Raw genomic sequence first — 144,179 nt, 5'->3', positions numbered from 1 at the left:
CGGTATATTTGCGGGCCATAAATGTGAGCCGCCTGAGCTAGACCGGATATGACGTACGAGGGGTTATATGTCCCAGCCAAAACAACATCAGCTGATTGAAGAATGGAGGGGTTTGGCGATACAGAAGCACCTAGGAGCGATGTTAGCGAAGATTTAAGTGACGTATCGTTGGTTTTGGACGAAGATGAAGGAGAGGAATCATCGGAGGAAGAATTAGAAGAAAATCAAGGCGTTCAACCATACATGTTTGAGCCGTGAGTACATATTGTGTGTGACCGGGTATTTACCCGTGTGCACATATTGTGCGTGACCGGGTATTTACCCGTGTGCACATATTGTGCGTGACCGGGTATTTACCCGTGTGCACATATTGTGTGTGACCGGGTATTTACCCTTGTGTCAGAGTGGGTGTTTTGCAAAGTTTATTGGTCTATTTGTCTTAAGTTTTAGCAGGTTTTAAAAAGACTTACTGAAAGTTGGGTTTAAAAATCCGTTAAAAAGCCGTTTAAAAATGGTGGGGACAGAACCAGGTTTCAGGATACGTTTCCTCTTCACATCAAAACCAAGTGACTCTCGGATTGCGGGTGCTGTTTCGTAACAGTCATCCGTGAAATGTTGACTGCAGAGATAGGAGGCCTCTGTTGGTGTCCAGTTGGAGCGAGTGCGCTGCACTTGTTTTGTCCATAATCTCCTCAAAGTTTCATCTTTTGGGAATTTATGGACACTTACAGACGGACTGGGCATTTGGGAACACCCAGCCGCAACACAACGCTTAGGCATGACTCTAAAAAACTGCTAAATAACGCGATAATGCAGAGCACATGTAAACAAGACACTACGATCAGCTGTTGTGGGCGGAAGTAAATAACTCCTCATACGTCACAGCGCAAAACTACGGCAAGTTGGGAAAACTAGGTCAGATTCACAGGGCGGGAGATTTAAAGGCATTTTTAGACGTTCGGCGCTCAAGAGCAAGATAGTGGTGTGATTGTCATTGGTGTGTCATATATCATTCGAAAGGGGGAAAAATAATGCTAAATACTGGTGTATTTTAATAGAATTATTTCAGGGACCCTTTAAGTAATCTGGCATCATGTCAAAGATAAGTAATGTGAAAATGAGATCATTATTAGTGGCAGCAAAACAATTTGTGATCATTAAAAAGTAAACATTTTGGCAAAGTAAAATTAAGTTCTTGATCGATGTTATCTAAGACTAACTTGCAAGTAAAAAAAAAACCTATCTGAAAATAATTAATCGAAAAGTATGAACTGATTAATTTGCACATTGCGTATTTGGTTCATCAGACTTCAACAAGAACGTCTCATCCCACCAGACTGAGTGTTTGCATTGTGTGGACATACATTTCAAGAGATCAAAATGTTGCTGGATCACGATACTAAAACTGTTTGTGTGTGTGTGTGTGTGCGTGTGTGTGCGTGTGTGCGCATGTGTGTGTGTGTGTGTTTGTCTGCAGGCTGCTATGTTCCTGTTTGCTCAGGAACAGTCAGTCTTGTGCCCTGCGAGCACATTATCCACCTATTAAGGTCTTTATTTACCTTCCTCCTCTTTAAGGGATGGGCAGTGTCTGGCTGATAAAGGGCCGCCAAGTGTCTGTTTCACTCGAGGCTGGAGAGACAACGATGACTACAGTCACCAAGTGTTGGCAGAGCAAACATTCCTGAGCACCCAGGATCACGCGCACACACACACACAGACACACGCAAAACCCAGGCAACGGCTCAGAAGAACTCCTCTAATCCAAAGAAAACAATGTCATTAACACACCGGCCCCAACGACTCAAAAACACTCGTGAAATTTTCTCATTCCAATAAAAACTAAACTTCTTAATACCAGTTTTCCAAATCAATACCACGCAATACAACAGCCATCATAGAGTTCATAAAAATCAATGTACGAAATGAACTGAAATTGATTATCTGCAGCTGCCTGCGTATATTACATATGCTCTGTACATTGTTGAGGGGAATCAAGGAATCAGTCCGACTCAAATGTGAATAAGACATAACATTTATTTGCGTGCATGATTGCACGCTGTGCTATGAATGTTACACGTCTTGTTTCAAATTGTGCGTCGCGTAGATTTTGACTCAACTTGTCACTTCAAATAGAAAAAATAGATCACATGCACTTGCCAAAAATAAGACAATACCCAAACTTGTAGTCAAATCTAATTTAATTAGAATTTGTAAAAATGTTTTCAAAGCTTTCAGGAGACAAACAGGCATCTGTACTGACACAAATGGTCCTTTAATGCTTGTTTGTGGGTAATTTGAGGTACTTTTCCAGCGTATTCAGCACAGAACATGACACAGAGACATGCCCTGGCCTGCTGTTGTCCAGAGGTAGTAAAGCTGTTCTCTGGCAACAGTCAAACACTCAGTGGGCAGCAGAGAAAACCTTGACTGACTGGTTCAATATTTGCTGGGCCAGAGAGGAGGCGTGTGGAGGCTGCAGGAGGTCGGGAGGTCAGCGGGGCAAGGCGCTGGCCTTACCCTGTGGATACGAGTGACCAGCAGGTGAACAAACAGGGAGGCTGCGGTGGAGGAGGAGGAGCACGCAGGGACGTGATGGCACGGCACCGAGGTGGATTTCACTTTGAAAGTTTAACAATAACTCTGCGGGCGAGCAGAGAACACCAGAGAAGAGCAGAGCTTACATTGTTTTCAAATATGACTGATCATAACGTGTGATCAGTCTGAAAAATACTACAAGTCAAACGTGCCCCGTGCAACCAGAGCCTTCTTTACCTAGTTTCAATAACTCCTCCACTAACTCTGCACAGATCCTCAAACTGTTCATCATTCAGCTCAACATCTTCCTGTGTCTTGGTTAATCTTATTTTAGAAATCCTGTTAAAGTGAATGTCATGTGAAAAAAAAAAAAAAAAGAAAGTTTGACAACGTTTTTTTGTGTGTGTGAAACAATCCTGGGTGAATTCCTGAAAGCACAGTGTGTGTAACGTGGCAATTCTCTCGTCTTAATCTGCTGTGGTGTCAGGAAGCTTGAACTCGAAGCGTTCTGGGAAAACACTGGTGCATTCAGGTACCGTAAGTTTGTTATACTGTTTAAATCCCAGAACACATGTAAAACAGGCCTGCTCGAAAATGCTAATCTAATTTAAAGTCTAAGCTGGGTTGAAATAGGATCAGGACTTCCTGAAAGGACAGAAAAGCTCGCAAACTTGATCACTTTACCAATCGCGGTGTCATTTATGCTCCGCTTCCACCCACGATGCCGCAAGCCATCCAGAGCTCCGCTTCACACATTCACTCTCCACCTCGCTGTGTGTTTGCTTTTGGTTTTAGTGCCTGCTAAGATACTATTGAGGGCCAGTCAAGTAATGTCACCAGACCGTTTTTGGTCCGGTCTCGATGCAGTACTTAGACGATGAAAGCCGGTCCTCAGAGTCCCCCATCAGGCAACAAGTGCTGCTGCTGCTCTGCACGATGAGGCCGATCAGCCTGACTGACGTAAATAGTGAGGACAGATACAATTTCAGCCTGGCAACGCATCCAGGACCTGGCAACCCTGCTCCCTGTTTACCTAAAGGCTCAGGCAGCTGAACCCAGACCTCACCTGCTGGCCCCACTGGTTGCCATGAAGCCTCATATAATCCCACTAAGTCCATGCAAGCCCAGAGCTGCTTCTTGTGCTAAAAGCTCCACCCCCCCCCCCGATTGAGAAGCAGTTTGTGCGACTATCAGTTTTACCATGGCAACTTTGCATGTCTATGCTGCAGAACGTTCCCACTCCTCAGTGGTGACACACACACACACACACACACACACACACACACACACACACACACACACACACACACACACACACACACACACACACACACACACACACACACACACACACAGCTTTCATTGATTTAAAATGAAAAGAAATAATATATAAATGTTTCATCATATGGATTCATTCATCATTTGTGCTTCACTTGTCACTTTCAGTTTTTGTCATCCAATATGTGTGAAGGCACATATCCCAAGATGAAAAAAAGCAATGACAGGTTAGTTTTGACTCTCATCTCTAAACTGAAATACAAACTGAATAAACTTTTTTTTAATATTTGTTGAAACTAATTGTGATATTTATTGACATTGGTTGACAAATGACAAAAAAACTAAAAATCTAAACTATTTGTGTTCTATTTCTCATGTTATGATCATAACCAGGACACCAACAAGTCTTTATAAATGTGTTTGCGTTGTCATTTTATTTCATCAACTCTTCCTCGAGTTTTTTTTTTTTAAATGTCTGTATAAGATCTATTAAGCAACTGTTTTATATGAATGTTTTGTGAAATTATAAATTCAAACAACTATTACAAGTCTCATAGTTATTTGGAATTGTTGTTTGAAACATTGTTTAATCTGAAATGTGAAGTTAAAAACAAAATACCGTCTCGGGTACATTGTTGTAAAGGTACAAAAAATTTCACATCGTACAATAAAGCCCATTACCTCTCCAATGAAGTCTCATAAAAGAAATTCTAAACAGGAACTTTGCCATAAAAGTAATAAAGTAATAAAGGATAAGAAAGACACTCTTGCACACTTTATGTTTGAAAAGTGTATCTATGTTCAAAATCTAAAGATGAGTGCAGACTTTGCCATCTTCAATACCTCTTTATCCAGTTCAGGTTTGCAGGCAGCTGGAAGTGATCCCAGCGAGCTGCGAGCAAACGTAGGGTCCACCTGGACAGGTGGCCCATCAGCCACAGGGCAAACACACAGACACATTCACGCCTACAGTCACTAACTGAACTGAAATGCATGTTTTTAGCCTCTCAGAGGAAACCAGAATTCCTGGGGGGAAAAGAAAAAAAAACACATAGAAGCCTACAAAAAAGCTTCCAACCAGCCTTGAACTGGAAATATCGACACAATCAACACTAACCACTACTCCACCGTGCAGCCCTCTGGTTTCCTACTATGTGAAAGTCATCACCGTCACAATAAAATGTTTTCTGTGCAATCTGTAGATGTATCATCTTTCTGCAGGACGTATTCAAATATTCTATCCTGTGATCCATTATGCAGTTTACACTGTTTCCCCGGATGATTCATGTGAGCTTTTGAGATGTGATTGAAGATATTGTGTTACACAGGTGATCCTGTGTGTGCACAAGCCAGCAAAATATACATCGACCGTCAGGGATTTATTAATGGAGGCTGCTTCTGTCTACAATGGCCTGATTCATGTATGAGGACTCGAGCTGTGAGACGATGAGGTCATTTTATGGATTCTCTCAGGGTGGACGTCAGACTGGAATGGTGAGAACACACACACGCGCGCGCACACACACGTGCACACGCACTCACACACACACACACACAGATACTCCACCACTGCAGGATTCACACAGTCCATCCTCCTTCGGTTTCTCAAATTTAAGCACCGAGCGCTGCGATAATTTATCGCTCACACAGTGTCAGCACAGGGCTCTCTGTATGTGTGTGTGTGTGCTGGGAGTGTGACAGGGAAGGTCACTGACCTCTGTGACTTGGCTAAAATCCCCACGGGCCTAATTCAGCATCGGAATGGACCCCACAGTGCAATGGGAAGATGGCTCCAACATAATGAACACAAAGGCCAATTGTGACGCTATTCTCTGCAGGGCAGAAAGCAGCAGGCCCCGGGGACAGTAGGAGGTTTTGTTGGCTGAAACGGAGAAGGGAGCCTGTTGCTTCTACAAGCCTCTGATAAGATTCATCAGTGGCAACTCAACAGTGGCAGTTTGTCTCCTGGGGGGCAAAGTGTTAGATGTACGTTCACTGTTTTTATCTGTACTTGTTGACTGAAGTGTTGCTAAGTGACTCTCAGAGGCCAAAGCACTGTCGATAATTGTTGTATTGTCTCCCTTAGTAGAACAAATACTGTCTTGTCGTCACTGTATTCACTATCTCTGTGATTACTTTTTAAAAAGGGATTTTCTTTTCTGATGTTTTTGTGAACAAATACGAGAGAAAAAACAAAACTGCACCAATTTATAGAACAAAATATTGCAATAAAACTCTAAATCAGAAATGTTTTACATATTCAGAAATTTGTTCTCAGAGTTGTTTATAAGAAGCTTTATGTCTGTATCCTGAGAACACGTGTCACACAGAGGTGAGGAGGTGATGTTTCTGAGACCAAGAATGCCAGATATATGGAATTATCTTAAGTCTTTCTGCTCTCTGAATGAGCTTGAATGATAAATAAAGCAATATACATATTTCTTTAAGCATCTCCCTCCCTAACTTGACTGAGGAATGCTATAGAGAATCAGACGACTCCATCAAGTGACGAGCGTGTAGATTAATCTGGCTGTGTGACTTTCTGAGTCTCCCATAGTGTTAACCAACAGCTCGCGAGCAGAGGGAACAGAGAGATCAGGACAAAGCCAGCGCCGCCAACAAGAAGGCAAACAAATGCTAACACAGCGGCTCCTGCCAGAAAACGCCCATCCCCACATGTTATTGCTCTTTTCTGGGACTTATTCAGGGTTTTCATCATCGACTGGCCAACCACTCCCCCTGCCTAAAGACCCTGAATGTGTCTGTATGATTAGGTGGGGAAATTTAACACAAAAAAAAAAAAAAAAAAATGAAGCAACAAGGTCGGCCTTTTCTTTTTCCTCAGAAAGAGTAGAAATGAAGCTTTGTCCACATCCGCTGCTGTGGCACATTTGACAGGTCTGGTCTGACTGCTTTTGTGTCACCAGCATAAAGGGGGCCGAGGGAAAACACAAACTGAGCCACTGTGCTGTTGTGGCGCAAGCTATTAGTCAACGTGACTGCCTTTGCAGATGCTAATAAGTTATTGCACGTCCTGGCTGACCTCCCTCCTCCCAGAACGTGGCTATCTGATAGCACAAAGACCTTCTGCGGGCAGTTGACTTTTCCCCTTTTCTTTTCATGGCTGCTACGGAGTCGTTGGGCTTTTTAACACCATTTTTTAAGAAAGCAAGGGAATATAATAGCTGGCGCATAAAGCAGCAATTTGGTATGAGGGTGTTCTCCTCTCGCATGAAGCCTCAGGTGATGGTGGTGAGGATGAGGCCCATCCTATATATTTATCCCTCCCCGCTGGGCTACCCTCAGAGCAATATGGAGATGCGGTAACACTTAGGCTCTTGTGTAAGGAGAGCGGATGCCCAGGAGTGGAGGACCTCTGGACTCTCCCTTATTAATCAGTCAGGCCCTCAGCTGCCTGCCTGCCTCGCCGTCTCCCTGCTGCCGTGGGCTGCTGCCGCCTTTCAGCCCGTTATCAGGCCGCTTTGGGAGACACTGACAGCCTGCAGAGTTAAATACTCCAAGGGTTTGCCTATACCTCCAGTTCAGGCCTCATCACACCAGCACACAGGTCAGCACATCCAGCGGCAATCGACTGGCCTGTAGGATAACAAAGGCCCATGTGACACAAACACACGTACAACAGATTGCTCTGGGGCGCAGCACGAAACAATGCAACAAAGGTGATGTCCCACAGTACCTGCCTTCAGAATTCTTCTTTTGAGTTTCAAAAAGTTTGTCTCAATATCGGCTGTGGAAAATAACCAAGATTATGAATTTACAGTTCTAGTTTTATTTCTTTTGGTACAATGGCAGAAATTATATGTAAACTCTTACAGGTCCTCCTCACCGTGAACAAGTTATTAAATATCTTTCACTATGGTACTGTAACAAGCTGTCATAAAATTATTGTTGTTGTGGTGTTTTATTTCTATCAAGATTTGCATTGCAGATAATCTGAAGACTGATTCATTAAGTTACACTGCAGTTACATAAAGTCGATAGAGGAAGACGTTCTATGAAGTGGATGCGAGTTCTTTAAAAACAAGATACATGAACTCCAGTGAGAAAAAAAAAAACCTAAACAACAACTAAACAGCTGATATGACCCACAAACACCTTGACTGGTATTTTTGACCTGTTTACTGCTGCCAACAGCATCATATGTATCGTGAATACAAGCTGTTAATATCTGTAGTCGTCACGTTGCTGTCAGGACTGAGGCAGTTCAGGGTTCATGAGCCGTTCCTCCTCCTACAGTTTAGTAATATAGTAATGGAGCAACAGTTTCAGCAAACATGTAAATTTGTGGTGGAATGATACAGGTTTGGTAAATAGAACTGGCTCAATAAGGCAAAGAAGGCAATAAGGCAAATTCTGACTCCTTCTGGTCGTCCCTATGCCATATTTAGTAATATGGCATTACATCCATTAAACTGCATATTTTTCTTTCAGTGGAGGTTTTTGTGACTGGCAGCAAAGAGTTAGTGGTCTTTGTGTGTGAGGCTGAAATGAAAACCTGTGAGTGTTTTGCTTACAACTGCTGTTGCGGCTCCATCAGTGACATAATTGTGTTAAAGTTTAAATGGCAGGTTTGTAATCATTTCATCTTTATCACTTTGGCTCAATATCTGGCATATTGTGTCACATAATAACATTGTAAATCATGGAACTTTTGCTGTTTGACTGTTACGTGCACAGTGCGGCGCCCATATATTGTCGGTGTTACAATCGGTAATAATCGGTAGTAGAAAACAAACTAGAGAGCCCTATTTTCCCCAGCACCGTCACTGAATGGGTCCTGTGTTTCCCCCCCCAGTCTTGTCGTCCCCTGGCATGGGTTGCCTTCTGTCTCGAGGCCCCCATGCCCCCCTTGTCTTTGGGCCATCAGGTGGCAGCCCTTGAAGAGGGGGTACTGTCAGGTCTGTCTGCCCCTGTGTCTCAACTCATGTTTCCAATTAACCAATGTGCAGCTATCATTGTGTTCCACCTGTGTCCACCCCTTCCCAGTGTATTTATACCGTCTCCCTCTGTTGTCTGGGTCGGCCCGTCTTGTCTGTTGCTCTTGTGTCCTCTGCGTTTCCTCGTGTTACCTGGACTTCTGTGCAATAAACCTGATTTTGTGGAACTCTGCGTCTGTGTTTGGGTCCCTCCTGCAATTCCCTGACACCATCGAGGGGACTAGAAGATGAGAAGATGATGGAAATGTACAGATCTTTGTTCAGTGAATTTCTTTGCTTGTGTTCAAGAGCTCTGTTGGGAAGAACAGCATAAAAACTAGTTGTCATCAAAATTGAAGTCTTTTCAGCGGAAACAACTTCCTGTATAGATGCTAAAGAAGCTTACCTGGCTGGTGATTTAAACTGCTCTTTAAACAGGCACTGTATCAAACTTATCCTTGTCAATTATGTCTGCAGGTATAAATTCAGACACATTTTTCAGCAAAGCACCAGACAGTCTCCTCTGACGGAAGGCGGACCGTCTTCACATGTATCTGGATGAAGGCTTGTGTGCTCTCTCCCAGTTAGCGCAGACCACATCAAAACTCTCGCACGGCCATTTAAATGGGATGAACCTTCCAGGCACATTTGGAAACAGTCAGAACAAGCCGCCATAACAACATTTCACTTGAAAAGGAGGAATCTACTGGAAAAGTCGCTCATTTCACTTCAAAATCACACTCCTATTGTCCACAGTCCACATAAGACGAGCGATCCTTCCACCCTACATGTACTGTCACACGAGACGAGCGCGCCATCTAAAGCAATCCTAATCACTGATTAAACACTGGCTAAAGGAAGTCTGTGGGCCAACGCTGAGAAAAGGAAGCTGTGGCTTGCAATGCCAGCTGCACCTCCAGGCCTGGCTGGCTCTGCAGGCTCCCTGTCACCCTCGCTAATCTGTCTGGATCTCCCCCAAGCACAAACTCAAACACGAGCTCTGAAGAACAAACTAGCGCTGCTCTATCTTGATCAATCAGCAACACGAGATCCATAGGCCAACTATTGTGCGCCGCTTTCCTCGGAGGAGGCCCACTAAAAACACAAGTCTAAAAGACTTGTCCGTTTCCAGGAGGATCAATCATTATGGTCTGGACCTCGGAGCAACAGTGTCCTGAGGGTCCGTTTCAGGTCGGCACAAAGGTGATAACTGTGTGCGTGCCTCGGAGTGAAACTAAATATCATATTCAGGGGCTTGTGTGCAGCCTCCTTTGATGGGGGCACGGCTGCAGGTATCCTTTTCCTGATGGATGGAAAGCAAATGATTGTTAGAAGAAACGAGGACACTCCCCCACTTACGTCCTCGAACACTGGCAAGGCCAAGAAGCGCTGGATAACAGAAGAAGACCAACAACACCCAGACAGAGGAAGAGCTGACTGACAGTCAGCCAGGCTTGGCAGAGGGAGGCACACAGACACAACCACCTCTCATGTCTTGAAATCCACTGAGAGCTGTGCAGTCATGCCACCTCCACCTCTTTTCACCTTCCTACACATTCACGGCTGGCAGGTGGAAGGAGAAAAAAAAAATCCCCAGCGTTTGATACTCAGTTAACACACATTTGGAAATGGCGAGGCAGATTACAACACCTAATGGAGGTATTCAAGGGGGGCTGTCGAGGGGCACGCTGACAAGTCACTGCAGCAGGTGTGTGTTTGAATGAAACTTAACCCTGCGGTACGCCATTCCAGTATGCAGTCCACCGCGGGGCACGACTTATAAGCAGCTAACAGCCATGCTGGCCCTGGCCACAGGACAATATAACTCAAGACAACCAAGGCAGGATTACCAACATCTGGCTGACCTGAAGAGAAACACACGTGAGGTCTACAGGGGATGGGTGGGGGTTTCCTTGGTTGGCGTACAGAAAGGAGGGCACCGACTGTCAGATCATCAAAAACATAGGAAATCCCCTGGCTCAAGCTTCAAAGCTTCTCAGTGGGTTCAGAAGTGGCTGATAAGGTGGAGCCTCACTGATTCAAATATAGACCACTGAACTCAGGTCAGCCACCAAGGATCCTGCCAACTGTTGGGCAGAGAGGCAGGACGCTGTGACATCACCAAGGGCAGCTGAGGTCCAGAGGTTTGACTGGTGGGTTTGAAAAGAGAGAATTAAAAGACTGGTTTAATTTGCCAGATTAACCGGGAAAGCTTTTAACGCGAGCATCAAAAATCACTTTCTGTGTCTTCTTCACCTGCAGCTGAACCAGCTCAAACCCCCTGACTGGAGCACGTCCACATTAAATTAAATGAATTTGTTGAGTTACAAGTTGAATTCTTTGCACAATCGGGGTGTGGAGCAGGTCAGCGAGGTTTAGATGTGTGGTGCTAAGGAGCTTGGTTTTGGGGGGAGTATTTCAATAGGTTTTTGGTAACAGGACAAACAAACACTTTGAATTGAGAAATGAAAAATGAAACCGTGATAGTATCCTAAACACAAGGATTTTTAACAGATGTGGTCATTTTTGTTTTGCCAATATAAACACCAACACACTAAAAATACTTCTGGTGCGATTGTGACTGAGGAAAAATGAACAGATGGGACACTGACTTGGGCTAAGAATGACGGCCAAGTATAATCTGTGGTGTGTGATTCAAAAATAATTAATGAAAATTACTGTGTCCAGCGCTTTAAGTCTAACACCGGGGGTCTGCTAAAGCCGACAGGCTGTTCAAGACAAAAAAAAGTGACTAGCCTTTAAATTACAGTAGCAACATATTTCACTGTGAAATTAAAGTCAAAACGGAGGCTGCTCCTCTCAGATAAGAAATCTTTATACATTTCCTAACGTACACACAAGACGCATGCACAAGCACACACATTAAAACATAAACTAATCAGGGAGACGAATATACACTCACATGCATAATAAAACAGCAAAAGGTTAATGCAATACTAAAAATAAAGTCAAATCTGTAAAAGGGACCATTAACACCTACAGGAAAAATAAATGTATTGGTATACGTAATCTACCTAACATGAGAGGAAAACTTTTTTTTAATCAAAAATGAAGAGCCAGACTGAAGCGGTGAGGTTAGAGTTGTTTAAGAATATGACCATTATCAGCTCGTTTCACATATTCTCAAAGGTTTTCTAGCATTTTAAACTAAGTGGCTAAAAGAAGCATCACCAGATGTTTTTGCTCTGCTTTTAGAAGCAACTCAAATTGAGCAGGTTCATCAATAATCCAGCCGTCAGTCAGGTCAGCTGCTGCCAGGCCGATCAATACAAAAACAAATGGGTAGCAAGTGTTTTAAGTTTACAACGGTGTAATAAGTCTTTAACTTTAGGTTGTGCGGCACAATTTGTTTTAAACTGCTGTCGTCTTTGGTCGACCATAAAGGAGGTCATTACTTCGTCACAACCAAAGTTATGCATTAGTTTCTCAGTCTTGTTTGAATACAACATTTCCCCCAAAAAGCGAATAATCAAAGAATACAAAGTGTTTTAACTCTTTGCACTGAGGATCAGCACTTCTTTTCTGTCCTGAATAAGTTGAAGAAATTTTGTGTGAGCCCCTCTTTCATGTCAAAAACTCTTCTGAGTACTTTCACTACCTCGTAGAGGCGAGTGTCATCAGCTTAGCGCCATCCAGGGTCGACATGTTTACATCAAAACTGTATTCCTTTCTTTTGTATCTAAATGATTTTGAATGACGTCGGAGAGTTGAGCTGACAGACACCAGATACAATCTTGATTGTTATCAAGATGTGGACTTGAGCTTGCAGAATTTCTAATAGGGGTATTTGACATGCCGATCTGGCTGTTCCCTTTTCCTCATCCGATAAATATGCGTGTGTATACTAATGACGTCGAAACGTTCTCAGTGGGATTCGGTGGGATCACTGAGCGCATCAAACCCAAATACCAAACCACACTGTACGACACACAAACCAGCCTTCAGGAAAGAACTGAGCTGAGCCACTGCAGGCCTGAAAGAGCACCAACACCTGTTTGATAACTTTTCTTTTGATGACAACTGTTAAGATCCTTTTGGACTGAGCACAAACAATAAACATAAACAAAGACATCAATGACGAATGTAGTGTGCTTGAGACAGCTGCTCAAATTACTTCAAGTCCAATGCCAGTATGCCAGCTTTGCTAGAGGCGCTTTTCTTTCACAGTGTAGGTAGACAGCAGATCACTTTAGCTTCTCCACAGCTGCATTTCAAACAGCTGTGTAGGACTACGCTGTACGCCATTGTACCTACTAAACATGCCATTTGAATACATGAATAAAACAAGTCCACGTAAATTGAGATTGTGGTGAACAACTAAATCAGCTCCAGTCCCATTAATGCTCTCTTGGGCTAAAACTGGAGCTAATAATAAATGCCAGGTTTCCTCCTAACTGTGGCTAATGAAGTGTGGCGTTTGTCCACCACGAGACTGAATAAATAGACAGGATAGACCAGAACAATAATAGCAAATCAAGCCGTTCCTTAATAGACGATGCTTAATGACTTTAAAATCAGCTTTCAGGAGCCCATGGGCGAATATGAATAGCGCCTCTAAGAAAAGCCAATATTCTGTGGACGTGAGAAACAGATATTTATTTCTCCCAGCACCATCTGCTTGCTACCAAAAGACAGCAGCGAGAAGAAGAAAAGGCCACAACAAGGCCTTCCTTTCACCATCCTGTGGAAATGCAACAAAAACAGTGGACAGAGTCACCAATGCCTGTTACTTACTGAGCGGTGGGAGTAGCGATCTAAAACTCCATTTAGGCTGCTGTTTACCTAAGAGATGAGCCCCAAAACACAGTCATTCAACCGCTCACACCCTTTATCTGGTCATGAATATTCCCATAATCCTCTGGCTTCTATCCCAGAGGCCCCTTCTTTAAGATGCTTGGTGGTGTGTGGGTTGCCGAGGGTGGAGGGACTCTGGCAGGTTGGGAGAAAGAGAGGGGAGCCTTTCCCCTAAATCCTCTCTTTCAAGGCCTTCACTCGGCTGATCTCCACATGAAATGATATCTCATTCACTCACACTCTGTAGAGTCCCGTAAGCCTGCAATGGCAGGAGCGCTGGCAGAAGGAGGACTGAGCCAGAAAGCCTTTAATTGACCTGTAATTAGACTGTGTGGCCCTGCTGGACAAGTAGCCAGCATAGACGAGAGAGAGAGAGAGAGAGAGAGAGAGAGAGAGAGAGAGAGAGAGAGAGAGAGAGAGAGAGAGAGAGAGAGCGAGAGAGAGAGCGAGAGGACAGGGAGGCCTACAACTTACTGTGAAGCAGAGGAAACTAATCCTCTTCCTATGGGAGATGGCCACTCTTTTTCACTGGATGTGAAAGGGGGAACCGTAAAAAAATAAGAGGCGGTTGTTATGAAGAAGTGGCAACAGCAAGATTTCAGCGGATGAAGTTTAATGCCAAGGTTGAGGCTACTTCAGCACACTGCTATGACATGCACTACTGAGAAGCAAGATGCAGTTCACAGCGTGGTCACTGGGGAGGGTTGGGCGAGGGGTTTGGTTCCCGTCCCTGCCTGTCATCATTCATGAAGCAACTTTTTATACCTCATGACTTCCAAGGCCACAGTGTAGGTGGAAACAGTGGACGCTCAAACACTTTGCCGTTTCCTTCTTTGAAAGCGGATCTCTTAATGTAACAAACAGAAAAGCCCCTTTCCCTCAGCATGCTGCTTGATTTGTCACTAAATCTGGATTGTCACGCTATAAAAGCTGGGCCATGGGAGACATGGACGCAGGGAGAGCAGGTATGTCGACGGCCCAAACGCCATGTCTGTGACAGAACAATGAATCAGCCCGAGCACTCACGGCTCTTATCTAGAAAACAGATGCCTGAAAGAAAGCAGTCCAACGTCGAGTAGAGACACGCAGAGGTCCGAACAGGTCAGCGCCTGGGGTCAGCCAGAGGGAAGACCAAACGACAGCAAAACTTTCACACACACGCTCAGGGGAAGAAAAAAAAAAAAAAAAAAGGGGAAACCTTTAAATAAACTCTGCAATGATAAATTTTACTGCATTTTAATTTCTTTCAAAAAGCTTTTTACCTTAACTGAAACTAAAATGATCAAGGCTGCACCTATACCAGTAATGAGAATGACAAATATAAAGCAGACTGTCATTAATGTTCTGCTTAAATATCAGGAGGAGGCGAAAGCGAGTTTGTACGACACCAGCAACTTCATCACCAGTGACATTTGGACCAGCAGTGTTTAGTCCGTTGTCACTCAGTTTAACGGCTCAGTAGTAACTCTGACACGCTACATGCTAAAGAGCTTCAGGGCTCACACACCAGCAGTGCCACATGGTACACATGACTGATGCACTCATTAACAGTGACGCTGGAGCGTGTGCCGCCGCACAGCGAGCTCAGTCCCTCAGTCTACAGTAAATCCTCGGGCAGTGCCTGGATAGATGCTAATCGTTTGTGAATGGAGTATGAATGCGGTTTGAAGGCAGCTAAAAGTTAGTACGCATCCTTGTCCTTTAAAAAAAAAAAGTGGTATTGGCGCATTCGTAAATATTATTACAATATTAATCTTACCATGCTTTTAATGCAACAATGCAGAATGAAGTCGTGGTCACACTTGGTGGGTTTGGTTTTACAAGCATGAGTTTTCTGTGAGTGTGACTCCTCGAGCGTGGCAAAATAAGAAGGTGCAAGTGTATTTCCAAACAAAGTCCCGTGCAATTTGACTCGACTCGAAGCACAAGACATCTACACAAACACAGGATGTGGCAGGACTCCTGACCGCCACTTCTCTGCAGCGTGTTGGCACATGGCGTGTGCAAAGCCCCCCAAAAAATCCTGCCAAGCCTTAATGTTATTGTGAGCTGTCGAGCTCGTGAATTCAACCCATGTTCTATACTGTTTTATCCAATTCGGGGTTGTGGTGTGTGGATCCCAGCGTGCTTTGAGAGGACGGATAATGGATTTGAAAAAATTTTTTAAATTCCCACTTTTTTTGGAGAATAAAACTGTTCAACAAAAGTACAAAAGTATGCACATGCAACTAACAGGAGCAGAGAAGTGATTTTGACCATTTAATTATATAACTATGAGAAGAAGAACAGGTGTAATTTTTCTTATAACTCCACATGTTAACTGTGAAAGGGTCAATTGTTAAAGGCTTTATACAACTCACTTCTGGCACTTAACTGCAGTCCTGCACTGGAGCTAAGTGGTAATCAATCCTATCTGCCTGATGCCCGGGGATGTCAGGAGATTTTATCATAACAGAAACGTCCTCCACCAAATCTGTGTTATCTGTGCGGCCAGCGTGTAACAGAACAGCACTACTCACTGCCCCGCTGGTGTCCTCAGGTGTTTGTCACGTTTCCAGCTGCTCTGGACCTCAAACTTTTACCTGCACGCAACACGAAGGAAACAGCAAACACAGCTGGAATTCCTGTGATGCATGAGAAGAGACCTGTTCAGGCCTATGAGCAGCACTTTAGGTGTTTGACCTGAAAATTAAAAAAAAAAAAGAAAAAGAAAAAGAACTCATGCAAAGGCACACCTACATTATTTCTGCTTTTCCACTGAAAACTAAACATATAGTGCATCTCACGAGCAATAAAATCCTTACTTCCTCACAACTATGCTCAGCCTGAGTATGGTCTACCAAACAAAAAATTCCTATTTCCTATTCCTACGTCGAGGTTCAGGTTTTGAAACGGTTACAGACTGAGGGTCGTCTGGTTTTTCTATTAGCTGATCTGAGCCGGCACCTGCTGTCAGATCTTTTACATGTGCATGTGTGTGAGTGACAGGGTGATCAGTGGGAACGGGTCCCCGGTGGCAAAACTGTGCTGGGAACATGTGAACAGAAGCGTTCCCCTCCCATCACCCCATATCTTTCCCCTTTACTATTTTCCCACACTATCTCTCTGTCTCTCCCTCTCTCTCCCTCTCTCTCCCTCTCCCCCTCTCTCTCTCTCTCCCCCTGAGGAGGATGAGAGATGGCCTCACAATTTCCTTGGTAGTTTTATTTCTTAATCACCACTTCTATCATCACCTCTTGATTGCCTGTCATCTTCAACACTCGTCTATATTTCTTTGTGTGTCTTTTTTTTTTTTTTTTTTTTACTGCACTATATTTCCTGAGCGTCTTCCCTGCAAGTGAATTCAGAAATAGACACAAATGTGTTTAGACAAATTGATACAATAAAAAAATAAAAAAAAACTAGTAAGGATGACTAATTAATGAGTAGAGGACTATAAAATGTCTTTTTCCTGTTGTAATCAGGTGTTTTTTCAATGTTGATTGATCGAGAGCTTGTCATCAACTTGTTTAAAAAATGTTTTTAAAAAAGAGCAAGCAGTGATGAAATAATCAAGGGAGACAAATGAGAGAAAAGTTTAAAAAAAAAACAAGCAGGTGATGGCTGAGGTAACTAACGGCCTCTGCTTTGTTGATCGATTTGGTAAAAGAACGGAGTAGCACAAGTGATGAAGCTTGTGCATCAAACATAAATTCACAACTAGAGACAGTGAAGAGCTGAGGTAAATGAAGTGTGTGTCTCACCACCTGGAGCAAGACTCAAGGTCAAATTGAAGATTTACACGTGAGAAGCTGAAGTGGTACCAAAGTCTGGAAAAGTAGGATGTGGAGCAATTTCAGACATTTAAAATGATAATGTATGTGTATATGGGTGAGCTTTTTTTTTTTTTTTCTTAGCAGACAGCATTCCAAACCGTGTACGACAAATAAAATAGACCCTGGTGGACCAGCTGGTAGACCAGTGACATTTGAGACGTCTATATCTGGTTTCTGGAGTTCTGCTGGGGTTACAAAGGAGTTGCAGTCTGAAAACAGTTGTCTTGGGGAGAAAATGTATTTCATCGGAATGGATTTAGGAAAACCCACGATAATTGATTTACACTCTTATTTTCAAATGGGCGAAAATAGTGTAGACGAGTCTGTGTAAGATCATTTTGGTAGTGAGGTTAAAAATGTTGTTTTTTTCCCCCCAGAGGTTTCACCAATACAGAGATGAACTGCAAGTTCTAACTTTATGCAAAGTAGTGAATGTCTCAACAACATGCCCTGTGGGGCCCTGAAGAAGACCCCCGGCCCCCACCAGCGGCCCCCCCCCCCCCCCCCCCCCCCCCCCCTGTGTGGCTGCCACCGATAGGTCAATTCAGGAAAGGAATTCCCCCTCTGGGGATTAATACAGTGCATCAAAATATAATTTAAAAAAAATATATATATTTGTATCACTTGCTAATACAACTTCACCATACTGCACATACATGACTATTTCCTGGTGGTGTTGTTTACTGCTACTCCTGTGATACACAAGAAAAGGCCTGTTTAGGGCCTTATAATGCTACAACTTTTAACTGCTCTAACTTTTTAATGTTCTTGTTCATTTTAATGGGCTAGTTTCCAATTCTCTTTCTGTTGCTTAAATGAGGTGAATAAAGACTACATGGTGTTATAATAGGGGTAGAAACCCATCTGCAGCAGAGTAAACATGTTGAAAATGTGATTTTCTTTTTAGGAATGTTCACTTTTTTAATTTGAAAGCTTATCTGGGTTTTAGAGTGATTCTGATGATTACAAAATTGAGAAGGTACAGCTTCTTTTCTGTCTGTTATGACAACTGATATCCTTTTTTTGGTATACTTGACTGATTAGTGATGAAATAGTTGATTCAGCAAAACATTTTTGAGCCTGAGGATTCCTTTTATATCGAAAAAATTGTAACACTATTGAGGCCTTTCAGTTTACACAAGCAAACTGTAGTGTTATTAATGAAGAGTCTGGCCTGAAGACTGGGGAATGATAAATGCAGAAGAAATGCACTATGAAGGAGGAGGTGATGGAGAAGTACGCAGAGAAGCATGAGTAAAGGAGACAAAACAGCTGATGAAGTAATTCCACAGAGCAGACAGTCTGCTCATTATCTCATTGTAAACCCCCTTCTTACTCCAAAATGCAGCCCCTCTGAGTCACAGGATGTCAACTCCTATAAAAATGATTTTCCTCGGAAGTTGAACAAGAGGACTGTTTTTTGTTTTTTGTGCGACAATGAAATTGAGCTTAAACTGTCTGTTGATGCGTTCATTAAAAAAAACTAAACTATATGATCACTCTAATTGTATGTTAGTGCTGGGACTCCATTGCCTTACACCTCCAGCTTCATAAAACTGTGGTTTTATTTGTTATTGGTCGGGGCTACTTCAAATCATACTGGGATCCAGTACATGTGGCCTCTGACCTCCCTAATGCCTCATCAAACATCCCAATGTCGCTTGAAGATTTGTGCAAGCGACAACATCCTGAAACTGGCTGCTTCTCGTTCAAACAGGCGGACATTCACACAACAGCTAAAGATGATGCGTCGCCCCTGTAACGCAGAAGGAAACAGAGGAGTACTCCTCACTGAGCCCTCACTAATCACTGTGGAGGAACGCGCTCAAAGAAGGGCGGGGGGGGGATGAAAGGAGGCGAAGTGAGCGTGGGGCTCAGAGGGCATTCCGGTGAGCAAGCCCAGACAACCAGAGCTTTATTGTCGTCTGCTTTCACACACATAGAAGGAGAAAGTGACTACATGTGCAAACATGCAAACACTTCACACATTATTGCCGATTTCACAGCACCCTCTCTTGACACCTCTCATTCCCTAACCCCGAAGTAACCTCGGCACAAGAGCCGAAATCTATAATTTGACTCACGTTGTTGCCTTCGTGAGTGGCAATCATCCAGCCCCCGGCGAATTTTGATAACTTACTGAAAAAGCGCACACACTGACTGTGTGATTTTCTCATTTGGGCTCGTCGAACATGGGCCACTTGCTCAGAATCAGATACTGCACGTAAAATGGTACATTTCAAGTGTAATGGAAATGAAATGCATTATAAATGACCACATCAGAACATGGTGCTGTACTGGGAAAAAATGTCCATGTCTTAATAATTTCCAAAGATTCAGGTAGAATGTAAAGGTCACTCCATTTGAAGCTCCTCGGTGTCCAGCAGCCATTCGCTGATGATGTCACCTCCATGAGCTGGAACACTGTCATCTCTGATGATGAAATGAGGCCTGTGTTGTTCATGCAGGGACACAATGACTGGAATAATGATTGCTATGCATTGACTGAGACGACGTCCCACACCACTACCAAGGCTCATCTGGTGACTAAAGCAGCTGATGCATAGCACTCTACTTGACGTGCCAACATCACTGGCGGCCATTACTTCTGCTCAGTGTGAATAGAGTTTCTTCAGAGAACATCACTGGGCCCACAGCTCCCTCGTCCAGCATAAACGCTCCCTGGTCCATCAAGACGATGACACCTGTCTCCGGTGGCGTGGTCAGGTAACCTTATCGGTCGTCTTGTCACGGGTAAAGGTTATAGTGCATTTCAGATTCATCCTGAAATCTCCTCCGAAAGCCAAATATCTCTAACTTTTTACGAGTCGTGTGTATGCATGGATTCACCCTGCCATAGAATGTGCATCAGATCCAATACAACACTTCCAAGGTGTACGTAATCTGGAGACAAGTGTGTACTGCGGAGCCTGTGATTATAGGAGGAAAAGTCTTTTTTTTTTTCTTTTTCCTGCACAATAGTTGTGTTTACTGTTGGTGCGTGAGTCAGGAAGATAATTGACCCAAAATGCTCTTGACTTTCTTCAGAACTGCTGTAGTCCTCTGAAGCGTTATTAAAATGCCACCTGGTACACTGAGAGAAGGTAATGCTTGATCATAGGGCATCATTGTCACAATTCGTCTCAATGGTGACAGGATGTTGCAGAATAGAAGCGAGCGTCAATGAAGACGCACGTACAATCGTATGTGCAATGTGTGTATTCAGGTACTACTTGTAGCAGTGCCTTGTACACAAGCTCTCAATCATTCAAACAAGGTAAAGAAAAAGCCCCCAAACAGGGAGTGACAGCTGGAAACGGCTCCTTCCTGCTCATGGACGCCCAATTCCTGTGATAGAGGAAGAGGAGTGGGGCAAGAAGAAAGAACTGTTCTGGCTCCATTTACACCGCAATCTGTGAACTTTGTAAGAAAGCCAAACCTTTTGGGTTAAAGGTAAATACAGAGGGAAAAGTTGTTGTTTTTTTTCCTGACTTTTAAATAATGAATGAATCCAGTATCACCCTCAAGAAACAGTAATTGTATTACCAATAAACAAATGTTTTGTATGAAATTATTCAGTACAGAAATAAAATTATGCTCAAGTATTATAAACGTGGAAGCTCACCATGATCAAAAACAAAACAAACAAAAAAACAAGCTCAAAAGAGATGCAACAGACCAACCACTATGACGGGGGTTGCACACTTGCTCAGATCAGTGATCACAGTCATTTTTTTTTTTTTTTATCCCCCCAGTACAACACAGACACACATAGAGCCCAGTTTGAATGAAGACCAACGAAGCAGCCAAACGACAGCCCAGTGGCCTCCTGAAAGGGCCGCGGTCGCACATTAAGTTCTGGGCTCTGCTCCAGAGACGGCACGGTGCCACACAGCTGCTCTGGCACTCACTGGCAAACACACACACCTCCTCGCGGTGTACACTGTACCATTCATTAAACTGTGTCAGGTAGCGGCGGTGGGAAAACACCAACACACACCTGACACGTATTTGTAACCCGAGCTCTGCTGGTCCCTTCTGCAGGCAGGGACAAACAAAGCTCGACAGAAAGACTGCCCCTGGGAACACATTTCTGCCTTTGTTGAGTGTCTCCCAACTTTAATCTCGTCCAATTTCTTTCTCCTCGTCCCCTCTTTTTTCGTAGATGAAATTGTCATGCGAAGTTAGGCTCTTTTCTCCCCCACAGCCAAATAAGAAAACAAGAGACAGACAACCAGACACACCTGAAATCCACACATCAGGACAGGTTCCTCTTCCTGAAGAGTACCAGCAGCTAGGAGAAGGTGTGTGTGTAACACATCTGTAATGTGTGTGTGAATGGGTGAACATGATTAACAATGTCAAGCATGTTAGGACTGCTCATGCAGTTGAAAATCACCGTTCACCATGTGAAACAGTGACTGTCGAGAAAGGGGCTTGTGTTGCTTCACACTCACAGTGTCGTTCTCAAAAATACAAAATTCAACCATCTAGATAGTGTAGCGCTGTAGGAAGAATCATTAAAACGAGCCTGTGGAAATGTCAACACCACATTCAAGCAACTGGACATGTCACTGCAAATTAATGAATTAAAAAAAAAAAATTTACAAGAAGACTCAAAAGTAAATGCAAGTGAGGTGCAGGACAAGTTTAAAGTTTCTGTTGAGAAAACTCCTGATCTGAACTTTCTGGTTCACAAAAAAAAAAAAAAAAAAAAACTTTTCGCCCCAAGAAAACTCGCTCACTTTGTGCTTTGAGGCATGTTACCAAAGTCAGCCCATCAGCCATGCAGTTCAGTCCAGACTGATGGACCCACATACCCAAGCCCACGCACTCAGGTCTAAGCAGCATTACACAGAGAGCCCTGTGCAGAGTGTCAGACAGCTAATGACCCAGATCCTCCACTCACCCACTAACTCAACCTGACAGACTGACAAAGCTAAAACTCTGGAACATACATTTTCTATGTAGGAGGAAAAGAAAAAAAAAAAGAAAAAACTGACATCACTACAAAATTAGGGCTAAGTGATATAGGCATGCTGAGAAATATCGTTGTAGATATTACACTTATGGGTTCAAACAAATTAATAAGGTTAATTTTTGGCTGGTTTTGACTGGAGAAAATGAAGTGGCAACATGGCATGAGAGGACCGGAGTTCAACTTCATGGTGTTTTTAAATAAAAGATTAATTCACTTAAAATACATACCTTTGTTCAAGCTATTCTCTCCTTTGGTGGCCGTTTTAAATTACCTAACTGTTATTTAAAAAAAAGAATACTTTTCCAAATGTTTTAAATTGTGGCTCTGCCTTCTAACGCCGAGCTACTTTGTGTCAATTTGACAGAGGTGCAAATGTGATTCTTTCCACTTTCAGTCGCAAATAATACACGGACAATGAATGAGGCAACATTGAATCAATTCAAACTAACTTGTTTGTGATTAAGATGAAAAATGACTTTGAAGGTAAAGAAGGACAGAATAAAAACCCCCAGACATTTCCCAGCCTGTCTGCCAGAGAGGAGCCACAGTGTGCAGCACAGGTGTGGTCCGGCTCTACAGGCTCCCACTGCAAACTACAACCACATTCCCACACGTATCAGAGGAGGAAATCTTTAGTGGGAAGTCAGAACGTCATGCCTGTTTGGAAAAGTTTGGCATCGACTTGGCTTTCCAAATTTGCAAGGCCAGACATGTCTGGGCATTTTCTAAAATATATGTGGAATAGATAGAGGAAGTGTGTGTGTGTGTGTGTGTGTGTGTGTGCGTGTGGAGAAAACCCAATCTGAACTTAAAATAACATAACTGAGGTAACTATATGGGGATTTTTTTATACACAAGTTCTTTGTGTATTTAAGTACAATAATAGGCTAAAATTAAAAGTAACTAGCCTTTTTTCTAATGTCATACATGTAACATTGTGCACAATGAATGTGCACAGAGCCTGATAGAGCCTGACACTGTGTGACTTCTACTCTCACGTCGAGGTCCTGATATGTCCATAAAAATATTAGGCTTAGCAGCCAATAAAATTGTGGCTCTGGAAATACAAACTTTCAAGTTTGAAGAAGTCATGAAACACTGCCAGAAGACAGTCACTCTTGACTGAAGATGTTTATCCTAGTTTTACAATACAAGTCATGGAAATCTGAGATAAGAATGCCCCACAGACTTTTGGAGAGAGTTTTCATTTATGACATGTCTGGCTTCATGAGACTTACAGTAATTTAAAATTTGATTTTTTGAAACTGCCTGACTTGTTGAGATCGGCATATTTTGAGTGTAAGATAAATTTGAGAAAATTGCGTCAGTTTTACTTTTATTTTAACTCATTTTCTTTTGCTTTTGTATTTTAAGAACAATATAGTTTTTCAGTCACAGAGACATTTCCAGTATATTAACCGGATAAAAAGAATTTTATGTGCATTTACGGATGTGTGTATAATGTCTTTGTCGGGGTGTTGGTCAAGACCAATGGAAACAAGTCCTCGTTTATAGCTTTCAGACGGGATGCAGCATAAACAAAAAACAGCTTATGAAAATGAAGTGTAAGGAGATGACGCTGCATACGTGCAAAATGATGTTGTGAACGTATAGTTCTACTTCTTAATCTATACCGCAGTTTCACAGTCACACTAAAGCAAGACCACAAGTTCACTCAAGTTTCTCACAGATCACATACGGGGCAAGTTAGGTAACGGGTCATCTGTTTTATAGCCTCTTGACATAGCGTTTCAAGTGTAAATCCTTCCACCAGGCCCAGAGTTAGGCAAGAAAACCTAGTGTGTAACCCTCCCAACAACGGCTGTGTGGGACTGCTGGGCGGCAGCCTCTGTTCCTGTAACAGCTCTCGTGGTTTAGAGATCCATGGAAACACCAGATGATACGCACGCAGCCTGTTCGTGCAACTGGTGGCGCAGTTTAACACTTGACTGACACGCTGGAGGGCTAGTTAGTGGTGTGTGTGTGTGTGTGTGTGTGTGTGTGTGTGTGTGTGTGTGTGTGTGTGTGTGTGTGTGTGTGTGTGTGTGTGTGTGTGTGTGTGTGTGTGTGTGTGTGTGTGTGTGTGTGTGTGTGTGTGTGTGTGTGTGTGTGTGTGTGCGTGTGTGTGTGTGTGTGTGTGCTGGCATGCAGGAGGGCCGGTCGCTCTGAAATCCTCTGCATCCATCTCTGCTTACTATTAGCATCAAGCTGAAACCGAGACCAGAACAATGCTGGTGTTCTGACTCATCCCACCCGTACACTCAACACATGAGAAGCATAGAGAGAACTGAATCCATGCGCACTGTCGCGTGTTTTTAACTTTTATAAACCCTGCTGGGAAATTCTGGGTCACTCGATCAACAAAATCAAGGTAAAGTAAGAAAAAGGGATTACCATCAGAATCAATTATAAAATTGTGCTCAAACATTCAAGGAGCGGAGTGAGTTTTGTTAAGTATTTTCCTATTTATGTGACAAAACAGCCAAGTTCAGGGAGAAACCTCTGGGTAAGTCAATCAGTCACTTCTGCAGCAGATCCCTTCAATCCAACAGGTCAGTTAAAGCCACCAATTATACTGGCGGAAAGCCAACCAATATCATCACAGCCATGCATAACAAGTATATTAATACCCTGTCTCCTGAGGCCGTCCACAGATAAAGTACAAACACATAGTGGGGGTAAATGTGAGCAAAAAAAATAAAAAATCATTGAAAGTGGTTCAGTTTTAATTGGAATTTTATCAACATGGATTGCATGGAAGCATCGCAGTCTGTTTATTAAAAAACAAAAAAAACAACTGCATGTCTGAAGGAAGAATGAAGTGAATCCTCTCTAAAGAGAACAACTTGTGAAAAGCAGCCGACTACTTGACATCCAAGTCAATTTAAGATGCTTGTACAATCAGCTCGATGTGCTAAATCAACTCTTGCACTTTGGGATGAAACTCTAGAAATGTGTGAAGCACGCCTGCCCCCTTCTGACGGCTTTGAGACCTGCTGTAAAGATTCTATTTAACGCCACATTATTGATGTATTAAAGGCACATTAGCTTTAGGTGTCGTTCACTATTTTGGACAACAAATGAGCAAATTCAAAATGTGATCAATGTGTCTTCTCGTGGATTTTAATTCCAGACTGAGTGGATAAGCTTTCTGCAGTGTCTTGGTGTCTTACTGAGATCTTCAGCCAGCTGGACTCTTCGGCCAGTAATGAGCTGAGTCTTCTTCTCCGTGTCTTCACCAAAGTCATCCAGCACCTCCTTCACATTCTTTTCCAACCGGCGCACTAAGGAAATGATTATACAATCACACACAGAGGGAACAATTATACAACCACAATCAATGTTTTGTCTCACAACAATGCATTTGATCTTTTCATCATTTAAGACACATTGAACAGGAACCGTCTGATTTCATAACGCTTCTCTTTTAAAAACATTTGTCATCAGGTAAATATTGAACATCTGGATGGAAATGGGAGCTTCAGTAAACTATATCATCGACCACAGTGGCGGCGATACAGTGCAGAATAATGGTACAGAATTCCACGAACACCATAAATACCCCAAAAATAGAGTCCAGTGCAGCACAAAATGTAAACAGTCTCAATCTGAGCAGCAAGAGACATGACAGATAAACAGATCGGAGCTTGAATGGCCGGATCCTATTAAAGGCTGAACTAAAACGAGAAATAGGAGCCTCGCATAGGTGTTTTTCTGCTTGAGATGTTCCAATAGTGTGTGGAGAAATATAATTAATCTGCAGAAAACGACTACATCTAAACGTTATGGCCACAGCCAACTAAATGACTCAAGTTCATTTTTTGTTTCATTACGAATGTGCTACAAGGTGAAAGAAAAGAAAAGTTCTGAGCCATAAAAGAAAACTGTTGCCAAAATACCCGATATCTCATAAGAGGATTTGACTTTTCCAATAAACAGTATTGCAGTTCTGACCTGTTCTGGTGTACGGTTCTTCCAGTTCATCCACCTCTCTTTCCAGTCTGGGCCAACCATGTCTCTTATTACTGAATCAGCTGCAGGAAGAGAGGAAAGGAAAAGACAAAGAGAGAAAAACTAAATGAGACTGTGATGCATGATGCATGTATGATTGTATATATAGATGACATCATCTTTAACAAACAGGACTGTTTAACATGGAGCGTCACAGAAAACTACTAATACTGTCTGCACTGCAATTACATCCATATTAGTAGACATATGTAATTCAAATAGCAGCAGATGAGGACAGACATGGAAGCAACTGTGGAGCAAAGCAAGAACTTGCTGTCTTCAGTGTCACAGGCTCAGAATTCAGTTTTACTGCGAGGAAACAATCAGAGAGTTTTACAGTAATATCTGTGAAGTGAAACCTTCTATTATCTGTGCTGACAATATTGAAAACAAGTTATATAGAGCTGTGTTAATGTTTTTACACGTCCACCTCATGGGAGATGAGTGACAACGTGTCAGGATTTCACAGCCAACTTACTGTCTTTGAGACGCGAATTTAAGGTTTCTTCCATGAACTGGATCGCTGCGTCCCACTGAGGCTTGTCTGTGATGGATCGGTCTTCAAGGGCATTGTGCTGGATCACCCTCTGTCACAACCAGACAAGGAGCAAGAACGAATGGACAGCAGTTTCATTGCAGGATATTTTAAGTACTATGTTGAATATAGTATTCAATAGTAGTAGTGGATTTGCCCCCCAATTCAGATCCAACCAGGGTTTCTTTGTATCTCTTGGCATGTTTTTTATGTATAATTATCAGGAAATCATGTCAACTTTCACCACGTTGACATGACAAGTTGACAGCTTGTTCTGCAGAATTGCTTCCCAACAATGAATACAAATATTTACATGTAAATATGACACTTTTGTAGCATCCATCATATGTGGTCATTTACAGGGTAAATTCTTTGTCTTCTACCAACATGCAGTTTAACTTAAATGTGTGTCAATCAGATAATCTTTCTGATTTACAGATGTGTGATGCATTAAATAAAGAAGAATCCATTCAATGGGCACAAGTTGACTCATCTACCTGAGATCTGTGAAGCTGGTAATTGGAAAGACAATGAGAAAAAAATAATTGTACTTGGCTGAGAGGTCTCACCTTGTGCAGTCCGGATTACCACATTTGCACTTTATTTTAAATTCCAGCACATCGAGACTAAGACACTGACATCAACAGAGCCCCTCTGTCTCTCCCTCTCACGGCAGCGACTATGAAACAAAACCAAGTCCCCCTGAGTCTCAGGGACCCCTGAGATCAGAGCACTGCTGAACCTCTCTCATTTATCATAAACACACGTTCATATTTCATTAAGTTCTCCTTTTGTTCCAGCTAGCACTCCTCACTGTCAATAAGCACCGACTCCAATTGTGCTGGCTGGCTAACAGGGCCACCCCTGTTCCCGTCTCTGGGCCATTCATCAGACTATCGATCAGAAACAAGTGACGGCACGCACATCGGGGACGGCTACAAACAACATGCATACATCTAATTTAAGTGAAGATTTCCTCGTGTTAGAAAGGTTTGACTGTGCATTTACTCATTAACTTACCAATGTTGAAGAGTCACTTGGCTTAAACTGATGACTTCGTCCAAGATTTCCTTTTTGGCCTTTTCATAGAGTTCATTCTGGGGTGAAAAAACAGAAAAACATCTGTTTTACCTTCATCATGATCAAATACCAGTGATGTGCTTGTTCGTCTTTTCACAAATTGCAGTGGTGAACTGAGGACAAGGTTAATGACTGCATATTACAGATATTTTAGACTCTTAATCACTTCAAATATATTGTTGAAATAAACATTGAAATGTTTTACAATCTGCTTGCATGTGTTGTGCAGTGCCAGTGATTTATCGGTGATTTAGTCAGAGCAGGAGCCCAATAGAATGTCGGTCCTTTTCTCTTACCCTGTCAAGTTCTCTCAAACGAGGGTAGTTATTCTTCCATTCCGTCTCCAGGTTGAATCGTGAAGCTGAGGAGTAGAGGAACAACAATAATTAATACTTGGCTCAACCAACTGAAACAATGATACAAGATAAAGTTAGAATGATTCTAAAAGGCATTAGGTTAAGTGTGCGTACACGGCTCAAACTTGATTTCCACATGTTTTCATTGTTTTATTTTAATCAAACAGCAATTTTAATATAATCAACAGGCGGCAGTCCCACACACACACACACACACACACACACACGCAGACACACACACACACACTGTTTCCACTGGGCATGATGTACAGGCAGCTTTCACATTGGTAATAGTGTCCATCCTTTAATAAAAAGCAGGTGAGGACAGTGCACACTCTCTGTCTTAACTGGTCCCTGAAGAGGAGAAGCAACGGGGCCAATCACATACAATCTATCAGAAATAAGAGTTTTCACTCTCATATAAGCACACAGACGTGGAGACACAGACAGAAGGACACCAGGCTTGCTGTCCCTTCTTGCAGCTCCCTAACCACAGTGGAGATTAGGGTAATTGCTGCTATGTGGAGCCGCAGTGGCGCCATGAATGGAGTATGGAAGCCGGCTGCGTGTGATCTGATGGGATCTGGATCAATACGCAACACAATGGGCCAGTGGGAACTGCAGTCTCATGGCCATAAATCATAGATGCTGTTAGCAGTGGGCTTGTGATTGTCTCGACTAATTGTGGTTAGAAAGCGAGACAGAAGTGTGACAGGATGGCCTGAAGACCAATATGGAGATACTCAGGAGTCAGAGATCATCGCCTGTTCTCCTGATAATAAACAAAGAATATTCAACAATATCTATTCACCTCAAGTCTAGTGAAACACTGGGGAGAGCCGACACCTACGATACTGGCTGAATCATGTTTACATCATTATGACAGGAGTCCTGCTGGGTTTAGACGTGAGTCATCAAGGTCAGTCACACCTTTAAAAACATTGGCTTGCTGCTCCACAGACTCTCGGACCATCTTCCAGAAGCAGTCGGACACGGCCAGACTCAAGTTCTTGGTTGTTACCTGGTGGGCCTTCAGCATGCCGTCCCTAGTTACAAATACAGTGTTGTTTTTTTAGAGACTCCGACATAAATCATTAGCTCTCGAATTAAAACGAGTTGAATGTGTAACTTACCTCAGTAATCTAGAGTTCTGGAAAAAGTCTTCCTCATAGTCTTTAATGGCATCTATGCTTTCACCAGTGCTTCCCGGATTAACAGTCACAATACAAAATATGAGTAAATAGAGATTTGATACAAATTAAAAACAACTAGTTAACCATAACATTTCAATAAATGTGATTACACACACAACTTTGTAACAGAGGACAAAGACAGGTTGCAAATCATCTATTTCAAAGTTATCCTAACTGGAGCACACAAGAATGTTTAGTGTTAGACGTTACCTTTTCCTGTGACAACAGCAAAGTAGCCCAGAGCTTTCATGGGAAACAGCTTTCCTTCCACTATTTGTTGGATCTGAAGGAGAACACAAAGAAAAGGCTCAAGATACTGAAATGTTCTGTGAGACTCCTCTTTGACTGCAGTTCAGACTGACGTTATTATTTAATCATGGGATCTGAGCGCCCTCTTGTGGAACACTGGGAATTGCTTCTCTTACTGTGACCAACACCAACTGGTATGATGAAATGTGCAAGTACGGCTTTTAAGTGAATTTAAAAAAAAAAGTCTTCCTAATAGATAAATGCTCACTCAAGCATTTAAAACATGTCAGCAAGGTAAAAATATCCTGCACTACTTTGTCAGGGATAAAGTAACTGCAACATCATTTAAAAACTTGGGAGCAGTAAAACTACATGAATTAAACTTCACAAACATGTGAATAGATTACAAAACATGCAAGAACAATTTGCCAATATTAAAGGATGTGTACTCACACTGATAACACCTGGTAAGTCAACAAGTACCATTCTCTGGATTCCCGGGCCTTTGACACTCAAAGATATTGTCTGAAGGAGAAAACATGGACTTCACTGTTGGATGACATGAACTTTCAACAAGTTTTTATAAAGAGTCTGAATGACCGAACTTTGTCCAACCTCAGAGCTGAGCGTCTGCCCCTCTTTCACACTCTTCCAAGTAAGAAAGAAATACAAACAAAGATGTGGTCATTCACAATTGCTAAACAACATATATCTATTATTTAAAATCACTAAATGCCCTCTTCAGAGCCTATGTGATGAAGGACATCATGCTGTTCTCTTTGTGAATCAATGCTTGGTTATGATGTATGAAACACGACACCAACAAGTGGCCTGACATTCAAAGTTCTGTGTTTTCTGTGTCTCTTCACCGAATACTTTCTGCTAGAAAAAGCTTTGAAGTGTGAAGTGTGTTCTGAAAAGTTAATGCAAAATTGATCCAGCTTCCAGTTTTCTGTTGTGGTGTAATCAGGGCCCTCATGAAGGTATCAGGCCAACGCATGTGGTTTTTCTCACTTATCTTCCTTCAATGGGTTTTTTTGTTTTTTTTGCTGAAACAAGGTAACAGCATTCTGCACTACCTTACCAATGAAAAAGAAACTATAACATGAAGTCGAATATGACAAAATGAACCTAATCCAGCCAAGGTTATACACTTTGCCTCATTTAAGAAATATCACAGAACATTTCCTTTTGAGATATATAGTCTAAATGAATGTGTGCCTTTGGCAGACGGTGGCCGCCGGCATGGCTTCACACACAAAAGAAACCATCTTCAGTATCAGCAAGGCTTACATGCAAAACCACAATGCAATCATCCTCCAACACTCCTATTTACAACAACCTGGACTCCACTGGGCGAGGCAGGTGCAGTAAGTCTCACAGTCAGTGCAGTGATTCCTAAATATTCCACAAGAGGGCGCTCAACCCCCATTATTAAACCATATAGCCAGCTGGAACGACAGAAGTCTCTCAGAAAAGTGCATCTTCTGAGTCTTTACTTTTAAAATCTTTTATTTATTTTTTCTTTCCAATGGGACCTTTTCCTGCACTAGAAACTCCTTCATCATGTTATAAATGTCAACTCCATCACAGTTGTCCTCAGGGGCAGTAGTGTCAGGATGGGTGAGATTAAAGGTGGGAGACAAAGGCCAACGTTTGCTCCGAGGGTCAATCTTCTGTTGAGCTTTGTTTGTCCCAACAAACAGGAATTGCTCAGGTTACAAATGATGACTGGTTTATCTACATTCTCATACATAACTACATTCTCAGCACCACCCCACCATTTAAAAAAAAATTATTAAGGATGAATTTTTTCTATCTTGAACAGTATTACTGAATACAATTTTTTTTTTTTTTTTTTTTACAATTTGGATTAGATACATAGCGAGAATGAAAAAGACAACTCCTGCTTAGAATCAAGTAGTGAAGGTACACACTACACATTTACAAGCACACACCAATATTGTATATATTATATTATACATGCTGCTTGTGTTGATCTGAGTTTTGAGCACGATCATGTTTATGTCAGCGTATCTCCAGGTGATCTTGACAGTATGTCCATCATTGGGGGGGGGGGGGGGGGTCAGAAACAATCCCTGTGTCATGAGGAGAGATTATCCCACAACTAGAGATACTGCAGCTGGCAGCATGTCTTCACCCAGATTGAGCAGATGAAGTAACCAGTTGGTCGATTCTGCGTCTCCTGTGGAAACGGCTGCGTCCTGAGAGTCTGTCTCCAGCCCCCTCCGAGACCACACACATTCAATTTAGCATCACCAATTAACCTTACATGCATGTTTTAGGCCTGTATGAGGAAATCAGAGTACCCAGAGGAAACCCAAGTACATAAACTCACTGGACTGTTTTGGATGAAATGATACAGGCTTGGTATATACAACTGGCTTGATGAGGCAAAGAGTGATTCTGACTGCATGATCAGCTTCACGATCATTTATAAACACGCAATCGGCAAAAGTAGTGACATTAAAATGATGTTACTTTGCGAGTCGTTATTCACACCAGACCCCAGAAGTCTGGAAACAATGGAGTCAGTCCATAAACACAAGCACATTGGAGGAAAAAAAAACGTTTTTAAATATATGTCCATTTTATTGTCAATTTACTTTAAACACAAATTTAATAAATAAAGCACATCTGACGAGGTACGGCCATGCAAACATTACTTTCTACAACATCAAGCTGGTTTTGAAGCCGCTCCACCAATCGTCTGTCACACTGGTGTCTTCCTCTGCAAACACATGCTGAACGTGATGGAAGCTCCATGAGTGCTCCTGAAGTTTCACATGTACAGAAATCAGTAGAGACGTATGAAGCAATGACATGGTCTCGGCCTGCTTTCAGGAAAACACAGGAGTTTCAGAGGAGAATCAGGTGGGTGGGGTAAGGAGTCTGAATGGTGCTGATGGAGGAGCTGCAGGTGTGAATATTGAACCCTGAGGGTAAAAACAAGCCTACATTTCCTACAAATCACTTGAGGCCAAAGGAGAAAAGAAAGGGTTGTTTAAACATTGGTGAGAAAGAGATTTAAGTATGTTCCTTGTTTTTCCACATTTGACCTTAATGATCATTTAAGAGGTGAACACACCTTTCCTGAAAGACACCTGAAGCCTTAAGTTAAAACTCAGACTTCTACCTCCACCAGGAACCCCGATCAGGCTGAATAAGACCAAAGATCAGGTGCAGAGAAGAAATGATAGAAGATATTGTGGCAGGTAGTTTTGCAATGACGTTTCCTAAACAATTCAACACGTTTGAAGATTATCTCTGAACTGAAGCACTCGGCTTATGTTGAAATTATTCTGAAACATCATAAACTCCTGATTTCATTCCATTTTGTTAAAGCTGAACATTTTTTCCACCCGAAACTGAAGAAATTTGAACATGTTACTGTTTTCCACAGCTTGAGATTGAGTGCATTTTGTTGATCTGTCAATAATCTTGTTTAACGGAGATCCAAGTAGAGTGCAAAAGTAGGGAGCTTTCTTTCCACAATGTCATTATTTCCTCAGTGAAATATTCATAAACCAAACTTAATGGGAGATTAATCAGACATGCATTCTGGAATCTAATAACACGACGCCACAACGTCTAGTGATTCCTTTCAGCTTCACAACATGTAGTGACTCTTTCTAGTTTGTCGTCACTCCAAAGGCAGCATGAAAAGAATAGAAAAGGGAGGATCAGTGGGTAAATTTAGTCTGATGACAGAAATGTAAATATTATGCACCGTTCAGATAATAAAGTCTCACTTTGGGTTCAATGAAGAACTTTGTATATTCCAGACGGAGAACACAGTCGGAGCTCAGGGGCCCGAATTAAATGATTTGTGTCAACTCAGTTCTCTGCTTACCACAAAATGTGTACTTTCTTTTATTTCTTTAGGACCACCGGGTGAGACAAAGGTACGACATTCAAGACGACGTATCAGTTCCAGTGCCGCACACGTCGGGGTTTCATCACATACACAAGCAACAAAAAGCAAAATAAAATACAAAAGTGGGAATTACACATATACACAATTCTCTTATATTGTTTTTTAAAACAGGTCAGATGTGGTACCACACAGTGCAAGCTTCAGATTTGTCTGCTGATCCAGGTGCGTTTAGGTTCCTGTGCAAAAGTCCCTCCTGACTCAATGAAACACAAGAAAATAAAAAAAAGAAAAAAAAGAAAGAAAAAAAAATCAGACACAGTCTGAAATCTGCTCCTCCAAGCCCGTCTTCCTGCTCAAGTCCATCTTTCCATCATAGTCCACCGGGGGGACGAGAAGCCGAGTCCTGGGTGGTGAAATCTAGTAGAGGTTGAGGTGGGCACAGGGGCGATGATGGGAATTTACATGTTTGTTCAGTGAATTTCTCTGTTTTAGTTCAAGAGCTCTGTTGGGAAGAACAGCAGAAAACCTTCGTCATCAAAGCTGAAGTCTTCAGTGTGGTTCAGACATGTTGGTACATAAAACAAAGACAAACCAACACAAACAAACAACAAGCATAACTGAGCAAAGAAAACAAGACCCACAAAGTCACATAAGTAATAAATAATAACCCAACATATCCAAAAAGGAGGAGTAAGAAACGGAGCTTATTTAGTCCTAGTCCTTCCCGTCAAACAACAACAACAAACACACACACACACACACACATATATATGTATATACACCAACAAGTGTATATCTACTTTCTTTACAAGAAAAAACAAAACCACAATAGAAACAAACCAGCAAATAGAAACATAGATGGATAATAACTAATCTTGACACCAACACCTGCAGTTCTTCCTCCCTGTACTTTGTGAACACCATTACTTTGTACTGTTTTTTAATTGATTCCTGTTTGGACACTGCCTGAGCTCCACCCCTAAACTATTCCACAACTTCACTCCACATATAGAAAGACAAAAGAACTTCAGTGTGAAACCTTCCATGTTTAAACTTTAAATCCCCTCTCCAGCTGTAACCGCCTTCTCTGGTAAAAAAAACAACAAAAAAAACAGGTTTTGAATATTTGACAGAAGTCAGTTGTGTATTGCTTTATACATTAGTTTTGTTTGAAAATTGACCAAGTCAGCAAATTTTACTCATTTTGCATTTAAGACGGGTCGATTTGTATGATATCTCTAGTCGGCAATATGAATTATCTGTGTTGCTCTTTTTTGTAAAATTGACTGTGGCAGTAGTGAATATTGATCGGTGTTGCCCCAGACCTCTGCACAGTGATTTAGAGAGTTACACCAGTGAACAGTAAAATATGTGGAGTGATTTGTGGTTCAGAATGTGTCTTACTTTATTGATTACTGAAATATATTGTTTTGAAGGTGTTTATGTGAGATTTCCAAGTTATTTGATCATCAATTATAACACCAAGAAACTTACTTTCATGAACTGGATCTCCACACCATCATACATCACTTTTACCATTGCCAAATACCATGGATTTAGTTTTGCTCAAGTTTAATAATACATTTTTTATGCGACACCACTTTGTTAATTTGCACATTTCACCACTGATTGTTTTCAGTGGTAACTAAGTCACAACCTGAACTGAAAATATTGGTATCGTCTGCGAAAAGAACCAGTTTGATCACTTTTGATATGTTAATAAACAACTTCCTGTACAGAGGATAAAGAAACATACCTGGTTATTTCTCCTTGTGAAGAGCTTCGATGAAGGCTTCAAGTTTCTCCTGGATCTCACGAACTTTCTCTGTAAAAAAGAAAATGTGGGTTGGTCATCAAAGAGCAACATTTATTCACAATGTTCATCACATTACCAGATATGGGGTCCCTAAGCTAACCACACTCTTCTCCTGATGAGACTCATCCTCCAGTTCTTCTCAACCGTTAAAACGAAAAAGAAAAAACTTTGATGTGGCTCCTGAGTCTGAATCTTTCGCCACCTTCTTGTAAACATACACATGAATGGAATCTCAAATTTGTGGCATTGACGTGTTTGGAACAATATGGACATGGTCGTGAGAGAGAGAGAGCGAGAGAGCGAGAGAGTGAGAGAGAGCGAGAGAGAAGACAACCTAATGTTACAGCGGGAGATTGATGCAAGTCTTGTTTGCATCTACGAGCATTTTACATTTTATCTGCTGGTGTGCGCAACAAAGCCCCGCCGTCCTGAACGATTCTCCTACGATCCTATGTTTCGTCTCAGACGAGCGCTCCTTCCACCCTACATGTACTGTCACACGAGACGAGCGCGCCATCTAAAGCAATCCTAATCACTGATTAAACACTGGCTAAAGGAAGTCTGTGGGCCAACGCTGAGAAAAGGAAGCTGTGGCTTGCAATGCCAGCTGCACCTCCAGGCCTGGCTGGCTCTGCAGGCTCCCTGTCACCCTCGCTAATCTGTCTGGATCTCCCCCAAGCACAAACTCAAACACGAGCTCTGAAGAACAAACTAGCGCTGCTCTATCTTGATCAATCAGCAACACGAGATCCATAGGCCAACTATTGTGCGCCGCTTTCCTCGGAGGAGGCCCACTAAAAACACAAGTCTAAAAGACTTGTCCGTTTCCAGGAGGATCAATCATTATGGTCTGGACCTCGGCGCAACAGTGTCCTGAGGGTCCGTTTCAGGTCGGCACAAAGGTGATAACTGTGTGCGTGCCTCGGAGTGAAACTAAATATCATATTCAGGGGCTTGTGTGCAGCCTCCTTTGATGGGGGCACGGCTGCAGGTATCCTTTTCCTGATGGATGGAAAGCAAATGATTGTTAGAAGAAACGAGGACACTCCCCCACTTACGTCCTCGAACACTGGCAAGGCCAAGAAGCGCTGGATAACAGAAGAAGACCAATAACACCCAGACAGAGGAAGAGCTGACTGACAGTCAGCCAGGCTTGGCAGAGGGAGGCACACAGACACAACCACCTCTCATGTCTGGAAATCCACTGAGAGCTGTGCAGTCATGCCACCTCCACCTCTTTTCACCTTCCTACACATTCACGGCTGGCAGGTGGAAGGAGAAAAAGAAAAATCCCCAGTGTTTGATACTCAGTTAACACACATTTGGAAATGGCGAGGCAGATTACAACACCTAATGGAGGTATTCAAGGGGGGCTGTCGAGGGGCACGCTGACAAGTCACTGCAGCAGGTGTGTGTTTGAATGAAACTTAACCCTGCGGTACGCCATTCCAGTATGCAGTCCACCGCGGGGCACGACTTATAAGCAGCTAACAGCCATGCTGGCCCTGGCCACAGGACAATATAACTCAAGACAACCAAGGCAGGATTACCAACATCTGGTTGACCTGAAGAGAAACACACGTGAGGTCTACAGGGGATGGGTGGGGGTTTCCTTGGTTGGCGTACAGAAAGGAGGGCACCGACTGTCAGATCATCAAAAACATAGGAAATCCCCTGGATCAAGCTTCAAAGCTTCTCAGTGGGTTCAGAAGTGGCTGATAAGGTGGAGCCTCACTGATTCAAATATAGACCACTGAACTCAGGTCAGCCACCAAGGATCCTGCCAACTGTTAGGCAGAGAGGCAGGACGCTGTGACATCACTGGAATTAATGAAAATGACTGTGTCCAGCGCTTTAAGTGTAACACCGGGGGTCTGCTGAAGCTGACAGGCTGTTTAAGTTTAAGTTGAGTCTTTTCTTTCACAGTGTAGGTAGACAGCAGATCACTTTAGCTTCTCCACAGCTGCATTTCAAACAGCTGTGTAGGACTACGCTGTACGCCATTGTACCTACTAAACATTTCATTTCAATACATGAATAAAACAAGTCCACGTAAATTGAGATTGTGGTAAACAACTAAATCAGCTCCAGTCCCATTAATGCTGTCTTGGGCTAAAACTGGAGCTAATAATAAATGCCAGGTTTCCTCCTAACTGTGGCTGATGAAGTGTGGCGTTTGTCCACCACGAGACTGAATAAATAGACAGGATAGACCAGAACAATAATAGCAAATCAAGCCGTTCCTTAATAGACGATGCTTAATGACTTTAAAATCAGCTTTCAGGAGCCCATGGGCGAATATGAATAGCGCCTCTAAGAAAAGCCAATATTCTGTGGATGTGAGAAACAGATCTTTATTTCTCCCAGCACCATCTGCTTGCTACCAAAAGACAGCAGCGAGAAGAAGAAAAGGCCACAACAAGGCCTTCCTTTCACCATCCTGTGGAAATGCAACAAAAACAGTGGACAGAGTCACCAATGCCTGTTACTTACTGAGCGGTGGGAGTAGCGATCTAAAACTCCATTTAGGCTGCTGTTTACCTAAGAGATGAGCCCCAAAACACAGTCATTCAACCGCTCACCCCTTTATCTGGTCATGAATATTCCCATAATCCTCTGGCTTCTATCCCAGAGGCCCCTTCTTTAAGATGCTTGGTGGTGTGTGGGTTGCCAAGGGTGGAGGTAAAAAAATTTTTTTAAATCCCAAGTCCTAACATAGACCTGAGGATGATTGTGGCAACATGTTTGTTTACATGTACATGCCGTGTTTTACGCTGAAGTCATGTTTGACTACACGAGATTTGGAATTTTGAGCGTGAAGAACACAGGCCAATATATATAGTTTTATAGAAGTCTATGGCGCAGAGCCTGATACTCGGCTGAAGAGTCGGTAAGTGTGCGGTGAGCTCCACCACACACTATCAGACCAGGAGAGGAAGATCTTGTCCGATCTGTCTTTTGTGATCATCAAGTGTGTGATCTCTAAATCTGTGAAGATTCTAAAAACCCTGTCATGTGTGCCAGGCTTAAGTAAAGTCACCGAAATTTCATGTACCATTATAACACATTTATTAAATTTAAATGTATATTTACTCACTTTGCTAAGTTTTAAAACCTTATTTAAGTTATGATCTGTTTTTAAGTAATATTAGTGTTTTTAGTTTGTCACCGCTCAATTTCTGAACGTGTACTGCGTTTAGTTCAGTGATTCAGCCCAAGGAAAACTACTGGGCCACGAAAAACTTTCAATTGAACTCCTGTGGGCCGCGGCGGCCGCAAAGCTGCGTCCCACCACTTGGGGCGGTGACGTGTCATTAACCTATTGAACACGCTCAAATAAGCAGCAGCAGAAGAAACCAGCCGTAAACTTTTAACTGAAGTGACGGAGAAGTTTTCAAAACAAATTTATATTTTTGCTAAAATTGACAAAAGCCTATATATTTGTTGTTGTAGCAACTTCAGTTGTTATAATTACTCTCCTGTTCAGTGTTGCCTCTGCAGGTTTACATACATGACATAAAGACATGTTTTTGAGATCATCCGTGTATCGTATCATTTATTTTACAAGGTTTTAGCTTGTTCATCGAAGTGGACTTGATTTAGTTAACCAATACAAAGCAAACCAAGACTCGGATCAGTTGAAATGAAAGTGATTATACTGTATTTAAATGGACCCCGGGCCACTTTGGCCCAGTGCTCCCAGTACAGAGGTCAAAAAGATAGAGAACATCTGGTTGAGTCCATCTAAAACAAGGTTCAATCAACTTTACTTAATTAGGCACAAGTTCTAACCAAATTTGCAGTTTTTCAGCGCTTGATTCCATTTTCACTGCAGGAGAAAATGAACATGCAGCATGAAAACCTGTCAATCTCACAGGCAACGCAGGTTTTGCTTGAAATGATCAGACTAGATGACAGCATGTCATACAAGAATACAATATGAAATAAGTAAATACTAATATGCACAAGGAAATATAAATATTTACGGGTCAAATGGTAAAACAATATATATATATACACACTGAAGGGCTGGACAGAAAAAAGTATCTACAAAGAAGCGACCAGCTGATGGATGTAAACAAGCCAGTAATTGGCACCAATCTGGTGCAAGAACAAGAATAATCCACCGAGTGTCTGTCTGTCACACACACAGCATTAGTAGTTAACTTTATTTTACCTCTGCACCTGTTGCTGATCCTCTACTCTGCATCTTCATCCGAGTGTGGATATAAAGTGTCCCAGTGATCCTGATTTACCTTACACTATTACGCTATTCATCCAATCGTAACTCTGCTATTCTCAGCCTGCGCTCATATCAGGAAATATGTGTATTTTTATATTTAAATCCAAACTGCAAAATGAACAACACTCAAATCATTCAAGTAGTCGTGTCTCTAGTCCCGAGTCTTTAACATCCAAGTCAAGTCACAATTCATCAAAACAGAGACCCGAGTCGACTTCAGTCCAAGTCACATGACTCAAGTCCCCAATCTCTGGAATGAAGTGAATCCTCTCTAAAGAGAACAACTTGTGAAAAGCAGCCGACTACTTGACATCCAAGTCAATTTAAGTTGCTTGTACAATCAGCTCGATGTGCTAAATCAACTCTTGCACTTTGGGATGAAACTCTAGAAATGTGTGAAGCACGCCTGCCCCCTTCTGGCGGCTTTGAGACCTGCTATAAAGATTCTATTTAACGCCACATTATTGATGTATTAAAGGCACGTTAGCTTTTGGTGTCGTTCACTATTTTGGACAACAAATGAGCAAATTCAAAATGTGATCAATGTGTCTTCTCGTGGATTTTAATTCCAGACTGAGTGGATAAGCTTTCTGCAGGGTCTTGGTGTCTTACTGAGATCTTCAGCCAGCTGGACTCTTCGGCCAGTAATGAGCTGAGTCTTCTTCTCTGTGTCTTCACCAAAGTCATCCAGCACCTCCTTCACATTCTTTTCCAACCGGCGCACTAAGGAAGTTATTATACAATCACACACAGAGGGAACAATCATACAACCACAATCAATGTTTTATCTCACAACAATGCATTTGATCTTTTCATCATTTAAGACACATTGAACAGGAACCGTCTGATTTCATAACGCTTCTCTTTTAAAAACATTTGTCATCAGGTAAATATTGAACATCTGGATGGAAATGGGAGCTTCGGTAAACTATATCATCGACCACAGTGGCGGCGATACAGTTCTCCAAAAAATATGTTGATTACTTCATTATCTTAAAGCAACCTCAAACTAATCTGACTAGCTGACATGCTAAAGTGTTCTTTTATTGAATTGACGTGCCAATAATTATGATAATGGTAAATATTTTATAAATCTTATCTAAAATGACCAGCTTTACGACTCACATTGTGTCGTGACGAATATCTAATATATGATTTTAAAACTTCATATACCTATATTTCATTCAGAGTACTTCAAAAACGTTGAAACAGAGCCCAGTTGACACGGACATATCAAGGTGTGTTGATCGAATACAAAGACTTAAAGGGGTTATATCATCTAACTTTTCAACACTTTTATATGGGTCTTCTTAGTCTAATTAAAGTTTATTCCCCCAAATCCAGCTTTTCATTGATTTTCAGCCATTTGAATACTGGAACATAGGAGCTCCATTCAGAATCTGCTGTGTCTGTGTGAGCTGGACTGTCCCTGCCCACGCATGTCTATCTGGGTAATTATGATAATTAATCTGCAGAAAATGACTGTACATGTAAACATTATGGCCACAGTCTACTAAATGACCACTGCACAATTCTCTCCAGCCTGACAGGTAAAGCACAGCTGACCCACATGTGAAGGTTGGTTGAAAACAACAGTCCAAGTCTTCTCTCCTCACCTTCATTGTTGGTGAGCTGTTGTCGTAAAGTGTTGGCTGTGATGACGAGCATCCTCTGGATTCTCCAGAACAGAACCACGTCATTGCACTCCAGCTGGGAAAAGGAAAAAGTCAACATTTTTCCCACAGTGACCTTGAATCCAGGCGACACAAGTCTTGAAATGAGGACAAACCCTCGTCCTTTTGTTTTACCTCGGAGTCGACAAAGTGTCTCTGATAGTAGTAGAAGCCTCGTTTGCAGAGACTGCAGTGGGCCAACGCTCTCTGCAAGAAGTGTCGACGGTACAGCTGATGCCACGTGTCCTTGATCTGGAGAGGAGTGAAGCATTTCAACAGCTCATTAATAGTAAGAAAAATGCACGGAGCTTATTTCTCATATATTTCAATCTCACCAGCACGGGGTCGACTTCTACTGATCGTCCCTCCAGGTTCTTTCTGACTGTCGTCACTTCGTCGTTGGCCAAGTAAGCTGTGTGGTCATCGTGCAGCTTGAGCAGGCGCTCAAGTTCATTTTTTGTTTCATTACGAATGTGCTACAAGGTGAAAGAAAAGAAAAGTTCTGAGCCATAAAAGAAAACTGTTGCCAAAATACCCGATATCTCATAAGAGGATTTGACTTTTCCAATAAACAGTATTGCAGTTCTGACCTGTTCTGGTGTACGGTTCTTCCAGTTCATCCACCTCTCTTTCCAGTCTGGGCCAACCATGTCTCTTATTACTGAATCAGCTGCAGGAAGAGAGGAAAGGAAAAGACAAAGAGAGAAAAACTAAATGAGACTGTGATGCATGATGTATGTATGATTGTATATATAGATGACATCATCTTTATCAAACAGGACTGTTTAACATGGAGCATCACAGAAAACTACTAATACTGTCTGCACTGCAATTACATCCATATTAGTAGACATGTGTAATTCAAATAGCAGCAGATGAGGACAGACATGGAAGAAACTGTGGAGCAAAGCAAGAACTTGCTGTCTTCAGTGTCACAGGCTCAGAATTCAGTTTTACTGCGAGGAAACAATCAGAGAGTTTTACAGTAATATCTGTGAAGTGAAACCTTCTATTATCTGTGCTGACAATATTGAAAACAAGTTATATGGAGTTGTGTTAATGTTTTTACACGTCCACCTCATGGGAGATGAGTGACAACGTGTCAAGTTTTCACAGCCAACTTACTGTCTTTGAGACGCGAATTTAAGGTTTCTTCCATGAACTGGATCGCTGCGTCCCACTGAGGCTTGTCTGTGATGGATCGGTCTTCAAGGGCATTGTGCTGGATCACCCTCTGTCACAACCAGACAAGGAGCAAGAACGAATGGACAGCAGTTTAATTGCAGGATATTTTAAGTGCTATGATGTCTATGCGATATGGCGACATTAGACTGTGAAGGATTAGAACGTGTTGACGAGCTGACAAAGCAGAGAGATCGTAGAATCGTCTGTAGAACCGATTCAGTTCTCCGGGTGCACTCAGTGGAGGAGGCTGAATTCGCAGGCAGTATTTTGGCTGCTAAAGCTAGTTTTAGTAAGGAGGGGTGTATAGATGACTTCTCCTGGGCTCCAGCAAAACTGTCAGCTGGTCTGTTTGCAAATACCACAGTAAACTACAGACAACTATCCTAAAATGAGCAGACATCCTGTTATTTTCCAATAATATTATTCCATAACCATGGTTGTACATTATTCTATATATTATATATGATATATCATTAAAAAAAATATGTAATTTATTCATACATTTTAAAGCGATAATTATCCTTACTATAATAGTGTTATCACATATTAATTATTTATGGAGAAGGGGTGGGATTTAATAAGTTATACTTCTCCCCGCTACTTTTAGGACTCTTTTCTATAGACCATTTAGTGTTTCGTTATACTTAAATCCTTTTGAAATGACTTAAATAATGTTTTGGAGAATTGCCTTACTTAATACCAGTTGATATTCATATTTTTCCCATTCGAAATAAGTCCATTAATATTATTAGAAATGTTGCCTTCTAATTTAAAATGTAGCTTTCATGTGAAATCAACCTCAAAAGCCAGGCACAGGTTAGTTTTTATTTTGCAAGAGTGCGCTTTATCAGATTGTTGTTATTTACCGCTTAGTATGTTTACGTTACTTGACTGTGTTGGCAAAATTGCACAAACTATGTAAATTAAAATATGCTCAGAAAGGTTCTTTGGCCGAAATTGTCTTTTACTTTTTTTTCTGTTGGGACTATGTTTCAGATCAGAAAAGGGTTTGGTTGCACTATTCAGAAACTTGCAAAAATCAATTGATCTCAAAAATCAAAAAGAGTTCTGAAAATAAATCGCAATTTAATTACAAAACAATCGTGAGATAACTTGGCCACATTGCCCAACCTTATATATATATATATCTCTAAACTAGCAGTAGCGGATATGTCTATCCCCGCCCCCAAATAATTCAGTTCCAATCAGGGTTTCTTTGTATCTGTTAGCATGTTTTTTTTTATATATAATTATCAGGAAATCATGTCAACTTTCACTAAGTCGACTACAACTGCTTTTTGTTTGTGTCCTTGTCGCCAGGGCGTGTAGATTTATGGTGCGTTTACCAGGCTGTCCATGGCTCTCTCATTCCACTTGTGCCTTTTGATGCTCTCGTCCTTCACAGCCTCCTTCAGCTTGTCAAAAATGTCATCCTGGTCTTTGCCTCGGTATTCAGCCATGAAGCGGGCAAACTCTTCCTGCAATGTCTCCCAGGCCACCTAATAGGGAAAAAAGCACGGAAATGACATGAAGCCAAGAGGTGGTGGTCAACAATAACAGTAGCAATAAGTAGAGACATGCAAAAACAAATATATGTAATTTATTTGTTTGATTTGAAAACTTGGCTTCAACTCAAAAAAAACCCAAAACAAATAACTAAACCATGAACAACCTCAACCAGACTTTATATTATGTAATATTCAACACTTTATTTCAACAAACTGAATTAGAATTTGGCCAGTAGTATAAACAGTCCATATTACCTCCAATGCTTTGTGTGGCAGCTGCTTGTCAGTCCACTGCTTGAGCTTGATATCTACAGTTGTGTTAAACGTTCCAGAGTCTGCTGTTTGGGCAGCAGGGAGATAAATGTTCTCAATGACGTGTGTGGAAACCCGCTCCCACAGCTTCTTCTGCAGAATTGCTTCCCTGCAATGAACACAAATATTTACATGTAAATATGACCAGTGGTGCCAGTAACGTGTTATTTTAATATGGCCACTTTTTTACAGTAACTAGTAATCTTACGCATTACTATTTCCAAACCAGTAATCAGATTAAAATTACTTATCCAAGTCACTGTGTAATACAATTGTTGTGTCTCACAGTGTCTTAGACAGAAAGATGAGTTTCTTGGCTGAAAAACCGCGGTATTTCTTACAGAATAGGCAGAACAGAACTCCTGCAACCGGACCAACATACACTGTGGGTGCTTTGGAATGTTCCCGTTTGATCTGGACCACAGTTCTCTGCAGGACGTTTCAGGGAAAGACCGATTCGTTTGGGTGCCTCAAACACTCCCCAGAACTTTGAAGCAATAAAGCGATCAAACAAGCGATCTCTGGTCCCTTTTAAACACTAGGTCTTTATTCATTTACAAACAACCTCTCCAGCAGGCAGGGTGAGACGACGTGGCGTACGGTGCAATGCATATTGGGTAGTAAACAATCAAAGCCAACTGCTGGAATTAGATGCAGAAAGAAAAAGTTGGAAAATATCTTGCAGGCAGACATGGAGTAGTGAGGAAGTAGTAGTGAGAAAAGCGCTCATTGATATCTGGACTGAAGACTGTGTATTGTGGTTGTTTGTGGCTACCCATTAGCCACCAGTTAATTAGCATGAGCTATAGCAGCGGGACTTATGCTTTTGGTCCGACCCAATCAATGAGCCGTGTTTCTTCTTGACGTCCTCTCTGGTCAGTGTTTGTTTCGGGATGCAGCACCCCAGACAAGCAGCTGGTGTAATTGCGTGATGTTTTCCAGGCGGTTTGATCGCGTCACAAAAGTGCCGCTTGAATGCAACCGGAACCAAATGAAGGTACGATACTGTTGGACATCAACAGAGCCCCTCTGTCTCTCCCTCTCACGGCAGCGACTATGAAACAAAACCAAGTCCCCCTGAGTCTCAGGGACCCCTGAGATCAGAGCAGTGCTGAACCTCTCTCATTAATCATAAACACACGTTCATATTTCATTAAGTTCTCCTTTTGTTCCAGCTAGCACTCCTCACTGTCAATAAGCACCGACTCCAATTGTGCTGGCTGGCTAACAGGGCCACCCCTGTTCCCGTCTCTGGGCCATTCATCAGACTATCGATCAGGAACAAGTGACGGCACGCACATCGGGGACGGCTACAAACAACATGCATACATCTAATTTAAGTGAAGATTTCCTCGTTGTAAAAAGGTCTAACTGTACATTTACTCCCACAAACACAGAAAGAGTAAGAACTGCAGTTTGTCTTGGGGAAAATGAAAAATCTGCATAATCATGGATGGCTGAACGCTCGACCAGCTGCAAATACATGATCGAACTGACTTTGGGTTAAGACTAAGACGTGTCCAACCTCACCAAGGCCATCATACTGATGTTGTTTTGAAACAATTAATGCAGGGTATGAGCTCATTAACTTACCAATGTTGAGGAGTCACTTGGCTTAAACTGATGACTTCGTCCAAGATTTCATTTTTGGCCTTTTCATAGAGTTCATTCTGGGGTGAAAAAACAGAAACATCTGTTTTACCTTCATCATGATCAAATACCAGTGATGTGCTTGTTCGTCTTTTCACAAATTGCAGTGGTGAACTGAGGACAAGGTTAATGACTGCATATTACAGATATTTTAGACTCTTAATCACTTCAAATATATTGTTGAAATAAACATTGAAATGTTTTACAATCTGCTTGCATGTGTTGTGCAGCGCCAGTGATTTATCGGTGATTTAGTCAGAGCAGGAGCCCAATAGAATGTCGGTCCTTTTCTCTTACCCTGTCAAGTTCTCTCAAACGAGGGTAGTTATTCTTCCATTCCGTCTCCAGGTTGAATCGTGAAGCTGAGGAGTAGAGGAACAACAGTAATTAATACTTGGCTCAAACAACTGAAACAATGATACAAGATAAAGTTACAATGATTCTAAAAGGCATTAGGTTAAGTGTGCGTACACGGCTCAAACTTGATTTCCACATGTTTTCATTGTTTTATTTTAATCAAACAGCAATTTTAATATAATCAACAGGCTGTAGTCCCACACACACACATACACACACACACACACTGTTTCCACTGGGCATGATGTAAAGGCAGCTTTCACATTGGTAATAGTGTCCATCCTTTAATAAAAAGCAGGTGAGGACAGTGCACACTCTCTGTCTTAACTGGTCCCTGAAGAGGAGAAGCAACGGGGCCAATCACATACAATCTATCAGAAATAAGAGTTTTCACTCTCATATAAGCACACAGACGTGGAGACACAGACAGAAGGACACCAGGCTTGCCGTCCCTTCTTGCAGCTCCCTAACCACAGTGGAGATTAGGGTAATTGCTGCTATGTGGAGCCGCAGTGGCGCCATGAATGGAGTATGGAAGCCGGCTGCGTGTGATCTGATGGGATCTGGATCAATACGCAACACAATGGGCCAGTGGGAACTGCAGTCTCATGGCAATAAATCATAGATGCTGTTAGCAGTGGGCTTGTGATTGTCTCGACTAATTGTGGTTAGAAGGCAAGACAGAAGTGTGACAGGATGGCCTGAAGACCAATATGGAGATACTCAGGAGTCAGAGATCATCGCCTGTTCTCCTGATAATAAACAAAGAATATTCAACAATATCTATTCACCTCAAGTCTAGTGAAACACTGGGGAGAGCCGACACCTACGATACTGGCTGAATCATTTTACATCATTATGACAGGAGTCCTGCTGGGTTTAGACGCGAGTCATCAAGGTCAGTCACACCTTTAAAAACATCGGCTTGCTGCTCCACAGACTCTCGGACCATCTTCCAGAAGCAGTCGGACACGGCCAGACTCAAGTTCTTGGTTGTTACCTGGTGGGCCTTCAGCATGCCGTCCCTAGTTACAAACACAGTGTTGTTTTTTTAGAGGCTCCGACATAAATCATTAGCTCTCGAATTAAAACGAGTTGAATGTGTAACTTACCTCAGTAATCTAGAGTTCTGGAAAAAGTCTTCCTCATAGTCTTTAATGGCATCTATGCTTTCACCAGTGCTTCCTGGATTAACAGTCACAGTACAAAATATGAGTCAATAGAGATTTGATACAAATCAACAACAAACTAGTTAACCATAACATTTCAATAAATGTGATTACACACACAATTTTGTGACAGAGGACAAAGACAAACAAGAAAATTCCAGAGGAAAACTTTTCTGCCTGCCTCCGGCTGCACATCATTACAATTAAAAAGCATTAAAAAGCACACTACCGAGCAATAATAGTGTGTGTGTGTGTGTGTGTGTGTGTGTGTGTGTGTGTGTGTGTGTGTGTGTGTGTGTGTGTGTGTGTGTGTGTGTGTGTGTGTGTGTGTGTGTGTGTGTGTGTGTGTGTGTGTGTGTGTGTGTGTGAGTGTGAGTGTGAGAGAGAGAGAGAGAGAGAGAGGAGACCCCCCCCTCCACTTCGGGAGACTTTTGCAACACTCAGTGTCATGAAAGTCATTGTGGTGTGAGAAGTGTGCTCAGGAGGGACAATTGGGATGAACCCTGCCAGTCATCTTTAGCCTCTTCCATTTTCTAACAATTGCTCCATCAGTTGAGCTATTTTCACCAAGGCACTTGGTACTTGACCTGTCACTCTTTCCAGCCTCTGGTGTCTTGACAGCTTTGTGGTCTTGCCCATGGTACTTGTTGCAGTCTGACTGAGTGTTGGGGCGGACAGGAGTCTTAAACGAGCTGGAAAAGGTTCTACTAATTTAGAGTGAATTAGTTCATTTAAGTGGAGGAGAGGTGGACTTTTTAAAGGCAGACTAACGGGTCTTTGGAGAGCCAGGATTCTTGCTGATTGGCAGGTGTTCAAATACTTATGTGCAGCAATTAAATGCAAATAAATTAGTTAAAAATCAAACAATATGATTTCCTGATTTTTTTAAGCTTCCGTCTCCTACAGTACCTGCAGTACAATGTAAATTTCAGACCCGTCCATCATTTCTAAGAGGGAGAACTTGCAAAATCGCAGGGTGTTCAAATACCGATGATCCTCACTGTACATTGGAGTTGATGACAGAAAATCTGGCACTTGCTGTGAACTAAGGCTTTTTTTTCAAGAGAAGTTTTTTTAAACAGACAAATATAGTCCCTCGTTCAAAGCACAAGACCTGTAGCGACGGTTTCTTGTATAATTTGATGACGTTGAGGAGGAAATGTGGCCGTAACGACGAGAAAAAGACTTCTTTTTTTTGGGGGGGGTGACAGCTTCTTCCACTAACTTAATCCCCCTCCACTCCAACTGCCCACATACACACCCATGTAAAACTCCACAAAAGGCTGAGAACTTTATCAAACTTAAAGGCTCACAGAATAAAATTGGTAAGATATGGAAAAAGATGTGGTGAGGACAGACACGGCAATGTTTTGAAATTAAAATCAAGTCTCTGGTTGAAAGTATGGCGACATCAGCTGGCATTGAAAAGTGAGGATTTTTTTCAGTTTTTCACTCGGTTCCCATCCACTTTGAATGGAATATTATCCACAGTTTTTCTCAATTTTTTTTGAGAAACGCTAAGCCGTATCGCTAATAAAAATCATAGCACACCATTCACGAATGTTCTCACACTTTGATGTGCTTTGTGTGTACATGCTCGACTAGTGCCGGGCCAAAATACCAGCGGCAGAGGAAGGTTAAGTAGGAAGAATAAAAATAAACAGAACCCGAGGAATAGTCATCTTTGCACCTCGTCTCTTAGAGGCACAAGAATTCCATGTAACCCTCAGGTTGTAAATCATCTATTTCAAAGTTATCCTAACTGGAGCACACAAGAATGTTTAGTGTTAGACGTTACCTTTTCCTGTGACAACAGCAAAGTAGCCCAGAGCTTTCATGGGAAACAGCTTTCCTTCCACTATTTGTTGGATCTGAAGGAGAACACAAATAAGACTCAAGATACTGAAATGTTCTGTGAGACTCCTCTTTGACTGCAGTTCAGACTGACGTTATTATTTAATCATGGGATCTGAGCGCCCTCTTGTGGAACACTGGGAATTGCTTCTCTTACTGTGACCAACACCAACTGGTACGAGGAAATGTGCAAGTACGGCTTTTAAGTGAATTTTTTTTTAAAGTCTTCCTAATAGATAAATGCTCACGATTTATGTGTTTTTCTTTTAATAAGGAATCAATATGACTTTACACTTTGCAAATGAAAAATAGAAAATGGTAACAATGCAGTATTTCAATGTGTAATGAAAAAGAACGTTTTCATCCTAAGACTTGTGATGAAGTCAAAGTATATTTGCACAGCTAGTCAATTACTTATAAATCAAAATATCTGGAGCACTTTCCAGGGTTATTTCTTACTCTGCTTGGGCTGGCGAGATTCTTCTCAGCCAAGTCCACTTTGGTAAGAACGAAGATGGTCCTCTTCCCCTGAGGGTCCATCTGGCTCACCAAGTCTGTCACAATACTCCGCTCTGCGTCCACGCTGCCATCTAGAAGAGGAGAGGGAAGGTCAGCGCTCAAACAGATCACCTGCCTCGCACAGGGGAGTTCACGTTGTTGTAAATAGCAGTGTTGGAGGCTCACCTTGGATGCAGAGGATGATTGCATTGGGGTTTTGCATGTAAGCCTTGCTGATACTGAAGATGGTTTCTTTTGTGTCTGAAGCCATGCCGGCGGTCACCGTCTGCCAAAGGCACACATTCATTTAGACAACATATACACAGTACAACCTCCGACCACAGAGGTTTTTCTTGACAGTTCATTGTATTTTGCACCAGAAGATTTAATTAAAATGGACTTTGTAGTCATTTTCAGTGCTGTTTGATGTTGCAAAAATATAGACAATTTCATCATGTACATTATGTACCACAACAATGAAAACTTTTCAAATGTAAATTTAAAGTTTATTTTAGTAATAGTTTACCCGTCTGGACTACTCTAGATGAAACTGGAACGTATGCGGTATATATATCGTTTAAAAATTAAATTTCACACACATGTGAAGAGCTTACAAAAACAATTTGGCAATAATAAAGGATGTGTACTCACACTGATAACACCTGGTAAGTCAACAAGTACCATTCTCTGGATTCCCGGGCCTTTGACACTCAAAGATATTGTCTGAAGGAGAAAACATGGACTTCACTGTTGGATGACATGAACTTTCAACAAGTTTTTATAAAGAGTCTGAATGACCGAACTTTGTCCAACCTCAGAGCTGACCGTCTGCCCCTCTTTCACACTCTTCCTCATTCTCAGCTCAATCTCGTGTCTCAGAGCGGCCAGCTGCAGGGGGAAAAAAACAATATACAATGGTGTGAAGAGGCAATGAGGAGAAAGTCGTTTTTTACTTCATCTGCTCTGAATTGAGGCTGTGTCGCTTACATCCTCCTCTTTCGTGAGGTCAAATTCTCGGCCACTGTCCTTAAACATGGCCACATGGTGTGGGCCTTCACTTAGTGTCACCTGGAGGGGAACAGGACTTTTGTAAGAAAGAAATATAGAAAAAATGTGGTAATTCCACATTACAAAACAACATAAATGTATTATTTAAAAGCAGTAAATACAATCCTTGTTGAGAAAAAAAAATGTCTGCTGTAATTTAATACCCATTTGTTGGGTTTTTCTCTTTTAAAAGCACCGAGAAATGACTGTTGTATGTCGTGCTATATAAATAAAGGCGAATTGAAAAGTTGAATATAGACACACCTTAACCGGAGAGCGCGTCATCATTTCTCCAGAGCCCCTCGGAAAGATTCTGGCCTGAGCAATCATCTCAAGCACGCTGGTCTTTCCAGCACTCTGGTCACCAACCACCACCACCTAAAACACAACATCACAAAGAGGGTCAGAGCAGAATCGCTTAAATAGATTCTATAATCGAAACAGGATATATACATGAAACTAAACCAAGCAGAACCAAAAGAAACTTAACACATGCGAGTGCAGGTTTAACGGAGTAGAAACCTCCTATAGAATTAATGTATTTCAAGATGCCATGTCTTTCACCAGAATAAACAAAGGAGCACTTTTCAAATGTGGATCTTTCTAGATGGCTTGCAGCACAACAACAACAACTAAATTATGTCATCATAATTGAAGGAATCAACAGACAAATGAAATCCGAGTGACACTATTTTTCACAACTTTGTTCCTTACCCTGGGTAAGTGGTCCTGGGTGTTGTAGTTGGAGTCATAGTCAGACAAGATATCCAGGACTTCAGAGTACAAGTCAATGAGGGATTTCTGGAGAAGAAGTCGGGACCATAATCAATACCCATAATATGCATCTACACATTACAATCAGAATTTTACAGCTTGAAATGACAGGACAATAACTAAAACCCATTTATAAACACAAATCTTGCTCTGTTAGTGTAAATCACTGAATTAATGTGCATTTGTGTTATGTTACAACTGATTTGTGAAAGTTATTTCATGAGCGGCACAAAGCAGATTGCCCACTTCATGAAACGGGTAAACCACATGACTGGTCAGTTCATACAATGTGCAGCTTCACAGAAGAAGGTGAAGAGGCTGCTCACCTTCACTTTCCTTTGGTGGATCCCCTTGTCATCTTTTTGCAGCACAACCTTCCTCAACTCCTTATTTTCTTTCTCCAGCCTCTCCAACATGCGCTGATATTTTAGCTAAAAGAGAAACAGAGCAATCAAACGAACACCTTCAACAGAACCTTGTCTTGTTTTTTTTAATTTGCCCAAAACCTACTGATGGTGAACCAGCATCCATTGTCCAAAGTACATAATGTGTGCACTGAACTAAATCTTTGGATAGTAGAAAGATTTGAACTATTTGACTCTCAAATCAAATTTATTGCATTTCGAAAGCCATAATATTTAATGGAAAGGCACCAAAAAACATAGCTCTGACGTAAAGATTTGGAGGTTAAACTTTTTTTTAATATGGATATTAGACGGAGGAAAGAAAAGTCCCACTGTACCTGAGTACGTAGCAGCTCTTCCTGAAGCTGGTCGACCCTTTCTTTGTCAGACGACTACATATCATAGTGGAAAGAAAGGAAAACAACAGCAACAGGATGCGTTAGTCCTTATGATACGTGTTGAAAGTAAGGGCTTCCCATTAGTGGTGCAGTACAATTTCAGAGGAATCAAAACCCAACAGCACTTCAGAAGTTCAACACGTGCAAATTGTATTACAAAGAGAACCAGAGTTGAAAATCAAATTGATCCATGAAGGGAGGAAATCAACACTTCAGGGACAGACATCGCATTTTTGGATTACTCAGCTTCAATCAACAAGCTATGATTCTCAAACAGGCACATATCAGAATGAACCCTGTAAAATTAATCACAGAAGAATTGCAGCCTTGACAGCCTATCAGTTCATGATTTGGCAAACCTCCATTGGCGAAAGATTTCACACACTTGGAATGTGATTGTTAGGATGAGAAGCAGGACAGACAGCAGAAGACAGAGTGTACACAAACGAATGACAGTGGCAGCAGAAGAAAAATAATGTTTTAAAGAGAAACCACGTTACTTTACCAAAAAACTAGTTCTAAAGCTAACAGACGCTATAAATATGAAGTCATGTGAATGTCCTATGAGTTAGCATTTAGCCATATGTAACAAAGAGTATATTGAATTTGTCATTAATGATGAGGCATTGAAATAATTCAGAATGAGCTTGCGCTATACATGACTGTTAATCAAGCTATATACTTTTCTTGAGAATAAAAGATATGTTTATTCACGGTATTTTCAAAAACTGCAGTTCACACCATGCAGCAGGGTGCCACTCAACTCCATGCCATGCTTATGTCCACCAAGAGTGGAGCTGAGCTGAGCTAAACACTGCATCTCTGAGTCCACGCTACAAAGCTCCTCCACGTCTCCTCTCCAGTCCCGGGGGCAAAGAAAACAACCTGCCTGATGGACGACGGAAGTGGCAAGTGGAGATCACTGTCGAATAACGTAGAGGACGCACTAAAGTGAATGAACAGTGCGGATTATCTGAACGGGAGGTTTGATAAATTAACTGCATTTGCGGAGCAATTTTGTGGTTTGAATTAAAGGAAAAGGTCATATGCACGAGGATTTAATCTACATTCAGTGGAGTTTGGTTTTATTCCTGAAATTGCAAGCTAAAAAAAGATTGCATTCAAATAGCAGCAGATCATTTTGGATATACATAAAGGGATTGTATTGGTAACATAGACAATATAATGGAAACAATTATTGTGGATAAGATTTATTTTGTTGGCTCTTAGCTGCCGTGTGTACTGGTCCTGTTGATTCTTAATTTCATGTTTTATTTCCATGTATTTTCACATTCCTGTGAGGCACCTTGCTTAATCGAATTTCTGAATGGTGCTTTATAAGTAACTTCGCCATGCAGTGCCTCATGGTCAATCAGGAATCATTTTTGTCGTGAGAGAATCTTGAAGTGAATCCTTTAAAAAAGCGTAATGATTTTAATCCAATCACTGAAAAAGACCCTGATCAATTCTTCTTTGATGTTAGTTTGAGCTACTTTACACCAGCTGAAAATCCTGTCACTTCACAGGAATCCCATCGTCCCCATCTACCGCCAAACACACCCCGTGGTACATCTGAACGTCACTGCTGGGTGTGTGAAAGCATTCAGCAGAGCACACTTCAGTATCACTGGCTGTAGTCAGAGGTCCAACAGGCCGAAAACTTTCAGTCGAACTCAAGTGAAACGTGGCTTTTCATCCTGGTATCAAGTTACTCCAACAATTTCAGGACGGCTCACATCAATGAAATAGATAGAATTGACCTCCTCCACTGTTTTAGCAGTAATCTCATAGAAAGCCGCTGGTGGGATGGGGCGGATCTAAGTGGGGTGGGACCTTCACCTTTCTTTTCTGTTGAGGGGGGCTGGGGTTCGGAGGTGGACTGGGAGCAGGCTCTGGCGGTGGGGGAGGTGCGCTATGGGCCGCGGCGGCCCGTCGGACTTCCTCCTCATGCCGCTGGATCTGCTGCTGAATAAGAATGAGCTCCCCAAGCAGACCCTGCTGGGGTACGTCATAGTGAGAAAGAAGTAGGCGGAGCAACAAAAACAACAACCAGCCACATCGGCCGGCGCTGCACCGGATCCCAGGACTACGACAGAGGAAACGAGCGAGCAGTGCTGCTCCGGAACAGTTGTACACATGACAAACTATACGATTCAAAAAGATCAAACGTCTTTGGCTTTGATCATCTGGCCACAAGCATCAAGCCAACCAGTACGTCTCAGCAAGTGTCTTTCCTCACCATCGTGCACCAGTCTCAATTAACCACACAGAGTAACGTCTCAAAACACTGTAACCGATGGTCATAATTGAGAATTACAAGAACAGGTTAACTATTTTCCAGTATTCTATTAAAACAAAACAAGTTCTGATGTTTGCGTCAGTGTGCTGCAACATGATGTTAGGCAGCTTCCCTGATGATGCTGAAGATGATGATTGAATAAGCAAAGCAAGCGCTGGCATCTACAGCTGCAAAGCACAAAGCATAGTGAATGGAAGCTGAAATCTGCTTGAGCTCAGGGTTTCCCAACATGACAGTTTAGTTTCATTTTGTTCAGGTTTTTTTTTTTCCTTTTTCACTCTGCAAAATGTACACATGAAATGTGCTCAAATCAGTTTGAAAAGGAACATCAACCTGTTCATGTTGAAGACCATGACTGCAGAGCACAGGGAAGGAAAAATCATTTAAAATACATCCCTTGTCAAACCTTAATCTTATTTGCTGTTGAAACTATACAGTTTGAAAACACATGTGGAAATTAACATGGAGAAAAGAGAATAAGCAGAATGAAACACAAAATGAACAAAGATTTGAACAGGACACACAAAGGGGGAAAATGTGCACATGAAGTGCTTTGTCCAAGAATTTCACCCAGTAAAAAAGCTAAACGCAATGACTTTGTCCATGAATGAGGCTTGGGATTACAAATAAAATAGTAAGGCATCTCTGTGGGAGTATGAAATAACTTATCACACTTAACATCATGCAGTAAACTCCTGTGTGATAAAGAATACCTTTTCACAATATATGGAGCAACTTGCCAGGGACGAAAATGCTTTTCTTAGAAAAAGGCTGATAGCCGAGTACGAAAATGTCTTTTCACATTCAGAAGAGCTCACAGAATGAAAACATGTTCCCAAACAATTGAATACAAAGTACATATAGGCAATGAAAAGTCAGAGTAGTTTGTGTGAACACAAAGTGCCAAATTTTAGCATTTACAATGCAACAGCATTATATAAGATGCCTAGGAACTCACCGTTTCTGGCTCTTTTTACTCTTCCTACAGTAAAATCATAATGTTACTCATGAACACTTTGACTAAACAGATCTCAGTTTCTACAACTGAGGTGAAAAGTAGTGAAGCTGCAGACATGAGCCGAGTGAGACGAAGCTGTGGAGGTGCAGGGAGCACAAGCTGAGGAGTACTTGCCTTTTTGTACTGCTTGTCACTGACATCGTGTGAGGCTGCAGTGGAGGAATCTGTAGCTTTTAGTGGCGAGTCGCCTGAAGTTTCTACCAGAGGAGACATAAAAACCCCAAATAAAGTGATGGAAGTACAAGACTATTGCAGACTGATCAGGAACAAGCTGAAGAGATAACAGGTTTACAGTTAGAAAGGACAGATCTAGTAAAGCATGCCTATGATTAGATAAATAAACAATCAAATGTTTGGAAAATGTGCCACTGATATGGATAAAACCAACTGTGATAGCCAGATTTACTTTTCCATACATGTTATCATAAAAATGTTTTTTTTCTTCTTTGTAAAAAGTGGAATAAGTAAAAGCAGAACATTTAGAATATTTGGATTGACAAGTACGTAAACAATACAAAACACAGCTTCATAATTTGTACAATTATGACACTGATTCTACTGATTATTTACTGTAATAACAGAAAGCTCAAGACACAGTAGGTGGTTTGATGGAGGTGTACACATGGACACAGAGCACTGAAATTGATTTCAAAAACTTCAGAGAGGCTCTCAAAATAAACAATCCAACACCAACAATAAAAAAAGAAAATCAAATTCACAGTTAGGATCATTAGAAAATATTCTATTCAAACGGTTGTAGAAAGACATGGACACCTTGACAGAACAATGTATATTTAGATTAAGTAAATCAACATGCAGTCATTACCGTGCAAAAATCAAAGTCTATCAAGTCATATAAATCAGGGATTCACAGATGTTGATATTATTGTGTGATGTACATGGTCGACTGTAGCAACCACAGAAAGAAGTATACCAAATACACAAAAGTATGTAAATCAAACATGAGAAAGTATTTTGTGTCGCCGCTCAAAGGTATGAAAAGAGCAGGGACACTCCTTTGCTGTTTTTATGACTCACGCCCAGAGGAGTGGCCCCGTCCAGCCTGGCAAGTCCATGTTCAAATGAATTTGTCAAATGTATTCAATATTCCCATTAGCACATTAACATAAATGCTTTGTTGTGTGCATTTTCCAAACATCTGCAATTACCAAGACTTCATAGCAGAAAGAGATCGCCCCGAAGATTAGCAATGAGAGTGAAATCAAATACAGCGGAGCCCCCATAAAGGCCAGGTGAGAGAAAGGGTGGAAGTCAAAGGAAGCAAAAACCACACAGAGAGGATAAAGAACAGCCAAAAGACATTCAGGTTAAGGAGTAAAGGAAAGAGGGGCACAAACTACAAGCAAACACAATAAAACTGCATTTGAGAGCCCGTCAGGACCCGTTTTTCTCCTGTTGACTAATGAGGTGTTGAGCACCCTGAGACACTTTGGAAGAGCGAGTAGTCTTTTACAGATTCATCAACAAAAATGTCCGACACTGATAAAGCAATCGAGTCTGCATTAATCAGCACACTCCCCTAAAATGTTTCAAACCTTCTCGTGGTGCACATCTAACTGCAGGAAGTATGTTTGTGGCTGACAGCTGCACTGGTCTGCAACCTTCTCGCCAACGTCTGTGGGAGACGCTCTGCCTGTTGTACTAATCGGAGCCATGTGGCATCAAGACGGAGGTCGAAACAAGAGGCGGGAAGTAAGAGAGGGGTACGGGCAGTGCTACTGAGTGTACAGGGTTTACACACCTAACAGATGCAGACCAGAAGCTCCTTTGACTTCACTACCCAAACTCACACCTGTGAAAAATGCTGCGGAGGACATGAGGGTGGGGAAGGAGGAGAGTGGAAGAACAACACAACATAAAAAATCATAAAAAAAAGAGAGAAGCAGAGGGATGCCGGTCAAAGCAGGGACACAGCCATACAGTGTTTAATAAAAACAAAGCCACAGCTGTGCCAGAGCTTCAAGTGAAGAGGCCACTTAATGAGAAGCTGTGAAGAAATCAGTACCTCTGGAACGCCTGGATTGCGTTTGAATGATATTATGTGATGGATTCCATTGCAACACAATTTGGTCTTTTCTAATTGATCATGAAAAATCACAATGCAAGTCATCAATGATTGTTCATGAAAGCTGCATCGTCGTATACGCATTCAGGTCACACTTGAAAGCTCTGCAAAAGTTGTGCACATCTGTACACGTCTGGTTAAAGGGATTCTGCTAAATTCATCGACATTTTTTTCAAGCATGAAATTATCATTTATCTGCTAATGCTGCATCATTTTCTTTTACTATTTCTTTTCTATGTTTGGTCTGATTGTATTTTGAGACAAAACATAGCCATTCCTTTTGTAGAGAAGGCATTTAATCTGAGTTATATTCTAGGATCATTAGAAAAGAATATAACTTGTAAATATAATGAGGCAACACAGTTTAGTGACGTTTAAATAAATATTCAGAAATGAAGAACAAAAAAATTTATTTAACTTAATGAACTGATAACAACTAAAGGAGTGTGCTCTACTTCGTATTTGAATAAACAGTTATTTGTCGGTCTGTGGGTTTTAATCCATCATATTTGACAGAGGAAAAAATAAAACCTGAAAAACTAAAGAGCCAGAATTGCATAAGGCATGTCAGAGGGCTGCAGAAAGGTTGGAGCTGAGAACAGCTAATAGAAGGATAAAGAAAGGTAATTTCTCACCTTCTGTCACAACTGACACTATTGACTTAGTTGCATCAATCAATTTCTCTTGTGGTCTCGGTGGCATATAAGGCCGTATCAACCATACCCCAACCCTTGTTTGCATGAGAGAATAATGTAACACCGCAAGCATTACGCAAGAAGGTCACTACAGATGTGAAAGGCAGTTATATTTTAGTATAATTACTTGAACTGGACACCAATTCCTGCACAGGGTCTTTTATCAGTAATATGAAATGATTTCATAAAGACGTGTGCAGGTATTTTCTCTACTCACCGGGGGAGAGGAGGCTCTTCAGGAAAGTGAAATTCTCCCCTATTTTGTCGATGTCGGGTAGTAGTTTGGCTATTTCTTCAATTTCTGGTAGAGCTTTGGCCAGTTTATCTATAATGACACAAGGTTACAGGTCAGGTGGTGGAGACTTCGGGTCCTGACGCCACTAGAAGAACATGTTAGATACACAGTTTTCAACTTACCCAGATCAATTTGTTCACTCAATTCCCAGACAAAATCAGGGATGACCCAGTTGTATTCACTAAAGTCAGGCAACATGTCTTTCCACTCTTCATACGTCTGGAGACAAAAGAACAAGCTTATTGTTAATTAAGAGACAGGTTTTGCTTTAGTATTATAATAAGCTACTGTCTGCAACTACAGCGGGGACGGAATATAACTGAATTAGATCATGATAAATGGTAAATATTGACTAATACAAACCTTTTTAGCCGTATACCCTCCACCCACTGCTGTGCCCAGCAGTATGTATCTCAGTTTGAGCAGCCGAGCAGCGAGGCGGGCCACCCAGAAGTTGCGCTGCTGTTGGTGACTTCGGCCCCCCGAGTGAGGTTTGGGTGGCCGCATGGGCAGTCGAGACATGGAGGTGAAATAGCGAGCTGCCGTGCGATGAGGAGGCCGCTGAGGGTTTGTGCTCCCCGAGTAGCGGTGGTGTATGGCGCGGGACAGAGGGTGCAGCTTTTGCAGTGGTACCCGAAACCTGATCCCCATGTTGCTGGACACCAGGTTCCTGCACGCCATGCTGAGTGACCAAGACAATGAACAGCGAATTACACAGGCTTCCCGTTCCCGTTGACTATCAACACCATTGATTCTGATATCATCACAGCAAAATGGGCTTTCATCAACAATGGTGGTGGGGGAAACTAATCAAACATATTGAGTCAGTTGAGATATGATGGCTACCATTGCAATGTGGCCCAATACCTTTAACTGACCCCAAATGCTGTTGCAAGAGTAGTAACAGGGAGTAACAACACATTACAATGTTCCCTGACAATCATCACAGTGCCTTAACCAGTGGTTTAGGCTACTCATGGGGCTCAGTGCAATGTGAAATTATCCTTCATCTGTCTAGGATTTCCTTCGTGGGTTGTAGTTAACTGCAATTCGTTAATCTCATATAATAACACGTGAAACATCGAATCCCCCCCCCCCCCCCCCCTCAATTTGCTGTCCATCAACTCTACCTTGCATTAGATGTGATGAGCTGCCTATAACGTACAATGGTCACGTGTCCAAACACAAATATCTCAGTCACATCTATCGTGTCACACCCAGAATGACAGACGCTCCCGGATTTGTTACCTGATGCAGAATTAGTGGCTGGGTTGGATAATATAGTGGCGTCACAACGTGAAATGGCCAAATGAGACGAAGTGTGCTTTAATAAACGTCTCCGACAGACACGTGAAGCTCAAATAAATTAATCTTACCCACGGTGTGTGGGCCGTAATAGACAGACGTGATGACTAAATCCTATTTCCCAGGCAGTTTGTCCACGACTTGTGTTGTTATTTTCCTCCAGATGAAAACACTATCGAGGCTCTGACTTGACACCGGGGTTTAGCCGACGGCTAACTGCACAACAACGCCAGCAGGTCTGCTATGTCAAGAAATGCAGTGTGTGGACGGCTCACTGCCATTTATTAATACAAATGAGTGTGTTTGAGAGTAGGAGTGGGGAGCTAACGTCATGTTAGCAGCAGGCTGTCCTCAGCAGTCAGGAAGGAGCCGCTAAAGACAGTCACATCCCCACCAGACCCTGGTAAACTTCATCAAACCGGGACTCACCAGGCCGCCTTGCTCCCGACACGCAACATGCTGTGAATAATGTAGATGTCTGTCCAAAAAAAAAACCTCTTCCTTTAGGCACACCTCAATTCATTTTTCCAGACGGTACTCATCTGCTCTCAGTGGCTAACTAGCAAGTTAGCTAACAAGGACACCGACGCACACAGCCAGAGTGACAGTCCACTTCCGGTTCTTCAAATCCGGCCCGGCCAGAAACACTTCACAGCAAATTTAATCCGGATTACTATTACTGCTATTATTACTACTACTACTAACACGTTATACTCGGGGTTTAATTAAAGGTGCTTTATCATTTAAATATCCCTGTTGTGAGTGGATATGATGTTCAGTAAAAAGAAAATGTAAAATAAAATGGTGTGAACGTCCTCATTTAAAGGTCGTTTTTTTCAGTCTAATAGAGGAAATACAAAGTGGATAATATCACATAACAAGGACCATAAAAAGTGCATGTCAATTTAGACAGACTAGAATATTTATTTGTGATAAAAGTGCTCCCCCTGGGTGTGTGTGTGTGTGTGTGTGTGTGTGTGTGTGTGTGTGTGTGTGTGTGTGTGTGTGTGTGTGTGTGTGTGTGTGTGTGTGTGTGTGTGTGTGTGTGTGTGTGTGTGTGTGTGTGTTTCCTTTGGGTACTCGATTTCCCTTTCACAGTTCAAACACGTGAGGTTCATTGGTGACTGTCAGTTGTCAGATTCAAAGGTGCAAACCTGTGAACACAATTTAACACCTATAACCTCACCTGTACCCCCAGTCTGCTGCCCCAGCACACAAAAAGTCTTGACCGGTGTTGTGGACTGGAGTTACCTGCACCTTGGCTCCTGTCAGATGTACCTCCAATCTTTCCCCACATTGAACTGCAGATATTTCACTTGAACTCCATCAGGCTGCAATTTCACAGCACAAACTGGCTGAGCTTAAATAGATTTTGCAGTGGGTCTTCAGTTTCTTTCAATTACTTTTTTTCCTGATGGCTTTGCATTATAAATGCAAGGATGAGTCTCTTGCCAGTTTCAACCTTTCAACATGGTTGCTGGAGTCGTAAGCTGGCATGGGCTTCAAAGGCACTCACTTGAAGTTGAATTACTGAGTTTCATTGGCACAGATTAAAGAATGATGTCGTAAATGAGAGATTGTAATGCAAACCACCTGCAATTAAGGTGTTTCACCTTTGATATATGCAGTGTTGTTTATTACTGTTTTAAACCATCTGCCCTCAGTCCAAACTGTGGACATTATATTCAAATGATTGTGACTGTTCCTTGAGATGTGAATAGAAAGCTGAGCCGGACCCTGGGGAGCGAGACCGTTTGTGAAGGCTTGCATCTATTCAGTTTCACCAATATAAAGGCTATTGCACCGTACAGCACACACCAAGTAGGTTTTCTCAAAGTGTGGTGTGCCGTCATTGGGATCTACCAGTTACTGTCTGAGAGTATTGAGTTTTGAAACACGTTCGATAAAAACCCGTCGCATGTTTCTCAGAATTACAAGGTTGTTAAATTTGTTTTCTACTCCCTCCTCATCCAATGTGTTGTTAGTATTCTTAAAGAATTCAGTTCCTTTTCCTCAGTCCAGCTCGGGTAGAAACAACTTTTAAGTATCTCCCTCAGATGTTTGTGATGTCTATCCTCATCGATCTGATATTGCTGTGTGCCGAGTTTCGATGCTAAGTAAATGCCCATATGCCCCAAGTTTGGATCATAATGCAAGTGTCATCCACATATCGACATGAGTGACTTATGCCTCTGCAAGTATTGAGTGAGAGTGAGAGTGAGAGTGAGTGAGTGAGTGAGTGAGAGAGAGATAACTTAAAGAGACACAGTGCAGGATACTTTGAGAACATTTATTGAAAAAGAAAGAAATCAAGATAAATCTGAAATACAATCTTTAGGGGCAATAATTGAAATAAATAAAAATAAATTATAAAGTACAAAATTAGAAAAATGTACATCTTTGCCAATAACAAAACATACAGATAACCCAGGTGAGGCGTTGCTGAGGTGGAAGCTGCAATTATGACCCCCCCCCTCCCCCAGAAAATGAAATAAAATAAAAAACTGTAGCTAAAACATAAATGACTGTAATAAAACGTTGATGAACAGTAAATTTCTCATTCAGTTTTGGGTCTCAACTTTTTTTCTTCCTCAATCAACTGAAATAGACACATTTCCCTGAGGAAACATCACGAGTCTTCAACGACTCTGTGGTAGATTCAATCTGAATGCCATGCATTGGTTGTCTGTTTTTGAAATACATGACGTGAGTATGAGGCCAATGCCAACTGCACAGTCAGACTATCTTGTACCTGTATAAGAGCATCGAGGTTTCAGCATAAAATCCATTGCTTTGCCATAGCTGTGTTAAAATAAAAAGGCTAAACTCTCTAGCTGAAAGCAATAGTCGTATTTACACTTTGCACTTTCGTTTTGTGTTTCAAGGTGCACAGTAATAACCTGGCTGACGCTGTATATTTTCTCAGAGCAGCAATATAAATCACTTCTATTATCGGCCGCTGATAATGAACAGCAACGCACATTCTGCTCGCCAACAAATTGTACATAGATGCAGAAAGAGCTTAACTAAATATATGAGGAAAAAAAACATTGGATGATTGGACAAAAGTTTGCGGCTTAAATTCTATAAGTAAAAAGTGAACGTGCCTATAACTACAAATAAATTCCCTTCTTGTGTCCGATATTGAGTTTGAAATAATATGAAATGAGGAAAAGAAAAATCAGGAAGAAAAAAAGAAAAAAAAAAAAGAATTGGAACTTTCTCTACTCTCTAAAATAGACAGTTGCTGTATTTTGTTTGCTCAACACAAAACGTGTGTTGATAAATGATCTTGTCATACTTTCCAATAACCAATTCAAACTATTAAATGCCCAAGATTTATGCCCAAACAACAACAACCCAGGATAATAACAAAAGTTCAACAGACAGTACAAATTGAAAATAGACAACCGATTGCAACACAGTACCAAAATAGTAGAAAAAGACACACCAGCCCTTTGATAATTGAAAACCATAGATTTTTATACCCAAATCTTTTTTACTTTTATGCACACACCAAAATGTACATCTAATATATACATATAGAATCCAACCTTTAATATTACCAACACTACTTAAAAGTCAATTTCTGATGCTAAAAAACATTTTTCAATTCATCTCTTTAGGTGTTTTTAAATCAATACACGTGATGAAAGATCTTTGGAAATAAACTCAGTAATAACATAGTATTGCATTGATTTAACCATTGTTCTTTATATAACATTCGATATTCAGCCTCAGTAGGTGTCAAGAGGAATAAAAAGGGTTTACAAATTAAAAGCAAACTTATGCGCAGTACGTTGCACGTACGTTGATGTTTGAAGCACATTGGCAAATTAAAACCAGCAATGACAAATCAATTTTAATGACCGACGATCTTTTTGCAAACTGGCACAAGAACGTTCATTTCAGCCATATTTCGCACTTTCGTACGCGACCTCATCCATTCTGCATAATGGTTCTCTTTATTACACCGACCCACAAAATAAACAACGCGTCAATGAAAGCAATGGTTACATGTTTCCATTTGAGCTCATCAACATTATGGAACTCAATTGACTTACTTGCGCAACATTAATGTAAATCCCCTTTGGCAATGGCTTTAAGCAGCTGAGCGACTTCAAACTTCTGTTGTTTAAAGAAATCAGTTGCAAATTCATTTCTAAATGTTTGGAATCTTTTCACAATGGGAGCAGAGAATGTCATGTGCCACACATGGATAAACTGAGATAACAGCACTGTGACCACGTCTGAAATCATTTGTTTAATGCTGCCAGGCAGGAAGAGTACTATTACATTTACTTTATTTGCTTGACATAACTACCATAAAGCACTGAGCAATAGTGAAAATACAATTCCTGAAAGGCAGGTTGCTACATGAAACAGATCATTACACTGACACTGGTGACCTGATGCATGTGAGCTGCTGTCTCTGTTTTGAAGTGATGCTTCCCTATGTGACTTCACCGGCTGTCTTATTGTGCAGACGCTCTACTGTTTGCACTTGCATACATTCTCTTGCATTACTTCATTCTGCTCAAAGCAACAGAAAGGCGCCAGACAAACCAATCATGTCAGAATGCCAAAGAATGAAAAATTGACAATGTCAGGGAACTGACTCCTCTATTTTTTTCTGTCAAAAACATTGATTTCTTGCTCCATTCCAACCACAAGGAAAGGAGCTGGATCCTTTACTGGATATTAAAATCTGAACATCGTTTAGAACTGCAATCATCACCTGATTGCATTCCACAGGTCTTTTAAAGCACGCTGAACTGCCTTCTGTTATCATTTTGGGCAGGCCTTCAAAAACCACAACAAAAGTTTGATATTTGCTTGGAGGTGTGCACCGTTTATCAACTGTATATATGCAGTTGTTGAAACAAATTCTGTGAACTCAGACACGAGCTCGTAACGGTAGACTCCAGGAAGCATCACTTTAAATGTCAAAGGTCGAGCAGTGAACATAAAACATCGCCCTTAATTGTCTATAAAGGTAGCCTATGCATGAGCGTGGTTAAAGGTATGTAATGCAGACTGTGGCGTTTCAAATAACTTTTGATATCGCTGGGAGCAGCAAGTGGATAAATGTACAACGCTTTGCCATTGCTCTCTACAGCATGAAACTTTTAATCAGTCTTCCATAGGAAGAAACCTTATTGAGGTCTTGTGACTTTGTGGAGTGAACCTGATAGGAGTTTGGAAATTAATGGATGCTTTGACTCATATGGTTTCATGCGTGCGGCTAAATGGCCGTAAGCACAGGGCAGATTCATGCCGTTTCTGAAGCGTTGGATCAACTTTTGCTGGCGCACTCAAACGTTGATATTTTTCCTTCTAGAATAATGCACAACCTCAATAATAGTTCAGAATGTGTTGAGTGGCCAGCTTTATACAAGCTTGTTTACAAAGCTTGTAGATGTGAAAACGAGAGGTGGGACGTAAAGCCACATGAGCAGCTTATAACACGACAGAAAAACCAATTGTGAGATGGAGAGACGTTTTTTTGTTTAGAGGTTTCTACCATGAATGAGAGTATAAAGAAGCTGGAATTGGAAGATGACATTAAAAATAAATGTCACTGACAAACGTCCATGGCAAAGCGATCAAATGTTTGATCCCTAAAACCAACAGATCCATTCACTCTGGTGGCAAAACATGTACATTTCTAAAAGGTTCTTAGGATACATTCAGTCAACAGCAGTAAAAAGCCTCGTCTTCAATCCCAGCCTGCAGGGGCGTATATTGTTTTTCCTCACTGTTCTCTTGAATTTCTTTACATTTTACAAGCCAGAAGCTTTTGACTGTATGAAGGGATTGACAAATAATTGGAGGGGAAACAAACTTCACGCTGATCTCAGTCTTACGAAGGGCATACAGGTCCCCTGAAACATGAATTACCCACTTAAAATAAAAATATAATCAGGTCACATTCTTAAGTCAGGTGGATTTGTTTTCTCGTGTCTCTTAAACTGTAGTAAACACTACAATGATTCTTGTATTTGTATGTTTGATATGCAGCACATGTTTGACACCAATGGTGAATTCAAAACTGAAAATAGACATTTTGGATTTTTCAAAATAAAAAAATACATTGAACGCAGTCATTTTTCAGATCACCCCCTTCTATAACTAAATGATTGTTCATTAATGGGTAGTTCATTTCACTGAAGGGCGAGCTAAGCTGTTGTTTGTGTGCTAGCCAGGGGTTCCGTTAACACATTAAAGCTCTATGAGACCACTACACAGTAGCAATCAAACCCTGCTTTGCTCAGACCTGCCAAACAATTGCTCCGACACAAAAAACGGAAAACTGTCTTTCTCTGTTGCCTCCGCGTGGTAACGTAGATTTTCCAATCAACAGATTATCTCAGTTTGATCTTTCTCGCCGCGTTTAGATTCTTTCACTGATACAGACTCCTTTCAACGATATTGTGCAATGTTTAAAAGGACCACAATATCTCCCCAACAGGTGCTATTTTTATGTTAAAGGTCCCATATTATGCTAAATCCATTTCATAATGGTTTTCTAACAGTAATATGTGTCTCCATAGCCTGTGCATGAGGTCCCAGAAGTAAAACAAAAAGTCTGTCAAGTCTCACAATTGCCTGCTCTGACTTTTAGTAAATGTGTGCTCATACAGACTAATCAGAGATTTTCCATTCATGACGTCATGCAGGTATATAACCACTGACTCTGGTAGAGCAGCTCTGCCCTCTAAAATGAAAAAGGGAGCAATTTATTTTTTTTCCCCATTGAAAACACTACTGGAAAACAGGCACACAGCTCATTAGCATTGAAAGGTACAGACACAGACAGTCTGTTCTCAGTAGAGAGGGACTTTTAGACTGGCTGAAATTCAGGAGCAAAGCTGGATTTGAGGAAATGCACCTCGAATACAATGTTGTTGGACCTATGGCAATGATGTGAGATTGTTGAAAAACTGCATAATGTGGGACCTTTACATTTAAAATCTTGTGCTGATGAAATCTGAACATTTATAGGGATTCATATTAGTTGTATAAGAACATTTCTTTTCACTCAGCACCATACATGACATTTCAGCAGGTAGGTCTCACATGTGGTTTCAACGGGTTTAACTTTAAGGCAGACAAATGAGTGTTAAACCTGCACAGGCAGTCAATCTGAATCAGTACACAAATATGGCATTCATGTATTCTGATCCCAGATTCGCCTGAATGCTGCTCAGTGAAACAATAACGGAAACAGAAAATATAATTTAAGTTTGATGCTGCTCCCCCCCCTCCCCCAAAAGTTTAAAATATTTAAACTGTTGAGCCAAGATGGAGAAGGAAGCAGTCCAAAACTAGTAACAGAAACCTGGAAGCAACTTCAAAAATGTGAGTATTATGCTGTCTCAGGATCATGGCATTGTTACAATGGAGAAGAAAAGCTTTTATTTTTTTTCCTTTTTGAGACTCTGATCTGAATATGTGAATATGCATTCAGTGAAACATCTCATATGTGTGTGTGTTCTGTATGACAGGTAGATCTGCGAGATGTAAATGCTTGGAGGGTGCTAGGAGTTCATGATCATTTGATAGGTAGAACCGTTTTCTGGGCGAGGCTTGGCTTCGGTGGTGGTGGTGGGCTTCGGAGGCCAGTCGGGGTCAACGCTGAGCTCCTGAGCCAAATGCATGTAGCGGGCTTTGGGTGTCATCTTGCGTTGACAGCAGAGCCCGGATAGACACTTGTATGCGCGCCGGTCAATCCCTTCCTGAAAATACCATATCGTGAGATATAAACAAGAGAAAACATTGTGAAAATTTGAAAGAGAGAGAAAAAATTAAATGAGGACGGAAAGACGAAAGATCTCATGGACGGGTGCCATACACTGGCCACGTTGACGAAACACTGACATGAGAATGCATGATATACAACCCAACAAATGCAGCATGCAGAATCTAAAACGGAGGAGCAACATCTCATGATCGGTCGCGTGTTTTTACACTTTGTTGGAACATTTGTCCACGCATGCAAATCATTCAAAACAAAATTCAGCATGATACCAGTTTGAAGAAGTTGGCCGAGGTAGCAACAGTCTTATTCGTTAAAAACAAGGTGATGGGGTCAAAGATCACACAAAGGATTTTACAGGTGGTCTTCACAAAGAAAACAGAAAATACTTTTTTTTTTTTTTTTAATTCATGGACCCGATTTGGACAATGTCCATGAAGATTGCACAACCTTTAAAATGGTGTTACATACTTGATGGGAAACACAGCACCTCTCGATATAATTAGCTTGGACCTTACAGGGAAGCTAAAAGATAATATACGATGCAGGACATACAAACTGGAACTAGGGACACAAGAAAACAAGGTTGGGAGGTAAGGCAATAGTTAAGGCGTGGGAATAATTAAATAAATTAACCAACAGTATAAACAAATTCTACTTTTGTCATTGTGGCTAATGTTTTCCATGAAGCCTACCTGTAAGGAACACATTTTTATCAGCAATAGAAACTCAGCCTGCAGGCTATACTTGCATAAAATGCAGCCAACAGATTAGAGCATTTAAAGCCCGTAAGCTTTAAGACCTGTTCCCCGATTGACTGGCATCACTGAACTGTAAGGATTTCCTTTAGTTCAACCTTTGTTTTCAGGGTCAGAGAAAAGAAACACTGTTCCACCACGCAACAACTTGCACGTCAGACCATTACATTCCCTCGCATTACCACTGACCAAGTAAATGACGGTATTTCTCCCAAAAATATGTAAAAAGACTCATTTTAACCATACAACTTTTCATACACAGAAAAGCAACTACCTATGTGTAAAAAAAAAACTATTAAAGAAAACCAAGTGACCACCTAGATGAAGAGCACAGATCAAAAAAAGACGGGGGTCTTGCACATGCAGGTCAGTTAGTGGTTATGCTAGATAGATGTGCTCCATAACAGAGGGAGGGGTGCGGACAGAGAGGGGGAGAAAACACCACACAAGAGGAGACGGTAAAGGCTAGAAGAGGTGTCAGATTTTGCCAACCTGTTGTGCCTGGGCAGCAGGGGTGACGCCAAAGTTGCCCTGTTTGTCGCGGCTGAACACAAGCTTCCATAAGACGATGTCAAGGATGAAGGTCTATGGAATAGCGCAGTGGGCAGGGGAAAGAATTACAGAGAGGCGGATTTGATTTCACATAGCTCCTGCTATTAGTTTTTGCAGAGGCCAGATTTTTTAGAGCTACGCTCTCATCAACATCTCGCATGGTTATCTTGTGCTCTATAAAAGCTGTGAGTTAATCATTGCTTGTGAAATGAAAATGTAGAAATTAGTGAGAAAATGGTGCATATATAGCATTGAGTCATAATTACTTAAAAAAAACAAAAACAAAACACATGAAGCTGAATCATGTTCACCATCTTTTTACATCCACTTAAAACGTTAAAGGAATGTTGTACTAGTAGCTCAGAAAAAGGGGATCATCCAGGGTGTGTGCTGTGCAATGCATGTTTGAAAGAGCAGCAATCTAAGAAGAGAACAGAAACCCAGTAATACTAATGCGCTGAATAAGCAAGGCCCCATAAACTATATATATATATATATATATATATATATATATATATATATATATATATATATATATATATATATATATATATATATATATATATATATATATATATATATATATATATATAAGGCTTGGATATATATAATTACTAAAAGAAAAATACTTTAAGAAAGAAATGAAAAATACACAAAAAGCCAACATATGTTGCTTTGTGACATTTCAGAAGCCCCACAGATGCCTCCGTATAAACCTAAAGTTCCACGTGCTCGCACATCGCCAGAATGAGCTGCAACAGAAACTACACTTAAAAGACGTAGTCAGTTTGGAAAATAATTTCTAGATTGACCCAGCCGTCTGTAAATGAGACAAAGATGAGCACACTGCATGAAAACAAATGAAAAGCTGAACATGGAAAAACCATGCGCTGCCAGGTGTTCCTTACCTCCACCACAACAGACACAGCACCATTGGCTAAGACGATGAGGAAAAGCCTCAGCCTCCATTCAAATGGGACACAAACAATCTGTATAGACGGAGAGATTTGCAATTATTGTGATGACAAGAAGGAGAAATCAATTTTAACGGTTTTAGTGGTGCATTCAAATCAGCAAACCATTAGTCCTGGTGGAGTTTGGCATTAAGAGGTTTTGTCTCCCATTGGTGCCACGCAAACACTAGAGTGTCTAAAGTAGGTGCCAACATACCGGGTTGCACCGATATGTGCTAAAGTAAACTAAGGATTTTTTTTCCAGATGCATGTCGGTAAGCTAAATGGCACTATAACAGACTCTGCAACAAAACACACAAACTGACGACGCTGTGACTAAATTATTGACATTCTATATAGGAACAACATAAATGTGCATATTTAACTGTATACCTCTAGAAATTCATCAATGCTTTCCACCGGGTGAAACATAATGAACAGCAAGAAAATGTACAGGGCCACGGTACACAGGACAAAAGGCCCTGTGGAGAAAAACCACAACAATTCATTATTAGCCAGAGAGGGTCACAATTTTACAGTTATTTACATTTAATTTATATCAAGAAACGGGTTTCTTACAGTTCTTGTAGCTCGGCTGCCTGAAAGGTTTGCCTTTAGAGAAAACAATCGCAACAATGAGATACTGGAAGCAGGACACATAGAAGAGGCTGGTGTTCTCAAAGTTTTGGATGTTGTGGTCATCGACTTCTGTGTTGTTGTCGTCAGATACGTTGATGTGTGATGACCGATTGCAAACACTGGGTAGAGACAAAGTTCATTCAATAATAGTCAAAACCATAAAACTATCTTTTTTATTTGTATTTTATTTCAATACAAGCAGAAGAAACTGTAGTCATGATTCACAGACATAATGCTCTTCTGGATAAATGACTTTGGGTTCTTACTCTGTAGTTGGATTCCAGACTGTGAACCATGGCTGCTGCTGGACCCATAAGAATGTAATGACTTGGAAGCCCAAACAGATGAGGATCTGGGTCAGCACAGAGAATAGCAGAGGCCCTGAGATCAGACCTGATGGGGGGCGACGAGACACCAGTTCTTTCCACGCTGGATTCAGACTCACTAAAGAGAGAAATGATAAAGAGCGACAAGAAACAGGCAATGAGTGTTACGAGCTAGGGCTTAAAAACCACGAATAAACTGAAATATAGAAATCTTTGTTACTGTGTTACTTACTGGTGAAAACGATAAGGAGGATGATTGCAATGTCAATAAAGAGGAATTGAAAGTCTCCAAGATTGCTGAGAATCTGAAAAGCAAGAACATCACAGATGAGAAATATCTGGTATCGTCACGGGGGGTTTCTTCTCATCAAGTGGCATGACATACCGAGTACAGGAGGGTGACACTGATGTACTGAATGATGCTGTAGAGAGCCATGAACTTAAACACACAGAAGGAGGTGATAAGAGCGGCACGTCCCTCCCTGGGAAAGCAAAAATAACAGTGTGACCAGGGCTCTGTCCAACAACACAGGAAATAAATAATGTTTCTGTCCACAACTGGCTGCTGAATTGTCCCAACAGAAACAATGATCCTTTTCATCCGTCTATATATCACAAGTTATAAACAAGTTAAATTCTTTATAATTTTGTAGATTGAAAGTCGGAATAATAAGAAACCCTTACTTTAATCACTCATAGTTTCCCCCATCATTTATTAATTTAGAGAATAACATGTTAAGGACAAAAAAGGAGGAAAACCTGATGAGGCTCGGTACGCAGGAGATGTTGGGGGTCCTTGAGGTGAATGGAGAGGCAACGGAGGCTTCCAGCTCTGACAGAGAGATCCCACCATGAGCCCTCTTCAGAGCCTAAAGCACAGATTGAATGATGTAATGTCCGTTTACACAATGCAGTCTAACAAAGTGGTACTTTCTCAATAATAGACAGTTCTCAGGGAGCTATACATACCCCGCAGTCATTTGCTCCGTCACCACACATCCCCACAAAGTAGCTGTGAGTGAATAACAAATAGCAAAGAATCATTGTCACAAGCTGCTAAAATATTTGTTTTCAGTCTATATTTTTCCCCTTTTGACTCACAAAGCAATGATCACAAAATGATCTGCCACAAAGCAAACACTAGAAAATGTCAAATAGAGTTAGGATCCATCCATCTTCTTTCCCGCTTAGTGCATATGAGGTCACAGTGGCAGTTTCGATGGCAAAATAGCCCAGACATCTCTGTTCCCTGCAACTTTCTCCAACTTTTGGAGCAGGTGGGTGTATAATCTCTCCAGCAAGTCCCGGGCTGACCTCTAAGATGTCTCCTAGCAGGCAGGGGGCATCCTAACCAGATGAACCACCTCAACTGGCTGCTCTCAATGTGGAGGAGGAGCTCCATCGTGATACCGAGATCCTCACACCATGAAGAAGAGTGACCCCTGCCACCCTGCGGAGAAACTTCGGCTTGTACCCTCAATGTCATTCTTTCGGTCATGATCTTACCAATCACTCATGAATAGGACCCCCCCCAGAGGCTTGTTTCAAAGTCACAACATGTGGTTCATTTGAATACTCACTCCACTCCCTGAAGTGCCTCAATAAGTTGGGTTTTCTGGTCAGGCGCCATTCGGGCAAACACGGTCCCGTGGAGCACCAACTACAAGCCAGAACAGACCATCGGGGAAAGCAAAAAACATGGCAAATGAGGAATGCAGTTGTAACCGTGTTGCTCTAACTAGAGAAAAACACTGAGCTCATACCTTTTGGAGCATATCAGGGAAATGCTCAGCGATTACAGCAAAGGATTTTCCATTCATAGCAAAGTGGTATAGCTCCTGTGTTTTGGGTTCGTCGACGTGACAAACATCCTCCAGGCTGATGTTGACCTCCTGTTCAAATTATGCAAACGCCGATTAGATACAATAAGTAAAATGTCCCAAAAAACAAAACGAGCCTCAACAATTACTGTAGAAGTTCACCAACCTTTACATGTTTTACAAGAGTGTAATTGTATCATGCGGTTGACATAGTTAGATCACAAAAATACGGTGAAGATGTGTTTTTGAGTTGGTATATTTTAAACAGTATTGCTGAATAAAAATGATAAAAATGGCAGCAATTTAATGAGTTTTTGAGCCTATAGCTGTTTATACATGTTGCTTGTGGTTTGAGTCTCTGAATTTGGATCTCTGTTGAGTTTATGTCAGCATCAATATTGATATTAGCTCAATGCCCTACCTCAAGGTGAGTTGTATTGCTGGGTTTGTCAGCGTATCTCCAGGTGATCTTGGCGGCGTGTCCGTCATGGGGAGGGAGAGCATCAGCAATGATCACTGTGTCATGGGGAGGGATCATCCCACAGTCTCGAGCTACAGAGATAGCCGTCAGCATGTTGTCACCTGAGCAGATGAAATAAATGTTTCAGTTTAATTTTATTCAGCAAATCATATGAAACACCAGGATGTTTGTAGTTTTTCACAGTATTAGTTTCCTACTCTGCTGCTGGTCTTGAGGTCTGGAACCACATGTCACTCAGTAACAGAGTCACCTTTATCAATAAGAGTATATTCCTCTGTGGCCCCATGGAACAGAACCAACAACTGCAGGCTGTTTTACTTTTATAGGTTTTACTTCCCGACTACCATTTCCATTTTAGTATTCATCTTCAAACACACACAACTATGCAGTATTAAGCTTTAATGTGTATCTCTCAGACACCAACAAGAGTCTCTTGTAAACAAGTGATACACACTGTGAGCAGCAGTCCCAAAAGTCTTCCTTCTTCTTAATCTAACGTCACAGACTGTCATACAGTTATTTTGCTAGAAATCAGTCACGAGTTTCATGTGTTGGCATGTCAATTGACTTTTTCCACATGCGTGTGCACAAAGTATTGGCAAGACCGGCTTTGGATGCATTTGGTTTGGGACGGGAATAAAACAATGTATATCGCACATCACAAACTTCATTATCATTCCAAATTCAGATTTCTAATCAGTCCAAACTTTTAGTGTCTGACATGTACACCAAGAACCACCCACACTTGACTGGTGTTATTGTTGAATTTTAAATCTCCATTTTTTCTTTGAGAGACATATTGCGCAAGAAACCCCGCCCGAGTAGCTGTCCTCAATTAACCAAGATCTCAAATCTGTCGAGTGGTGAGGAACAGGACAGTCATTTACGACAGTACTTACAACAAGTCAGTCATAGGAACCTTGTATTGTTATAATTACTGAAGTGTGATATCCCCAAACGTGCTTGGTGCACTTAAACACATTGGTCCTTCATGGCTGTAATGATGGTGGTTGTGAGATCTCACCGGTGACCATGACGGTGCGGATGCTGGCGCGGTGAAGGTCCTGCAGCACACTGGGGGTTTCTGGCTTGAGCTTGTTCTGCATGATGATCAGACCCAGGAATTCCATATTTGCCTCAATGTGATCTCTGATGTAGAGAAAGACGGACATACGAGTTACACATGCTCAGTGAATCGGGAGAATATAGAAGAGTGGCTTCAGCTTAGCACTTCCTACTTTCAGAAGACAACATCAATTACTTCACCTGTTGATGTTCTGGACTTTGTGCCAGGTAAGTTTGGACTCAAGCCGACGGTGAGCCAGAGCAATGACTCTGAATCCCTGCTTAGTGTAGCTCTCCAAAACCTCTGCAAAGTTCTCTGGCACTGGAAAATCAAAGGAGAGAAACCATAAATAAAGAAAAAAGCTACAAATTTACTTTTGTAAAAACGTCACGTTCTGCAATAATCCAGAAAGCACAGCTTAGACTCGTTACGAAACATGTAACAAACAAGGCCAAACTGTGGAAATATGCAAAATGTTACATTATGTTGTTCAACCTTTATATTGAAATCATTATGATTTTGTCAAATAAATTGAAATTGTCACTTTTGAAACAATGGAGGATTGTTAAAACTAAAGAAATTACAACAAACAAGTGGTTTTTTAGGATTCTCCCTGGTGCATTATTCTGAACTTTATGGAAATATATGACACTTTAATGTCCTGAGGAACAACTTTGCCAAGAAGGAAGAAATGAGAATTTTTACTTGTACATCACTGTTGCAAATCCACCTATTGGGCACCTCACCTGTCGCTTTCTTGCAAAGACTCGTCACCACCTCCGGAGCCCCTTTCATATATGCATCCATTCGCTTCTCCCCCAGAAGCCGAGACACAACACTCATCCTCTGAAGCGCTGAGGAAAAGGGAAACTGGCGAACAATACCGATCTCGTAGCCCGACTACAGCCACATGCAGAGAGACACAAACAAAATAGGAGCTTGTGTAATTATTTAGAAAAAAAAACTAAACAGAAAACATCCTATTTACTATTATATTTTTAATGCAATTAAAATAGTGACAGAACAATAGAACTATATACTCTATTGTATATACAAATTTCACACTCAAACATTATACAACAAGGGGCGTGCGATATGGCGATATTTGATTGTGAAGGATTAGAACGTGTTGACAATCTGAGTTGTGTAGCGAGGAGGCGTGGCCAAAGGCAAAACGAAACTCCATATCCAGTGTGTGGAAACGGTTTGGCCTGAACCCTGATTTGAGCAGCAAGATGTTCTAAAGCTGTGGGATTTTTAATAATCAGGTCTTGACATTGTAGGTTAACTGTTTAAATCGCTGCCCTTTAAGAGAGAAGCTCTGCTGAAGAGGGTCAATGGCGGTTCAGTTGTGTGAGCATGTGACTGTTTCTACATGTGGGTACTGTGTACATACACCTCTAGAATGTAGAGAAGTATTTAGTCTATTATAATAGAATATCTATATTTATTTGTTATATTTCAAATAATATAATTCCATAATCATGATTGTACATTAGTATATAATTAATTGATATATAATTATGTTATTTAAAAAAATAATTTATTCATACATTTCCAATAGATAATTAGCCTTAAGATAATAATATTAACATACTTATTTTTAGAGATGGGGTGGGATTTAAAAAGTTATACTTCTTCCCACTCCTTTTTTGGACTTGTTTCTATTTTACTACCGTGGCTTGGTCACTGTTTGATTAGTTACATATCTCTGGTTTATCGATGTGCACTGTTGATTTTGATATTCCAATTTGAGCATGTTCAAAATATAACATGTAATGAAATGAAATAACCGCAGTTACTTAAGTTTGACTCTTCTATAAGCTATTTAGTGTTTTATTATACTTAATGCCTGTTGACTTCAATAATATTTTGCAGAATTGCCTTAGTTTATACCCGTTGGTATTTTTTTATTTTTCCCATGTGAAATAAGTCTCAAGTATTATTTGATATTTTGTTTTGTAATTTTTATTTTACTTTTCATGTTTCACTGTTCATGTGAAAACAACCTGAAAAAGCAGGTTACTTTTTATCTTGCAAGAGTCACTTTATCAGAGGGTTGTTGTTTACCTTTTAGTATGTTTACATTATTTGAACATGTTGGCAAAATTGCACAAATTACATAAATTAAAATGTTTTATTTTTTCGGTTGGGGCTACGTTTTTACATCGGGAAATGGTTTGGTTGCACCATTCAGAAACTTGCAAATTATTCTCAAATCAATGTAAAGGAATTGTGATAAAATCGTGATTTTATTGGAAAAAAGATTGTGATATGATATTTTTACCACATCATCCACCCCTATATACAACTATTAGTGAACTTAATTTTTGAGACAGAATTCTGTGAGGCAATCCTCCATTGAGAATAACTGAAGGCCAACAAACAGAAGATCAGAAATCAGAATATAGTGTAGAATCAAACTGATTTGAAGTGAGCAGCCTACTTACCGGGAGTTCACATAGTTCCTGCAAAACAGAAAGGCAACAAAATAAATATATATATACACTAATGAAAGAACACTAATACCATAAGCATTGATGATATAATCTAGTTAAGTGACATCATTAAAGGGGTCATATTATGCAAAATTCACTTTCTAATGGTTTTCAACAGTAATACGGATCCCAATACCTGAGAATGACGCCCCAGAAGTGAAGAAAGTCGCTACAACATCGAAAACAGATACTACAAACCCGATATCACTATCCTATCAAGTGTTGTAGTATGACCAAGTGAAGGCTGAGTGATTTTGGCGACACTGCAGTGAAAACCAGTCACGTTATTAGGTATCTTGTCGTATTTGTTTTCACTTTTGCAGAGGGTCCCTGCACTCCGGTCACAGCTTATAGTGAACAATGTTGTTTCTGCTGCTCCAAAGAAGAACACGTCTTTTGACACAAACAAGCTTGTAGCATAATGGCTACCTCACACAGCTGGGAAAGAGCCACCATTTGTGTGTTGATGTTTGTCTGTTTTGTTAAAGAGTTATGGAAGCTGGGACTTTACAGAGCTGCTCTCAACCGGTGGATCTGTGTGCAGTTCTAATCAACCAGTTAACTCCAACTTGCTCACATACATGCTCCGTGTGGCGTATCTGAGGTGTCTCTGTACCTGAGCCTAAGTTTATTTGCCATTATATGCTCTAACTAGCCCAACCTGTCAAATATAGCGCTGGAGCGGCTGTGGAGTGTGTGGGAGGAAAGCACAGGATCATGGACGTTACTTCCCAGGACTTTATTTCTACATTTAGCACAGTTATACCTAATAGTTCTTTATTTCTGCGAATTTATCATCCACTGTGATTGTTCCTTTATTGCTCTCACATGGATATTATCTTGAATTTGACATTTTTGGACCAACGACACCCATGTGGAATTGTTGAAAAGCTGTACAACAGGAGATCCTTAAATTCAGAGTTCTGGACTGAATAATATTTTATTAAAATTGATCACTTTTTGACAATCTTCAGGGTGTGTGATGCGTATCCAGCTGAACAAATGGATCGTTGCACATACCATGTCCTGCTCCAGTGACACTGTGGGCTCTGGAGGCAGCAGCTGTTTTGGGGGTCGAACGACAGTGGGCATGATACGATTATGGAGAGCAGTTTCCTCTTCAGTGGCTTCCTCCAAGATCTTACCGGGTGAATATTTGAGGAAAAAAAACAAACAGGGAAAACATGCATTTAATAACATGTAACATTGCTTACTTTTTCAAGAAAGATTTGTGAGTTTTGGGTTGTTTTTTTTAACAGTAGATCCGTTTCTCTATAATAACCAGGAGACTCACTTTTTACTCAATACTTATTAAGGTTATAAATATGATCAAATTAAATAGTTTTTCATCCTCAAATACCTAAAGGGGAGACATTACACCTCATTTTTTTCTCCCTCTCCTGTCCGTGCCAGAATCAACCTTATGGACAGATATTGAATGACTCACCCAGCCTGTAGCCTCAAACATTTTGAGATCCAGCGGGTCTCCAGACAGCTGGCCTTCTATTTTGGTCAGAGAGTGGCAGGTGGCCATGCAAGCCACAAACTGGGACTTGACAAGATTCTCCTTGTAGGCATTTTCTTCTGACAGCTGGAAACTGAAAAGGCAGGAAACACATGCATCCCTTGATGAGAATGAAAAGGTTTCCAAAATATTTGCATTCGGTGAAGCATCTATTAATTTTTGAAAATCAGATTAGACACCAACCTACCTGCCATTCTCGACTCTCTGGATTCCCCATAGGTCTAATCCATCTTCGGTCAGAGTCCCAGTCTAGTTGAAATATAATAAAATTCACTGCATCAATTCAAGTCCCCTTCTTATTTAACAATAACCAAAGGCAAACTGAGCTATTCAAAATATTTGAGACTGGGTACTGCTTTGGATCCCTCTACATCCTTCACCCCCCCACACACAAAAAATACTCACTTTATCAAAGCAGACCAGATTGATTTGTCCACAGATATTGATCCTCTGGGGGCTGATGCAGAAAATGCCAATATTTTTCAGGCGGCGTTGGGCATAGACAATGCCAGCTGTCATGGCGGCTGGCAGTGCTGGTGGCACAGTGATGGTAATGATGTCGAGGGATTCAATAATAATGGTCTTAGCTGGCACCTGGCAGGCAGAAACAAAATGATCAAGCATTTGAATGATTGATAATGACTTTGGCTCTCAAGCTATAAACTGGTATTCCTACACTCGTAGTGATCCCGTCTAATCCCGTCTGGGATTTGCTGGAAGTTCTGGTAAAACCGTCATTGTAGAATCAAACGTGTGGAATACCACAACACGAGCGGGGTAAACACTTTTCAGGCTTGCGCAAGACATCGCAAAACTGATTCCTGAGAGAAGTTTTGTTTCTTCATGTGACTAGAAAACAAATATTGATCCACTCTGGTTGGCTCTCTGGGTCTGGTGCTTCTAAAAGAAAGAAAGCTGATATGTAATGTAACTTACAGTTTATATACTCTCCAGCACACATACATCTAAGATGGTAGAGTTGTCTGCTGTTGGAAAACCGTTGCGTGTGGGTGGTGCAAGGGAAGAAAACCATTTTCCCTTTAAGCCACAATGGCTGGCAGCACTCACAAAAACTGCTTTAAATACTGCTTTGGACCTTTCAACAAAAGCTTTCTTTGTGCTAAACAGTTATACATTTGAAAAGAAAAACTGGAGTTGAAAAATGCAACGACACAACTTTGCTTCTTTAGGTGGAGTGTATTTGGTGTCGTGCAACAACAGCAATAACAAGAATAAATCTACCATTTTAAGCCTTGGCCACTGAGCTGATCAAAGGTCAGGGAATGAGACCATTAAACTATTTAGCTTCCAGGCTGTTTACAGATATTAAGTGTGGGAGCAACGGTGAAGTTGTGCTTGAAGGAGAACACATTTCACGAGCATTTAAGTTCAGAAAATATTTACCACATACAACATTTGTTTGGATTGTAAAACGATTGCTAGGCCAAGTGAATATTGTTATTTAACGCCACCTCAGAATCCACTTTCTGTCCTTCTCAAGCATAACAATGTCACTTCTCCAGTTACCTTGTTTATGACACTGAGGATGATGGAGTATACAAAGCCGATTCCAGCAACAGCCACCAAACACAGCAAGAAGAGGTAGGCATCACGGTACAGCTTGAAGTCGGTGGGTTTGGGGTAAAGGATGGAGCGGACCAGCTGGCCTTTGGCTGTGCTGAAACCTGAAGGAAGACCATGAAGTCAGACTAAAAAAAAATGTTAAATGATCCTTTCATCCTGCCGTTATGTGGCCACTGGATTGTATATGTTTTTTTTGGCAGGTTTGCCACATGCCTCTAATCCAGACCCGCACTCTTGTTAAAGACTTGGAACAAGAAGTTGCTGACCACTGGGCTGCCTGTGAGCTCAGCTGCCAAACTATGTCCATTAGGGAACGTAAGACTATCCTTTAAGACAAGCACGTCAAAAGCCGGGAAAAAAAAAAAAAAAGACTGCAGCGCATTTATTTTATCGCACAATAGTTTTCTAATCTCTTGTGCTCCGTCTCCTCAGAGAGTCTGTAGCTCAGACTATGTGAGGAGACTCTTTTCTTTTGTTAATGGACTGTTTATCTCAACTGTTTGAGAGATTAACTAAATGAAGACTGTATGGCAGACAATCTCAGAGAAAATCGAATATTATTACTATGCCATCATTATTAGCCTTTGCGATAGATCCCATTGGGTGGTACAAGAACACTTAATGAAGTGCGTGGGTGGAGTGGTAGAGCTTCAGCTTCTGGAAATTATTGTCTCTCCCTCTAAAAGCATATTAATCATCTGCATTTTCAAGTGTTTTACATCTTCAGAGAATGGACCCCCCCCCTTAAATTGTGGTAAAATTCATTGCGTACTCTAAAATATAAAAGCATGCTGAGAAAAGAAAAATGTTGAATTTCTCCATGAAGACTCACCTGTGCGGACGACCACAGCCTTGACTAGTTCGCCTGTGTAGAAACGTGTCTGGATGACGTTGGTGCCACAGAAGAGAGTGTGTCTCTTGTGCTCCTCTGTGTTGTAGGCGCCACCCTCCTCCTCTTCCCACCTGTCCCCTGGTCCCGGGTTCGGAAGGTTGGTTTTTGTCACGGGAACACTCTCCCCTGATGAAGGGCAGACACAATAACAAAAGCAGAGGCAGTATGTCAGAGAAACACTGGGCTGTCTGCAGTAATGATCAATATCAGAATTCAGAGAGTTATTCTCCAACCTGTGAGCATGCTTTCATTGACGATGCATGTGCCACTGACCAGCACAGCGTCACATGGCATGATGGTCCCGTTGCTGGGGATGACTATCAAATCGCCGGGCACCAGATCAGTGGACATAATCTCTTCGATATCTGTCAGGATGAGAGAGCAATCAAGCGAGGGGAGACTGTGTTAGAAGAAATCATCAGGAATAAAACAAACTATTAAAGATAAATGTAAAAAAGAAAAATAGTTGAAGTGTGCTTGAGCCACCTCCAGCAGATGGAGGGGGAGGAGGGTTGACAAAGGAGTTATCTTGTGTTTCAGGGATTCTGTCTTGTTCAGCACATCGCTCATTACTCATGCCTCTTGAGGCAGCGGGGTAAATGCTGAGGCATCACATACAGTGGCCAGTGCACAAAATAAATGCATAAATGTATTTTGAAGTGGGGTTTGAACAATTTTTGATTCACCTTGATTTTCTTTTTTCTTGCTTGAAAAACATTTGGAAATAATTGTATTTGCCTACATCTGAAAAGACACTTGATGCAACAAGTGACAGCATCTGTGTAGAAGTTAAGCAGACATACAGAAGCTATGTGCAGCTCTGTTAGAAAAAAAGCCACGATGAAGCAATGCTTTCAAATGTTTGCATGTGCTACACAAACTGTCTGGTTTACACTCTCTGTCCCAAACTCTGCAGTGTCCTGCTGGAGCTGCCACCTGGAGGACAGCCAAAGGAGGGTGGCAGTGACATTTAGTCTGGCCCAGAACAGATTATGCTAGGTTTGGTGAAGAAAGCACTCTGCACAGAAGCAGCAAAGTGAACATTAAAAAGCATGCTGTAATGTTACGACAGAGACTGTGTGTGAAAGAAAGTGAAGGTGGGAGGGGAAAAAAAAAGACAAACCATTATTGGCTCGGCAAACAGACACACGAACAATACTGTGAGCTGCCACCATGTCGTGAAGCATGACGTATTGCTGGGGAAAGAGAAGGAAGAAAACCAGGACTAAAACACTGAAAGCTTTTCCATTTTCACTTTCGTTTTTTTTTTTTTTTTCTTCATTTGAGTTATTGATCTGTGACGCCAGGGGCGGCTGGCCTTTTCACGTTTGCCTGAAAAACCTGAAATATGTGTGACTGGTAACAAGTGGGTCTATCTCAACCAATTGTGAAGCGTGCAATACATGAACATTCCTGTGTGGCACTTTTACATTTGATGTAAAAGGACAAAAAATAAACACAAAATGCACCCGATTCTCATCCTCTGATTTTTTTTTTTTTTTTACACTGAGCTCTTTAAATACACAAGTACAAAATACCAACGACAGAAACGTCAATGTAAGCATATTATATTCTAAGAAATAGGACAGCAAGGCTCTCCAGTGATAGAGTGGTTAACACCTGCACTTCACTGAGAATATCTAGCCTGAGTAAGGCATGGGGAGTGTTTTCTGAGGAGTTCCTTGTGTTTATGATGCTTTCTCCAGGGAGTTCCAATCAGTAACTTTTCCTAACATGTGTGAGTGTGAATGGCGGCCCTTCTGTCCAGGATCAGTCGTCCCATGACCTTGATTTTGAAATACCTGTGTGGTTGATGGATGTTAAGCAGATCAAACATATTCTATGGAGTTGGACTTGCGTACATTTATTATATTGTTCCCAATTGTGGAAATAAAACTTGAATCCCTCCTTCATAAATCAAGATATTAATTTTTAAGCTTCTCTTCACCAATCTCAAAAGGCAGATTAAGACTTCAATAAAAGCATTAAAGTGTAAACTTATTTCACTTCTCTATCCGTTTGATTTAGACTGGTGAGGCTTCATGAATGAAAGTGGCTTCAATAACAATAGCTGAACTCGGTAAATCTCACCTTTTTGATGGTGTACAGAGAGGTAGCTATGGATATGACCGACATGAAAACAATGGCCACAGCATAGTAGTAATACTCATCGGCACTCCACAGGATCACACTGAAGAGCTGGAAGATGTAGAAAGGGTTGAGGACCTGCAAGAGAAGAGAGAGTGAGGAGGTGGTGTGACAAATGCAGGAGCTAAAAACAAGCGTCTGCTCGAGTAAAAACATTAAAAAAATAAGCTAATCACAAAGATTTCCCAGATTGTTTTCACAAGATTTGTGGTTATTTATCTTTATTATGGTATTAGGATGCAACACGTCTACAAAAGTATTTCTATGTACACTTTAAGTCTGAGGCATAAGAGAAATCTGAATGTTTTTGTCAAATACAAACATCCCCGCTGGGTTAATTGATTTGTATACTTTGTTTTATCTCTGCCGAGTCGGCGTTTCTTTGGGGCAAAAGCTGTGTCACCTTTTCATGCCAATGTTTTTTGTTTGTTTGGGTTTTTTCCCCCCAAAGTAAAGTGCGAAAGTGAATCAAACTGAATAAAAAGATGGGAAGTCTTTTGGCATGGTCACCTGATAGAACTGAAATCCTGGATTATTCAAGCCTACCAGTTCCCCAAATCTATACTTTTAATGAAATATTACAGAAATATGCCACAAAGCTTAATCTAATTGATATTTACATCAATGGGAAAAGTTTCAAATCTCTGTGGAAAAACGGATCAAAATGTAATTGTGGCAGATGTCTTGTCAAATAATGTGAACAATCTTTAATTTTAACACATTTTTATAGATGATAGTAGTTATTTTCTCCATGTATAAATCTAATAACTGCTTTAAACATGAATTATTTTGATAATAATCAGTCAAGTCAAACTATTTGATCACATTGCATACAAATACAATGTACCATATTTTCCGCACTATAAGGCGCACCAGATTATAAGGCGCACCTACATTGATTGACATAATTTACAACTTTGTTCATATATAAGGCGCACCGCATTATAAGGTGCATGGAATAGACCAGTGGTCAGCAACCTTTACAGGTCAAAGCCATTAGGTTACATTTTCCACTGATTCTAACACTCAGAGAGGTGCACGCACTTTATTTTGATAGTCGTACCTGCAGCCTATGCCAGGAGGACACTACACACAAAACCTTCTTCACTGCTGGTTGACAACTTACAACTACCGGTAATAAACTAAACTACATGAACTAAGCAACAAAAACACAACACAACACAATTATTACAGACACCACAAACCAAATATAACCCCCAATAATTGCATTTAAAACACCACAAACAGAAACTCCCATAATTCATTGCAGCTATCGGCTGCACTGAGGAGCTCAGGATGCAAGGCATGATGGGAATTCATGTTTTGTGTTGTTGGAGGTTATTGTGGGTCGTTGTTGGGCTTGGTGTTGTGTTGATTGTGTTTATGCTGTGTTTTTGTTCCCCAGTTTAGGGAGTAATTATTTCATCTAGTTTATTTTGGTTTGTTAGAATGTTGGTTTGCAACCATGAGTGAGGAAGGTGTTGTGTGGAGTGTCGTCCGCTCTGAAGATCCGGTTGCGAAGTTAAGAGTTGTCAAAATAAAAGCTTCTGGTTGTTCAGCTGTCAAATAGCAGTCTCGAGTAGAGCAATTCTTCCATATATAAGGCGCACCGGGTTATAAGGCGCACTGGCAGCTTTTGAGAAAATTTGAGGTATTTAGGTGCGCCTTATAGGGCGGAAAATACGGTAATCAAATAGTTTGACTTGACTGATTATGACTTTTATCATCTCTATGTTTAAATGTAGTTGAACCAAAGTATCAAAATCTCATATATTGTGAATTTGCATTATAGAGGACTCAAAAATAAAGAATATATTATCCAAATATAAGGAGCCAATAATGTTTCAATGGTATTAAATTGGAAATGTGTTAATCACCTAACTTGCCAAAATTAAGATTATTTTTATTGTTTTATTTGCAAACGCGTAGTGAAACATGCAAAAGTGACAACTTGTTTCTCTAAAGTCAGTTGAATTTGTTCATGTATTCTGGGCCTTACCTCTTTGATAAGCAGCTTGAAAACAGAAGGCACTTTCACTGCAATTTCATTCACTCCAAAGAACAGTCTCCTGATAAGATGTGGAAAAAAAAATAAATTACAATGTTCTGGACCAGATTTTCAGAATCTAATCACAAAGACACACAAACAGAAACACACAGTCACATTATAGGGCTGCAAAGCAACATACCCAACAGTATCTGGGTATATACTGGATCTAATTGAAAACCTAGCACACGTTCACTGTACTGATGTTTTCCTTTTTTTGTTGAAGTTCAGACGAAACAGACAAAAGTACTAACATTGTCGAAACTAATACAAATTCAGTCGACCTCAAAGAAGAACATTAATTTCACAAGATGTCCTTTGCTGTGGTTAACTTGCAGTCCAAATAACTATTGTTGCTAAAACCGTATTCTTTATGCGTGTTTATTATGGATGCACGATGATATCGGCACAACATTGGTATCTACTGACAAACACAAGAAAAAAAATTCTACATCAGTATCGGCATGAAACCAGCGTGAGGAGCACGCGAGGCCATCAATGTAAAAAAAAAAAAAAAAAAAAAGAGGGAAAAATCCAGCATGCCTGTTCTGTGAAGAGTCTCAGTTGACTGAATGCTCAACATCAGTCGTGTGAGGAGTGAGATCCCAGTAGTATACTGTACTACTATACTCTGCCAGAACAATTGACATTTTTTTATTATTATGGCACTATTATCACCCATCTCAAGATGAAATTGGACTCAATGTGGCCCCTGAACCAAACAGTGTTTGACGACCTTGGTCAGTGGTTCTCAATTATTTTCTGTCACGCCCCCCCCTAGAGGACAAAAAAATGTTCAGCCCCCCCCCCCCCCCCCCCCCCGAATTGTACTACCATTGAGAACCTGATAATATTTATTTATTTATCTGTATAAACCACTGTATGAGTTGCTGGCACCAGCATTCTGCATACAATCGCCTGATTATCAAAATAAATTAATAAAATGAGCTGGAGGACCTTTTTTTATCGTTCAAGCATGAATAAAGACACTAATACTGAAAGTTGCGCCTGCCTCACGCCCCCCCTGACACCCCACCACGCCCCCCCAGGGGGGCTCGCCCCACCATTTGAGAAGCACTGGCATAGGTCATGAAAAGACCGATTAAAAAATAAATAAATATATATATATATATCATTGTGTACTAGTTGTTTGAAGAATATTTGTTATGAAGTTCAATAAAAAGAAAATTAAAAAAAAAAGAAGAATGAAAAGGTAGATATCCTTATTTTCATACAGAAAAATCTGCATCTCTTTATGCATTTGTAAGACTGGGAATGTATTTTTTTCACTTGGACTTGAAAGGAACTTTTGTTTAGTTTGTTTGTGCATCATCAACATGTCTCTGCGTGGAGCTCAGATAAACGTGTACAACAATCTGAGCTTAGTTTTGGGTTCATATTTATATTTTTAAGCATTGAATAACCACATGGGATCAAGTTAATGCAGGAGTCTGTGATTTACCTGCAGCCCACAAATTCAGATTTATTCATTTAGGTATGGGAACTATTTTAAGTTCTCCAGGGTGAAAAAGTTTCATTACTCCTGCGACTAGAAATGATTTACAATACATTTCACATCAAGTCGTTTTCAAAAACATTCTGAAAATAATGAAGAGTATACAGTATTGTCTTTAAAAATATTACAACAAATAAAATGTGGTTTACAGGCAAGTTGAATTAGTTTTCTTTTTTTAGTTCTGGGAGCTGCTAAAAAACAACAGCCCATCACCAGGTTGACAAAAGTATCAAAACTTAATTGTGATTTAATATTTGCAGTATTAAATGGTGGGATGATATCGATATCAGCAATAATTTGTTTTAAAAATTTGAGCATATTGGCACATATCCAATATTGTGTATCTCCCATGTGTGTGTGTGTGTGTATATATATATATATATATATATATATATATATATTGCAAGAAGGCAATCTGATTTTTTTTCCCAATCAATTGGATTGAAAATATGCCCTTCCACGTCTCTCCAACTGATGTCAAAAATCACCTCCAATAAAATGTTTTAAAAGTTAACATTTTTTGTCACAACCCTCCTCACCATGTTAATGTCCTACAAGCTGCTGTTACACTACAAATAACATTTAAAAAAAAAAATCTAACCTGAAGAACGGTGTCGCTTCTTCGACACCAACTTATAAAGCCACTGGCGTGCGTCACACACGTTACCTGTACTCCTGCTGGCTCCTGGTCAGGCCGTCACTGTGCTCCGAGTGGAGGGTCGAGCAGCTCACCTGCAGATCCTCCAGGCCGCTGCAAAAGTTCAAAGGTTGACACACATTGCTTTGTTGAAAGTATGCCTTCGTGTCGGAAAAACATTTTCTCGGAAGGGTAAGGGTTTGTTTAATTCAATATAAACTAGTAAGATAGTAAGAAGGAATATAGCACACAAGTTAGCAAGTGAACACAGAGGCCGTCAGAATTTGTTGTGACGGTCACTTTTGTACAGTAATCAGGTCTCTTCATCTGTTCAACAAGAAAGAGCTACTGTATACTGCTTTTGTTTTTTTTGTGACCATGTTGTTGAGAGGCAGATGTCAGTCTCATTTCAGATCTCCTATGGGAGACGAGAAAATAGTATTTTCTAAACAAGGAAAATTTTAATCTTCATAACAGTTATAAATGTGAACTCGTGTTTCATTGTTTTTGTTCGTATAATATGAGCTCCATTAGTCGGAAACCCATTGATGTTAACGTTTGTTTCATGTTGTAAGAAAAGGAAAAGGTTCACAAAGCATCTGGTAAATTGTAAAGAGTACTTACTTTAAAACGTCAAAGTTCTGCAACTCGTCGTTCCAATAATACTTTGTGCTATGGAAGGTAAAATAGCGAATCTGTGGGAAACAGCAAAAGGGCACATTTAAGACTTTAAAATGTTTTTTCACTTACAAAATCATTTAAACGACAAAGCAAGAACCCATGTCTCAGAAAAGTGATAAGACAGTTCAGTTTAATAAAAAATTTGCTTAATTTGTGATTTATGGTACATATATAATCATGGCTGAATAATATACAATTAAAACACTGAAACCTTTTTACTAACTGGCAGCTGTCCACCACTGATTGCTCGATGCGTTCATGAGATCGTCATGTCGTCTAATATCTTGTGCAAACTTTGTACCAACCTGTTTGGGCTGGTATTCGTTAAATCTTCTAATGAGCTCCTGAGCGGGGCTGCCATCGGAGGGGTGAGGGCTGTGCCCATTGGCCAGCTGGGGGGAGGTAGGGGAGGAGAAGGGGCAGGTCGGAGAGGAGGGGGAGGTGGTCTGGGTCTCCAGGCTGTGGAAGGGGTTGCTCCCAGGGGCCAACATCACTCGCACCCTGGCCAGGAACCAGCGCCGGAACTCATCCTGGACAACACAGTCAATGTTAAGGCACACGACAGTAAGAAATCCAACATCACTTATTGAATTTAACACAGATTTAGTTGTTTCATACAGAAAGAATATAAAGAGTTGATAGGGAACCATTTCCATGTCCCCGTACACATGGTACCAACTTAAACCTTACAATAAATCCCAACTAAATCTGAATATCTCGCATAAATCAAGCCTTCATATAATCCAACATCACTGTAATAAACACATTGTAAGTCAACATGGCAATTTCATTGAGCACTCATGAGTATATGACTGTATGTAGGAATCAGCCAGTCTTAATGTAACAATGTATTACACATATGTAGTGTGCTACTACTACACTACATTTTTATTCATGTGCAGTTTTCATGAAACATAAGATTGAGCATATACCCGTTAAGTGACTTTTCTGATTTCTAATTTAAAATAAATAAATAAAATCAACATGACTTTTAACATCTAGATTTTAATTAGTTTACATGTAACATTTATCTTCTTTGAAAAACCTTCAAATTGTACTATTTGGTTATTATTTAGTTGATAATAGAGGTTTTCAAAGTGTGCATTGGAGTACTCTCAGGGCTGCCAAAGAACTTTGAATTTGCACTAAAAGGAAAAACCTATAGGTCATGTGGATGCTTTTCCAGGCAAGATATTGTTCTTTGAAATTTTTGTAAGGCAACAATAACAAAAAGAAATAAGGGTACTTGTTTATACTGAAATTATTGTAAGTGTAATTCGGACAAAGTATGAAATAAGGTTTATTGGAAAGCAGTCAGCATAGGTGTTACAACAGGTATAGACTGAAATGAATTCAAGCATTTAACTCGCATGACATGAAAAGAAGTACCGGTAGTGTAATTTACATCTCGTCACGTAAAAGTAAACAAAATAAAAGCTAGAATTCAACCATCCTATCATCAATGTAGTCATCTATAGATGATACCAGTTACATCTGTATGTCTTTGTCTTTCTATTGTCTTTGTCTCTGAGGGATCCACACGTATGGGGAGATCCTGCAAATTCCACACCGAATGTCAGGGCTAATGTAACGCATAACAATATTGGTATGAGAGATCTCTAACCAGCAAGCCACAATGCAGCCAGCATTCTACCAAAAATTTAAAGATGGTGTGAGAGAAAGCATGCTGCAGGCACAAAGTGTAGTTCACGCACTCTGAGGGGGGGGGGGGGGTCTCATATCCCGACACCGCTGTTCTACTAAACGTTGTGCAAATACATGAGCTAACAGGCACAATCGACACTGGATTTTCTGTTGAATAATAAAAACGATGAATTGCCGCATCTGGACTCGCGACCTACCGTGGAGCGCATCAACACCACTTCAGCATCTCGGGCTGTTGTGCGAGTGCAGGTGGACTTGACGCACCATTCTGGCATCCAATAGAGCAGCAGGAGGAGGAAGCCCCCTGTACACACCACCCCGAGGCCCACGAGGGCCAGCCGCCAACGACACAGACGGTAGCCCAGCAGCTCCTTCATGGTGGAAGACGCAAACAGTCACTGGCTGAATCTAAAAACCTCACTTTTTTTTTTTTTTTTTAAGAAGAGTTGCGACTTAGAAATAAGACATACCATCTCCTCCTCTTCCCCTTTGTTGAGGATTTTATGGTCTTCCTTCTCCATGCTGCAGAACAGTTTGCCAAGCCCCTTCCTTAGTCACTGCAAGCACAAAACACCAAATGTCAGTGTGAATTGTGTGGAGAAACTTCACTTCTAACAGAGTCACTGAGAAGAAAAAGGTCTCAATCTGTGCCGATACAAACAGGTGAACCAGTTGCTTTGGCTGGCCCGTATTCATAGATAGCACACGCGCACACACACACACGCGCGCAATAAAAAAAAAACTTAGTACCATAAACTCTATGATACAACCAACCAGTCTATTAATAAACCCTTTGTTGATACCTCGATACGGTTAATTAATGTGCAATGTGGGTAAACACTTTTGAATGGTCCATAATACTGGTGCACCATCTACATAGCTTTAAAATCCTACCTTGCAGATATTCAAGAGTTGGAATCGAGCAACTACAACACAGCCAGCATGTCCTGAACTGGCCCTCTAAGTAAAGCAATGGAACACTCAGTATACATTTGAAACTATGTGACGGCAATAAAGATCTACCCGCCAGTTAGAGACCGAGTTAAAGGCACTAAAAGATGTAGAAAGACTTATTGTCTAGTAGCAGTGACACTTGTCAATAAATTACATTGAAGAGGCTCCAAGTGAGCAGGAAAAAACTAAGGTATGACAACAACTTGTTATAAAAAGATTATAAGATAAACACAAACACCACCACGACAATATCTTTGCATTATTTTGTTGAAATTAAAATCTTATCTGCAGTCACTAAGTACAGGAACGCTACGAGGTCAAATAGTCACTGGAGCACAAGGGAAGTGCTCCAATTAAACTTCCACGACAGTTGCTTGACCTGAAAAAAACCTGAGATTATCACTTAAGAAGATCAACGCATCCACTGACAGACTGACCGAGTCATCAGATGTACAGTATGTCTTACTTCATATCAAACTGATCCTTGCGTCTTTCTATCAGTAATCCCCAAAGACTAGTCAATTTTGAATCTGTGTAGTTAATTTTATCAAAAACTAAAAAAAAATTGGAACAGGTGACTTAATTTGAAGTATCTCTTGAATAACAGTAACATTAGGTTTACAAAGCACGCACTACTTCTTACTATTTTTTTCCCACAAAGTAAGACAACACATGGTACATCTTTATCGGTACGTCTATATTTAGACAATGAAGATAAGTCACAAATAAAATGTTTGCTTATTGTATTCCTAGATAGTTGAGAGATTAGCAGATTTAAGTGCTACACATCAAGAACTTGTAAACATCTTAGGTTGTTATTATAACTCTTGTCAAGTTCATAAGCTTGAATAGAAGTCCTTTATTGTCACTCTAGCAATGTGAAAACAGTGTTAGCAGCAGTGAAATGTTGTGACATCAACGTCAGTGACGGCAGTCAAAAACACACAATCGTAGAAAATATAATACAAAGCAACAGTTCTTAGAGGACATGCAGAAATGTTCATCCATATGTTTCTTGTCGAGCTTTGAACCACAACAAAAGTTCAAAAACCAAGTATGAAACAAACCATGGATTAGATCAAAATGCTGCATCGTTGCAGGTTCGGCTACTTAGTTCAAGCGCAGCCGATTGAAACTTATCAATTATGTACATATGGGATTGACAGAAATACTGGTATATTGCACCATGTTTGTACATACAGATTCACCTTTTGCTAACTTTATACTGGTTTTCTAACAGTAATATGTGTCATAGCCTGCGCATGAGGCCCCAGACGTGAAGGTCTGTCATCTCCCTCACTTGCTTTGCTCCAACTGTTAGCAAATGTGTGGTCATACAGACGATTCAGAGATTTTCCCCTCGTGACGTCAACTGACGAAATAATCACTCCCTCTGAGAGTGGATACTCTCTTTGACCCTCGTACAGGGAAGGGTCTCCTCGCAAACGCTAGCAGGAAACAGACACGGAGTTGGCGTGAACAGAGCTCATAGTACATAGAACAGAGTTCATAAGCATTTAAAAAGATACAGAAACAGCCTGTTCTCTTTATGGCTCACTACAAGGACTTTTAGACTGACTGAACTAAGGACTAAGGCTGGATATTGGGAATACACTTTGAATACAATGTTGTTGGACCTCTGGCACATGTGAAATTGTTGAAAAACCGCATCATATGTGACATTCAAGTCAACTGAGGAACGCGTTTTCTTTAAAAGCTCAGTAAATGACGCAGTGCAAAAGGAAAAAGACAAATACTTGGACTTAAAATTGTAGTACTTCAATTTAGAGGACACAAAAAGCTCACATAAAAGTAAAATAAATACAAAACCTACAAGATGGTAGCAGTGAGAGGTGCAGTGCCTTGACTCCAGTTATTGCAAAGAAAAATACTGGCATAGCATTTTAGGGCATTGTGCCCAGTGGGCCGCCTTTCTGCTGCCTCCATTTACCCAACACCACCACAATTGTGTGTCACTACCCCCTCCACATTCAAATCTTATCTGCCAGCTCCACCCAGGTGGACTTTTTCTCTGGCATACTGTGGGATATTTTGCTTAGGACCAAGCCCTTCCTAGTATTTTACAATGGCAGTCGCCCTGGCAGGCATTCAACACTGGGGAAATGCCGATACCAGTGCATCATTTATAAGGTTTTCAGTCCTGAAATAATGAATTTGAGATAACAACAGACACATAACCCCAACAAAACCATGAAGCTCACAGAGTTATTGAAACCAAAATGGTTACGTAGTTTTTCAGATAAGAGGGTTATAACCTGCCAGTCATGAGGTCAATGCTATGGCTTTGTCGGCTTTGTGACTCACAGGGTAGATAAGTGTTTATGGCTCGAGCTCCACATTAGTTCCATGTGAATTTAGACCAGAAGATACACTACTCACTCCAACAATGTCTCTTCTGGAGCAACTTGATGAGTGACTGGTTAGAGTCCACAAAAGGTTCAAATACTGTCTGCAGCAAGTTCATTCTTTAAGTCCCAAAGGTGAAATTGCTTGAACATGTTGAATCAATTCACTTTAGCATGGTCAGTGCCAAGTGAAGCAAGCCAGACATTCAAAAAAGCTTCAGAGCAGTTTAAATGTTTATTTTGCTGTTTTGCAGCTGTTGCACAAACACCTGTCAAACAGTAGGCTAAGTTCGGTCGACAACCGGATGGACTCATGTAACCAATGGCATGTTGTTGTTGTAGTACTCCCACCTTGAGAGCCAGGGACACAATGCCCCAGGCGGTCCTCCTCCCCACAGTTAGCTTGCTCTTTTACAAAACCAACCTGGAACCCTGGAGGGAAAACAGAACCAAGAAATTAAATTAATCCTCTGACACTGAACAGTGCAAATCACCATGGCAACTTCCAAATCTATTGGGTATTTCCTGTACTGTAATTCCTGTAATTACTGTAACTGTGTTTGCATTAAGTTTTTGTCAATCTGATTGAATCCTTTCCAATTAAGATCAGACTGCCCGAGAGATCATCTTGATGTGCAGGGCTGAATGCACCAACAGTATTATTCTGCATTGCTCCGTGATGTTGATAATTTCTTACAAGGACACAACCCCACATCCAGCTTCACCAACAAGTGTGCCAGTATCAGTATCAGTGTCAACCCAGTAATCTTAACATCACCTGGGTGTTTAATATGCATGTAGATCAAGGTCAAGTGATCTTAAGGCCCGTCCATGCTTTCCGTGTGCGCAGAGTAGGCATGACTTCAAAATGGTCATCTGCCTCTGTGAGCTAGGGTCCGCTCCGACCCCTCTGCGGTCAACCACACAGCCCAAATTTTGTTACTGCGCGAGCTGTGAGCGCCAACTGTGCATGTGCCAGAGCTTACTGGGCACAGTCCCTTTTGAGACCGGACCAAATCACCTGCATGTCACCTCATTGATTGGTCTGACTCTGGACTGAAAGCGGAAGTTCTACCACTTTAGCCCGTGATGGCTTGGCTAGTTAGCTCGTGGCTAATGGGTAGCCACAAACAACCATGATATATAGTCTTCAGACCAGATATCAATGAGCGCCTTTCTCACTGCTTCTGCGCCACTACATCTTCTTCATTACTCCACGTCTACCGGCGAGATATTTTCCAACTTTTTCTTTCTGCGTCTTCTGATTCACACAGTTAACGTTGTTTGTTAACAACAATCTCTTGCGTCATGTCCCCCCCCCGCCCCCAAAAAGATCGTTTACGAACGAAGCGAGACCAATCATTTCAAGGGGACTAGAGATTGCTTGTTATCTCCAGTTCAGAGTTCATCGGCGTGTTCATGTCGCCCAAACAAAACGGTTTTTCCATGAAGAGAACTCTGCTCCAGATCAAACAGGGGAATGAGGCCACACCCTTAAAGGGTGTGAAAGAAAATCTGATTCTGAAAACTGGAGCGGTACAATCCAAAAACACTGGACTGGCAGGACGCTGAGTTATGAGGTTCTGCTGATCCAAAAGGAGGAGATTTATTGGCAACATACTTGGACCATGACTTGACCTCCATTTACCTTGCTGTGTTTTGTCGTCTCGGTGATCTTCAGACTTTTGAGGTATTTGTTAAATGATAATACATCACAGACTCCATCCAACTTCAAAAATGGGCTTTCACTCAGAAACCAATTTTGAACTTGGCTAAATAAGTCACGGTTGCCAATTCTACATTCCTTGAGACTAAACCATTTAAAAGTCTTTCAATAAACTTAAGAGCAGCATCATTTCAAGCACTGACCAGTTGTGCTTTGCCACTGCCTGTTAATGGTAAATGACAAAACCCTAATTTTAATTTCTATTTTATTATAACACCAAACAATGTCCTCGCAATCAAAAGACGACATGAACTTTGGACTCGTCATGCGTTCCGATTTACATCTTCCGGTTAGTATCGGGTTCTCTGTAATTCAGTAGACGCTAACCATGTCCTGGACAAAAGGACTGCACTAATGTGATGGCATATTCTCATATATCCTTCATCATTGTGGCCGTAGAGTCTCAGTGCCTCCCGCAAGCATTTAATTACAACAAATATCTGGGGAAAGTGTCAGACAACACCTACTGATGTTTGTCCTCCCTCAACACTTGGCCTGACTTTAACACACGTCATTTACACCCGACAACACAATGTCCATATTCCTTAATCCCACTAAACACAACATAAACAACAACAACTGAAAATATTTTCTTTGCGTAAGAAAATGTATGTGAGAATCAGAGGAGTAATCACCATTCCAACTGGAACATCCAGGCTCCTGCACGGGGCCTCTAGGAGTCAGCATGACTTCAGTGATATTTATAGATTCCTCGAGCCCAGCCTAAAGCCACATTGTTGTCTCACATTTGATTAGTCTGCTATTGTGTTAATAAGCAAAGCTGGCCTGGGAAAAAATAAAATCTTAGGCAGCTGTTGATCTTTTTCCAAACAAGATTAGGCATGGCAATCTACAGTGTTTTGGAAAGATAGAGGTCACACATAAAAAACAAAACAAAACTTTCGAGTCTTTATATGTTTATAATAATCTCACAAAAATTAGATGATTTCTCATATCTAAAGCTTTCAGAAGATATGCGAGTTGCCTATTATGAATGATTACTTCATAGTTTAGGCCATTTTAGGCCGTTATGGGTTGCCTCTTCATTACATTAACAGCATTACATAAAGTATACACAATATAGTGAATGTAAAGAATGATGGTCATTTATCAAACTTGCCCTTCACAAATGTGATGTCTGATGATGTAACCTAGAACTTGTGCGAACACACATTTCTTTAGTATAGCTGCATCTTAAATCATCTAAGCAATTAGATATATTTAATGAAATTCAAGTTATCACATCATCTAGTTAGGGTTCGGACACTTCACGTGAGAATTTAAATTTAGACTCTATGAGAAAGCAAAACTGCATATAAACAATTCCAGTCCTGCTTATAAAAGACATATAGCCGAGTCCTTTTCATTCCTTCAAGCCACATACAAAAAGGAAAATGTGAACAATGAGCCATGACCTAATGACATAGGTCCATAATTCATGGAAGCATTTGTAGGAAAGAATGTTTTGTTGCCATCCCATTCCGCACTGAATGTGCTTTCTTTATCACTTCCACTCTTGCTCATTAAGAGTTATAGACAAGCTCAGTTCACCATTATCAACCAGTCCTGCTTGTTAAGACTGCAGCCTCTCGTGTAACTGAAATATTGTTTGACCACCTGCCTTTTCATGCCATCTAAAAACTCTTCTTTGGAGTACTTTCATGAGTATAATGCCTTTGGTCTAATGTGAGGAGAGCAAACAAAGTGGATGCAGAGCACGTAAGTTTAGGTTACCAAAATAAAAGATTTATTTGCCATAATCAAATCTGTTGTGGGGGGGGCACAAAACAAACAAAATGCAAGGTAAGTCACCCCCTAAAAAAAAAATAAAATTGAAGGAAGATAAAGGAGAAAAAAACATGAGTTAGCGTACCTTCATGAGGGCCCTGGTTACACCACAACAGAAAACTGAGAGCTGGATCAATTTTACATTAATTTTTCACAAAGGTTTCACATTCAGACACAATTCTGTGTCTGGAAAGAGTATGACTCTGCATTTGAACCCGATGGTGGTATTATTAATGTACACTTTGGTGGAGAAGTTCTGCTGGATTCACTCTCTGGAATCAGTATCACAACAGTGCTTTAGGCAGCAAACCATCCAGCCGTCATTTGACAATCACGCTTGTTCCTTCACCTATATACGTATGTATGTGTGACTGTGACATACCAAGGCCTTGGGACCTAGTTATAGGCAGCATGCAGATAACAAATAAGCATACAATATTCAATTAAAAAACTAGTAAGAGGACAATAGAAACTATTTCAAATCTCATAGTCTACAGTTCGGGGTGCAGATAGACATGCTTTCTGGTGCTGCACTGAAGATTACTTCTTCTGATTTGGCAGATTTCCTCTTTACCATCAATAGCCACACCACAGTGCCACACTCCTGGAAGGCAAAGCTCCACCAAGTATTCTGTAATGAAGGCACATACTTAAATATGAAATATTTAAGTTTCCAGGGACTCTTTCCTGTAATATTTATTTTAGTTGCGCTGTAGCAGTCGCTAGCGCATTGCAGCGAGACGGTCATGGGTTCAGATGACGGCCAGGCTTTTCTGTGTGGAGTTTGCATGCATACATACATACATACATACATACATACATACATACATACATACATACATACATACATACATACATACATACATACATACATACATACACAGAGAGAGAGAGACAGAGACAGAGACAGAGACAGAGACAGAGACAGAGACAGAGACAGAGACAGAGACAGAGACAGAGACAGAGACAGAGACAGAGACAGAGACAGAGACAGAGAGAGAGAGAGAGAGAGAGAGAGCGCAAGGGGCATTTGGCTGATTTAAATTTCAAAAATGTGACGACATAGAACAAACAATTGAAAGAATGATCTTCAATTACAAGAAGTCTGACACGGAGATCAAACTGAAAATGAAACGAAACCAGGGAAAGCTGGGGGAAACTAATCCTGAATCAGATCAAAAGTGTTCTAAGTCATACCACATGCTCTTGGATTAAGAATGCCACTGCATTACAAATCATGGTGCGTTTACAGTTGTGCAGGAGATTTGCGCCCCATTTATGCAACATCTTCAAGTGAAAACCGCAAACTGTCGTGGCGTTTTGGACGTCTGTTTACGCGCCTCTGCTCAGAGTCACAGTAAGCAGCACTTTTTGAAAATGCTCCTGCTCAGTCTCCATGTCAACAGTGAAAACAGAACTTTTCAGCATATCGCTCTCTGTGCGCATTAGGGCTGGGTTTTCCTTTCCTTTTTTTTCCCATTCATAAAGTCCTACAATCGACAAACCTGAACCATTCACAAAATTATTTACAAATAAACATTTGTTCTAGTTTTTATTTTATTTATGCACACAAAGTCCTTTTCAGAGGGATTTTTAGCTTTTGGCTAAAGGCCTTTTAAAAAAAAAAAGGCCCAACAAACAAGAAAAATTATGAGGGTTTCTAATGGAAATCCTAGTTAACACCCCCCACATAAAACTGCTTAAAAAAAGCTGCCCAAAAGGAGGTTGAAACCTCAAATCAGGTACAAAAGCCGGTGAAAGTGTAATGAAATGTTCACCATCCTAAATTGTATCTGATATTTCTTCAATGCAACATAAGACACAGTTAATGTTCATGTATCAAAACTTTACAGGTTAAACGTGGTTGCAGCTCCAGTTTAATTTGATTTGGTGGAAACTTGGGCCGGGACATTTGGCCGAGAATTGATTATAGATTTCATTTCGCAATGCACTCAAATGATTGCAGACATCATATACATTTTGTCAAAAGTGCAACTTTACCGCCATTTTAACTCCTCAGAGAATGTATATATAAACAACCCATTTTTTTCAGCTATGAGTTCAGGCTCTCCCAAGCTTTTTTTTTGGGGGGGGGGGGGGGGCTAAATTATGCATTCTAATGCATTGTGGACGACTAAATACTACATTGTGACGTGATAAATTGTAGGACTAGTTGATAATACAAGTGAGAAAATGCAGTGAAATGTAATAAAGAAATCCTTTCAATTCTACTTTATAACCACGTGTGGTGGTTTCTGGGGCTGGACTGGAGCTTTTTGCGGCCGGTTTTGGTCCACGGGCCTTATGTTTGACTGAAGCAAACTTCTCAGCAGCACCGAGCTGCGGGAGGCTGTCCGCTCATTCAGGTGCGTTAACAGTTAAAACCTCTTTGTGCTCAACGACTTGTCTGTTCTTACCAGGTCCCTCATCCGAGGTTCTACCGTGCACAAGTTAGACGGCTTTCAGCAAGGGGTGCGCCATTTTTCCGTTCGTCTTTTTCGAAGATGGACCGTCCAAATGACGTCTCGAGGCTCGCCGCTTTAAACTGCAGTGAAATGGAGCTGCTGCTACTTAAACTAGCTTTAACAGCAACATTACTGCCTGTCTGGTCAACTGAGCCCCCCCCCCGATGTCACATCTGAGAGAATTCTTACAAATCTTTACCATTTGACAAATTATTTTCAAATTTCATCTTTCTTTAAAGGCGACACAGGATCAAATGTATTCCACTTTAAATATTTCCAAATGAGAAACAGGCAAATAACAAAATATAACTCGATTCGGTGAGACGCATCGTGTCAATCTAAGTGCTGTTTTTTCATGCTGTAAACTATGAAAGCAGATTAGTAGTACATCAAATTAAGATAAAACCTACAATGCAGGTGCTCTGAGTTTATGTCTGGCCACCAGGCCCACCCCTCCCTATACGCAGAACACGCGCTGTGCGTAGGGCCCCAAGATCCATGGGGGGCCCCATTTTGCGCAAGTGAATTGAATTTCCCTCGGGATCAATAAAGTATCATCATAATCTGCAAATGCGCAAAGGATGCGCGAGCATTTTGCCGAGAGGCTCGTAGAGCACCGCCACCAAGTCAGCCCGAGGCCGGAGAGAGAGAAAAAAAAAAGAGACGAAAGCGCGAAGCATCACCATCTGACCAATCAGCGGTCAGATGGGCCGGCAGGCAGTTGTTTACAGGTAGAGAGTAGAGAGAGAGAGAGATGGCTTCCAAACGTCAATACAATAATAATAGTAATAATGATAATTATTATTATTATTATTATGTTATTGGAAGGGGGCCCCCAAAATAAAATCCTGCTTAGGGCCCCCACTTGGCCAGGGGCGGCCCTGCTGGCCACAGATAAGATAAGTTTTTAAGTCAATATGAGGTTGGAGAATCATGGCGTTCGAGTTGGGACCTGGGATGGCACACCTTATCTGAGGAAACCAACTCATTCTGTTAGAATAACATAACATTTAGCTCTGACTCATAAGAACTAATTGTGATGTTGCCGTTTTCGTAACCATTACACAAAAAGGGGACATGTTCAGTGAATCTGTTGTTTAAAGAGAAAAATCAGTCTGGTTTCAGCAGAGCAGGGCCTAATACTATCAAAACTACTGAAGCTAACTCTATGACCTTAAATAGAGAAAAAAAATGTTTTATTAGTATACATTACAAAGTTCTTATCTTTGTGTCACAAGCCCCCACTGACAATTAAATATGTACAATAGTTCAAATCATGGTGACCAGCAAACCATGGGATATGATTAAATGATTCAAGCTTTACCGGCACCTGAAACACTTGTCAGTTACTGGGTTTTTTTCAATTTTTTTAAATGGAAAAGGATGATTAGCTGCCAATAGTCCACAGGTAGAATGGAGATTCGAAATAGCACAAGAGAACAAGAGAGATGTACACTCAAAACACTGAGGAAGTTTGGCAGTATTTTCATTTAGAAATTTAAAACGAAGGAGTATGCAGGCTGTGTGAGGAAAAAAAAAAAAAGGTAGTAAACTACTAGACCTATGTGCAACCACAGTCACCTGAACAGTTCTGACATTAACCTGCACAGTAGAGCAGCTGTTGCTCCGATGATGACTGGCTTCAGTTAAATTGCACGTTGTTGAACCACTATGAGGCAATACTTCCCCAAGGCATACTTCCACCCTTTTGAGGGTCAAAGTTTATATATAGTTGTTTACAGTCCAAATGACTCTAAATACACACAATGACAGTTGTGAATAATTAATTATACACTGTGCAATACTGAGCAGTCTTAACGTTTTCATTTTTCAACTGAGGAAACTGACACTGGAAACACCCTTATTGCTGATAAAAGCCAGCTGAAATGATACACAAACACTATAGATGATGTTCTGAAATATATACCAAAGTATCAGTGTTCTTATGTGCTAAAAAGGATGAGGTGATAGCAATGCTTCATTCAGGATCTCAAGCAGCCGTCTCACTTCCAAGTATGATGCTATTCAAAGGCTTCAGAGTCGTCGGTACAATCTTCAAATCAATATAGCGTGCCTATTCTCAGGTTGGCATTGCTCTGTTGAATCTTACAGTTGTTTCTCTTTGGTGTTCTCATGCCGACTGATGTAGCACACCGGTCTGACCTGGTCTCATTGACGGCAAACTGCAACACCAGGACAAGAAAGATCAGCTTCTCTATTGCACTGCTCTGAGAATGCCACTTCAAACGGAGCGGGCCTGCTGAAATGACTTTGACCATGTCAAGATATTTCTCATACCCACTCAGAATAAACACTGGCAGGCCTTCCATTACAGGCCGATAACTTTGAGCTCACCTGTGAAAAGTCTTGAAGCCCTGGTTCAAAGGCTGGAAGAATATTGGCGCCTCGTGCCTTAAACTGAGACGAAACTGCGTTCCAAGGTCCAGTCGAAAAATTGAACTTGAACATAACGTCTGAATTTGACATTGATCATAGTCTGCATTCGGCATTTAAAAGTTACCTTTAATTTCAACATGCATTGAAATGAGACATCATGATAGTCCCTCTATTGGGACTATCCCTAATGCTATCCCTACCAAAATGTGCAAAGCACCTCGAGAGACATTCACAGGTAATTGCAGATGGAACATTACCTTTTCCCCTCATGTCTGAAGAATTGTTCAACATTCAGATGAAAAGTGATCGCCCTGGCCTGCACAGGTCATATGATTCTTATCAAGCCGCAATGCCAGTCCGGTATTTTACGGTTTTAACTGTAGGATTTAAGGGTCTGAGCTGAGTGACCCATTCAGGTACGTCATGTAACACGTGTCCGTGCAAGAATATACATGCCAACGAGCACTGAATGTGCAGTAATAAATGCATGCGTGCGGAAAATCGTTCCATCCAACCAAAAACTCATTCTAATTAAAGCGAAACAAAGTAATTATTTCCCTGTGCCGCTGATGAAAGACAAGAGAGATTAAATACAAGCCAATGCCACCATCTCTATTGACTGACAAGCAGAAAAGGAAGATAATGATTATAATTTCCCTTAGCTTATCTCTTATGCATCATGCTTTTGTGAAACAATGAGAACTTCTGGTCAGTAAAGACATTTTTCAATTAATAGATATTGGGTGATAACCATATATGGCTATACACCAACCTTTATGAAACCATTAGGGATCTGCCAGCTCTGCTGAAGGACAACTTGGACAACCTGAAGCAATGTGAGCACAACACAGTGCCTCTAGATTAAGAAATATTTACTAAGTGTACAAAAACAAAGTCTTCAAACTGGGCAATGTTTGATCCAACAAACTTAAGATAATGTCTGATGGCGACATCGCCGGTGCACTTTCAGCTAATGTTTGCCCAAAAGATTGTGGAAAGTTCAGAGTCCTCGCCTCAAACAGAAAATCTGTAGCAAAACTTGAATAGTAGGGATCAAGATGAACAAGGCCATAGGCAATGCAATGATTTGTGTAAAAGATAAAAATCTCTATCAAAATACAGACATAACAGTTTGTTTGTGAAATGACACCATTCTACATGAGTAAATGTGCTTATCTCATCAACCACAATCCTCTATAATGGGTGAGGCAGTTCAGTCACTAACCTGGCTGATCAGATCATCACACTTTGCCTTACTTTGAGGACTTTACAGAACTCCTTGCTGCCTTTGGCTGTGACCCTGCACACATTCCACTGTTTAAATGCTGCATATAATAAACAGTGCATGTCGTTGAGTCATGTGTGACTCTTAAGGATCATGGGATCATGCAAACGTTTTTTTTTGTTGTTTGTTTGTGAAAAGAATAAAGTGGGCATGGACTGACTTTTGCCTTACACTACAACCATTATACATACATCTGCAGTGCATTCAGACCAATGAGATAAGACGACTCCACTTCTCCATTCAGAAAATCTGACTCCCATGTTGACTAATATCAACAAGCGCTTTAAACACTCCAAAAGAACTGCGTGTGAAAGAGTTTGTGTGTATCATGTGATTCTGAAAACTCTTGATATAATTACAAAAAAAAGAAAAAACAGGTAAAACAGGTAAACATTCAGCTCTTTCAGTGCTACAGATGATTTCACGAGGCTGACTAGAATGAAAGCAGATCATCGAGGCAGGTGTTTGGGAGAAACGCGGCTGACAGAAAAGGGGTGTGTTGGCCAAGCGACCTATAACATTTAATATAAAAGCAATGGCACACAATACTGTGCAACGATAGCGACAAGAAACAGCGACTATTACTTTATCATTATTAATGGAAAAAGGTTTACGACCCAGAAGACCTAACGACTGCACAACTTCTGTTTTGCGTCCAAGCGCCGATATGAGAAGGTGAACATGAGGCTCTCCGCTCGGGCTCATCTCTCATTGACTGACGTTACAGCACAATAATAACAACGAGTAGTGCTACGGGAGGCATTTCTGACAAATACGCATGGTTAAAAAGGCTGGGCAGCTCGGTGAAGCGCTGAAATGGGCAGGTGAGAAGACCTAGCTTGACGTATGCGTGTGTGTGTGTATATATGTGTGCTAAGTGGCTACGGCTAGCCAAGCTTCATTGTTAGCCGGCTACTAAGTGACGAGCATTACAGCCACGTCCGCGTGCCTCCGGTCTCTGCTTTCTATTCCACCCAGTCCTCAAGTCAAACTATGTCTCACGGCACAGCCCTCGGGCTCAGTTTTAGTAAATAAGAGGCTGACGTCCCCACACGCTCGCCCACTTCAGCTAACGTTACCACTTAGCAGTTAGCCGTGCTCGGGTAGCCACTGACACATGGGTGAGGATGATGATGATGGTGGTGACAGTGAAGAAGAAGAAGGCTTAAACCGCAGAGACATGTCCAGAGTAACACACTCACCCAGAACCACCTGGACACGCCGAAGATCACCTTCGAGTCATGGTGGCGACGGAGTAGCTGTTATCTGAAGGAAAACGTCGTTGAAGAAAGAGGCGGTCCGAGTCGGAGAGAAAAATGTTGTCGCGGCAGATCGCAGCGTGTTGACAGCTCCGCGGGACGGACCGAGTACTACTTACTGCCTGCCTGCCTGCCGCCGCTGCGATACAGCATGAACTGGACTGAACTGGCTGTCTGACTGACTGACTGACTGCAGGAAGTGATACTGCGTGACATCACCGGGCTCCACGCAGCGCGAGAGCACGCACACACACGCGCGCGCACGCACACTGAGCTGTTGATTATTTACAGTGGATCTGGAGCGATCCAGTTAAAACATTGGGGAAAAAAATAAGAAAAGATTGTGGACAGTGTCGAGACTGCGAGTTGTGGGATTAAGGAGCTGACCAGTGTCTAAAGGATGGAAATAGGGCAAATTTAAGATAAGATCGGAATTTATTAATCCCACATGGGGATATTCAGTCATTACAGCAGCTCAGTATTACACTCAAGAGAACTGACAATGTATATACGTATATCAATAGATAATTCGATAATATAAACACATGGAAGGACTGGGAAAGTATGGGGAAACATATTCATTGTTGTAGTGATCTTTACAAAATTCACAGAATTCACTGTTCAGCAGTTCATATATTTAGCCGTGGGGGTACTAGTGTTACAGTCATAATGTCTGAGGTAGACTGGCTTACTCTCCTTTACCAGTTCAGAACAGACTGATGCTGAGGGATGAGAACATTTTAGCTCTGACTGGAGCTATGGCATCAATGATGTTTATAACTTCAGAGCTGAAGTTATCTACAAGGTCATTGACAGGAGCTGAAGGAAGAGCGAGCATGCTAGTGAACATCTGTGCAAAGCATTTTTGTGTTTTCATCAATGTGACATTTTCTGATCAACACTGTTTTACTTCTGCTGCAGTCAACAGACATGGAGAGTTTGAATAAAACAAAGTCATGACCAGAAACAGCCATATTCTTCACCACAACCTCAGAAATGTTTAGGCCTTTGGAAAGAACCAAGTCTAAAATGTGTAGAATTCGTAACATGTTGGAAAATGCAAACATTTTCAAGAGTGTTCAGAAGTTCCTCAACACTGTTATCTTCTTTAAAATCCCAATGAACATTAAAATCACCAATTATCACAATAGAGTCATAATCAGCACATACAGCAGACAGTAATTTGCTGTAATGACAGAAGTTTGTGTTGTATTTTGGTGGTCTGTCGATGAATACTAATATTAAGAAGAGCTCACTTGAAGCGCAACATGGTCAAATGTTCCACAATACAGCTGTTTGCACTGATAAGTATTTTATCATTATAAAGTGAAACTGTGTCCACCTCCTTTCCTGAACACTGGAGGTGTGGAGGAGCCACTTCAATTGATGCTGTTTGTTTTCATCTAACCAGGTTTCTATTAAAAACATGAAGTCCATTTTGTTCCTCAACAATAAAAGCATTGATTGAAAGTGACTTCCCTGACAGACACAACATTTAGTAAACCAACATGTAGTGGATTATGATCATTACTCGATTCACACTGAAGCTAGATTAGATAAACTGTGTTTATTTTTACAGATGTGCTTTTGACCTTTTTCACCATTCCACATGCTATTTGAATGCACTAGTATAAAGTGGTATGGGTTCCCTCTCATCTCTGATGGATGCTGGCTATGGACTGTATGTATTCAATAAAGGAAGTGAAGGACTGCAGGGGGACAGAGGGATGGAGGCTGTCTCCCTGTTTCCACTGTTGAGCTTGGTGCCTACCATCATGCTCCTGTTTGAGTGAATTATCCCAAGGGCATGGCGTAGGTTGATGATGAGCCGTATGGACTTACTTGTATGAACCCCATCAGGTTTGAACTAGTCCTTACAGTTTCAAAGGATGTTGAAGTTGTCAATAAACTTCAGCCCATAAATCCCATGCCTCAGCTGCTATTTCAGTCTCATTAACTATTACAATATGTCTTCCCGGTCAGCTGACTCACCCACCACACCCAGTCCCATGAGATGTTAGCAAAGGAGGCATGGGGCAAGAAATCGGTCACATTTTCTTGGTTTGGTATGTACATACGACTACGCAGTCTTTGTCGAGATACAATGGATTGAAACAGAATAGAATGATGATACAGCGGTTGAATGGGTGCACACCACCTGGAGAACAATCACCTCAATATCAGAGTCTCTGTTCAAGAAGTTACAGCCTGGTGTTTTTAAGAATGGTTAAAATATGAGAAAAATATATATTAACTATTCCAATTGTTGTTTTGACTGAATATTGCTCACAAAAAAACACATGCAATACACAATAAATAAATAAATGACGGAGCAGTTCTGTGTAAAATTGACAAATAAGTAGCATCTTGATCCAGGGCTTTGGTTTCACTGCTGAAAAGCACAACCACCACTGGCATGTGTCTCAGCCTGTATTTTGCAACAACCACAACATGGTGTTCAGCACATTTGACTAATCTCGAAGAAACATGAGGTGGGAGCAGAGCAGAGAGATAAGACGGAGCCAGTCCATTGATTTATGGTGATTTATAGGCAAACAATACAATCTTGAACTGAACTCAAAACACAGGAATTCTGAGCAGACGTGTGCTCTCAGATATCCACTTTGTACTTTTCTTTTTTCTTTTTTTTGCACATTTGTGCTTTTTGTTCTTCCACTTGCTACTCTCATTATTTTTACATACCGCTACAAGGAGAATTTTCTTCTAGAAATAGTGGTGTTGACACTAACTTCCTCAGTGGAGCTGATAAGGGGAACAAAACTTGACTTTGGGACACAAGGCATTTTTCAGCCACAGGCCATCTGCCTGATGAGCGCTTGCATTCAGTTTCCACAAACACAAGTATATTTTTCAGCAACACAATGTCATCCGAACTGCCAAATTCTGCCAGCTGCTGCTCAGACTGTGATAAAATGGCTGAAAAGGTAAAACAACTTGAAAAGAAGGTTGTGAAATATGTGAAAGTGAGTCTTACTGTGTATAGTGGCTTGCAAAAGTTTTTATGCCCTTTGAACTTTTACACATTTTGACACCTTCGAACCACAAATGTACATTTATTTTGATTGGTATATATGTGATAAAGCATCCTGTGTCTCATAGTTGTGAAGTGGATGGAAAACAATACATGGCTCTCAATAATTTTTTTTCTACAAATAAACACAAAATTGGTGTATAAATAATTTTCCAAACCGCTTTACATGGTTCATAACTTTTGGTGCAAGATGTGGCTGCAAAACACAATTGTCCAAGTAAGTTGGACTACCTGAGCAAACCTCCCAGTGAAATTTTGCCTGCATCCTCATGTGGCAAACAAGAAATTATTCAGTCTTCATATGGTGTTGCAGTCACAGGAAAACTGTTTTTGCACATCATGTCAATCCAGTCAAGATCTATTTTCACAACATCAGGCAATTCATTATTTTATAATCTTACAGAGAGTTATTCAGTAACAGACTGTATTCTTGAATAACCATGTAGTGTTGGAATCATATGTCACTTATTACCTAACTTTTGGACAGTTTATCCTTTTCCCTCGCCTTGTCTTCAACTAGCAACTTCAATTCAAAAAAAGGGGTCATTGACGCTCAGAGCATCCATCATCTTCCATGTCCTCTGCAAGGGAATGATCTGTGACGTGCGGGCCAAGAAAAACAGACGGGCCTGTTCCCCACTGCTGCTTCAGATGTGCTAATCCAGGCCTTCATCACTTTTGCAAACAGAATTCCACCTTTTTTTGTGAGACACAGTTTGTTATGGTTTGTCCTGATCACAGAAGGGACAAAGCTGAGGCCCATAGATCGAGCAATGCCAGCTCAGCATTTGTCATGGGATCAGACCACTAAAGCAACTCGTGTTTTGGTCCATTTCCAAGATGTGGGAACGGTTTAAGTTCTGTGTTAGTCAATCAGACAACTGAATTAAACAAAAGTAATATGCTATTTGAGAGGTGCTTTTTGCCACCAATATATACATATGTATTTATGGACTGCTTGATTTTATTGATATTTCAGGGCTTTGGAAACAGCACTCATGGGTTATGTAACCATCCAGTAGTAACAATAGTCTAATAGCCTTTAGGAAGGGAGGACCACTGAATAGTTAACCACCCTGTCTCTGGTAAGCACACCACCAATCAAATTATTTAGGTACACACACATCTCAATATACAGCACTGACTGAAGTAAAAGAATGGTAAAGAACACTGAACAGATCATGCAGAAAATAATCAGACATGTTGAAAGAACTTCTTTGTCAAACAATAGCTGCAAGAGTCAAATAGTCATTTTAAATTACTCAAACTGGATACATCTCATTACACATCATAGAAAAATAACATAATATACATTGGTTATTGCAAAAGTATTCTTTTCCAAGTTATTCACACAAAGAGAAAGGCATCAAGCAACAATAATATCTCCTGCTTGTATCAGCAATTGCTTTGTTACATCTTATTAGTTGTTTCCCAGTCATTTTTCTCAGACATGTCACTTGAGGAAATGTAACGGGGAGGAGTAAAATGTGGTTCATGACTATTCTCTAATCTGAGTATTGTTTTGTTATCGGACCTTAGGAAGTCCCTTTAGTTTAAATGTCCTGGCATGTTGTTCTTGCCAATAGTCGTGAAGCCCGAGAGCCGGCAGATGAACAGAAGTCCACTGAATAATGGAGGGGAGAGAGAAATCCTGGCCGTCTAGTCTGGTGCTTATCTGCTCTCCCAGTCCTGCCCTGATAACCAAAGTTGACCAGCAAAATACAGGATATGACCTCATGGCCTTGAATGGCAGCTGGGGAGTAATACCATTTTATTACGGTAAGTGTTATTTGTCAACCTTTATTTCACAGCCAAGTTCCTGGGTTCCCTTCGGTTTTGTCTACTTTCACGAGTTGGAGACAAAACTGAACATAAAACAAATTTGCATAGCAAAAACAAGACTGGTAACGGAGCAGCGTTCACACTTTTATTAATCCACAAAGTGTCACATCCCACGTGTATGAAGGAGCTTTCATCCAACTCGCAGCAGAGCCGTCCACTGCCGTGGCCAACCAAGACGTCTGTTTTGGGTGTACCAGTCACTCTCGCTCAGAAAACTCAGGCCCCTGCGCTTTTGGCACCGCTTCTCTCCATTGTGCATTTGCTGCTTCAATGTCCCACTGGAAAAATTGCAGAAATGTTAACAGGTCAGAGTATTACTTCAGACATGTTCAGCAGAATGATAAAACAGACGGCCATGCAATGCTTGGGCACGGGTCAAAGTGTCACAGGGGAACTAACTATTTTGATTGTTTGAAAAGTCTTGATGTTAAAATTGCCCCGAAAGGTCTAATGGTTTTGCTTGAAGGTTCTGTGTGAGAGCACAGAATGAAGACCCACAACACAAAAGGTTAAGCATTGTTCACACAGTTAAATTCCTGGCCGGCAGACATCACGCGAGGGACCATGAACTTCTCTCAAAATAGCAGAGGGGAGAACTGGCCGCCTATAGACAAGGCAACCATTTAGCACTACTTCCGAGGCAGACAGGCCCAGCCCAGCATCAGGTCTTTAATCAAAAATCCTTCACAACAGAACAATCGGTGCATATTAAAAAAAAAAAAAAACCCTGAAACAATTCCACACGCAGAAGGAGCTCTCATCCTAGGAAAGAATCAGCATTCAGTAGAAATGTACAAGATACACATTACAAGTAGCTCGCTGCAGTGACTGTTCAGTTTACTGTTCATTAGGTCTACAAACTTGTGGATTTGTCTCATCAGAAAGGCGATCAAGCAGCACAAAAAAGATTTATTTCAGTTTCTAGATATTACATTTGGAGGTGGCATGCAATAAAAGTACACAATTGGCCTAAGCCTAAGTTTTACTGTCAGACTTGCTTTCTCTAGATGTGTGTGTGTGTGTTTGTTTGTCAAGGATTAATAATTAGACAGAGTTAATCTGTTAAAAAAAAAAAAAACCCTAAAAGAACAAAGTTACATTATGCAACCAAGTAAAAACATTCTAAGAAAGTATTTGCTCATGACTGATCAGCAATGAAGTGTACATGAGTGAGGACTGTTCCACCCAAAACCATATTTACCAACATTGTTGTATGTATGATGCCAACAGGCGTCCGTCAACCAATGATACGTCATCAAACTGAAGAGTTCTAAGACGATACAATCCAAAATGCACAACACATAAACACATTTTTACATCTTTAATAAGCTCTTGCCTCTCTCATGCATCAACTGTGCTAAAGCCATTACCATCTCCTGCTTTTTCCTGTTCGCTGAACAATATTAACCTGCAATTGTTTGTACACCATTTGCCTTTGTTTCTGATTAAACGACATCCTCCACAGCACCACAGTTGGGGTGTTTCTAAAAAAGGTAGTTACAGACATCTCGGAATAATAGTTTGTCATTTTACATGTCGGTTTGAATGTGAAGTTTTCTAAGAAAAGATTTGTATAAAAAAAAACAAAAAAAAAAACTTGGAATAGAATTTTAACTACCGTACCTGAATTGTTCCCACCAAAATGCACATGTATGTCTTTCTATAGACTTTTACTCATCAGTTCTACAAGAACATGCTGACTCTCGTTTTCTAACGTGAACCTCAGATGACCGTCTTCTGACTTACTTCCCCCACAGTCACATGTGAAAAGCATTGCCGGTTGCAGCAACGCAAGTATTTTACTGACCATTGCTTCGTCTTACGAGGGATTTTAATATGCTGCAAACAAAATGTGATCTAACTTTTGTTTGCAGCATGATGATTTAAAGCTTTTTATAATGAAAAAAAGGTTCGACACCAAAAATAAAAGACAGAAAACACAACACAGACACATTATATAATCTTCTTCAGTTAGTGAAACATGTCTGCAATGCAATCTGAGCCAATTTTCCACTTAATTCGGAACATCAAGGTTACGTTGTGCAGAGAACAGCCTGACACATCTTTCCATGAAAGGGAGCAACTTGGACGCAACTCGGATGACAACGCCAGGGTAAACCTTTTCTAACTTTCTGAGGAGCCAAGAGGACATGCAGTGAATCAACATACTGTCACCACCTAGTGGTGCTGTTTCAGAAGTACACGGTCAGTCGTGTACTGTGCTTTGGAGATCACTGGTGAAAAGTGTCTTCACCTTTGTAAAAACAAATTTGATCATTTTCAAAATTCTTTAATTATTGGGAAGTCAACTGAAAATTTAAAGCTAATAACTGTATTCGAGAAATTCAGTAAATTCTGCTGCACATAACCATGATATCGATATCTTCTAGACCCACATTATCCATGTTGGAGTTGCAACAACTAAAAATTATCGAAAAAATGTGGTACACTCCAAAGAGCTTACCAGTCAATAGAAATCTGACACAGAGACACACAAGCACAACAATGAGGAATTGGAAATTAATGTAGAAAGCAAGAGTTTTGATCGTGAACATACCAAGTAAAAACTACACAGCTGAACACCAGCAACACCATGATCGGTTTTCTTGTTTGTCTGTTACATGCAAGTAGCAGCTATAGTTCATCCACACAATGTTGTGTCTTTGGCCATATTATCCGCACGCATCACGTTTGCATTCATATAACAATGGCCATCAATTAATTGCACTGTGATAAAACGAGTGAGGATGTCAAATTGAAGTGTCAAAAAAAAAAAAAAAAAAAAAGGCTTTTCGCCAAACCAACCTCCAGAGTAGAGCTGACTGGTGAGGAGTCACAGGATGAATCTGTGGAGGAGAAGCTGTCAGATCTGGTCATCTGCCTCATCCTGCTGAGAGGCCTGAACTCCACCTCCTCCTTTAACAAGGTAATGGGCAAAAACAAGTTCTTTGTAACAACAACAACAACAACAAAATACAAAAATAAATAAAGAAAATACACACGTCATACATGTAAAGTTGTTCAAAGCACGTGTTGTGGTCTTTGCTTACTTTTAAGGATTGAACACTAACATCCATATAGAGGCCCATCGCAGTAGTTTTCTGGACGCGTTTTGTCTTTGAATAAAAGAATAATTGCATTCAAGCTTCAGTGTCGATTTTTTTTGTTTTTGTCATATATATTGAACAGGTGATACAAATCATTCCTTGACATGTTTTCCATTGATTTAAGCTGCTACATTCTAATAGGTTAATGAAGGGGCCAGTCAGCAGAGACTAGTATTAGGAGTCCCCCACGAAAATTAAAACGGTATTCGTTGATTGAGTCAAGGTTCGAAATCTCAAACACTTTGCTGACAAACTCATTCAGGACACTTACTTTGGTTTGCACCGGTGATAGTGTTGGCCATTTTCTCCTTCTCTCCATGGCAACGTCGTCCTCCACAACAATTTCTGAGCAACTCTCTGTGTCTGAAGAGAACATCACAGGTTGCACACGGTCCTGACTCTTGCGCCAGTGAAAGACTAACATCTACAATTGCTGGGTTAAAGACAAACAAATCACAACACAGTCAAATACAATTAAATCAAGTCTACTAGTATTAACCCAGGGTGGTCACACTGTACTGAAAAAGGATACCAGAAGCTCCAGGACGACAACGCCTATTGATGACAGAAGCCATGGCATGACCCTTATAAGGAACTCCATGTGTGTGTCATAGAGGAGGATGGCAGCAGCGTAGAGGCCTCCAGCCAGTACAGACAACAGTACTGACAATACGTTTGTTTCTATCCACAATAGTCCTTTGTACTAAAATAAATGACATATATAATGATTAAAATAATGATCCACAGGAAACAGTCACATCGCATTAAGAGCATTTGACACTATATTTATTTGTGCGATACTCACTGCTCTACACAGTGCCGGGAACCTGGAAGTACAGGAAATGACACAGGACAGCAGCCCAAGGATGTAGCCCAGGATTTCAGTGTTGTCCTTCGGAGGAGTAGATTTTAGTTGCAATAATGTCCAATGCTATGAAACTGTGTAAGATCTTCTAAAAATGTAAAAAGATTGGACTGAATGCCATCAATATCGAACTGCAATGCAGAAAACCAAAACTGGGAAATAGAAATGATGTACAGGTAAACAGCACAAGGCAGAGCACAGCAGAGGACATATAATCGCTGAATATAACTTAAGAGCTAATGTTTTTAAAAAAAACTATTTGTTTAATAACAGCACTTTGGACGATTCAGTATATGCAGTCAAAAGTTTGTGCAAGAACACCATTAAAGGAGACCAAGAGGAGACTTGGACGGATGATGCATGGAGCAGATTCCTCCCGCCAACAGGCCTGAGCGCTTCGCTGTGAGAGAACCCGGACTTAAGAAAACCGCTTCCAAACACAATCATCCCTGACAGTGCAAGAAGGTGCCCTCTCCTCCACCTCCTCCTCCTCATCATCCTACGCCTCCTTTCTGAGGGAAGCAAAAGCAGAAATGGAATAGAAAATATTTAAATGTGTTTCCAGTTCACTTGCATGTTCATCCAAGTGGTGTTCTGGACAAGGCTCCGGACGGTTTGAACCAAAACGTCTGTGCCGTGATAAACACCTGTGCTACCTTACTGCAGGTCTGTGGAGCTTTGACCATTTACAGGTGTTCTCCAAAAATGTGCAATTAATTAAAAAGTAATGTTTTGTCATCTAAAGTTGCAAGAATGTTTCTGAAGCTCAATATGGATAACCATAGTCTTCGTTTCAAAAAAGTCTTGGGAAGGCATTGATCCAAAACATTAGATATATATATAAAAAAATATCTTATTACTAAAATTATGAAGAATACAAAAAATTAAGTCCTGAAACAGTTTATATGTTTATTTACAGATAAAATAAATTCATGAAGTATCATAAAGTCAACACCAGACCATGACATAATTAAAGAGTCAAATGTTTATACATAAAATGAATTGAGATTTTAATAAATTACTGACACGTTAACGTTTAATTCCAATGTTAATTAATGTCACATTTAATTATTTAATGGTGTAGTTTATTGATTTATGGCACATTTACCAATTGCCCACATGCATGATAAAAACAAGCAAAAAACATTTCTTTTGAAAGAATTAGGCGATTATAAATCTAGGACTTCATTGCATTTTCGTAAATAAATGAAAACGCACGTGAAAAATTATGCGATTTACTTTCATTTATTAAATTATGTGATTTTCAACGTGTGATTACAAATCACACGTTGAAAATCACCTCATTCTTCACATGCATGACAAGCTAAAAACAAGCACAAAACAAAAAAGGAAAAGTATCTGAAAAAAGTGCATTTTGTTCATATTTAAGACAAAAACAAACAAAACAAAAACCCAAACTCGCCTGCTTTAGAGTTGAAGCACGGGGACAAGGAGACGCAGCACACCGCGCAATGCACAGCGTCCACAGCTGCAGCGAAAGCAGCCATTGAAACCTGCAGAAGGACGTGGCTGTGTTAAAAACATCACAAAAGCGCTTCATTGCTCTTAATCAAAGTAGGATACCTGAAGGTAGAGGTCTCTGGACAGGCTGGCCCCGACTGCGCTGCAGACGTTCCCGAGGAAGGAGTAAAAAACAATGACGATTTCCCCCGAATACTGTCCCCGAAACTTGCACCGCTGATGCGAAGCCCTTTAAATAGTCAACGATGGTGTTGAATGAGAATTTCTTCTCCCCACATGACTGGGACACATGTTGCACAGTGTGCAGCTCCTCACATTAGAGATGACAGAAGCAAAAGCAGTGCAGAAATCAGGGCGAGACCGACGGGGACACAAACTTGGTCTGCTTTCAGCAGGAAAACTGTCACGCTGGTCCAGGTACTGTTACAGTTTTCCATCCGTCTACGTCTTTCCATTGCAAGTGCAGATATTCTTCACATCGGCTGTTTTTTGTTACAGAAAGTACTGAACCTGTTTAACCGAGGGACGACTGTCTGCGCTGGAGGCGCATTTATATGATGGGAGGAGCAGAGGCGTCACGACGGGCCATTGCCCAGGGCCCTGATTTCAATTTGTGTTTTTTGTTTGTTTGATTTTTTGATTTTTTTTTGTGCGTGGTTGCTTTTTTATCATATTTAAAATTTTGCACATTTAAATATTGTGTGCAAAGTTTGAAATATGTATCTTATATGTTAATTATTTAATAAAGTATTTATTTACTGACCTGTCACCCTGGACTTCATTCATCATTCTTCTGGGGCCGGGAGAACCCATAGTCCTTCTTGCCTCGGGCTCCCAGGGGGTCTAGAAACGCCCCTGCTGGCAGGCCGCTGGATTCCACGCTGTGAATACAGGGCAGAGTCGAGTCTAATTACAAATATGGGACAAAAACATAATATTCAGTTGTGTGTACAGACATTTTGTACGGCAGGTGGTCAGTGTAAAATAAAGGCACCTTGTGCAGCGTGTGGATCCATAGGGTGCTTTACTATAGTAGTCAGAGATTAAAAAAAGAAAGAAAAAAACAAGTACATGTAAATAGAGAGAGAGTGGAGAGTGAGAGCACGGAAAGAGAGAGAGAGCAGAGAGAGAGCAGAGAGAGAGAGAGAGAGAGAGGAGAGACCGGCGAATGAGAGGAGATCGAGCTCTTCAAGACCACTTCAAAAATTGTGTTGGAAAACTTAAATAAAGTTTTAATGTCTTGATGCACGTTTTCTTCACTTGATCAGTGGAAATGTGGTTTAAAGGAGCATTTTGTGTTTGATAAAGTGAGCAGGTGTTTCTGATTCGGACCTTCTTGTCCAGCGTAAGGCTCAGTTTTATTATCACCCAGAAATGTGTTCAGAATCTTGAAAATGTTTCCAGGTTTGTTCATATTTATACATGTTTAGATATGCTCATATTCGTTAATGACTGAAACAAGCAGCTTATTTTGCACTTCTTGTTTTGAGGTTTCTATCAAGACATTCTAAAATGCTTTGAAAGATGTCTTGATGTGTTGTTTGAAAATAAACCTAATAGAACTTTTGTTTTCCCTAAACTCAGACTAACTGTCAGTTCAAGTAAACCAAGTATGTAAACAAAAAAAGTAACATTAACAGTTTGTGTCGGAGCCGCTATGTTGGTCATTTGTATATGATCTTGAGTGAATAAAATTCTAGATATATGGTCATAAAGAATAATACAGCCCCTTTCCAAAAAATTAGAATACGATGGAAAAGTTTATTTATTTCCATAATTCCATTCAAAAAGTTAAACTTTCATAGATTATAGATTCAGGGCCCACAATTCAAACGATTTCAAGTATCTATTTGTTTATTTTTACATAATTTGGGCTTCCAGCTCATAAAACCCATGAAAACAGGAATTCAAAACATTAGAATACTGTGAAGAAATCACCATTTACCGGTTTTTGCAGAAAAAACAAAGAAATTAGGATCATATCAAATCAATCAAAATATGGTACTTTCAAAACAATATGTCAATCTTCAATACTTGGTTGGGAATCCCTTTGCCTTAATCACTGCCTCAATGCGCCGTGGCATTGCCTGGGAGTTATGGAAGCCCAGATTTCCTTGATGCTTGCTGTCAGCTCTTCTTTGTTGTTGGGTCTGGTGAGCCTCATTTTCCTCTTGATAATACCCCATAGATTCTCAATGGGGTTTAGGTCTGGCCAGTCAAGCACTGTGATGGCATGGGCATCAAACCAGGTGTTGGTGCTTCTTGCAGTATGGGCAGGGGCCAGGTCCTGCTGGAAGATGAAATCTGCATCTCCATACAGATCCTCAGCAGAAGGAATCATGAAGTCCTCTAAAACATTCTGGTAGACTGTTGTGGTGACCTTGGATTTAAGAAAGCAGAGTTTACCAACACCTGCGCTGGACATTGCCCCCCAAATCATGACTGACTGTGGATATTTCACACTTGACCTCAAGCAGCTTCTGTTCTGTTCCTCACCCGTCTTCCTCCAAACCTTTGGACCTTGATTCCCGAATGAAAGGCACACTTTACTTTCATGGGAAAAGAGGACCTTGGACCACTGGCCAACAGTCCTTCTTCTCTTTGGCCCAGTTGAGACGCTTCCTGCATTGGCTCAGGCTCAGAAGTGTCTTGACCCGAGGAACCCGACCGTTGTAGCCCATCTCCCGGATGCGTCTGAATGTGGTGGTTTTTGAAGCTGTGACTCCCGCCTCATTCCACTCTTTCTGAATCTCTGCCAGATTCTTTAATCTTCTTCGTTTGATGATCCGCTGAAGCCCACGGTCATCTCTTTTGCTGGTGTATCTTCTCCTGCCACATTTTGCCCTTCCACTAGACTTTCCATTGATCTGCTTGGACACAGCACTCTGTGAACAGCCAGCCTCCTTCGCGATGAACTTTTGTGGTTTACCCATCCTATGGAGGGTCTCAATGATGGTCTTCTGGCCAGTTGTCAAGTCTGCAGTCTCCCCCATATTGAACCGAACTGAGACAATTGAACCAAACTGAAGCAATTTAATGACACCTGAGGAAACCTGTGCAGGTGCTCTGAGTTTAGTAGATGATTAGTGTGTGACACATACAATTTGGGCAGATTTTTTTTACAGTATTCTAATGTTTTGAATTCCTGTTTTCATGGGTTTTATGAGCTGGAAGCCCAAATTATGTAAAAATAAACAAATAAATACTTAAAATCGTTTGAATTGTGGGCCCTGAATCTATAATCTATGAAAGTTTAACTTTTTGAATGGAATTATGGAAATAAATAAACTTTTCCATCGTATTCTAATTTTTTGGAAAGGGTCTGTATATGAGATGTATTGTTTTTAATGAACACGCTGGATCGTTTGTGGTGAATCTTGCAAGGTTCATTGAATTAAATCATGGACAAGATTTTTTTTTAAATTTCTGGATATGTAAAGGAAGTACTACACTCCACTTTGGGTTATTTTGAGGGGGATGATTCACTATTTAGGACTTTAGAAAATACAGATTCTGGGCCAGCAAGAGTATCTGTGCATAAACCTATGAAAAGTTGATGCCTGCACCAGTCGTCCTAAACGCCTTAGGAGGCTTTAAACCTCCTTGGAATTTAAAATATGATGGACTAACACAGAATAGCATTTTATCGCCCCTTTGCACAAAATTACTTTGTTTCAGCACAAACACATTTGACAAAATTACTTATATGCAGTTTAAAAAGCTAAAATGTAATAACAGAATGTCAACGATGATTCTGATGATGACATGATTGATATCTAAATAAATTGAAATGAATTAAAAGCAAATCTAATATATTGCACAATAGCCAGGAATACTGTACTGGTTTCATGTGTTTGGGAATGTGGTCAAATGAACCACAACCATCACTGCCTTGGTATTTATGAGATCCTCTTGAGAGAACAAGGTCCGTTTCCCAACCAAAAACAAAATTACCACAGAAAATATGGAAAAACAAAGACCACTTAGTTTTATAGGAATAAAATGCTAAAGAAAACCTCCCAAAAATATTTAGTAAAAAAGTGTTGCACATATATACAAGTACAGCTGCTCTTATCACAAACATTATTTCTTCAGTTTGGCAACCGAGGATACTATTTTCTAATAATCATTCCCAAAGCATTTGGGTGGATACTCAACCAAAATAACCCAGTACTCCTCTGCTACACAGCTACCTCCGAGGTTTACTTGACAATTTTCATTTGATATATAAAATATATATTAAAAATAAATAAATAAATATATCCAATCCAATTGGATATATATATATATATCATAATAAAAATTCGTGGATACTCTTGGCCGAGTTGAGAAATAAACACACATCCTCAATTTAAAATGTCACATTTTATTCCATTTGGAAAATGTATACTGTCTTAATCACAGTTCACACTGTAACAAATCAAGCTTTTGAAGAAATGTTTATTTGCCTTTGAAACATTGCAGATGCAGAAATCAAGCTCATTGTAGAAATCAGGTAAAGAAGTGACGCACCAATATGAAGACATTTACTAATAAACAGTCCAGCTCAGTAGATGTTAACTGAATGAGGAAAAACTCAGTAATGAACATAAAACATAACCGTATCACGACAACTGTGACGTGTATTTTCACTGCAATAGGATTGAAGTTTTTAATCACAATGAATTTACTACCCTGGAGACATCAGACACTGCAAAACGTTCAGTTGAGGGAATGCATCTATCATGATCTTCACACCAGAGCATACAGGGCAGATTATGTACTGCCGTAATAAAACAGCCGGTCCTTTCAGTATTTCAAGGATTTAGAAGCCTTCATCTGCTGACGTCGTTACACTTATTCCTTTGGAATCACATGTCAACTTTAAAAGTTTTCCACTCAGGATAAAATGATGTAATCTTGAATGCATCTTGAAGCTCATCAAGCATCAAGATGCTTCGTGATTCGCCGTACTTTCTCCTTCTTGTTTCTGTTGCCGTGTTTTTTCCAAGGTTTCCCCGCCATCGTTTCTGATTCTGCTTTACCTGCGAGGACGGGTCCGCTGCCTGGTTTGTAGCCCATGATGGACTGAACCCCTTTGGAGAGCGCCCGGACATTTTCCTAAAAGAGAGAGGTCTATTAACACTAAAGCAGGACAAGTTGATTTCTACAGCACCATTGAGACACAAGGCGATGCACAGTGCTTGACAAGGAAACACATTAAAACAAAGCAATGAAGAAAGGAGAATAAACTAAAAGCTGCATCAACAAGTTTCTCTGAATCTCATTTGGTTGGAAATCCTTTAATTCTTGCAATAGATTTCAGATGGCAGTGAACTGATTTTGTTATTTTCTTAATGGCATTGTTGAATTCTAGGTCTGAGTCCATAATCACGTCCAGATTTCTGCCTTGATTTCATGTCCCAGGTGACATGGAGTCAAAATGAGAGTTTAACCTTTCTTCTTTGGGGCCAAAAACAATTACCTCCCATGTTTTCTGCGTTACATTAGAAAACATTCCGACACATCCACTCATTATTTAGATTTATGCACCGACTCTAGTTCCTGTCCTGCAAGTAAGAACTAAACCAATTTAATGCAGTGCCAGAAATTCCCAACAAGTATGTCAAGTGGTATGTTGTAGTCAAGTGTGTCAAAAGCAGCACTAAGCTCCAGGAATAATACATCTGAAACTCTCGATGTGTCATTGTTCACATGAACGTCCTTCAGAAGTTCAAATACAATTTAAATGCTGGAGTTTGACCAGAATCCATGTGACAAAATGCAGCAGGTATACTTCACCTGGTGGAAAAAGTTCTTGTCAACAACGTTTTCAATTCTCTTGATTTTCTGACGTTTGTTGGTTAGAGCAGAGACGTCATCATTTTCCAAGTCTCCCCTCTGGAACTTATTGTGCTGTGGCTGAAAGTTGTGAGCATCGATGTGCGGCGGCGGGTGGCAGTACAGAAGCTTTCCCTGGGGGGAGGAAACACACAAGGGTGTCTTGGACTGTGGTATACAAAAACAGGCCAGGTATGTCAGTCTGCATTACCAGCGGCGTGACAAAAACATGCTACAAACATCAATTTCCCAGTGAAATATGCAAAAAAAAAAAAACCCAAAACATGTTTCCACTGTTTAAATTGTCACGAGGACCAAAGAGCTGTGTCCACTGTGTCTGCTGCAACAACATTGTTTGTTTTTGCACAATTGCGTCATCATTTAATATAATGCAGGAGAAAAAATCGACTGCAAAAGTGAAACCGAGTGGGAAGAAAAAAACTTTCCTGTATGTAGAGCTGTAGTTCAAAACATATGTCATTTATTTATCAAGGATTGTTTTCCACTGTATTTTAATAAAAACCTCTTAAGTTGGAAATCACAATTGACCTTCATTGGGACTTTTCTTTCACCGATTAAAAAAAAAAAAAAAAAAAAAGTCTCAATATTGTGAAACTCAGTATGATACCTGAACATTAACACTGCAATACAGACAAGACAGCAGCATTTTTGTCAAGTACACCCGTTTATGATGGGAAACTTACATTGACGTAATCCTTCAGGATGTATCGGGCTGATCGGGGCTGATCCGGCTGGCCGTGTGACGTCATAAAACCTCTCATGTCTGAAAGAGTTCATGAAACAGGACAAAACTTTACAATGACAAAAAGAAAGATCAAGGAGAAGCTATGTTGAAAATGTAAGTCCAATATTAAAAAAACCTCAACTATTTTCTAAAATAAAAACAATCCATTTCAATTTCTGATGATAAAACGTGAGTTGGATCAATTTGATCCAATTCTTGAACACTACGGAAACAGTTGAGGCCTATTTTTAGACGATTCTTACATCCATAAGCCATCAGCAGCTCCTCAGAGGTCGGGGGCCTGTCGGGGTCTTCATCTTCCCGGGGTCTGATGATGTTGATGCCATACGTGCCTTCTAACACGTGACGAGGGACGTTCTGGCAGATGTGACTTCCACGTTAAGGCTGCAAAGCTTTGGATTCAACATTCAACAGTCATTTACGGTGGGGTCGTGGTCGCTGCTCTCACAGCAAAAAAAAAGGTGGTTGACTTGAACCAGAACTGGACCTTTCTGTGTGGAGTTTGCATGTTGTTCCTGGGAAAGAGGGTTTCTCTAGGTACTCCCAAGTTCCTCTGAAAAAACTAACAAACAAAAACAACTAAACCAAGACAACTGTAGAGTTAACTGGTGTTCTCTGCCTTCAGCCTTCGTCAGCTGGGATCGACTCCAGTGCTGCGATTCTGAAGTGGATGAAGCAATATAGGAACTACGTACATGGATTTTTAAGCATGAGCACTTGTGTTCATGGTGGATTTAAAGGATATGAGAGAGGCTGAAGGAACGTGATCTCTCATCTGATCAATGGGCAGAATCCCGGAGCAAATCATCTCCGCTTTGGTGGAAACAAAGGAGGGCATGACCAAACCTGGGCAGTCACAGAGACACAAGCCTGGGTCCACGAAGAGAGTCTGGAACATTCACAGAGAGAAAAGCAAAACATCATGCCGGCTCTTGGCTGATGTCATCCATGCGCTGAATTTATCTGACGAGCATTTTAATACCTGGAAGTGCTTGGTGTGTCCAGGAGTCGCTGAGACAGACACCTTCTTGTTCCTTAAAATAGTGTTGATGGTGGAACTCTTTCCCACGTTAGGATATCCAACCTGTTGAACACATAAACAAACCAATGTAGCTGTGTTGACCAAACACAAAGAGTTCATCTTGGCTCCAGGAATCTTTTTCCCTTGTTTGAATCAATACAACTAAATGTCCAGTACAAGCAGAAAAAAGACCTTTTTAATGAATATATCAATGTTGGTGACATACGTGCTCAAGCATTGAGAAGGATGTTGAATCACAGAATAACAAGTATTACCAGTCCCACTGTCAGTTGTCCATCTTTACACCTGTTCCCACCATGAACAGACTTGAACATGTCGAGGAGCTCATCTTTGTGCAGCAGTCGGCTGGAGTTATGGAAGGATTTATTGGATCCTTCCTCTGCTTCGTCCTCATTTTCTGAGCAGGTGAACCAGTCCTCTTCCTCCACAGTGACAAGTTCCTCCTCTCCATCACTCTCTTCTGCCTCCTCTTCTTCTCCATCGGCACCTTTTAGGCTCAGGTCTTCATTATGCGCCTGGTCTTCCTCCTCTGGGTCACTCTCTACACAGTCTGGGTCACTCACTTCCATGCCCTGTCAAAGTAATGTTTAAAATTATTGGCAAGTCAGACAATGCCTAAACTAAACGATTCCCAAAGCCACTGCCGAGCTGCCCACAAAAAAACACTCTTAAGATTTTAAATACATAAACACGTCAGCCTTCTTCCTCACCTTCTCTTCTGCGTCCAACCTGTTCCCCTCAGCCAGGGCCGACCAGAAGACGGCCCTCAGACCCTCTTTTTCAAAGTATTTGGCCCAGACTCGTCTTTGCTCCCTGGTCAGCAGATCCGCCTTGTTCACTAGAAGCATGTTCACTTTATCCGGGGACACCTCTTTCACGTAAGACTCCTGGTGTCACACAAGATCAAATATTACAGTCATTGAAACCTACAGCTTTCCTCCATATGGTGTTTATCCTGCCATGGCGGGTTAAGAATTACAGAGTGAGTTTTTAAAGTTCACTTTAATTCTCTCTGTATTTATCTATTTTGATCATTTCACAAATGTTATGTGATCATATGAAGCATGTAGGGCTACAACGTAAACGATATGGGCCATTACTGTATTATTATTCATCAATGAATGGAAATTAATTCATTTGAATGACTAAAATTCTTTTCAGTATTTGATTTGACCTTTTTAATAAAAAGAAAAAGAAAACAAATTAACATCCAAAGAATAAATTAAGACAAAAAAAGATACAAAGACGCATCATTATCAAATATGTTGTACTAAATATTCGTAATTTTTCCTGCCGCACTCAATCTGCTTCTCTAACAAACTAATGCTCTCACCAGGTCAAGACATCTGAACAGTAGAGGGTGTCGGGCGTCAACAATTTGAACGACGACGTCACTAAAGGAAAACATGAAATATGATTTGAGGAATACGATGGGATGACGCATTACTCATTGAGAGACATGTATGAACGGAAGGCACAGTATAGATTCTGGAGTTACCTTCTTTCGATCACCCTCCACAGCTGTCTCCAGAATTCAAGGTTCCTCTCAAATGGAGTGAGAATTAGTTTCTGTTCCTCTTCCAGTCTGAAAAGAACACATGGAAGTTAGTTTACCGACACTGATGACCCAAAACATAAGCCATATAACAATATGTAGCTTTTATTTCTTTATTTACCACACCTCCATTCTCACTGGATTGTATCGCTGCATTAAAAAATGAGATTAGAAAGTATGACTCACTGTGCCAGTGTTCGTCTCCACTCCAAGAAACTGTCTTTCTCGGCCTGCTGAAGTGCCTCTGGGCTGGTGCCTTCATTCCAGTGAGGTCTTGAAACATACAACATGGCAACACGTCAATATTGTGACGACCATCGGTTGTATCTCTCATTATGCGACTATGAACAATCACTTTCTGCTTCCTATGTAATTGATAAGTCCGATGAGCAAAACGTCAAGAATCCAGGGAGGAAATCACGACAGTTGAGGTTGGTAGTTCACTGGCAGCCTTCCCGAGGCACCTTGGCATCCTCTGGTGAGGTATTTTGAACGACGACAACATTTATAGTCATTTATCATCATGGATGTCACTTTGCAGTGATTGTATACAATTCTGCCATTTTTGTGCAATGCCAATAAAGATTCTATTCCCTTTCAGTTTTTCTTATATCCCAGAGCAGAATCATGACAAAGCAGTTGACTTGGAGATGAAATTGAGTAAATATGATCAACTCACCTTCGGGGAATTCTGAGGAAATGCTTGTTGTCTTCATGCAACTGCTTCAACCTGGTTTCCTCCTCGGCTGTTAATAAGCCAGCTCTTTGCTCCGCCGGCACAAATTTGATATTAAGTTTCTCTGAGTGAAAAAGGAGAAGAAAAAAATAAAACAAGCGTCAGAATGGGTTTGAAATACAAAGCACAGAAGTGCACATGACAACAATTGGATCGGAAACAGCCAAAGTCAAAAGCCAAGTTTTTACAGAAATGGAAGATTACCCACCAGTTTCCTAACTTGCTGACCAGGTTTAGAGATACAAGAAAGCTGATATCTAGTTAGAAAATGTTAGTCAGATACAACAATTTATGTGAACCTTCACTGGAACTTGGCATAATTGAGAATTACAACCAGAATTAACCACAACAAGTATGAACAATACACACTGACTGGCCACTTCAATGGCTGCACTGCTACAACATATTTAGGGCGCATAAGCCTGAAACACACCCCAGTATGATGAACTCTGGGCCGACAGCAAACCATACCACAACCTAAAAATGAACATACAGCTAAATGAATGTCTTTCCTAAACCCATGACCGTAACGCTTCATATATGAAAGATCCCACAGTGAAGGATGTCGGGGGACTGGAGGCACATTTCAGAGTTCAACACCACTGCAACCACACAGAAGAAAAACAGATGCCTGTCGACTGTCACAGGAACGTCAGCCTCCCGTCTCCCCTCCTTATCAGGTGCTCTCCTCTTACTACAATACGTGTTCGACAGAGCATCTTCAGCTCCTGCATCACTGGTTGAGTCAGCAGTTGCCAGGCGACAGACGAGGCTCCATCAATGTGACGGGTTCAGAGAATTTGTGGCAATATCCTGCACTTCCCCGCGCTGTTGGGAAGTCATTCATCCCAACAGCTGTTAGGATATTTAACAACGCACTGTAAATGTCCTACATGTACCGTTACACCTGCACTGAGTACAGCTCTTTACCTATCTACACTGTGTCTATAGCAATCCTGGCAATGTATTCTATTTTAGAGGATTTTTCTTTTACTGGATTGTTTTTTTAATTTTTTTAAATTTTTACATATTCTATTTTTGTGCTCTTTTTTGCTCTTGTCTAGATATTTATATATGTTTACATATTTTAATTCCTTAATTTTATAAGTTCTGCACCTTTTACCTTGAGCTGTTGTAAGTTTGTGTTTCCCCCTGGGGAGGAATAAAGCTCTCTACTCTCTACTCCCCATCACATAAACTCTATCTTTTCTTTATTCTGCAAAAATCGTATCTTTCCATCCATCTTTTTTTTCTCTTTTAGTTTCTTATTCCTACCTTCTCTGTTATTTCTGTCAATGCACCCAGGGTGCCGCTTCTTATTTTTCCCCCACCAGGGATTTGGAATTGGAGGAGTTTTGAATTTCTTAATGAAAACTGGCCATTAATACCTTTGTAAAGGCAGGATTGATATTAGAGCTTTATATTGGATCACACTAAATTGTACACGTGTGCTTACTGAAGTGGCTCGTGAGCAAAAATCTAAATAGCTAAATGCAGTGAAATCCAATTTACCGGCAACAAACTCGGTTCCTGCCAGTTCAGCAGTGGCCAGAAAGTCGTCCATAGAGTTTTGTTCCGTCACTGACTGCAGGTTTAACCGCCCCCAGTCGTAGCCGTCATTCAGTTCACTGGTGTGGAGCTGCAGGGAAGAAAAAAAAAGACACAAACAACACAATTTATATATGTGTTGTAAAACACAGTGAAATACAACTCCCTGCAGGAGACATGTACAATGCCAAAGAAAATGTTTCTATTCCGTGACTTGCAATGCGCTTCAGGATTTAGATACACTTATACAAGATTAGTCACTCTGAAGAAATTAAGAGCATTTTTCTTGACAAAAACAGCTGCAGCTTCTCTTTGATGCTCAAGTTTCACTGGTCCTTCCTTCTCTCATCTGTAAATCAATACAATACACTTGAAATGACATCCCCTTGTTTTCACCATGTCTATAATCAAACATTACATAAGAATGACTCATTTATATTAGAGTTTAAAACAGTATATGTTTTTGGGAAAAACTAAAAACCCAAATATTCTTCTATCAAAACACTTCAATGTGCATAAGAAAAGATTAGCTGCAAGAGGAATGTATGAACAAATGTGTTTTAAATGAGAACCTCATGCAAATAGTCCAGTGACTCTAAACAGCAAAGTACATTTTCAACAAAGACATAAAATGAGCTTCCTGAGGTGGCCCAGTCAGACACCAGGCCTGGATCCAACAGAGCCACTTCACACATCCAATAATCCACAGATCTGATCTGGCCGGCCTCCACATCAATGGGGAGTGTGTGAAAAGGGTCCCACGTTCTGGTTCCTTGGTGTCCTCATGTAATCTGATCTCACCTGGGTACACAACATCACAGCTACCAGCAAGAAGAGATTACACATACTGTGGGTCCTCTGGAAATACAACCTGCCCACTGACCTGCTGACCTTCTAACTCTGGTCCATTCAAAGCCTGCCGACATACTGAGTTATAGTTTTAAGAGGAGCAGCAACGAGGCAGATGGAGGAAGCTTCAGAGGAGAATCACATACAGCAGCACAGAGGATTGTTGGCTGCCCTCTCCCCTCCCTCAAGTACATTTACACCTCCAGAAGCCTCAGCTGAGCACAAAACATCACCAGGGCAGTTCACACCCTGGTTTCCACCTGCTGGACCTGCTGCCTCTGGTGGCAAAGACACAATGTTGGCCAGAGTCACAACCACCCTTCATGGACACATTCACACACATTCTGCACTGCCAGAGTACTGTTGTACATTGTATAATGACAATAAAGGCTATTTACCCTCTTGTATTTGAAAGAGATGAAGCAGTATTTAGTAGCATCAGCAGCTACTGTCAGTGACGGTACTGTCCTACACTCTGAACTGCACTTACTGCCATGAAATATGTCCCACAGTTATTATTCCTATGACCAGTTTCAAGCTAAACGGCAAGGTGTGTAACAACCTTAGCAGAAGTACCTCACTTAAATTATACTTCGCCACAAACATTTTCTCCGGGCACCAATACATTAAAACCAATATTTTTCTTCACGGTAAAAAAAAAAAAAAAAACCCGCTAAAATCCGTGTGCCTTCAATGGGCAGAATTGCATGTGTAACGCTGTTACAGTAGTTAAATGTCATCCTAGTCCTATCAGAACATGTGTTATATCAGAAAGTTGGTGCGGCATACCCAGGAGTCGCCCCTCTTGTTTCCTCGGCCTGCCTGGAGTCTCTCCTTTATCAGAGCTCTCCCCAGCCCGACACCTGCGCTCGCCTTCTTCTTTCCCATTGCTACCTCGAACGCTGTCACCTTGCAAATCAAACTAAACGCTCTCAATTGGATCTACGAAAATGAAACCCCACAATCTTCAGGCTTCCATGTGCACTACGTTGTTGTAGTAAGTCCCGGAAGTGGGGCGAACCACTAAACAGACGACGACAAACAGTTATAACACGACTCTCTTGGAAATTAAATGCTAATTCATTCAACAAACAGCAAGTTGGAAAGGTAGAAATTACTTTTAGAATTATAGTGTTTTTATAGTTTCAAGCCATTCTTATTATATAAAGAGAAGTTAATTCTTATGTGGTACGTTCCGGTATGTGTCCGGCTTTAATGTGTGCTCGGAAGAAACTGTAACGGTAACAACTTATGTTCCGGAACTGTAATTACTTTTAGGACGCAAGTTTAGTTTAAAAACATGTTGGTGGATAACTTAATAAGGCGTTTTTCTGTACGAAATAACTATTAAAGTATCTGAAAAACGAGGCAGACCACTTGCTATAGTGTGATATCGCCTTAAAATTAAATGTAATTAAATTAAAATAATATTTGCTCTTGATTGTTATATTGTTTGATTTTCTGGACCAATTTGGAATATGTTTGGTAAAATGACCAAAAGAAATACATTCATTTATTTTCATTCTTATTCTTAGAAAGACACTTCATTCCGTATATTAACCGAAAGATGGCAGCACAAACGTGCAGTACTGACATTATTACTCTCTTTTTCACTTGAACTTGCATGAAGAAATCACATTGAGGTTCTTTCAATTGTTTCAGTCTGTGGAAAGTGTTTTTTTTTTTTTTTTGCAAGATTGTTAAATGACCAGATCGATTTAATTCCCATCCAATTCCCATTTGATTTATCATTAGATTAGATGAACCTTTATTAGTCCCACAAGTGGGAAATTGTTCCTATTAGAAGGGAAAACATGATTTCACTCAAACGTTAGACATCTGTGATGAACTCTATTTAAAATATATATATTATTCGTTTCGAGGAAGATCAGTGATAACATAATTATACCTATTTAACATCTAAAGCATATGTGGACTTGTTTATCTGGATTGTTTTATTTTATGTTTTCTACAACGCTATTAATTATTATTATTATTATATTGCAAATTAGATTATGTATTATTGTAATTTCACTTATATTCTCACAAGATGTGAAATTCTAATTTAAATGGCTTTTATCACCAGATGATCCAATTGTCTTCGTGTATTTTTTCAGTTTTGTCATTTTTGTTGAACTCCACAATAAATGTCTTGGCTGAGTAATTGCGGGTGGGACTCTTCATATAAACGTGTTCATGATTTTGGCAGTTGTGATTTATCTTCAAAAGAAGGGCAAATAGTATTGTGCTTTATCCATTGAGAGACAGTAAGTGTTTTAAATCAATGACCTGTGTATCAACCCAGCACAGTGAACTTGGTTCAGTCCCCCCTCCTTCAGACTGAAATGGTTTCTCCTGGTGTTTATAGTCCTCAGCTCGGTTCGGCTCAGCACAGTTCTGGCTGTTCAAATATAACACGTGTCTGCTGGAGTCACAATGGACAAGCGCACATTAGAGGATGGACAGATGAAGTACGACGTCTTTGCGTTTAGTTCTTTTATAGTAGCCCATACATGATCTGACCACCAGTAGACCCTTCAAGGACTCCATTAGTAGTTATTATAAAAAAGTTTATTTTTCTCTTTCTCTCAGTGCTGCCGTTAACTGGAAACAGTAATAAAATGCTGCCGTGGAAGAAGAACAAGTTCGACTTGATAGAGGAAGACAAGCAGTCCAAACAGAAGGGCTATGCGGTGAGCCTCAACTACTCCGTGCTCACCTCCTTCGCCAAGTCCTGCCCGGAGAGCGCGCTCAACAGGGTGGGCAGCATGTTCAAGTCAAAGAGGAAAAAGGTGAAGATCACCAGCGAGGATCCCACCTACACGGTGCTGTACCTGGGCAACGCCACCACGATCCAGTCCAAGGGGGACGGCTGCACGGACGTCGCCGTGAGCAAGATCTGGGGCAAGAGCGAGATGGGCAAGAACGGCACGAAGATGAGACTGACCGTCAGCTCGCAGGGCATCCGCATGGTGCACGTGGACGACAAGGCCAGGAGACCGGGACACCTGTACCTGCTCCACCGGATAACCTACTGCGTGGCGGACCCGCGGCTCCCACGGATTTTCGCGTGGATTTACAGGCACGAGATGAAGCACAAGGCCGTGATGCTGCGCTGCCACGCAGTGCTGGTGTCCAAGCCGGAGAAGGCGAAAGCCATGGCGCTGCTCCTGTACCAGACGTCGGCCACAGCCCTGGCCGAGTTCAAGCGACTCAAGCGCAGGGACGACGCCCGGCACCAGCAGCAGCAGCTCATCGGCGAGCAGACCATCCCGCTGGTGCCCCTCAGGAAGCTGCTGAACGGACAGTGCTACTACAAACCCCCGGTGGAGCGCAGCCGCAGCGCGCCCAAGCTGGGCTCCATCACGGAGGACCTGGTCGGGGAGGAGGAGGAGGAGAAGGCGATGCACTTTGAGTGCGAGGACATTCTGGACACGGAGCACGACTGTGTCGCCAACGGCAAACAGGAGTTGACTCAGATTATTAACGACTTGGGGGAGATGAGCATCGGGAACGACGTGCAGACGCTGAAAGCGGACCTGCGGGTCACCAGACTCCTGTCCGGGGAGAGCACCGGCAGTGAGTCCTCCATAGAGAGCAACCAGGAGCCCACTCCACTCGCAAATGGGCTGGACGAGGTAAAAGTGCACGAAATTGCCTGAGTTAGATTTGACATCCCTAAATTATTTCAGTGCATTGTTTCTTTGTTTGTTTTTTTTATCGAGACAAAACATCGCCACCAGAATTATTCCAACTTTCTGTTGGAGAGTTTATCTTTTGTGCCTCTATGACTGATTGAGGGGATCCACAGGTCCTGGGACACTTCTGCACATAAACACACACAATTAGACTACTGAATCGTGTTGGAACTTGTGTGAACACTGAAATATTGTCGTAAAAGCTTGTGCATGCCCATTTGAGAGCTGACTGGTTGAGCATACAAAGTCCCAGTGCGCCTGGACGCAGGACACTAATTCCGTCTTCTATTTAAGAGGATTTGTTGTAGCATCATTCTCGTTTACCTTAGGGGTGCTTATCACTTGAACACTGCATCTTCATGTGCAGGTTGATTTAAAAAGAATGACACTAACGAAAGCAAAACAAAAACAAAACAAAACATCCATTCCGGGTTTTTTTTAAGCATGTTTTCTTTTCTGGTTCATTAAGTTTAAACGGGCATCTTTAATTTTCCTGTCAGGCCGACTTTTGTAACAGCCTGTTCCTCTGTTTTATTTTGCACCATTGTGGAATTCATCTGAGTATTAAGTTGACTACCATGTACATATTATTTGTGGATATGTTGCTTGAAACATAAATGTCATATCTTTGCTGTGCAAAAGAAAAATACCATTATGTATAATGATGTAAAGCAAGATGTTTTAAGGAAAAGATGTTATTTTTAAAAAAATATATAAAATGTGGTTTGTTATGTGAACCTTATTGAATTATCAATAAAAAAACTAATATTGTATGAAAATACTGAATACTGTTGAACCTTCTCTACAGTGGATTTATGTTTTCATTCCTTGTGAAGAAGTTGGGGGTTATTACATTGACAGGACAAAAACGAGGCCAGAGTTGCATTGCTGGATTAATAATCACAGCGATAGAACAACATTTTACATTTATTTAGTTGTCCATTAACATTTTGAATGACTCTCAAGTCTTTTGCTTTCACAGAGGAAGTGGAAGTTTACACATAAGTTATTTGGTGTAAATACTGCCAGCCTTTAACCTTGACTTGCCTCAGCAACAGGAGGCCACATAGGAGGACATCACCACAAGCAGTAGCTGTGAGATCATCACATGATTAAGTTAATGACAGGAGAGCAGCACAAGAGGCCAATTCACCAAATACTGACTTTCTGATTTGCGTTTATGGCTGTCTGGCTCTGGCAACTCACTTCAGACCGTATGTTTATGTGCTCTATGGTCAATGTATTCAGAGTCACATGTTTAAGCTTGCAGGTGTATTTGTTTCATGGTTGACCTACTTAGTTAAAAAAACAAAACAAAAAAAAAAACCATTTAGTTCGGGTGTGTATCAAGTAGACTCCACAAACATATTTTCAAACAATAGAGGAGTCATATAATACAGATATTACTTCCCTTTATTGAATATCATGGGGCTCGATCAGTGACACCATCAGCAGCGAAGACACTCTATTACCTCTCGTAGCAGTACATGATACCTGTAGTCAGCGAGGGATGTAACTCATCAGCAATGGCATCACTTCTCTTAATAGGAATTCCATCTTACTTCCATATAAAACAAACAAAAAAAATCTTCCCCACAACCCACTTAACTCTTACCAGATATAACTGTGCAACTATGAATGCACTGATCCTGATCTGCTTATGTATGAGAGCCATTATGTTGTGGGTCTTTCTGCCAGGCCACATGTCCAGACCTATACCGGATTCTCCCGAGCTCCTCAAGTAATATCCTGCAGTCTCACAAACATGACCAAACTCATGCTGCACACCAACCAACAGGGCAGAAAAAGTACAATGGGTTGTTCTGTATAAAACTGGTCCAGAGGAGGTGGGGATTATTATCAGGACTGACTTCTTCACCAGCTGACACAATTCCACTCACAACATTGAGCGTGAATGAATGGAAAACACACTCTCTGTATTCATAATGAGGTCCTGAGACCAAACACCTGTGTATTCCAGCCAGGGTTGGTGTGTCTCCAAACAAGCTCCACAGTGCCTCATTATAAATTAATGGGCTTTCAGGAGACATGTACTGTTCAAATTGATACCATTTTGTTTCTGGTTTTATAACCCGTGCTCCTGAGTTGAAACAGGAAGGGAGCACGGAGACCCACAGCCAAATTCTCTTTGTCATGTTGTGTGATTCCATGTCAACACCGGCTGCAGCTGCATGGAAGCCGGTTATACTGCAAAGGCAGTGTGACATCACCAGCATGTGCCTTTCTTAATGTAATTAGTGAAGAGTCAGGGCTGTAACCACATAAACATGGGCAGAGCAACAGGCCATTGGTCTGCTCTTTCTGCCTCTCACAGCTGCTCGGTGCGTCAGGATGCCACTGACCTACATTATCGTGCACTCTCTTACGTGCACCTCTGCAGCAACAATCACAGTCTCACAAATCTGTCTTGCTTATCGGCCACATGTGCGGCCTTTCCCATTGCAATTTCAAACGTTTAGACCTTTCCTTTATCAACGAGTGGCTGCTGAATATGTGTCAATTTGCCTGGAAAGGTAACAAAACTGGCTACAGAATAAGAAGGTCTGTTCATATTCACATGTCTCAGCTGATTTTGGCTCGGTTTACTATCAGAAATATGTCACGGGTAACGACTCCACATACAATAAGAAAACTGTCTGTACATCATGAAGGTCGAGTGTGTCTCTGTGGGTTTTCAGAGCATGGCCATCTTTCAGTATGTTGTTGAAAACACGACAGGAATAAACAAGAATATATAGTTCATGTGGAGGTTTTATTACACTTTTGAAGCAAATCAAAGGCATTGAACTAAACTACGTGAAAGTACTTATACTTTATTCATTGCTGGGGGAAAATTACAGTTCATTCCGCATTGGCCTATCTTATTACTAGGTTGTGGAGGTGCAGCCACATTACGGCACTTCAGAGAGCTGATGGGGGCCAAAGGTTTTGCTCAGGGGCCCACAGTGGTGACCTGTCAGCTGTGGAATTCAAACCTGATAATTCCCGATTCCAACTCTGCTTCTCTAACCCCTAGGCCACCACTGCCCCTAAACTTTATAGACGAAAACAAAAACAAAAAACAAACAAACTTCCATTTAAGGTCACAGCTGACAAAACCTGTCTTGTTCACAGTCTGCCTTTGATAACAAACCTTACATAAATGAAAGAAAAGGAAGAAAATATGGTTGTATATTTGCTCTGTAAATGTAAACTCAAAGAAATAAACCATTCAAAATTGGACAAGTTGGACAAATAACAGCTAACTACTTTATTCAGCCCTGCTCTTAACTTTTCCTTAAAGCAATAATTTCACTGTCAACAAAGCAGCAAAGTCTGTATTTAGTTTTTTTTTTTTAAAGTTTGACCCATTTTTTTTTTCCCTGACATGAAGTGATGTGAGGACAAAAATGTAGCATAAAGCTTAGATGCCAAGGTAGACTACAAATAACTTGAAAGTGCATCCTCTCTAAGTAATGGTGTTTTCTAACACAGCATATAGCAGCAGAACGCTGCCTGCTTCAGAGTATATAGTTCTCTGTCGGCGAATGCCACTTATTGCTCTCTGTAGTCATACAGTGTCAACACATGAAAACCCTTCATCAAACCGAACAGCACTGTAATTCACCGTGAGATTGGCTCTGATTACACTTATAAGTACACTCAACTAAGCCCAGACAAACAATAAATGAACCTGGCAGTCAGGGTCTGGCCTGACACACAAGCCGAAGAGCAGAGCCTCCTAATTATCTGCTCGTTCGATGGCGCTGCAGGCCATCACTGTACCAGACCACGAGCGGTGCCAGTCAACCACACAGCTTTATTCTGGACCACGACACAGAATCTGCTTGTCTATAATTCACGAGATGAGCTGGGGAAGCACCAGGGCCGTTAGTTAGTGTTTCTGGATCTGATTACAGCAGCGGCAGCAGCAGAATCTGAACACAGAGAGCAGGCGAATGCCTATTGATGGTAGAAACACGACTTTTCTTTTTACAGTAACAACTGCTGGTAGCGACACGTTCCAGTTTGCCTTTCTTTGTAGAGACATATAGTATGATAACGGATGGCACCTTGGAACTGGGCTGAGGTGAGGGAGAACACGGATGACACTGCTGCTTGGAGCACCAGGGTGAGAAATGAGGAACCTTCCAATTACAAATACCACAGCTGATGGTTCGCTTACACTCAGCAGAAAATTATCCCTTGAAGGAAAAGTTGTGGTGGAGTTGGACTGTGCTTTTCAATTGGTCTGTTTGACTTTATAAGTCATCATTAAAATGAAGCTCTCGGGGCTCTCATGATGAAGATGTGCTTTTCAGCTTGGCAAACACCGGTTCTATAAAGAAACAGATTCATGAATTAAAGATTATTGAATGTACTGAAACAGCAAAAAACAAACAAAACACTTGTGATAAATAGCAAACAACCAGACAGTTTTTCTAAAGTTATGCTATTCAGGGCCATAAATACATGTGGTGGTAATGTGAAGCAGAATCGTTATTCATGATCAGCTCGTGGTACAAATTTGTGGTTTTACAGCGAGGCATTAGTTCACGAAACATTATTTTAAACTGTGAAAGTTCTCAAGAAAAAACAGAAACAAGGGAGCATAAAGAGGAAAGGAAATAGATTATGAGGCGCTCTTCAACCCCCAAAACATTGTTCTGTTAAAATGCTTCAATTAAAATATTCTTCTTAGGTGCTGATCTGACTGAAATGTATTGGTCAAATCAACATTGATTTGACCACAAAAACATTAAGACAGATATCTGTGATTTCACATATTGGAAAATTGGATTATGTTACTCAAAGTGAACTATTTACATGGAACTGATGGGAAAACCATCCACCTCAGAGGCCCTGACAATAACTGTTCATTCTATGTGCATCAAACATCAAACTGGAACACTTCAGACAATACAGAGCCACTAAGTATATCATGAGAGATAGTTGTGTATTTGATTCTCTACAAATCATTAAGCTCAGTCCACTAATGTGTGAACATTTATTTTTCAAATCACAAAATGTAATAATGGTATTGATAGAATTACTTGTGGCAAATATGCGTAAATGAAGCATTACTTGATAAAAGTGACTCCAAGAAAAGGTGGTGGATCACCAGAGGCTTTAGGGTTTATTCCTTGGCCAAAATAAAAAATCTTTAGTGAATTTTATGGCATTTGGTAGATAATTGTATACTTATGTGTGAACCAAAGTGGGACACTGACATTTTTGATGGGCCATCAAAAATAATGCAATATAACAATGACAATAACTGAAGCATGGTTAAAAAAACAAAAAACAAAACAACAACAACAAAAAACATTTAAGTTTGGGAAAGTTTCCTTGAGTCAACGGTCTAATTTCTCAATCCTCAGTTCACCACAGGCTTTGCAGCAGGTGCAGAACACAATGTTTGCACATGCGTCACTCAAACACAGACAAGTTTTCAGTTGACTATTTACCCGCGCATCATACGTACTGAGCGTCCCACGCGACACTTCTCAGCCGGTCCTCTTACAGTCTGATCGTCTAATGAGCCGTGTCTGTATCTACGGGCAGAGCCCCACGAGGTCGTGAAACTCTAGATCTTGCAGTGGCTCGTTCAGCCACTGCTGGTCTTGTTTTCCACTTGCTGCAACACAAAAGCTTTGCCCCCGGAGAGCCATAGATTTCAGCAGGGTTATTTCGGTCTTTCCGCTCATGGGGAGGAAATGGAATAATAACAGTGAAGAAAAAGAAAATCACGGGGTGACCCTCAGACTGACAGACTCACTGAGTAGAAAGTGGAATCCAAAATAAGAATAAGAATTGTGACTTTTCTTTTTGTCTTTTGAGGTCTTTGATAGATATATTCATCAACACGTTTTGTGCAAAGGGAAACTTGATGCACATCATCAGCCTCAACTTATTTATTTTCTTTATTGTCCAATGAGGAAAGACCAAGTGAAGAACCTTACTTCACCAGACTCCCTGGCCTGCCTCTGTCTATGAGAAAACTATGGCGAAATCCACATGTGCATTTATCCTGTTCCAAATATCCAACAGGAAACAGATGCGAGACCCGACACTTCATTTCAGAGGCGCCTCCTATAGGGTGTTTCTGTGTGTACATGAGTGAATGTACCTGTGAGTTTTGGCGGCATTTTCATCTGTTGATCAGAGCACTTCAAACACTTTCGCTGTGTTTTTCAAACAAAAGACATATGCGTACATCAGTCAACTTCAGAGATCGTGAATATTAAAGTGTGAAACCATGATTTTTTGTTGAAAAAAAAAACTCTGGGCTGGAGTTTTATGAATGTGCGTTAGCATGTTGCTCTTTATGGTCTCTGAAACCTGTACTCATTACCTTATAGACGGGGTCCTCCGGTTTGGAACACGGCAGCATGCTTACTGAGAGACATCTATAGCTCAGAGCCATTGATTGAAACAATCAAATCTGAATTTTCCATTGGTGGCATGGCCTGCAGAGAGATCTTGTCCCTGCTAGATATATACTGACCTCTGTGTTTAAATCAATTCCATGCAGGATATTGTGTGCAGGCATGCTGCCGCCAGGTATTGACAGACTATTTCTGTGAGAAAGGTTTCAGTCTGTGCTCTGGCTCTCATATTGCTGTGAATCGTACACACTCTATTGGCAGCCCACGTCAAAGATGGTCAATTGATGTCTTGATACGAGTTACTGATCAAAGCAGCTTGCTGCCTGAGAAGATGTACTTTGGAGGTTCTATTCATGTAAAACACAGTATAGCTACACACACAACACACACACACAGGATGTGAAATGTTTTTGTGTTGGAGAGTTCTCCCTTTCATAAAGTCAGAGTCTGAATTTTGTTTCCATTGTGGCTAAGTTAAAAGAAAGTATTTTGGAAAAGTGTCACTCAGATAGGCTCAACATGTGAATTACACGTAATTGAAATTACAAGACTAGTTATGAAAGTTGTATTTTCTCTGCGTCAGCACGCACACACGCACGGAATTCAGCGGCTGCCATTTAAGGTTATTAAAACACCAGTGAGAGTTACTTGGGGTTATATTTCTTGTACAAAGACACACGAGGGAGGGATAGGGATTGAACCTTCAAAGAAAAGATGACCCACTTTCCCAATCGAGCCACAGCGGCCCACCCCTTTACCTTCTTCCCACTTTTCCAGAGTTTGAAACTATGTGATTATTTCAGAGAGTCCATTTTTTGGTGGTTTTGGGTTAAGAAAATAGCTATATTAGTGTCTATATATAGACACTCAATAACTGAAGACACTCGGTTATTGAGTGCAAATCATTTGGCACTTGTCAAGATTTAAAATCAGGTTTTTTTGACATGATAGTTACTTACTTATATTTAGTTCTTGAATTTACAGTATGATCTTAAATCTGTATTTAAAAATCTTATTTCAAAATTTCTCCTCGGATTTAGTGTTCATATCTTAGATTTATATCTTATATCTTATATTAAATATTATATTTTAAATCGTGTTTAAATCTTAGATTTGGCTAGTTTCCTTATTGCAGTGCAATAACTTCCTCATGTGTGTTCTGGAGCAGTTAGATTTACTAAGCAATTAAACAAAGGAGGCAACTTTTTAGATACTCATTTAGAATGCCACAAATAAGTACTTTCAGATGCTGTGGTTAAAATGATATCGCCTAAAAACTAAACAAAACACCAGAAAAAAAGGGAAACAAGGTGGCATATGCTTCATAAGTGCATTCCTCCTGAAGGTTGTGTGCAGATTCCCTTTAAGAGCGCGTAGTGTCCAACTCCAGACCCGATTAATGGCTGGACTGCAGCTTCCTTCAATGGACACGGACCCACTATTCAGAATATTATTGGGCATTGTCAATCCTCAAACAAGTGACATCAGTCAATGTTTGTGAGACAAGTGTGGCAAAGCGCCCTGCTCGAGGGCAAAGCCCAGAGAATCTTGCAGCCGCAGAGCAGCTGCCCGGTCTGATACGCTGACCCATTGACACTGAGCCCACATTTATGGGTCAGCTATTCCTCAGCAGTCAGGTGTTGCTCATGTGGTCGTGGTTTTTGGCCGCGGTGCATACTTATCAATGCTTTGCAATGTGATTAAGCTCCCACGTTGACAAAGCTGATGTTAGTAGTCAATGTTGTCTTCTCTCTGGCTCCACAAGGTCTCAGATCTGAGATAAAAAATGTCCATATGCGGAAACCACGCGAAGACTGCAGCATTCACTTCTGTGTTTGTCCGCTGCGAGCAAACACTCCGAGCCATTCGTCCTTCTGTGACTGAGCCTGTGTCCATGACAAGAGTGTCTTGTTCTCAGGTGTCTGAAAATGACATCCTGGAATTACAGGAGAATTAGTGTGTTAATACAGTCAATGAAGCTCAACCAATACTGTTTACAAAGTCACAAATATGTCCATGTGTCACGTGGCTCTCATTTAAATAGCTGTACTTGTGTCTTCGGGTCCATTTGATTGACTGATTGCTTCGCTCACTGACGCTCACTGACTGACAGTGAAGATGTAGCTTGTGTCAGTGAATAATTAAAGAAGCTCAATGGAAGTAGAGATAGTTGAACTCTTCAGGATTTTGGCAGACTTGAGCAGATTGGTACAGTGAAATGCAGGCATGTTATTTTACTGCAGAAACTGCATTTGACACACAAAAAGTGAAGGAATGCCACAAATACGCTCCAAAACCAATCTTCAACTCATTAAGTATTCTATAGTCGCAGCACAAGCGCTTTAGTTTGAAACATGTAAGGTTCCTGGGAAGTGTGAAATCTAAATAAAATACAGATGCACACTTTAATATTTTACCCATCATTTCAGTGATATGCTTTTCTTTTGTGTATTAAAAATTGCATAGATGATTTCTAGCTCAAATGGGAGGATTTATGATCTTTGACACTTGAAGAATTAAATACTACAAATGCTGGGATACATACTATTTTAGTTAAATTCTCACAAAGTAAAATTGTGTCTCATCACACCTCATGTATAAGTTAAATAAAGGCATACAAATTCAACAACTCTTTAAACATTTAATTTATTTGAAGCAGTAGATTACCTAAAAAAAGACACATTTTTATTCTTTACATTATTTTATTGGGTTTTCTTGCTCTCGTTTTACTGCTGATGATGGCCACATACAGTAGAAACGTGTTTCACATGGTTCATTTGCATGACTGGAGTTTCTCTGTGGTTAAAGCACACTTCTCTGTGCACACGTAAACTAAGAAAAAAGTCATTTTTTTAAGAAAAAAAAATCTATATTTTTGTATTTACTCAATTTTAGTAATATTTTCACATCGTCTCCACCTTTGGCCCACAAATAGAGTCATCAGTAGTGTGATGCTGCATCACATCACATCAGATCAACAGAGTTAACATATTTGCAAACCAAACATGTGTGGCTGGCTGTTTCAGGATTTAGCCAGATGGCAGCTCATCTCATCTCAGCCTCTTAAAGCCTCTTAAGACAGAGGCCATGAGCTGCAAGCAACAACAGAGCAACCTTGCTGGACTTCCACGGCCAGACGTTAATCTCACCCCCCCCCCCCCCCCCCCCCACAAGACTGTCTCCATGGCATTAGCATGTCATCAGGTCTTATGAGACACAGTCTAGGAAATGCTCAGTGATGTTGGCTGTTGCTCGGCCCACTTCGTCCACTGATTCACACAAAGGTGAACCTTAAAGCGACAGTGTTTTTGCATAATCTTGGAGAAAATCAGAGTCAAAAACACACTCAGCCTATTTAAGTGTGCCAAGCCCAGATATTTAAACGCAATGCTGACTGGGCAGCAGATATGAGGTTAATTCTACATTGATCTGTTGAGAGACTGTCACCAGCTAAGAACTCAAACTATGTCACATATGTGAAATGTATGATGGCAGATAAAGAGCCGCTGGATTTCTCATTTGTAGACATCAATTGTTATCTGCTGGGTGAAAGTGGTGCCTCTGAAATGGTTCAAGTCTAATTTGTCCTGTCGCTCTTTGTTTTTTTTTTACAGTTCAGATGTTGATTGAACTACAATTGAACCGCATCAGAGTTTGTTTGGAAGCATACCAAGGCATGCTTTCCAAACAGACTGGTTCCATTTGTTTGTAAACACTGGCACTCAGACTTCCGCACTGACAGACAAATTGTACAAGGGTTTGTTTGGAATGAACCAAACCTCATATCTGTGAACACATCCTAATAATGTATGTCGGTTCATCTGAAGGCAAATTACTTGATCTTTCGTGTCGTATGTTTGTTTCTTCTGCCAAATATTTATGCCAACAAATCGTGACATAGAATGTGACACGATATGTTCTGAGGTCATAACACACAATGCAGTGTACTGCGATTTGTTTCAGACACACCCAGACGATGAAAAACCTTTTTGTGACATTTGATGCAAATAAACTCAGATACAAGGACACATAAAGGGAAACACCGACTCGGCAAGCAAGTGAGCCCAGAGGCAGTACCATGAAAACTGCACCCAAGAAGAATGAGAAGGTAACTCACCCACGTGTTTTGTTCCCAGGCCTTTTGAGGACATTGTATTTACTTACCGGTAGATTCATTCCCTGCAGATTAATAACTTGCCATTTAACTGTAATTACAACTCTCCCAGTCCTAGCCTTAGTAATCTTGGCCACACCTTTGGACCGCAAGTACGGCAAGTCCCCAATTATGTGGTTCCCAACAAGCATGCATACAGGCGTGTAGGCAGGAGACAGGCAGACATGAACACACACACACACACACACACACACACACACACACACACACACACACACACACACACACACACACACACACACACACACACACACACACACACACACACACACACACACACGCACGCACACACGCACACACACACACACTACAAAGCACACGTTGACATGTGAAGGGGTTTTACTCATCCTGGAAGGTTTGAGTTCAAACTAAATTACAACAATATTGTTGAGCAGGATAGTTGTTGTAAATGTGAACGATTCGGTCGATCAAAACAAATGTTTGCTGACACAATAATGCATATTTGCGTGATGGTATGTGATAAGGAACATACCAGTGAACATTCTTGTGGGGACCTTTGACCTCCTTTTGACATTCCTGTCTTGTTTTTGCAGATGACTCACTTTTGCTCCGAACGGCAATAACAAAGTGCAATTCTCAAAAGAATGTCCGTGACTTGGATTTCAGCAACAAACACTGCTCATCTGGAGCGAGAGCTCACAGCCGAGCAGAACAATAGAGGAGCACAGCTCAACGTGCTGTTTGATTCAGGCTCGTCATGTTGTGGCGGCGACGCTGATGTTTATGTCGCCACTCCAGCTCGCTGCCCTGTGGGTTATCAGCGTGGTTTTCCACTGGCTTCCTACGCCTCAGTTCCTACGGTCTTCAGCCAGTAACGCTGTATTTGGCCTCTGCTCAAGTGTCAATGATAGTTGTTTTCTTTTTGTCGAAGCGATAAAAAGAAAGTGGCAGCTGTCAAAAATGGGACACTGACTTTGACAGAATGATTGTTGAATAAAGGGAAACTATCAACTGTAGTGAACTTGCTCTTTAACAAGAAGGCATCTTTCTGCGAATAAAATCAAAAAACCTTTACATTTTTCCAGTGCAGTAGTTCTAAGCTTCTTGATCCACTTCATTATAGTTTTTTTTAACAAGTCCAATCCACTTAACAGGCTTTTTATTGATCGTCTATCAGATTTTTAGTTTGTTTTTTCTCAAAGTCACAGAGTTTGTGTGTGTGTGTGTGTGTGTGTGTGTGTGTGTGTGTGTGTGTGTGTGTGTGTGTGTGTGTGTGTGTGTGTGTGTGTGTGTGTGTGTGTGTGTGTGTGTGTGTGTGTGTGTGTGTGTGTGTGTGCCCTTGTTTCCTTGCAGGGTAGCAAAGGGAGAGTGGTCGGGTTTTGCAGTTTCAGAGAGCAGGCTTTCGTCATTTCCTTCCCGTTTCCTTCATTTCATTCTCTGCTCTCCTGTTGCAGTTTGGCCTCTTTTTCCTTCACCTGGAAATACACACACTCATAGACAAAGACTTTGAGGTACCGAACAAACAAGCTCACACAATTCCTTTTATGTACCTGCAAATCCTCGACACAAAAGCAACCGAGTACAATGCAGCTGATTCAACATTTTTCATATAACAAAGCAACCGTTATCACGCTTTGCAATATACAGATATGACTATATTCATATGAGTATTTCCATCTGTAAATATTGCATTTGGTAGTTTTCGGCAAAAGTAAAAGTGACGTATTGAAAAAAAAAAAGTTTACGTTCCATGTATACGTTACAGATATCGTGCATGTTGTGCTTTGTTTTTGTTTTTTTACGTATTAATTGTCCTCAGCTAAAACACCTGTTCACACATTATTGAACTAGCAGACACTGAGAAATGACACAACATTGTGGATTTTAAGGTGCAGCGGGTTATCAAAGCAAGTCTAAACCTATCCCCCTCTGTCACAACATGTAAATAATAATCCAGAAAATATTTTGTATTGTGAGTAATGGCACTGTGTTGACACGGGTTCAACTGAGAAATGTCATCCAGTCTTTTGTTGTGTCAGACCAAAAAAAAAGGTTTATTCACCAGCCCATATATATCTCCACTATGCTGCTTGATGGAAAAGATCTACAGAATTGGAATGCATGTGACAATCGGCTTCCTGAAGTCTAGTACATCATGGTGCCTATCAGACGTGGGAAAAGAGTGGAACTGTGGTGCGCTGAACTGGACACAGAGGATAAGCACATCAGGCTTTAATCTTTCAGCTTATGAAAATTAAATTGACAGACGCCATTGTTTGCTCTAATAAGCAAATGTGTGTGACAGGAATGCCCCCAGTCAGGATTCCTGTGATTAAATGGAACTGTACTGGTGCCTGGGAACACTTCACAAAGTAGCTCTGTGGGCTTCAGTTCATTACGAAGTCACAAGTATAGAACACTGCAAAAAAAAATTTGCTGTGAGAGTTAACATTTTGGAATATCCACAAATGACTTACCATGAATCTTGAAAAATGTTGCAGAATGTATCTGTAAAATGTTTTGTTGCATAATGGCAACATTTGAAATGCATTTAGCATTAGCAGGCCATAAACGAACCTTGTTCACTCAAGTGAAGGTGCTGAAGTGTAAGAAATGTCAACATCAAAGGTATTAGGCCGCAAATAATTTTTTCATGTGTTATAGATTCAGTTTCAGAACCCCCCCCCCCGCCCCCTCCCTCCCCTGTGGTTGGGTTGGGTTGGTGTTGCAGGAGGCTGAGGAGGCAGAGATGGATTCCTCTGGGTCTTGTTCCCATCTGTCACCGTGAGAATCATGCGCCTCCATCAGCCCATCTAACCTGCCTTCCTTCACATAGCCACGCCTAGCGCAATGTAAAGTCCCTCATATCTGGCCTCTGAGGCCTTTGGCATCTCTCCTGGAGCTTAAGATGAAAAGAAGAAAAAGGAGAAGTTCAAAGAGGAGTACAAGAGAGAGGAATGTAAAACATGAAAAGTGAGGCGGTGGTCAGAGATGCTGGAATCTCACTGGTACAACATATATAATGCCTACATCTTGTAAATTCAAAGTAATTGTCATTAATTAAAAAACAAACGGTGACAAGGCTGCTGTTATTTGGACTTTCATTATCTGGTAGGACGGTGGGTGGATCTCGACTTTAAAGATCTTTAAAGGTGACAGCAGCACAAATACATGATTTAATATGAATAAATCTGAAATTAAAGAAAGAATTATAGAATACAAACTGTTGCTATGAAT

At 40.9% G+C, this 144,179-nt stretch overlaps 5 protein-coding genes across 7 annotated transcripts; 1 reads left to right on the top strand and 4 right to left on the bottom strand.

The window, feature by feature from the left end:
* Positions 1-32,324: 32,324 nt before the first annotated feature.
* opa1 (OPA1 mitochondrial dynamin like GTPase) lies at positions 32,325-60,852 on the bottom strand. 2 transcript variants are annotated; one of them, XM_080506917.1, is made up of 31 exons: positions 60,699-60,852; positions 59,328-59,646; positions 59,087-59,183; positions 58,887-58,994; positions 57,651-57,713; positions 56,003-56,085; positions 54,411-54,566; positions 52,512-52,565; positions 52,096-52,200; positions 51,710-51,796; positions 51,260-51,373; positions 50,936-51,016; positions 50,762-50,836; positions 50,600-50,671; positions 50,135-50,234; positions 49,910-50,040; positions 49,395-49,467; positions 47,540-47,612; positions 47,337-47,452; positions 46,368-46,432; positions 46,014-46,090; positions 44,364-44,529; positions 43,947-44,099; positions 42,541-42,649; positions 42,006-42,085; positions 41,751-41,891; positions 41,551-41,667; positions 41,359-41,452; positions 40,355-40,465; positions 35,440-35,508; positions 32,325-34,185 (listed from the first exon to the last, which is right to left on the bottom strand). In XM_080506917.1, the coding sequence occupies exons 1-30, from the start codon at positions 60,725-60,727 to the stop codon at positions 35,444-35,446; spliced, it is 3,114 nt and encodes a 1,037-aa protein (XP_080363043.1). In that variant the 5' UTR covers positions 60,728-60,852; the 3' UTR covers positions 32,325-34,185; positions 35,440-35,443. The 2 variants fall into 2 exon arrangements, with proteins under 2 accessions (XP_080363043.1, XP_080363044.1); XM_080506918.1 differs by lacking the exon at positions 57,651-57,713.
* Positions 60,853-62,613: 1,761 nt separating this feature from the next.
* On the bottom strand, positions 62,614-104,126 carry atp13a3 (ATPase 13A3). 2 transcript variants are annotated; one of them, XM_080505939.1, is made up of 33 exons: positions 104,000-104,126; positions 90,287-90,373; positions 90,014-90,187; positions 88,457-88,681; positions 88,095-88,165; positions 87,501-87,584; positions 85,270-85,339; positions 83,214-83,348; positions 82,246-82,318; positions 81,356-81,487; positions 81,063-81,248; positions 80,174-80,331; positions 79,052-79,240; positions 78,834-78,895; positions 78,569-78,719; positions 78,142-78,261; positions 77,074-77,091; positions 75,370-75,523; positions 74,824-74,944; positions 74,582-74,706; positions 73,498-73,658; positions 73,020-73,148; positions 72,837-72,916; positions 72,226-72,268; positions 72,016-72,125; positions 71,642-71,738; positions 71,489-71,561; positions 71,197-71,374; positions 70,871-71,049; positions 70,685-70,773; positions 70,247-70,327; positions 69,279-69,371; positions 62,614-68,008 (listed from the first exon to the last, which is right to left on the bottom strand). In XM_080505939.1, the coding sequence occupies exons 2-33, from the start codon at positions 90,335-90,337 to the stop codon at positions 67,811-67,813; spliced, it is 3,810 nt and encodes a 1,269-aa protein (XP_080362065.1). In that variant the 5' UTR covers positions 90,338-90,373; positions 104,000-104,126; the 3' UTR covers positions 62,614-67,810. The 2 variants fall into 2 exon arrangements, with proteins under 2 accessions (XP_080362065.1, XP_080362066.1); XM_080505940.1 differs by lacking the exon at positions 104,000-104,126 and adding an exon at positions 93,488-93,569.
* A 5,021-nt stretch (positions 104,127-109,147) lies between these two features.
* Positions 109,148-114,841, bottom strand: tmem44 (transmembrane protein 44; the record flags this gene model as incomplete). Its single annotated transcript, XM_080505702.1, has 8 exons — positions 109,148-109,228; positions 111,756-111,866; positions 112,590-112,760; positions 112,863-112,949; positions 113,244-113,434; positions 114,346-114,436; positions 114,507-114,633; positions 114,720-114,841. 8 exons carry the CDS (start codon positions 114,839-114,841, stop codon positions 109,148-109,150), a joined length of 981 nt encoding a protein of 326 aa, XP_080361828.1.
* A 3,913-nt stretch (positions 114,842-118,754) lies between these two features.
* On the bottom strand, positions 118,755-127,698 carry lsg1 (large 60S subunit nuclear export GTPase 1). The gene is made up of 14 exons (XM_080506662.1): positions 127,510-127,698; positions 125,836-125,962; positions 124,267-124,387; positions 123,774-123,860; positions 123,531-123,617; positions 123,366-123,426; positions 122,743-122,919; positions 122,287-122,604; positions 121,973-122,074; positions 121,737-121,879; positions 121,233-121,357; positions 120,929-121,008; positions 120,186-120,359; positions 118,755-119,504 (listed from the first exon to the last, which is right to left on the bottom strand). The coding sequence occupies exons 1-14, from the start codon at positions 127,606-127,608 to the stop codon at positions 119,325-119,327; spliced, it is 1,881 nt and encodes a 626-aa protein (XP_080362788.1). The 5' UTR covers positions 127,609-127,698; the 3' UTR covers positions 118,755-119,324.
* A 1,426-nt stretch (positions 127,699-129,124) lies between these two features.
* On the top strand, positions 129,125-131,138 carry fam43a (family with sequence similarity 43 member A). Its single transcript, XM_080506683.1, has 2 exons — positions 129,125-129,191; positions 129,313-131,138. Coding segments are annotated over exons 1-2 (1,071 nt in total). The 5' UTR covers positions 129,125-129,190; the 3' UTR covers positions 130,383-131,138.
* Positions 131,139-144,179: the final 13,041 nt, after the last annotated feature.

Source organism: Blennius ocellaris (genome assembly GCF_963422515.1).
Source record: "Blennius ocellaris genome assembly, chromosome: 12".
NCBI lineage: Eukaryota > Metazoa > Chordata > Actinopteri > Blenniiformes > Blenniidae > Blennius > Blennius ocellaris.
The sequence above is the reverse complement of the archived record's forward strand: the minus strand, read 5'-3'. Positions and strand labels throughout refer to the sequence as shown.

What these genes read in the sequence shown, in the direction of transcription:
- opa1 (XM_080506917.1), bottom strand. Translation starts at nt 60,727, where the DNA reads ATGTTGCGTGTCGGGAGCAAGGCGGCCTG. An exon ending in CCCAGGACCACTTACCCAGG is followed by an intron (nt 51,374 to 51,709) that starts GTAAGGAACAAA and finishes GTTGTGTTTTAG; the next exon opens with GTGGTGGTGGTTGGTGACCA. An exon ending in CAAGTGACTCCTCAACATTG is followed by an intron (nt 44,530 to 46,013) that starts GTAAGTTAATGA and finishes TGTTCATTGCAG; the next exon opens with GGAAGCAATTCTGCAGAAGA.
- atp13a3 (XM_080505939.1), bottom strand. Translation starts at nt 90,337, where the DNA reads ATGGAGAAGGAAGACCATAAAATCCTCAACAAAGGGGAAGAGGAGGAG. An exon ending in CAGAACTTTGACGTTTTAAA is followed by an intron (nt 87,585 to 88,094) that starts GTAAGTACTCTT and finishes GAACTTTTGCAG; the next exon opens with CGGCCTGGAGGATCTGCAGG. An exon ending in GCAATACAACTCACCTTGAG is followed by an intron (nt 73,149 to 73,497) that starts GTAGGGCATTGA and finishes TAATTTGAACAG; the next exon opens with GAGGTCAACATCAGCCTGGA.
- lsg1 (XM_080506662.1), bottom strand. Translation starts at nt 127,608, where the DNA reads ATGGGAAAGAAGAAGGCGAGCGCAGGTGTCGGGCTGGGGAGAGCTCTG. An exon ending in TTCCTCAGAATTCCCCGAAG is followed by an intron (nt 123,861 to 124,266) that starts GTGAGTTGATCA and finishes GTATGTTTCAAG; the next exon opens with ACCTCACTGGAATGAAGGCA. An exon ending in TGGAGGGTGATCGAAAGAAG is followed by an intron (nt 123,427 to 123,530) that starts GTAACTCCAGAA and finishes GTTTTCCTTTAG; the next exon opens with TGACGTCGTCGTTCAAATTG.